Source organism: Oncorhynchus tshawytscha, linkage group LG16, assembly GCF_018296145.1.
Source record: "Oncorhynchus tshawytscha isolate Ot180627B linkage group LG16, Otsh_v2.0, whole genome shotgun sequence".
NCBI lineage: Eukaryota > Metazoa > Chordata > Actinopteri > Salmoniformes > Salmonidae > Oncorhynchus > Oncorhynchus tshawytscha.
This window is the reverse complement of record NC_056444.1, coordinates 56,719,906-56,864,084: the sequence shown is the minus strand read 5'-3', so window position 1 is coordinate 56,864,084 and position 144,179 is coordinate 56,719,906. Positions and strand designations below refer to the sequence as shown.

At 42.5% G+C, this 144,179-nt stretch overlaps 5 protein-coding genes across 12 annotated transcripts in view; 2 read left to right on the top strand and 3 right to left on the bottom strand.

Annotated features, from left to right (window-relative positions):
- Positions 1–10,110: 10,110 nt before the first annotated feature.
- Positions 10,111–22,665, top strand: LOC112215978 (PPARGC1 and ESRR induced regulator, muscle 1). Its single transcript, XM_024375509.1, has 4 exons — positions 10,111–10,211; positions 10,764–14,843; positions 16,174–16,290; positions 21,585–22,665. Exons 2-4 carry the CDS (start codon positions 10,799–10,801, stop codon positions 21,668–21,670), a joined length of 4,248 nt encoding a protein of 1,415 aa, XP_024231277.1. The 5' UTR covers positions 10,111–10,211; positions 10,764–10,798; the 3' UTR covers positions 21,671–22,665.
- Positions 22,666–23,584: 919 nt separating this feature from the next.
- On the bottom strand, positions 23,585–53,141 carry LOC112215979 (pleckstrin homology domain-containing family N member 1). The gene is made up of 16 exons (XM_042299404.1): positions 52,931–53,141; positions 47,192–47,282; positions 46,455–46,616; positions 45,107–45,187; positions 44,140–44,230; positions 38,784–38,920; positions 37,956–38,102; positions 34,313–34,393; positions 33,591–33,666; positions 32,634–32,779; positions 32,161–32,532; positions 27,791–28,027; positions 26,920–27,090; positions 26,110–26,334; positions 25,451–25,511; positions 23,585–24,562 (listed from the first exon to the last, which is right to left on the bottom strand). Exons 1-16 carry the CDS (start codon positions 53,002–53,004, stop codon positions 24,375–24,377), a joined length of 2,340 nt encoding a protein of 779 aa, XP_042155338.1. The 5' UTR covers positions 53,005–53,141; the 3' UTR covers positions 23,585–24,374.
- A 10,411-nt stretch (positions 53,142–63,552) lies between these two features.
- On the bottom strand, positions 63,553–95,804 carry klhl17 (kelch-like family member 17). Of its 3 annotated transcripts, XM_042299402.1 has the most exons (13): positions 95,584–95,804; positions 88,827–88,905; positions 87,907–88,171; positions 86,716–86,837; positions 83,247–83,468; positions 79,252–79,368; positions 78,840–79,083; positions 75,845–75,989; positions 72,732–72,899; positions 72,495–72,583; positions 67,827–67,900; positions 67,283–67,464; positions 63,553–66,408 (listed from the first exon to the last, which is right to left on the bottom strand). In XM_042299402.1, exons 3-13 carry the CDS (start codon positions 88,118–88,120, stop codon positions 66,180–66,182), a joined length of 1,806 nt encoding a protein of 601 aa, XP_042155336.1. In that variant the 5' UTR covers positions 88,121–88,171; positions 88,827–88,905; positions 95,584–95,804; the 3' UTR covers positions 63,553–66,179. The 3 variants fall into 3 exon arrangements, with proteins under 3 accessions (XP_042155336.1, XP_042155335.1, XP_042155337.1); XM_042299401.1 differs by lacking the exon at positions 88,827–88,905 and having other exon boundaries at positions 95,584–95,803; XM_042299403.1 differs by lacking the exon at positions 88,827–88,905 and having other exon boundaries at positions 78,870–79,083; positions 95,584–95,800.
- A 4,288-nt stretch (positions 95,805–100,092) lies between these two features.
- Positions 100,093–131,825, top strand: noc2l (NOC2-like nucleolar associated transcriptional repressor). The gene is given in 20 exon segments (XM_024375506.2): positions 100,093–100,232; positions 100,740–100,880; positions 101,008–101,194; positions 101,480–101,596; positions 101,979–102,093; positions 102,193–102,283; positions 104,266–104,344; positions 104,575–104,685; positions 105,175–105,288; positions 105,634–105,822; positions 110,319–110,458; positions 110,937–111,048; positions 116,374–116,487; positions 120,291–120,392; positions 121,127–121,270; positions 124,912–125,025; positions 125,467–125,599; positions 130,615–130,725; positions 131,435–131,473; positions 131,476–131,825. Coding segments are annotated over 20 exon segments (2,292 nt in total). The 5' UTR covers positions 100,093–100,206; the 3' UTR covers positions 131,589–131,825.
- Positions 131,826–140,754: 8,929 nt separating this feature from the next.
- The window catches only part of LOC112215975 (sterile alpha motif domain-containing protein 11), an 89,316-nt gene continuing 85,891 nt past the window's right edge, over positions 140,755–144,179 (bottom strand). For 3 of the 6 annotated variants that reach the window (XM_042299396.1, XM_042299395.1, XM_042299398.1), the window contains 3 exons: positions 143,432–143,562; positions 142,902–143,012; positions 140,755–142,366 (listed from right to left, as the gene is read on the bottom strand). In XM_042299396.1, the coding sequence (XP_042155330.1) occupies positions 142,109–142,366; positions 142,902–143,012; positions 143,432–143,562 (500 nt within the window). In that variant the 3' untranslated portion in view covers positions 140,755–142,108. The remainder of the gene's footprint in view (positions 142,367–142,901; positions 143,013–143,431; positions 143,563–144,179) is intronic. The other 3 variants (XM_042299399.1, XM_042299400.1, XM_042299397.1) reach the window with 2 other exon arrangements.

The window sequence follows — 144,179 nt, the reverse complement described above, 5'->3', positions numbered from 1 at the left end:
ACAAAATACAAGAAACTAATAGTTAATACCAACTGCTCTAATTTGCTCACAAAACAGTTATTCAAGAATATATAAATGCATATTCCCATGAAACTGATTGGCATGTAGATGCAGTTTGGACATTTCCCTGGTAAAACGTGAATTATCATTCACAATTGACAGTGATGGCCTAACTTGGTTTTTGAGGGTATTAAAAACATTTGTTCTTTAGTCAATTTGTGTGTGGGCATAGGCAGACTTTGCAATCGGATGATTCATTTTATGCATATTCTATAATGATAAGCTATTTAACTGGCGACATCTGTTGGTAGAAATTGATTGAGGTAATGATGACGTCATAAAAAAAAGTGCGCTCAACCTCACCTAAAAAAATAGCACTGCACCACTGGAACCAAATGACCTGGACTGCAGTTGAGATTACATTAAAAGTACATAGTGCTAGTGATCAATGCCATTCAAGATATTGCTTTGATTATTACAGCAATTGTGAAGATCTCCACAGACCTGCAACGACCTATGCATGCTATCTTGAACATGCATGGTTTCTATGATTACAGAAGAAGACATTTATAGTTACAGTAACCTCAATGTGGCCATGGATGTGTTACTCATTTTAAGGTTGAATGGATTGTTACATTAGTTTGTGAGAGAGCCTTATGAAACACATTGCTTTTCTGTGATCCGTGGGGGTGGGGATGCTTCTCTGTGACATCACAGGGTAGGATTTCAAAACGGTGATTTTCAAAACCTGCAATGAGTTTCTAGCCCAAGGGAGGGTATTTTCATCTCATAGTGTTTGAAAATCACTGTATGTCATCGGGTAGAACTTTTGAACTTTAGATTTTCTTTCTACAAAAATGTGCCATTTTCACATGAGTGATAAAGTATGGTCACATTTCAATGTCTCTGTTAAACCCACCCTTTGGAATAACTTCGATAGCAAAAGTGAATCTATATAGTTTTGAAGTGGAGATGTCTCAACAATAATTCTCACAATAGCACATTGCTAATAGTTAGTAACAAACGTAAAAGCTAAGTTCAAATCCTGGATGGGAGACCAAAATAATAGCTGTAGATCAATTATCCTGTAGGAGGTGCTGCCAATCCTATTGTTTTTTGATTTTTGTTAATCCTAAATTGATTGTCACAAATTTACATGCAGAATAATAAGAATTGCCCTGAGACCAAGTTGGTCACCCTGTGTAGGTATGCAGGAAGTGACTGACAGTCCTGCACCCCTTTGCCTGACTGTGCCACTTGCTATTGTTCCCTGTTGCTGATAACCCCGCCGACCCAAGCTCAAGGAAGGAAGGCCATCACTCGACTGGAGGTGGCGGGCTAGTCGACCCTTTGTCATCAGATAACTTATTAACCCAAACAGTCCACCATCGGAGAATGGGTCTTCCCATGGCTCCCAGTATGTTTAACCCAGAGCAAACAGGAGACAGCCCACAAATGATAAGTAGACGAGGTTTGGGAGGATGTTCTTGCTTGCTCTCTGAATCGAATGAATCATTGTCGGCTGTTGCTGCAAACCTCCATAGATCTAAACAAGGACATTGTTTAGTGTTCATCTAATCATTCTCCACACTCAATCTAAATTAATCCGCTGGCAAACACTGTGATCGCCTATTACAGGTGGCCTGAATGATCAACTATACTGAGCAAACATATAAACACAACATGCAACAATTTTAACGATTTTACTTAGTTACAGTTCATATAAGGACATCAGTCCAATGAAATAAATAAATTAGGCCCTAATCTATGGATTTCACATGACTGGGCAGGGGCACAGCCATGGGTGGGCCTGGCAGGGTATAGGCCCACCCACTGGGGAGCCATTTCAGATTTTGTATTTCCCCAAAAAAGGGCTTTATTACAGACAGAAAAACTAATCAGTTTCATCAACTGTTTGAGTGGCTGGTCTCAGACTATCCCACAGGTGAAGAGGCCGGATGTAGTGGTCCTGCGCTGGCGTAGTTACACAATTTCTGAGATATTATATTTCAGCTCATGAAACATGGGACCATCACTTTACATGTTGCATTTACATTTTTGTCCAGTATATATTGTGTAGAAATGGGGTAAGACATCTTAAATCTCTCCTGAAATTAGTTAATTCCTTTGTATAGTGCGTAAAAGGTCTACCCGCTCAGAAATAGCTGTTTTCTCCAGGCCAAGCTTATCAAAAGCAGTACAGATGATATACAATACATTGGTACTGTTATGAATGAGTGTGACATTTGACCTTATTATCTTCATTAACAGAGTAAATCAAATTGATTACCATGTCTTAATCTCCTTCATCTCAACAATGCAAGTCACTGATTTCCATGAATCAAGCTGCTTTTTAAAACATTAATTTATTCATAATTCTATCTCAGAGTAGCCAGATGTGTCAGAACATCCCAGCTGTAAAAGCAGGTATAGAGAGCTGACTTTGCTGTCTTTCTCTAACAATTAGCCCAGGGCCCAGAGGGTAATGCTTGGTCATGAGGGAGATAGTCATGACAGCAGCGTCCCGAGGGGGAAGAGACAGATCCCAGTCAGCCAGTAACAACCAGTGACACCCAGGGTCACCCAACACCTCAGGCATATAGCTGCTGTCTCATCAGGCAACCTGGACTCAGGAGTAGTTGTAACATAGTAAATGTAAGTGTGATATGTTACATTTCGTATGGTACTATATGTATTAATTTGTGGATGTCCATCATCCATTTCAAGTGATAAACAATGGTGACCAGGTGAACAGTTTCACATACGCATGATCATTACACACAGTAAAAGGTCCCAAGTCACTTCCTGCCTGGTTATTTTCGGCTGTGTTGGTCCCTGCCGGCAGTAGCAGCTCTGAAACCTCACCTTGATCTGTAGTAAAGAAACGTGTCCCCTTCACTGGATTAGGGTGAGCTGTTTGAGAGCGTTGCTTTGAAAGTCTGCTGTTCCCAGGCAGCGGAACTCGGCTTCGATATCTCCCCTTTCTGGTCCAACATCCCCTGGGTCCCTATTGGCACCTGACGATGTCCCGCCAGTTTCCTGTTCAGATGATCTGTTCTCGGCGACGGCATCTGCTGGAATTGATGCATGCTCCGGGCTGTAGACTCAAAATTTGTGACAATGTCCAACACTTTAGCCCATGTCAAGTTCTTACCATATGCGACTCTTAGTAGTTTGCCACGCAGCTCCTTGCAGGAAACTCATACACTAGCTGGTCCCTTAGCTGCTCTTCTAGTCCAGCCCCAAACTCACATGTAGCTGCCAATCCCATCAGTGATGCGATATATTCAGCCAATGTCTCTCCTGATAATTGTTTCCTACTATGAAAAATATACCTCTCGCTGAACACGTTCCGTTTTGGTGCATAAAAGTCTCTCAGAGCTTTCATTAGCTTCTCAAATCTTGCCTCAGCAGGCTTCTTTGGCGCTACCAAGTCTTTCAGCAGTGTTAAAGTCTTTGAACCAGCGACCGATAGAAACACCGCTTCTAGTTGGCCTCCAAAAACAGTGAAAACCGTTTCTCACGTGCTGAAACTCTCATTAGCTTTTTTCAAAGCACAAACCGATCTCACTACTGAACAATTCCATGGCTCTCGTTGGCCCGCACGTGCTCACGCAGATTCCAACTAGCTGCGCAGCTAGCTCTCTCGGTTGGTCGTCAGCAAACAGGATTTTACCTCAGAGTTCATCCCATCCTTGTCGCCAGTTGTTGCAACTTAGATGCTGGGTTCTTTACTGATGACTCCGAGACTTTGCTAATTTGTAAAACAATTGAGTAAGTTTATTTCACATTCACACAGGTAACAGAGCTAGCCACCACTTCTTTGCTGCTTCAGACCTACTAACCCTACTGCCTTTCCAGGTGACCACCTTGCCTCTCATTAGCCAATCACACTCTTTGGAGGGCAGTAACCCAATTACTATTTGTTCATTCAAGCCATAACCCTCTGAGGAATTAATATGATTGGTTATTCTGAATAATAAAGTTTCAAATACACCACAGGCTGCTGTGTTGTTCAATGTACATGTAACCACATCATGTACATGTAACCATGTAACCAAAAATCGAACCCCAGGCTGCGGTGCAGTGCTTCACCAGGACCCCTTGTGGAAAACATGTAGGGGGTTTAGAGATGGAAGAACAAAAAACAGAAATGTTGGCTAACGTGTCAGACTTGTCAAACTCTGATACTTATATTATGGCCAGCACTTGCAAGATCCCCTGTTAATGATGGTACAGCATCCACCTTCAGTATTAGCTTCCTAGCAAGACCCATTGAATGTTCTCCCTAATGATATTGATATTGCCTGACTCCTGAATCCAAATCTTTGACACAGAGGGGGGTGGGAACCAGTAACTTTATGTTGAAACTTAATCAATGTACCAGCTAAAGTCAATTGAACTGGTTTCATCCAAATATCATTCAATCTTGTGAAAATGTGATTTAAGCTTTTCGGGACCTTTAAGGTTGGGGTTAGGAGCTAGGTTATAGGGTTAGGGGAAGGGTTAGCTAACATGTGAAGTAGTGGCAAAGTTGTCCGTGGTGAGATTCAAACACACAACCTTTGCGTTGCTTGACATTCGCATTTATTGCCCACACACCCGAACAACCAACCACCCCTTCTGTGTATTTTTTATTGTGCCTTAAGTAACACACAGTTCAGATGCCGAATTTATGGCGAGTCGAACTGAATAGAAACTAAGAGCGGACTGGCACGGTTAAGAACTTTGTTTGATGTACCGATTGGTTTCTTTACAACCGCTCCCAACACAGCAACAGACTTCCTTGTTCGTTTTGGCGACATTCACCGAAGTCCTCCACCTGCGAATCCGAGGCCATGGTTGTGCTTCCGTTGTGGGTATGGTAGAGAAACAACCTTTATTTCCATTTCGCCTGACAATGTAAGAACTGGGGTGTATTCATAACGGAAAGCGTTTGCCGTTTAAGAACCAAACGGAAGCAAACAGAAAAACTAGAGTTTCTATTGGACTAATTCAGGTATGTCCCTCCCTGTTTCATTCCATTTGCTTCCGTTTAAGAAACGTTTTGCAACAGAATCTGCCGAATTAATACACACCAGCTCTGGCGCGCTGCGTGAAACAGGTGTGCTTCACCCGCAACATGCCAAAAGAGCGACAGAGGCTGCGGAACCATAGTCAAAAGTCCGAAGAGGGGCACTATATTGTTTCAGATGGCACTCTATCCCCGCTCTCCAAAAGAGAAGGTGACGGTTTTTTTCCCGATGTGGTGTTTGAGTTAGGACTAACTCTTTGTCTTATGCAACCATGCCAATCGTTACATACAATGTAATACTAATTTGAGTGTCCCGGATTTACGTTCACTATGTTGCGTAAATTGCAAATGAAAAAACACTCAACACCAATTTCCCAAAATTAAATGTCATATTTTCCGAATTCTATTATGATCAATATTGGTTGAAATGTTGAACATGTGAATTCTGACGTTAAATTCACAACCCTGATTTTGTTTTTCAGCCAAACTTGATCACAAATCTTAACAGGACCATTGCAGGTTGTAGCCTACCTCGATTCCAAGCAACTGCGCCCACCCAGGATTGCTCCTCAAACTCTGTATCTCTGTGAATCCATTAAGATTTGAAGGCTCTTCATTGCCATCCTGTGGTCACTTAATGCATTGAAAGGGCTTCCTGTCACTGCCTGTTTTTGGCTGTTTTGTAGTCTACTGTATTGTAGCCTACTTTACTTTAGATGGTAGGCCTATCAAGGCCCATTCCACATAGTAGCCTAAAATGAATAGGTTGAGATTGATGTAGCCTAGCCTGTCGGTTATTCTCTAGGGCAAAATTGGATCCATGTTGTTAATTGAATATCAAATAAGGTTCCAGCTTTTATATGGCCAATTCAGCAAAACCAATTTGTGTAGCCTATTCACAATCGCAGCCCATTTGATATCGAAGATCTGTGAAAAGATAAGTCTATGTGCCAAACTAATTCAACTATTTGTATAGACAATTATTCATTTCAGGGGTCCTTAAACTGTACCTTAAATAAGTGGTATTTTGGCTATCGTAAATCAAACACAGATCTCCTTGAAACTTAAGTTGAGTAACCATTCTTTTTGTCAAAGGGGGTCTGTTATTAGGACATGATCATTCCAAAATGCCGAGTGCACTGATACCTATTACTCTGTTCAGACGTTGCTGACACATGCCAGATCTTACAACGCCTGGATAGGTATTTTACGTATTAGCTAACCACATCATATGTTATAGCAATTTGGTGCCTGGAGGTACAGATGATGGCGTGGCATTCAACCTTCGGTTGATGTATGCAATGTCTGAGCAGGGGAACACGACCATCGTTTGCAGGTTGATCCAACACGCGGGGTCGCACTACTGGCACCTCACCTTCATATCCTATGATCTTCTGCATGCTGTAATCACTGTCCCACAGTCCCAACTGTGCCTTTGGCAAGGCGCTCTCTCGCGCTGAGGTAGGATAAACTGTGGGCTAATCTTAGGCCTACATCAAGCTACAACCAAGATGAGAGGAGAAGATTTGAAAACAGTCGATGGGTTTATGTGTAGACTATTTTTCTTCGGGTGTCAAGAGGATAATATGACAAATCCAAAAAGACTGTATGCTAGGCTAGGCTAGATAGGCTACCTATATATTAAAAAATATAGTGACATGAGTTGAGTTCAAGACAGTAGGAAGAGAAAGGCACTCAACCGTACATCTAATTAAATTATCATGTTAAGGCGCAATCTGTCATTGTAACTGCATGTTAATTGACACTGAGATTGACATGATAGCAAAACATATTTTTTGAAGCCATAGCCTATGCCTACATGTCTTGTTAACAAAGTCTCAAATGACAATGAAAACCAGGAGGAGCTGCACTCAAAAAAGCATTTTTTCCATTATTTTCCTCAAGAATTGAATGGGTATATTCATTGAAATTACCAACCACACATTTTTACATTAACCTTATTACTTGTGCCATGCAGCTAAAACCACTGCTTTAGTGGTCTAAATGGGACTGTGCTGTCTTGCTCACTGTGTTGTCAAGCTCAACTTGAGCAAACTTAATCCCCTAACAACATAGCCCTCAAACACCCTGTGAGGCATTTGTAACATCAAATTGTCAAAACAACCACCAAGCCTCTAAAACAGCCTCTTTTGTCAACTGTTCTGTCATAGTATGCTCCAGACAGAATACAGTGCTCCCCCCTCTTGGTCATAATAGAAAATGTTACTGACTGTGCCACCTGTGAGGTACTTGAGGTGCCACCAACCAAGGCATGCAAGCCAGTGCGGCATATCCATACAAACCCTCTCTGTATAAACAACATCATGTCGCTATGTCTGCCCTCTGAATGGCTCTGTTTACAAGGCTTTGTTTAATCTATGCTGAATTGCCGGAGGTGACACGGTGAAACAATTAGCACAAACCAACCGGGCTTTAGCTACTGTTAAGTAGTCCAAACAGATTCTGATCTTAATCCCCAAAACTGACTTCATGAGGGCCTAATCCTGTCAATGGCAACAGAATCCCACCCACGTCAAAACAGCCCACTGCTCTTGCCCCAGGTGCAGTAGTCACACACAGGCCCTGGTTTGTCTCTTTATGAAACCAGATGCATTGATAGGGCTTTTTTGGGCACACGGCCCAGCCTGCAGTTTGTTAATTAGGTGGGCTGTTTTCCCATAATTAGCCTTAGTGGTGAAAATCAGGGCGCATAATGGCCCGTGGTGGCCGTGGATAGTCATAGAGTTTGTGAATGTGGAGTGTAGATGCAAATCCTGAATGTTTTTAGACGCAAGTTCGGAATGTTTAACAACCGTCTCTCCTCCAAGACTGGAATCCAACTGGTGTTTGTGTGAGCCAACCCTGTGGATGAAAGCGTTTACAAATGTAGGCTACTCTTCTGACAATATGGTGAACAATTTGAAAGTGCCTTGTTTGCTTTCTGTATCTAAACCTTTTCTAAAGTTAATGTCCTGGTCATCCTATTCCATTGCAATCGAGACACATCAGCAGTCTGTTATGCCCAGGTTAAGTGTTGATAATGAGGTTATAAAGTCAACATTTTTAGAGCAGGGATGGCCCCATAATCCCATTGTTCTCATTAAATCCTTCTGATAGCTGTAAACAAATACTTAAACCCACCTCAGTTTAATCCTGGGGCATCTGAATGGCAGTCCTCACAGTTTAAACAATGTATATGCAGAAGTTAAGTCACGTAAAATAACAGAATAAGAACCATAGATTGTTGTGAAGATATGGATGGTCGATATCACCCTCAGGATCACTTCTTTGACTTGTCTGATTTATTGTAGAGTTCAGCTGTTGAACTCACTCAAACCATAAAAAGGAGCCCAAAAAAATCAAATACATCCTAATCTACTGCCATGCTTGAAATAATACAAAAAGTTACATGGCAAAGTTTTTATTTAGCACTTTATTGCACTTTGCACACACTAACTTTTTGTATCCAGATGAAATAATTGTAGAATTATTCTGTCTCCCACATGGAGGCAGAGCCGGCTCCAGGCATAAGCTACATAAGCAGTTGCTTAGGACCCAACTGTCGCCTCCTAATGGCAAAATATATAGAACTGCAGAAAACTTGCAATAAAACTGCAACATTTTCTCTATGCTCCACGGCAAAATGTGTAGAAATGCAGGAAATTTACTTCAAAATATTTTTTCTCTCTCAAATCAAATCAAATCAAATTTTATTTGTCACATACACATGGTTAGCAGATGTTAATGCGAGTGTAGCGAAATGCTTGTGCTTCTAGTTCTGACAATGCAGTAATAACCAACAAGTAATCTAACTAACAATTCCAAAACTACTGTCTTATACACAGTGTAAGGGGATAAAGAATATGTACATAAGGATATATGAATGAGTGATGGTACAGAGCAGCATAGGCAAGATACAGTAGATGGTATCGAGTACAGTATATACATATGAGATGAGTATGTAAACAAAGTGGCATAGTTAACGTGGCTAGTGATACATGTATTACATAAGGATGCAGTCGATGATATAGAGTACAGTATATACGTATGCATATGAGATGAATAATGTAGGGTAAGTAACATTATATAAGGTAGCATTGTTTAAAGTGGCTAGTGATATATTTACATAATTTCCCATCAATTCCCATTATTAAAGTGGCTGGAGTTGAGTCAGTGTGTTGGCAGCAGCCACTCAATGTTAGTGGTGGCTGTTTAACAGTCTGATGGCCTTGAGATAGAAGCTGTTTTTCAGTCTCTCGGTCCCAGCTTTGATGCACCTGTACTGACCTCGCCTTCTGGATGATAGCGGGGTGAACAGGCAGTGGCTCGTCAAGAGGGGACACCATTTTTTTCTCCTCTTGGTGGGGAGGCTCCCTAACCAAATCTCGCTTAGGGCCCCCAAAAGGCTAGAGCTGGCCCTGCATGGAGGGATCAGATAGCTAGATTCTGGCTGCAAGATGGCCTGTGTCAGACGACTCTCACATAAACTGGCATCCATTTTTTTCCATGGCCGCTCCAGCACTCCAACCTTTTCTGGCATTCACTCTGACTGTCCACAGTGTCCAGTGTGTCTAAGGGGAAGATTCAGATCCTCTGTCACCCAGTGACATCATACCAGCGATGTATCAGCTGACTGACTGCCACAAATGACCCTCTTCCGTGGGAGTGTGGCCATTGTCAGGAGCATTAGCTGCCTCGCAAGACTTTACTGCAGAAACACCAGTTACAGTTGTGTTATGCCCTGGCTGTTCCATACAACCAATGTTGGAATGAATCTGTCTAATTCACTACTACAAGGAAGCAAGGAACCCCCAAAAATATAAACTTATACGAAAGACCACTTGCTGTCCAACTGGCATGAAGAAGGTGTGACAAAGGGGGTAAACTACATTAACATCACATGGACATTCAAGATCTTGTGATCACTTTGTGAGTGTGGCGTCTATTTACGGTGCTGAAACGTTATACCTCTGTTGGGAATGATGGCGAGCGCCAGACTGGAGCATTGCGTGTATTACGTGATGAGAGGCACCGAAGCACCTCTCTATTTATAACGGATCATAGGGCCTGACACATTGCACTCTCACAACATATGGACGGCCGACCAGAGGACACGTAGAGAAACAGCATGCCACTGCTGGGACACCGGAGCATAACACTCTATATAGGAGTGGCACAGCAGCAGGAGGCTTAACAGGTAGGACCTTATGGCTGCACACATGGACAATACACTTTCTGATACAGATGTGTGGGGGGAGTCCTTTAATAGTTAGGGTAATTTCAATGTTAAGGTCATTTCAAGTACTGTTGGAGTTAGTGAATCTGTGACATACATGAATTTCATGACAACTATCTTTTTATTTTAGTTAATGATTAAATCTCCCCACCTAGACAGAAGAAATTGCACATGAAGTGGTGGCTCATAGCCCACACAAAGCATATCATCATGCATTAGCAGACATTATCTATGAATGCCTTTTGCAAGGCAAGTCTTAGTTGCTCTCCTCAAACAAGTTTTCGCAATGCACTTGGCAAACATAGCCAATTCTTGGTTGAGACATCATGTAGCCTAAACTGATAGCAAACAAAGATTTTCAAGAGTTGACGTTATGTGTCATTCGTTGCAGTAGAACTGTTAAGAATCCCACTTTTTTGTTGAACTAGTTTGAGACACGAGTATCTTTATCTTCTCAGGTGTCGCACCATGTTTGCAGTGACATTTAAAGCACAGTGTTGATTTATTTCACAGGTAGTGGTGAAACTGTTTTGTAACCCTTCCTCACAATGGATGACTATGAACACAGTGTGCACGTCTCCGAGGGTGACTGGGACTCCTTCTTCCAGGAGTGCGAGGAGTGTGACCTCCACCCCCCCGCGCTGGCTGGATTGGACTCTAGCATTAGTGACTACAGCTTGAGTGACGTTGATGATGCGGGAGGGTCCACTTTCTTAGACAAGGGTCTGCGAGTTGACCTCAAGTCAGATGCTTGGGAGGCTGTCTGCCCCATGGACAGCCCCCGGGATTCCGAGGGTTCTCCCATGGAGCATTACCTCAACAAGTACAGTGTCGGTAGCTTGGAGAATGTCTTGTCGTGCAGCGAGGATGAGGATGTGCACCTGGAGTCTATCAATAGGTTCTTTGAGAGGCTTAAAAGTCTCCCAGAGGCTGAACAGTTTATTGAGCACAGCCAAGCAACAGTGGGGAAAAGCAGCAAGGTGGGGCAGGGGGAGGTGTGTGGTGATGGGCCACGAGCCAATGACGACGCTTTGCCAATAAACAACCCAGAGTTCAACTCCCTGTCTGCCAGCAGTGAGGCAGCAACTGGCATGGAAACCACAGAGCCAGACAATGCCAAAACAACAGATAGGCCTGACTCCAAGGTGGCTCCTGAGCTCCCAGTCAATGATGCCTCTGAGGGCAAGACAGACAAATCCACCAATCCCAATGTAGAGTTGGCCATCAGAGAGAAGGATTGGATGTTGGTGCCAGCAAATGAAGCAGGGAGGCTGAAAAGGGAGGGTCAATCCTGTGACTTACTCAAAGCAATATTGGAAATGACAGCCGACTCATTAAAGACACCTGCCTCTGGGAAAGTGCTGAACTCAGAGTTAGCTGTATGCAAAAGTGTGGGTGATGAGAGTAATGGGGATATCATGTTAGATAAACCACTTCTTAAGAAAACCTCTGATTCGTGCCCTAACCCTGATAGGGATTCATCTAAAAACCTTGAAGTGATGCCACACAATAAATCAACAGAAGGCAAATACCTTGCTGTCACATCAACAAAGAAAGACCCAGAACAGCAGAGCGTAAGGAGCCCAGATCAGTCTCCAACATTCACCATTAAAAAGAAGAGAAGGAGAAAAAAAACGGTCAGTATTGTGGACGCTGGTCAAGGGTACAAGAGGCAGTTCTTTGCCAATCATATTGACTCTGAGGCGAAGAGATGTGCACAGGGAATAGAAATGGATGCTCATGTAAGACTAGCAAGAGATTACACTGCAGTTTGCATGAATGAGGCCGGCTGTGAGCATATCAAATCCTCAGCTCACCAAACTCAGAGTTTTCATTGTCCACCTACACACTCAGAAATACTCCAAGGGAGAGCCAGAAACAATGTGACACCTGGCCCAACTGCAGTGGAGCATGACGAAGTGAGCCTCAATTTACCAACTCCCCTTCTAAGAGACCGTCAAAGTCAAACACTAACTGAGAAGAATGAGTTGAGGCCAGTAAAAGCTGAGCCTCTTGGTATGGAGGCGAACTGCAAACAAGCCAAATCTAGCTTACCTGTAAACAGTGAATGCACTGATAGATCAACATCCCCACCAGGTCGAGCTGTTGACAGCGGTTTGTCAACACCTAATTATGACGGTAATGTGGCAGCAAATTTACAGCCAAGCAGCACATTACAATTACAGCCATCAACAGAATCTAAAGAATGTCCTGGATTGCCAGTCTCAATGTCCACCTGTGCTTCTAGTGAGTCATCTCCGGTCACAGAGGAAGCAAAGTTTGGCCCAGATAACATCACAAAATATCAAAGGGAGTCTGGGCCTCTGCAACTGCACGAAGTGAATGGAAAGACTCAAAACAGGGAGGCCTCATCTGAGATTCTCCATACACCAGAATCAACAGAACATAACACCGCACACAGAAAGAACAATTTACTCATCTCTAAAGGCAGCAGTGGTGTTGTTTCAAACACATTGCAGCTGCCTGCTCATGAAAACATAGTCCTCAAGATGCACCAAGAATTTAAAAATGTACTCATCCCAACTCTTGATAAGAGTATGCCATCAGGAGTGGTCAGCACTAACACAACACTAAAACCCACCAAGACACCATTACTTGGCCAAATCAATAGTTTCAATGAGCCCTGCTGTTCAAAATCAGATGACGTAATCAGTCAAACAACATATGGAAACCAGACAGTTAATCCTGTATTAGCAATACCTCTTTTTACTGTCTCTTGTTACTCTGTTATTCCAAAGAGTGCTATGAACTCTAATCAGTCAGATGAAATAAATAATACTTACATAAGTTATAATGTCACTGAAAAAGACCCTGATTCGTGTACTCCAGAGAATGTCCCATTAACTCAATCAAATATTTCACTTTCTAATTCCCCTGAATTACAAATGGAAAGTAACCAAATTGTTGGGTTTCAGTCTAACAAAACACATATGACAGCACTGCCAGATAAACGTAACACTGACATAGACTTGCCAATGACGTTATTTGAAAGCTCTGATACACCTGATATTCAAACCAGATTCAATGGTCAAGGAGCAGAACTTTCTGTAGGCAAAGCAACAAGGGAAATGTCTGAACATGACAGTCAGGATACGTCTCAAGATACTCCAGAACTCAAAGTTGATATAGAGGTCAACACAGAGGACACTGTTAGCACAGCCAAAACAGCAGAGTGTGAGGGGATTGAAAAAGCACCCGACGAAACACATCCTGTGTATGCCATCTCCAGTTTTTGGAATGAGATGGAGAAGCTGACCATTAATGACATTTTGCGACTACGTACGGTCAGCAATGCCCACCAGGCCAGTGTTCTCCCCCAGCCACCAAAGGCTGAGGCAGCCAACAGCTCTGATGCCGCAGACTCAGGATACTTCACTAACTTGGACGACTCCAAAGCTCACCGCTCCAGTGGCGACATTTCCACCATTTCTGATTTTGACAAAAAATTCTCACAAAATACAAATGCTGATAATCCAAGCACTGATCCAATCATAAGAAATGAATCATCCAACTCTATTGGTATCTTATGGGAAAGCGAGCCAGACTCAGTTAACGTTGGGGCTGGTATATACCCAGAAAATGTTGCAATGCTAAGTTCCGCAAGTTACATCCCCCGACCAATCTTTTCAGGCAGTGCCCCACAGTACGTAAGAAAAATTAGCAAAAACGTCAGTGTGCAGAACCTACTAGCTCTGGAAGTTGAGCCACTTTGCCAGGTGTTGAAAGGTCAGGCCTTACCAACTGTTATATCAGAGGAAAGAGAACCAGAAATGGAGTCCTGCAGTGATGGACATTTAGTGGGGCAGCACAGTAGCATGAATTCTTTACCTTCAGCATCTTTTTCAGAGGATGTGTCAAAAGAAAGCAATCAGATCTCTTTCTCTGAGATCATCCAGTACGTCTTTGGAGGAAATAAATCGGAGGCCAGTCCATCGGAAACAAACAACATGGCCGCCTACTATGTCAACAGTGATTCAGTCCCTGATTATGAGCATTTCTACTCCGAGTTTGATGCAGGAAGCTTCTTCTACCCTGTCAGGGAGGCATCAATCCACAACAAGGATGAGCTGTTGCCCATCTTTTCCTGCGGACATTCGGCCAACAAGAATCTTCAGTTCCCGGAGGCCTACGATCATTTCTTCTCCAGTGACTCGTCTGCAGACTCGGATGAGGAAGATAACCAAGTCAGAAGTCCGATCCGGGTGATCACGCGGTTGAACCATAAGCCAAATGAGACCCAAGGTGTAATAGTGGCTCCGGACATATATGAGGACTTTTTCACAGACGAGGGTCTAAGTGAGAACTTCTTCTGGAAAAACTATTTCTCCCTACGGAAGGTCCGCCTCACTGGCTCCACCAGCCAAAGTCAGAGATCTGACTCCTGGTCGCTGGTTCCTGTGGATGAGATCAAGAGTTCATTCTGCAGAAGCATTAGACCCATCCACACGCTGGGCATCCAAGACCAGCCTTTTCCTGATCAACTGCTGTACAACCTAGAAGGCAGGATCTTCAGACAGCTGGCCGAACAGAAGAGGAGATATCCGGATCTGCAGATGGCTGTTGCTAATCCCAGTAAGGCCATTTTCTCTATTATCACATACACATTACTATGCACATTCAGCACTTGGAGTCTTCAAGTATTTTACTTTTTTTTATGTATCTAACCCAGCTGGGAAAACTGATACATTTCTTGACATCATGGCCAAGTTGTATACTGGTTGTAAAAGGATGTTTTTTTTATCTGGTTGTAATCTGGTTGCCTGATGTCTCATCAACCAGAAAAGTAATTTACCATGCCAAATTTTGCAAGCTGGCAAGAGGTAGTGCAATCTAATAGTTGAAAGACCTTAGTCATAATCGATTACTAACTGTTGTGATCTTAACGTGCTCCCTCAATCCAGCTGTCAAGGAACATTGACTAGACGCACGTAGTAGTGCTAAGCCAAGTGCCAGAGGAATGGTTGCACGTGATAACTCTTCTTCAATCACTGTCCGTGTCATCTCAAGTTGCCTAGTGCCAAGCGTTATTCACATGTTTGCCGTCAAATGGTAAGTATAAATAGGCCCACCATGGTGGCCAAAGGAGCACCATTCCATCCAGTAAGCAGCTCTAAGACGGAACAGTAACCTTGACCGCACATATACACAATAGCACAATATACACACATAGCACAATGTGTTTAACATGGTGATCAACAATGATTCACCCATAGATTTTCCTTAAAGGGAAGTTAGCAAAACACATATCCAAAAACTGTCTTGGAGTCAAAGCCAAAGTGGACATTTTTCTTTAGTAGAACATCCCTTTAACGTGCCCAGAAATACCTGTTTGCCACAGAGCTGTCCCAGTGCCACACTTTAGATTGTTTGGAATTAGTCCAGGTATCGCTATGGCTGGAACCTGATCAGGGCACAGTGTGAAAGAACAGGACATTTCCTGCCTAATGTAATGAGGCCTAGTCTGTCTGCAGCAGGTATGGGATTTGATGATCTCCTCCTGGACATATTCCCTGCGTGAACGTGCATTACCACAGTAAGCCCATTTCCTCTGTGCTCCATGGGGACAATTGTACTCCCAAGACAGCTGAGCAATGCCACGTCCCCACTGATCTTATATTTTAGTTTTGTAGCCAAAGAGCACACAAAGTACTCCAAAGTACTCACACCAACAGTATCTACTGAGCCAAGCCAACTTGTACTACGCTGGCCTCATTACACATCCACAATAGTTGCTGGAAACTTGCTGGAGAGGACGGTGTGAAAAGGAAATATCCAAGCCAGCACGGTACGGTTTGCGTTGGCACAATAATGTGAAAAGAGTAGAACAGTAGAGAATGTTCAATCTTGAATGTGATACATTTTGTTTGACTATTTAAACAGCCACATACTGTGTCCTTTCTAGGATTAGATGCCTCCCTTGTACCTCTCAGACAGTCAGACATGTGTTTAGTCTGCATCGCATTCGCCTCCTGGGTGTTGAAGTCCGCTAACCCACAAGCTGGAGATGCCTGGAAGGCTGGTATGTACATTCAATAGACCTTGGCCTGGTTTCCCAATAGCACCTTAAGGCTAAGTCCATCGTTAGAACCTTTGTCTGAGCATGGTTAAATCTCCGAGATGTTTCCCAAAACCATTGTTACTAAAGTTACACTTGAAAATGCTTGTTATTTAATGATTTGCTCAGACCACTCAAATAGCAGCTATGTGCTTCGTTAGATGATTTATGTATTTTTTCCCCTGCCGTGTCGCTTTATACATAGAAGATCTCAGCTAAACACAAAATCAAGATGTTTAATCGGTCTTTCTGTGACCACAGATGACTTCAGATGTCTTTGCAATTGGTAGAAACTGTTGGAAACAAGCATGGTTTTCAGACCCCTTGACTTTTTTCACATTTTTGTTACGTTACAGCCTTACTCTTAAATTGATTGAATTGTTTTTTTCAATCTACACACAATACCCCATCATGACAAAGCAAAAACTGTTTTTATTTTATTTTGGAAAATGTATTAAAAATAAACTGAAATATCACATTTACATAAGTATTCAGACCCTTTACCCACTACTTTGTTGAAGTCTCCCAGTCCCTGCCGCTGAAAAACATCCCCGCAGTATGATGCTGCCATCAGCATGCTTCACCGTAGGGATGGTGGCAGGTTTCCTCCAGACTTGGCATTCAGGCCAAAGAGTTCAATCTTGGTTTCATCAGACCAGAGAATCTTGTTTCTCATGATCTGAAAGTTTTAGGTGCCTTTTGGCAAACACCAAGTGGGCTGTCAATTGCCTTTTACTAAGGAGTTGCTTCCGTCTGGCCTCTCTACCATAAAGGCCTGATTGGTGGAGTGCTGCAGAGATGGTTGTCCTTCTGGAAGGTTCTCCCATCTCCACAGAGGAACTCTGGAGCTCTTTCATAGTGACCATTTGGTTATTGGCCATCTCGCTGACCAAGGCCCTTCTCCCCTGATTGCTCAGTTTGGCCGGGCGGGAAGCTCTAGGAAGAGTCTTGGTGGTTCCAAACTTCTTCCATTCAAGAATTATAGAGGCCGCTGTGTTCTTGGGGACCTTCAATACTGCAAAAATGTTTTGGTACCCTTCCCCAGATCTGTGTCCCAACACAATCTCATCTCGGAGCTCTACAGACATTTCCTTCGACCTCATGGCTTGATTTTTGCTCTGACATCGCACGGCAAGCGGTACCGGAGCGCCAGGTCTAAGACCAAAAGTCTCCTTAACAGCTTCTACCCCTAATCCATACGATTGCTGACCAATGAATCAAATGGCCAACCAGACAATTTACATTGACCCCCCCCCCCTTCCACCTTTTTTTTTACACTGCTGGTACTCGCTGTTTATTTATCTATGCATCTATGCATAGTCACATAGTCACTACAAATTACCTCAACTAACCTGTACCGCCTCACATTGACAGTACTGGTACCCCCTGTTATATAGCCTCGTTATTGTTATGTAATTTTCATGTTACCTTTTTTTCACTTTAGTTTATTTAGTAAATATTTCTTGAACTGCATTTCATAAAAGACCAAGTCCAAATTATGGCAGGAACAGCTCAAATAAGCAAAGAGAAACAACAATCTATCATTACTTTAAGACATGAAGGTCAGTCAATACAGAACATTTCAAGAACTTTGAAAGTTTCTTCAAGTGCAGTCGCAAAAACCATCAAGCGCTATGATGAAACTGGCTTTCATGAGGACTGCCACAGGAAAGGAAGACCCAGAGTTACCTCTGCTGCAGAGGATAAGTTCATTAGACTTACCATCCTCAGAAATTGCTGCCCAAATAAATGAAAATAAATGCTTCACAGAGTAACAGACACATCTCAACATCAACTGTTCAGAGGAGACTGCGTGAATCAGGCCTTCATGGTCGAATTGCTGCGAAGAAACCACTACTAAAGGACACCAATAAGAAGAAGAGACTTGCTTGGGCCAAGAAAAACAAGCAATGGACATTAGACCCATGGAAATCTGTCCTTTAGTCTGATGAGTCCAAATTTGAGATTTTTGGTTCCAACCGTTGTGCCTTTGTGAGACCGTTGTAGGTGAACGGATGATCTCCGCATGTTTGGTTGCCACCATGAAGCATGGGGGAGAAGATGTGATAGTGTGGGGGTGCTTTGCTGGTGACTGTCTCAAGGAACAGTTCTCTCTCTGTGGGTCTAACCCCAGAAGTTATGAAAAATGGTTAAAGACCTGAAGAATAAACCTTCCTCCTCACAGCTGCCCATGTCCCTTAATGTTGATGATGTGGGTGTTACTGATGAGGAGCACATGGCTGAGCTCTTTAATCACCACTTCATTAAGTCAGGATTCCTCATTTTCCATCCCTTCTAATGCGACTCTCCCCGATGCTCCTTCCTCTGTTTGCCCTGCCCCACGATAAAGTTTCTCACTGCAGGCAGTCACTGAGTCCGTGGCGCAAAAGAAGCTCCTGAAACTTGACCCCCAAAAAACATATGACCAAAAACTTTTTAAAAAGAAAGGATGGTTTAGATCCTTTCTTTTTTAAAAGTTGCTGCCCCTATCATCTCCAAGCCTATCTCCAACCATTTTAACCTGTCTCTCCTCTCTGGGGAGGTTCCCATTGCTTGGAAGGCAGCCACGGTGTGTACTTTATTTAAAGGGGAGATCAAGCTGTTATATCCTAACTGTTATAGACCTATTTCTATTTTTGCCCTGTTTATCAAAAGTTTTGGAAAAACTTGTCAATAATCAACTGACTGGCTATCTTGAGGTCTACAGTATTCTCTCTGGTATGCAATCTGGTTTCCGCTCAGGTTATTGATGTGTCACTGCCACCTTAAAGGTCCTCAATGATGTCACAATTGCCCTTGATTCTAAGCAATGTTGTGCTGCTATTTTTATTGACTTGGCCAAAGCTTTTGATACGGTAGACCATTCCATTCTTGTTGTCCAGCTAAGGAGTATTGGTGTTTCTGAGGGGTCTTTGGCCTGGTTTGCTAACTACCTCTCTTAAAGAGTGCAGTGTATAAAGTCAGAACATCTGCTGTCTCAGCCACTGTCTGTCACCAAGGGAGTACCCCAAGGCTCGATCCTAGGCCCCACGCTCTTCTCAATTTACATCAACAACATAGCTCAAGAATTAGGAAGCTCTCTCAATGTATTTGTATGCAGAAGATTCAGTCTTATACTTAGCTGGCCCCTCCCTGGATTTTGTGTTAAACGCTCTACAACAAAGCTTTCTTAGTGTCCAACAAGCTTTCTCTGCCTTTAACCTTGTTCTGAACACCTCCAAAACAAAGGTCATATGGTTTGGTAAGAAGAATGCCCCTCTCCCCACCTGTGTGATTACTACCTCTGAGGGTTTAGAGCTTGAGGTAGTTACCTTATACAAGTACTTGGGGGGTATGGCTAGACGTTACACTGTCCTTCTCTCAGCACATAGCAAAGCTGCAGGCTAAAGTTAAATGTAGACTTGATTTCCCTCTATCGTAATCACTCCTCTTTCACCACAGCTGCCAAACTGACCATCCTACCCATGCTAGATTACGGATGAATTATAGATCGGCAGATAAGGGTGCTCTCGAGTGGCTAGATGTTTTTTTACCATTCGGCCATCAGATTTGCCACCAATGCTCCTTATAGGACACATCACTGCACTCTGTACTCCTCTGTAAACTCGTCATCTCTGTACCCATCGCAGATCCACTGGTTGATGTTTATTTAATAAACCCACTTAGGTCTCACTCCCCCCTATCTCAAATCAAAATCAAATCAAATGTTATTGGTCACATACACATGGTCAGCAGATGTTAATGCGAGTGTAGCGAAATGCTTGTACTTCTAGTTCCAACCATGCAGTAATATCTAACAAATAATCTAACAAATTCACAACAACTACCTTATGCACACAAATGTAAAGGGAGGAATAAGAATATGTACATATAAATATATGGATGAGCGATGACCGTGCGGCATAGGCAAGATGCAGTAGATGGTATAGAATACGGTATATACATATGAGATATGAGTAATGTAGGATATGTAAACATTATTAAAGTGCCGTTATTTAAAGTGACTATTGATACCTTTATTAAGTCCATTTATTTAAGTGGCCAGAGATTTGAGTCTGTATGTTGGCAGCAGCCTCTCTATGTTAGTGATGGCTGTTTAACAGTCTGATGGCCTTGAGATAGAAGCTGTTTTTCAGTCTCTCGGTTCCAGCTTTGATGCATCTGTACTGACCTCGCCTTCTTAATGGTAGCAGTGTGAACAAGCAGGTGCTCGGGTGGTTGTGGTCTTTTTGGCCTTCCTGTGACATCGGGTGCTGTAGGTGTCCTGTAGGGCAGGTAGTTTGCCCCCGGTGATGCGTTGTGCAGACCGCACTACCCTCTGGAGAGCCTGAGATACCTACTGCAGCCCTCATCCTCCACATACAACACCCGCTCTGACAGTCACATTCTCTTGAAGGTCCCCAAAGCACACACATCCTTGGGTCGCTCCTCTTTTCAGTTCACTGCAGCTAGTGACTGGAACGAGCTGCAAAAAACACTCAAACTGGACATTTTATCTCTATCTCTTTATTCCATAGACTCAACCATGGACACTCTTACTGACAGTTGTGGCTGCTTTGCGTGATATATTGTTGTCCCTACCCTCTTGCCCTTTTTGCTGTTGACTGTGCCCAATAATGTTTGTACCGTGTTTTTTTCTGCTACCATGTTGTGCTACTGCCACCATGTTGTGCTGCTGCCATGTTGTGTTGCTACCATGTTGTTGTCGTGCTGTGTTGCTACCATGCTGTGTTTTCATGTGTTGCTGCCATGCTATGTTGTTGTCTTAGGTTTCTCTTTATGTAGTGTTGTGTTGTCTCTCTTGTCGTGACGTGTGTTTTGTCCTATTTTTTTAATTTTTTTATCCCTGCTCATGTAGGAGGCCTTTTGCCTTCTGGCAGGCCGTCATTGCAAATAAGAATTTATTCGTAACTGACTTGCCTAGTTAAATAAAGGTTTAAATGAACTATTCTTACTCATTTTGATGCCACATGCCGTTTTAAACAAGAAAAGTTGGTTTTAAGGGGCAGTTGACCTTTAAAGCCAATGTTATATTTTGAAGAATATTGTTATATTCTAGTCTAGTATTAGACTAGATCTAATACCTTTTTTTCCCCAATCTATTTGTTCTTATGAGTTATTATATGATTACATTATTATACAACATGTCTCAAACATTCAATTCAATAATAAGAAAATGTCATTAGTTGTTCAGTCAAGAATGATGCAGTCATGCGATTGGCTCATGTGATATTTTTTTCCCACGGAACATTGCACAGTTCTCCTGGCCAACATAAGTGCGCTGTCTGCCATCCGATACCTGCGGAGAAGAGGCAGGGAAGAGGCATCTGGAGAGAAGCCATAACATCAAACACCCTCCATCTGATACAGGGACAGTCACCATGCACAGCTACGTCCTTCCTAAGTTTACCCCTTACTCCCATGGAAACTGAATTCATCTTGGGTGCTTTGACGTTCAGTCCTATCAGGGTTCCTTGGGACGTCGTACCCTAACCCATTAACCATTGGACATTTCTACTTCAATGGGGTAGGGACGACCCAAGGATACCGTATAGCATGGACCATCCTTTGACTGCAAGTGAAATCTGTGGTTTCCTCTTGTAAAAATATAGATATTTAAATAAATAAAAAATAGAGGGCTAAAGCTATGTTTTGCTGTGCCTGAAATGTTTGCACTATAACTTCTGAACATCAAAGTTAGCAATAAAAACCATGTCCAATCCACTGAAATGGTCAAGATAGTGTGTATGATAATATTCCTGTATGCCGTTTTTTAAGAGTGTGTTTGAGGTCCGTTAATGTCATTTGGATAAATATAACCTATAACAAGGGTTTAGATGACAACATCCTTGGGTAAGAGATGTATGATATTTATGAGCGTACAAAAAGAGACAGATATATTGAGATTTTATAATGAAGGTACCAAAATGTAGAGAAGAGACATAAGATGCCAGTGGAAAGTGCTCTAAGAGATATACACTGTCAATGTGTTAGGATGAGGACATGAATATAGTGTGTATGTTTTGGAATTGAATGACAAATATTAGTAAAGTAAAGGTACAGAATGGATACAAAAATATACCTATGTTTGATTATTCAATCAACTTCAAAGTATTTTACTATGTGAAATCATCGCATACCCCAATACAAAACAACGGTGTATTATATGGGGTAACCAGATTTATTTAGGGGACTACAAATACATGTCATTGTTTTTTGTTTATACATAATTACGTCTGTTTTATTTGATGGCCTCTATTAGATGACTTTCTGTCATTGTATGGTTTGTTCTGTGAACTGTGGATGTATTACGTTTCAAATATATGCCATTTCAGAGTTGACAAGCGGTTTCCTGTGTTCTGTCAGATTTTATACACTAGAGGGCGCTATAGTACCGTGTATAAACTACCTCCACAATACTGTCAATACTGCCAGATTATAAACCACTATAAAGTAGTTTTTTGCTCTTAAAATGTGCAATCCCTAACAACACACATAACATCACATTTAACTCCTACTGGGCCATTTGCATCAGACAGGCACTCCATAGACATGGGGTTCCAATATAATTGTAGAGATGACTGTCTTACACCAGCAGAGAGCGAGGTTGTGCCATGAGAGAGAACGAGAGGAGCATCACAGATTCTGATCCGGGGTGAAATAACACCAGTCTACTGGCATGTGCTCATTTGACCAAAGTTCTATATTTTTTTCAAAATGAAAAACAGTTCACTAGTAAAATGTGTTTGTTTTGACTGAATAATACACATTTCTTCAAATGACTGTACTGCATTCATCTCAGTACATTTGATATTCGATTTGAAGTTAATCTTACCTAAACTATCTGATTGATCAACTTCTATTAGTTCAAAGGAGCTTGTCTATTGTACAGTAGGACTCTACTGTCCGGTAATCTCGGTTAACTGAGAGCTACAGTCTTGCGTAATAGTTCAGTACTATTAATGTTTACATGGTTTGTCCAGTAGAGATGAACTGTCAGGTAACACTTCATAATGACCTCCATCCATTATAAATGCATATTCATGTTTAGAAATGTTTTATAAATTATAATAAATGTTAAATGCTAGTTACTTGTAATGCTTACACTCTTTATATTTATATATATGTATATATATTTATAAATGGTTTATTCATGCTTATGCAGGAAATGTGTAAAAGTTTTACCTATTTATATAATGTCTTAGGTCATAATTACTACTAAACATCCCTCAAAATAATCACAGTATAATAATGCAAATAATATCAATACTAGTTTATATTAAAAACTTAAAGAAACACCTAAAAGTATGAGAAACAAGCCACAAAGACAAGCAACATTTTGCAGCAGTAACACAATGGAGAAAGTCCATTCAAGCCATCAATGTTTGCCTTGTTATTTCAGAACATTAAATAAATTATACTGATGTGTTGCTATTATTAAGCTTGCTGGAATGCTTTTTACAGCTTACAACCAAAGACACGTTGTCTATGATGCAAAAAATATAATAATGATATAACATATTAATCAAAACATTTACACAATATAAAACCATTTAAACAGGACGGCGTTAAAGAAAATGCCCATAAATAATACAAAGAAACTCTCAAAATTCAAATGAAGCCAAATGCAGTGTAATGATAGTGGTAAAAAACAAAAACATGTTCAAGCACTCAGGGATAGAAACTATGTACATTTTGCACTTTCATCAATGCTACGTTAACAGAGGTAGGCTCAGTTTCCTACCTTTTTATGCTGTTGTGTGGGAAAGTGTTTTTGCTGAATCATGTTTATCTGCATTTACATACAGTACACAGTAGTGCAGCATTAATACTAAGAAGTTCCTCTTATCTCATGGCCACTTAAAGCATTCTTTTGACTATCTAACAAATACATTTTTCACACCCTATTCCCTAAATAGTGGGCTACCTTGAAACAGAGCACACTATCACACAACCATAATATGCAGTAGTGAGCTTGGGTCACTGAATGGCTCTCTGATAGGGATCTGTTGTTTGCGCACGTCCAGACGAGTGCCGGCCCATTGTTTTTATAACCATCTCAGCTGGTTGTTTGCCATGGCACCAAGGCCTCTGGCCCCAATGTCTAATCCCGTCCGGTGTGGCGAAATTCCAGACATGGGTTGAATTCTCTCGGTATTGCAGTCGTACTCCCAAATGTTGTCATAGTCCATTTCCTGGTCATCTGGCTCGGATGGTTCAAGGTATGAGTTGTGATCTGTGGGGGTGAGAGAGACGCGATTCCCAGGCTTTTAGTTTTCAAAGAGCAGAAGAAGAAGAATACAAGACCTGGCCCAGATTGGGCAACTAGTTTTGGATCAGGTCCAATGTATACTGGCACTCTCTCATGGTGTGTGTGAACAGCTACACACAGTGTTACTGTACTGTAAAACCCATCCTGTTGCATACCTAACAGAACCCACGGTTTGTCCTCGGAATTGTGCAAAGACATACAACTTGAGGTGATCACCTGATAATGCCCTGAGTTATAGCCAATTTTACAGTGGTTTATATTTGGAGATACCGAGATATCCTCTTTAAATCCCATCCTGTTTTTATATGAGATAAAAGGAGACATAGATATGAGCTAGAGCGAGCGGTCCTAGCCTAGTTGTGAGCTGTCAGTCATGGCTAGCAGTAACCCTGTCTGGAACAGTGTTCTGTTACACTGGGCTTTCCCCCCCATGAGACACCTGAACACATGGTATTTAAAGCTGGCCTAAGCTCCATTTCATTGGCACATCTGCGCATTTCCTGCACTTTTTTGTCAAACTGCATGTTGACAGTGACACACCCAGTCCAATATTCCAATGTTTTATATGGTATATTATACAATACTGCATGTGCAAATGTGTCCTTTTTCTCCAGTCCCCCTATGAACAGACCTCTGTGTCGTTGAGGTTTTTGAAGTAGATGACCAACTAAGGCAGGCTTTGCTTTTAGTGGGATTGTAGTGGGTGAATGACGACGTGACAATGTATTAGACGGGTTTGAAATGGTGTGCATGACAGAAATGCTAAGAACGCAGCAGGTTTAAAGGTAACCGATGTTGTTGCATTGTGATGTGCAGCGTGTTAGTTTACAAGAGCATGCTTGACATTCTTACCTGGTGAGTAACCATACGGCATCTGGGGGGTGTTCATAGCAGACATCGATGGGAAGATCCTCTGTCAAAAGATGAGGATAGAAAATGGTTTCACATGTACAAGAACAACAAATAGTACTTTAGAGATGATTATTATCGAGTACAAATGGTGATTATTCAAAAGTATTCGAAAGAAATGTGATTGAGCCATAATGCAGTAACAGTGGCCAGGATTCAAGTCTTACAGCACTGTCAACAATGCGCCTTTTAAAGGCAATGCTCCTGCGTCTGCAGAGACTGCATTCAAGGTAAAGGCTGCAGATGTCGGCTCAAGCGCTTAATTTGAGCCAGTTTGCTACAGCAGGAAAACATGTTAATTATTGTGTTGGTTTAATTACTGGACATTTTTTTTGATATATTGATATATTTTTCGTTAGGGCAAATCATGTCTGACATTTTTAAAGTGGAAATGACAATCTTCCGAAGCATTTTTAAACCTTGAATACACTACAAGTTTGCATTTCCTGCTGTGCAGAAAAATTCTCATCAACAAAAGAGTGATCAAATTAAGATCCTACATCTGTAAGACGTATTGACCCGTAACAATAAAGCATTGAGTTCTGATAAAGGATCACCATTCATGCTTTGTGAATATGAGCCATTGAGTGTCAGTTTCCCACCTCCTCTTGCACTGCTTTGGGTGCAGGCAGCAGCCTTAGTCTGGGGATAGCTTCAGTTCTCTGGTCTGCTGGCCCCTGAGGGCCCTCCATCTCCAGCCCCTGGCCTTGGCAGAGCACCAGGCTCCTCCTGCAACGCTTGCCCAGGGGAGGGGTGCACAGCTGGAAGGAGGAGGGTAGGAGATGAGGGTCCTGCTGCTTCTGTGGTGGTCCTCGCCAACTTTGTTGCTGAGAATCAGAGGGTGCAAGCGTTAAAAAGCCAGAAGGTCAAATTTGTAGTCGTGGTAATTGGAATTGAAATGCCTGTCCAATGACAGTCTTGCACATAAAGCCACTGGCGAGAACCTTAAGCACCCCCATGTTTTCAATATGGTGTCTAAAATCTAGACAAACCTAGACAGAAAACTTAAATTCAATCGATTAAATCATATTTCTCTAAAATACAGGTCATGTATATGGACAGGACGTTGCTAGTGACAAGGAATTGAATCTCTCAGCAGTCCACTTCATTATGCATCAGAAATAATCAATTAGTCATCAGCAACATGCAGCACTTAGCCTCTGTCCATTGCCTGCGTCAGTCACCCCCTGGTCAAACGCTTCCTGTATGCGTGCATGCATGTGCCTGCGTCTATATGCACATGTACACAATCAGGTACACACAACCTGATTGTGTGTATGTGTGTACTTTTGTTGTACAGTTCATGTGTGCATATGTGATATGTGTGTGTACAGTATGTGTGTGAGAGTTGGCGGGGAGTACGGTTGTGGTGTAAACTGAGACACATGGATCCAGTATCGTGGTCGGCTTACCGTTGGCTGCTGCCTGGGCCAGCTCTCCTCCTGGGCGTAGGTGTCAGGGGTGCAGGGCTCATCGTACAGGGGTGACAGGGGCTGCCGGGGGGCACACATGTCTGAGTGGCGCTGGGGGGTGGAGAGCGATGCGTACTTCGGGGACGTCTGAGGGGTGCTCCAGCTGTTGGACTAATCACACAGGGATTTCCAGGGGTTATCATTATTCTTCCGAGCCTCAGTCAGTCATCTGTTCCTTGCGGCACAGTGGGTGAATGGCCATTGACCTTTCTCGCTCTCTCACGCTCCTAGGCTAGCAGAAGCTAATCATTTAAGCCGCACTTAGCGCTGGGATTTGGGGTAGAGTTACCAAGCGGAGAGATGGGTCTAATCTCACACATGCTCTACAGTGGGGCGAAAGGAAAAGGGGTGAGGTAGTGGGGGTGTAGTCTACTAGGATCACATCTGTATGTGTGTGGTGTGGGGAGTGTATGCCACTAGCCTGCTACACTAATCTGTCTTTAGTCTCTTTAATTGGAACCCCCTGATGGCGGAAGGTTACGGTAAGTTGTTTCATGTCCAGCACTTATGATGTAATATCTACATGAAGCCACATTGTCTGAATTAAGCTGAAGAGGTACTACCATTTATTTCTTTAACTCACAGACCTGTTGCTTTGTGGTACTAGTCCATTTTAGTTCTAGTACCCATGATGTACCGACTAGGTGAAAAATCTGTCCATGTGCTCTTAAGCAAAGGCACTTAATCCTAATTGCTTTTGTAAATTGCTCTGGATAAGCGTGTCTGCTAAATGACTAAAATGCCAAATGCAAAGATAAGTTACAGAGGGAATATTCCAAAATCAAGTTAGCCGCCAGGCTGAAGTTAGTACCTTGATGAGGGTGGCTTTCTCCAGGCATTGCGGGGTGCTCGCGCGGTCACGGTGCAGGCCTGAGTAGGGGATGTTGTAAACCGGGGACAGCACCACCGGCCCCTCATGGGGGAGGTAGGAGCAGCGCTGTGACAAAGGTCGGGTGTCACGCTCGGACCTGGCGGCGTGGGACGAAACACTGTTACTGCGGCTGCCCAGCCGAGCTGTCTCAGTAGAGCAGGGCCGACTGGAGATGTACTGTAAGGACACACAGAGACAGGGGGCAAAGGTCAAGTATGCTCGGTGACATTGCAACAAGCTAGGGTGATGCGAATGATCACTGATACTACTACTCAATCCTCAATACTTTTCCATTGAGCAAACTTTTGAGTCAAGGTGTAGGCTTAATAGAGATCCGGGAGACCGGCCCAAAGTGTGCTATTCAAAGAAACTTGGAATCTGGCAAACCTGATGCTTTTGTTCCTACCCGCCCTGAAAACTTAGGTTGGATTCCTGCTTTATTTGACTAAGTTTAGCTTATGTTATCTGTTGCCAAAATCTAAGCAAGGAAAGTTGAAGGTTTCAATCATCTTAATTGGTACTGGGGAGGTGCAGTTCAGTAGCTTGGAGTAGGCCACACACACACACACACAGTCCATCCATATGACTAAGCTCACTGATACAGATAGAGTGTATTCTAGAAATGATCGTAATGCTTTTGAATCAGCACTTTTAGAGAGCAATGAACTAAAGTGGTACCAACTGATAAATAAACCTGAAAGTAACAAACAGCGCAACTACTGCCTTTTTAAACGCACTTTTGGGACTGAACCCTATCTACGGAAAGTTTTAACCAAGCAAAAGTCGAAGCTCTTTTGCAAAATGTAGATGTGGAGTGGCCCCTCATTCTATTGAGACTGGTAGATACAAAAACACTCCCCTAGATAACAGCCTCGTCTAATAGACTTGACGTAACATAGTAAATGTAACTCCTGGAAACCCAAATTGGCATGATATGTTAAGTTGGGCATGGTTACATAGGACAGATGGTTACTTAAGGCAAAACTAAAGTAGGGTCGTTGGTCAGGGTGGATGGGTGGGAGTATAACGTGAATGTCTAGCAACCCAAAGGTTTCGAATCTCATCACGGACAACTTTAGCATTTTAGCTAAATAGCAACTTTTCAAGTAGTTACTACTTTTTAGCTACTTTGCAACTACTTAGCATGTTAGCGAATGTCTAGCAACCTAAAGGTTGCTATTTCGAATTCCATCATGGAAAACGTTAGCATTTTAACTAATTAGCAACATTTCAAGTACTTACTACATTTTAGCTACTTTGCAACTACTTAGCATGTTAGCTAACTCTTCCTCTAACCACAACCATTTTAGCTAACTCTTTCCCTAAACCAAACCCTAATCCCTTGCCTAGCTAATGTTAGCCAGCTAGCTAAAGTTAGCCACCTAGCTATCTAGCTAGAATTCGTAACATATCATACATTTAGCAAATTCATAACATATTGTATGTTTTCTGAAATTCGTAAAATATTATATGTATTCTAATTCGTAACATATCATACGAAATGGGTGATGGACATCCACAAATTAATACATAACATACGAAAGTAACATATCATACTAAATGGAGTGTATCAGATTCACATACAGAATATTAAGACATTCTCTGAGAACAGGTTGTAGATAAACATGTAGTTTTTGTAATGATGGTTACATTGAAACTAAAGCTCATGCCTTGATTTACTGTGTGTTATACAGTGAGGGAAAAAAGTATTTGATCCCCTGCTGATTTTGTATGTTTGCCCGCTGACAAAGAAATGATCAGTCTATAATTTTAATGGTAGGTTTATTTGAACAGTGAGAGACAACAAAAAAATCAGAAAAACCCATGTCATAAATGTTATAAATTGATTTGCATTTTAATGAGGGAAATAAGTATTTGACCCCTCTGTAAAACATGACTTAGTACTTGGTGGCAAAATCTTTGTTTGGCGATCACAGTGGTCAGACGTTTCTTGTAGTTGGCCACCAGGTTTGCACACATCTCAGGAGGGATTCAGCTCCCTCCACTGATTTTCTATGGGATTAAGGTCTGGAGACTGGCTAGGCCACTCCAGGACCTTAATGTGCTTCTTCTTGAGCCACTCCTTTGTTGCCTTGGCCGTTTGTTTTGGGTCATTGTCCTGCTGGAATACCCATTCACAACCCATTTTCAATGCCCTGGCTGAGGGAAGGAGGTTCTCACCCAAGATTTGACGGTACATGGCCCCGTTCATCGTTCCTTTGATGCGGTGAAGTTGTCCTGTCCCCTTAGCAGAAAAACACCCCCAAAGCATAATGTTTCCACCTCCATGTTTGACGGTGGGGATGATGTTCTTGGGGTCATAGGCAGCATTCCTCCTCCTCCAAACACGGCGAGTTGAGTTGATGCCAAAGAGCTCCATTTTGGTCTCATCTGACCACAACACTTTCACCCAGTTGTCCTCTGAATCATTCAGATGTACATTGGCAAACTTCAGACGGGCATGTATATGTGCTTTCTTGAGCAGGGGAACCTTGCGGGTGCTGCAGGATTTCAGTCCTTCATAGCGTAGTGTGTTACCAATTGTTTTCTTGGTGACTATGGTCCCAGCTGCCTTCAGATCATTTACAAGATCCTCCCGTGTAGTTCTGGGCTGATTCCTCACCGTTCTCATGATCATTGCAACTCCACGAGGTGAGATCTTGCATGGAGCCCCAGGCTGAGGGAGACTGACAGTTCTTTTGTGTTTCTTCCATTTTGGAAAAATCGCACCAACTGTTGTCACCTTCTCACCAAGCTGCTTGACGATGGTCTTGTAGCCCATTCCAGCCTTGTGTAGGTCTACAATCTTGTCCCTGACATCCTTGGAGAGCTCTTTGGTCTTGGCCATGGTGGAGAGTTTGGAATCTGATTGATTTATTGCTTCTGTGGACAGGTGTCTTTTATACAGGTAACAAACTGAGATTAGGAGCACTCCCTTTAAGAGTGTGCTCCTAATCTCAGCTCGTTACCTGTATAAAAGACACCTGGGAGCCAGAAATCTTTCTGATTGAGAAGGGGTCAAATACTTATTTCCCTCATTAAAATACAAATCAATTGATAACATTTTTGACATGCGTTTTTCTGGATTTTTGTTGTTGTTATTCTGTCTCTCACTGTTCAAATAATCCTACCATTAAAATTATAGACTGATCATTTCTTTGTCAGTGGGCAAACGTACAAAATCAGCAGGGGATCAAATACTTTTTTCCCTCACTGTACAACAACATTAGGAATGATCTTTTTCTTCAGCTCTCCAGCCAAAATGAAAATGTTAACAGTCTCAATGAAAATAATTAATTATGTGAAATTTTATCAGGTAACAATAATGTAAATGCCTGCGTCAAAGCCTGCCACCTTATCCTCCAATGGAGACGTTTCTTTATAATTACCGAAATGTCCTTTTATCGACTGTACTTTGTTTTTTGCATATACTGTATGTGTACAAATGATGCAATGTATTAATAGATGACTCCTGTACCATGTTTGACTCTATTGTTTTTAGTGTCTCAACTCAATTTGGGGGGTCTGTCCACAATGTGGTAAAAAAAAACGAAGTGATGTATCATTGTGGAGTGACACTCAAATAAATGTTTCTAAACTAAACTCTACACACACACACACCAAGAACAACATGTCTTGTGGGCACAGCACCTTCCTCAGTATAAGCTATGGATGAGTGACCAGTCTATAGGGTCATTCTCTCTTCAGGAAGTCAACTCAAGGTCTTGATAGCGTACGCAACTTCTGCTGAATCTGAAACACTCTCCGTTATCAGTTAACTTATTGATTGCTGAGGCAGCGTGTCAGTGCCCCTCATTTCTCATGGTCAAAGTTATCTTAATGGTGTTATTTCAGAGGAGGAAAACACAATAAATGATCTCGTTTTTGAGAGGTTTAAGAACTTCAGCATTGGCTTGGGTTGTACCAGGAGAGGCACAGTCTAAACCTTTGTTAATAATTCACATTTGAAAAATGCTGAGCTCAACTCCACCAAAACAAACAAGCGCTTTAATGATATGGATATCAGATACTATATATACCGGCTACATAAAAATTACCACCACAAGGCAGAGCCTTACAACGCCCAACATGGTAGTGTAAAGGTAAATAAATTCGCTTTGAGTGGCCTAGTTCACATGGAAGTAGCACACATTCCATTTCACCCTAATTTCTTTGTAGAAAGCAGAACTGGCTCAAAAACATTTAAAATACTTTGACATGTGCTTAATTTAGCTTATTTTGTCATTTGAATGTGTCTGACATATGTATTTGCTCCAGGCCTGGTAGAAAGTATTCAAGTGCAAACTTACACATAGGGGTTCTGTGTAGCCTGGGGACAGAGGGTTGTCCGCGTGTCTAGGGGGGAACTGGAGGTGCTGGGACCCGGAACCAGACCCCTGTCCACTGTGGGACTTCCCCAGCCTCAGAGAATCACTCCCAGCGGACTGCCCCAGCCTCAGAGACTCACTCCCAGCAGACTGCCCCAGCCTCAGAGACTCACTCCCAGCAGACTGCCCCAGCCTCAGAGACTCACTCCCAGCAGACTGCCCCAGCCTCAGAGACTCACTCCCAGCAGACTGCCGCAGCCTCAGAGACTCACTCCCAGCAGACTGCCCCAGCCTCAGAGACTCACTCCGGCTCTGGCTCCGGCTGTTCCAACTCCACCTATCAACCTCTGGAGCCTAGTGTGAAAAATACAACACTACATGTTAAGAACTGACAACAAGGGAATGGACACAGTTAAAACTCAGAAGGGCCTTGTTGTCCTAATCTAATGTCTCACCTCTTTCGCTGTGGGGGTGTAGATGATGTCATAAACGGGGGGTGGGGGGCTGACCACAGGGACATCGAAGGCTTTGAAGTGCTGGATCCAGTCATAGAACTCCCTCTTATCCAAACAGGACACCACAATAGGGTTTATCATCTTGCCTGTGACAGCATTGCAAAACAATGGGTAAGGTCACTCATTGAATGTGCATGAGGCAATGTTCAGTGACATCAGCTAGATTTGCATTCAATTGGGGACAGATTTTCATGCACATTTTCCCACCGGAGATGTTTCCATCAAATTGACTTGTTGCCGACAAAAAGCTGTGCGTGATGACGTAGTGCACATAAAAATACCTTTTGTGGTTAAATTCCCACGTACCGAATAAAAGATACAAATGAATTGGGTTCCCATCGCATTTTCAACTCTACTGATGGTTTTCTCACAAACATTTTTGAGATATAGCAAGTGTACCCACTCTGGTATTGACATGTCACGCTGTTAGCTAGAGCCACATTGGCTAGAGCGCACATATAGCCTACATGATGAGATTATTATGGACCAAAGAGTGAGATTATTTGTATTTGTCAAACAGAAGACGTTGATCATCACGTCACCAGAATAAGACCCTTAATATTTATTGGAAAGGAGCATCAAGCTCATCACCTTGCACTTTCACCACCCTGATAAATTCATCGTAATTTATTTCATTTGTAGCCTAATAAACTGCATGCCTTTCGTAGTAGGAGGACCACACAGCATGTCATCGTGTGACTCCAAGTTTACTTCGATATGATGGTGATTATATCAATATTTGGGCATAAAAACGTTTATTGTTTTCTGACATTTGGAAATGTCGACAAAACACCCACCTTCATTAAAATCTATACGTCACAACAGACCTGTATCATATACATATGTTGTATTTGAGGGGATGCTTGCACAATAAGTGTGACATCGAGGTCAATTTACCTTCAATCATGAAGGTGTTGGGCTTGACATCCTGGCAGGGTGTGGTCACAGTGACCATGTTAAGTGGAAGTTTCCCCTACAATCATACACACACACACACACACACACACACACACACACACACACACACACACACACACCGTTATACATACCATTTCACACACTTCTGATTCAAAGACAGATCAGAGGGAACATGACAAATAAGGCCCTTGAGCATAATCAAGGATATGAGTCACTTACTGTATATGAGCTCTTGGGGTGAGTACATTATGTATAGTACATAATGTACATAAGAGTTAGCCTGAATGCCAGTCTGTTTGTGCTATCATGCCAGTTCCTTGCCACTTTTTGGCATGACAAGGATTTGACTTGATAGCACAAACAGATCTGGGACCAGGCTAGCTAAGAGTCTACATCTACAGATGTACTATCTTAATTGCATCACTCTTTTGTTGCTGAGAATATTTCTGCACAGCAGGAAGTGGAAACTTGTAGTGTATTTGAGGTTTTAAAAGGCTTCTAGTTTGTCATTTCCATTTAAAATGTCAGACTTGATTTGCCCTAACAGAAAATATATCAAACCCTACAAAAAATGGCCATTAATTATAATCCACATAATAATTCACATTTCATGTTGCGGCAGGATTATTTTCCTGCTGTAGAAAAATGGCTCAAATTAAGATCCTACATCTGTATGGTTCAATGGGACGAATGAAAGGTACCTTGTAGAAAAGTCCATGGCTCTCTTCTGATAGGATGATCAGAGTGGCTGGGTACATCACCAGTAGTCTGTCACTCTGCTCCTGTATTGGACACAATAGAAACAATCAACTCTCACTGCATTAGCTAATTAATTCAAATGTCTATATCCTGTCAATGTATCTTGTGCTCAGTGTAAGATTGACTAATTGAAGTGCCATGTGTTTTCACATCAGATGCAATCAGTTACATAGTTCTACTGGGCTTTCTGTGTCAAATATAGAAGGCCCTTACATTGAAATCTACTCAACAAAAAATATAAACGCAACATGTAACAATTTCAAATATTTTACTGACTTACAGTTCATAAGGAAATCAGTCAATTGAAATAAATTCATTCGGCCCTAATCTATGGATTTCATATAAATGGGCAGGGGTGCAGCCATGGGTGGGCCTTGGAGGGCATATGCCCACTCACTTGGAAGCCAGGCCCAGCCACTGGGGAGCCAGGCCCAGCCAATCAGAATGAGTTTTTCCCCACAAAACGGCTTTATTACAGACAGAAATACTCCTCTGTGTAATGTGTAATAATCATGCTGTTTAATCAACTTGATAATCATCAGCTTCTTGATATGCCACACCTGTCAGGTGTTCTACAGCTGCACTATCGAGAGCATCTGGTTGTATCACCGCCTGATAGTGCAACTGCTCGGCCTCCAACCGCAAGGCTCTACGGAGGGTAGTGCATATGACCCAGTACATCACTGGGGCCAAGCTTGATGACATCCAGGACCTCTGTACCAGGCGGCGACAGGTCTTAAAAATTGCCAAAGACTCCAGACATCCTAGTCATAGACTGTTCTCTCTGGTACCGCTTGCCACATGGCAAGCGATACCAGAATGTCAAGTCTAGGTCCAAAAGGCTTCTTAACAGTTTCCCCAAAGCCATAAGACTGCTGAACAGTTAATGGCTACCCAGACTATTTGCATTGACCCCCACACACTTTTTTTTTACGCTGCTGCTACTCACTGTTTATTATCTATTATCTTTGCATAGTCACTTTACCTCTACCTACATGTACATATTACCTCGACTAACCTCTATCCCTGCACATTGACTCGGTACAGGTACCCCCTGTATATAGCGTCGGCATTGTTATCTTATTGTTTCTCTTTAATTTTTTACTTTAGTTTATTGTGTAAATATTTTTCTTAACTCTTATTTTTCTTAAAACTGTGTTCTTGGTTAAGGGCCTGTAAGTAAGCATTTCATAGTAAGGTCTAAACCTGTTGTATTCGAACCATGTGACAAATCAAATTTGATTTGATTTGATCTTGACGAAGGAGAAATGCTCACTAAGAGGGATATAAACAAATGTGTGCAGAACATTTGAGAGAAATAAGCTTTTTGTGCGTACAGTATGGAACATTTCTGGGATATTTTATTTCAGATAATGAAACATGGCACCAACACTTTACATGTTGCGTTTATAGTTTTTATATTTTTCAGTGTAGTAGCTAAGTGCAAGTAGGCTGTTATCTCCTGACCGTGTGTGTGTGTGTGTGTGTGTGTGTGTGTGTGTGTGTGTGTGTGTGTGTGTGTGTGTGTGTGTGTGTGTGTGTGTGTGTGTGTGTGTGTTTCCACATGCAAATAACAGTTTTCGGTAGTTCTCAAAACAAGCCATTCCAAGACAGCAGCATTTATTTTTCAACCATGTTTTGAAGCAATGAGCCCAATCAGTCCTCCATGACAAAAAAAATCATAATGAATAAACAACAGAGTAGACTAATAAATCCTTCATTTTTGGATTATGCGCCGGTAAAACAATTTGGCTAATCTATATTCAAGGGGTATTAAATTAAATGGAATGACTGGAAATCTGACAGACATTGGTTTATAATGTAAAGAAATGGCCTAATTGCATTATTATCTGTAGTAAGCCTACATAACCAACCCACAACGTAATATGCTACATTCTTTTTTCTCTTCTTCTAATGACTCTTAAAGGGAAAGTAATCTAAAAGTAACAGAAAATAATCTGATTAAGTTACTGAGTTTGGGAAATCAAAAAGTTACATTACTGATTATAATTTTGGACAGGTAACTAGTAACTAATGGATTACATATAGAAAGTAACCTACCCAACCCTGTGTGTGTGTGTGTGTGTGTGTGTGTGTGTGTGTGTGTGTGTGTGTGTGTGTGGTGCGCACACACTTGCATGCCCGTGAGCGTGTTTCTCCGCCCTGCTGAGGGCGTGTCTGGCAGACAGCTGACATTCCAGCTGTGAGGTGAGTCAAGTTGCTGCGTGAGCTAAGCAACTGCCTCTCACACACCCAGTTTACAAGCCCTTCAATCTCCCTTCGAAAGAATTCCATCAGGCTACCGCCAGTTCCCATCAAATGTTAATTGGCCGATTCACCCGCCGGCTACATGAGCGTTGCTGTTTTATAGGATTAAGCCTAGTCAGCAACATGTATTTCCTTGGTTACTGTCTCGCTCGGTTAGCAGAGTAACGTCACGTCTTGTAGGAGTGTATGAGACCTAGGGAGTAAGTGTTGTGGTAACTGTAGTATGTTCTGCCCATACACTCCCTCAAGGTTTAGAGTCCCAGCAGACAACAATGCTCACTCCTTACATTGTGGTGAGGCAATGGTGAAGTTGCAATGTAATTGTGTGTGTGTGTATGTGTGTGTGTGAGTAATGTGTGTGTGTGTGTGTGTGTGTGGTGTGTGTGTGTGTGTGTGTGTGTGTGTGTGTGTGTGTGTGTGTGTGTGTGTGTGTGTGTGTGTGTGTGTGTGTGTGTGTGTGTGTGTGTGTGTGTGTGTGTGTGTGTGTGTGTGTGTGTGTGTGTGTGTGTGTGTGTGTGTGTGTGTGTGTGTGTGTGTGTGTGTGTGTGTGTGTGTGTGTGTGTGTGTGTGTGTGTGTGAGAGAGAGAGAGAGTCAGTGGGCTCTAAGGTAGATGTTGTTGATTGATAATGTTACGTTTACTCTCAGATCCCCGCTATCTGCCTGATAACAGGTTGGAGTCATAACTGTCTAATGGACAGTTCCATAAATTGTCTGGTTTCACAAAACAAAATAGCAACAGTCAAGATCATGAATACACTCTCTTATTCATCTTTCTTAAAATGTGTCTAATCTATTTATGCGCAATGCGGACTGTATATACAGGCTTCTTCGTTTGAGTGATATTTGAATATCAAAAAGTATCTCTACAATCAATAATCAGTCATGTTCTAATATCAAAGGTTATAATGATTCAGTGACAGGTTATAATGTTTCACTGTCAGGTTATAATGTTTCACTGTCAGATTATAATGTTTCAGTGTCAGATTATAATGTTGCAATGTCAGATTATAATGTTTCACTGTCAGATTATAATGTTTCACTGTCAAATTATAATGTTTCACTGTCAGATTATAATGTTTCATGTCAGATTATAATGTTTCACTGTCAGGTTATAATGTTTCAATGTCAGATTATAATGTTTCACTGTCAGATTATAATGTTTCACTGTCAAATTATAATGTTTCACTGTCAGATTATAATGTTTCATGTCAGATTATAATGTTTCACTGTCAGGTTATAATGTTTCAGTGTCAGGTTACAATGCACCATAGGCACATCATAAGACACAGAAAGGTGAGCGGAGGTGGGTGTTGTACCTGGCAGGGGAGGTGCTGCAGACTGACTTTGGTCACGAAAGTGATGGGCCCCAGACTCTCACGCTGAGAACCCTCCCACTCATAGATGGGGTCTTTACTGATTGAGTTCCTCAGCTCCTCTCTCCCCTCCATGTTCTCCTTTACATTCTGCAGGAAACAGGTAGACATGTTCACATTAGTGAGGCATGGAAATAATCTACCTCACCCAACCAGTTACAAGAAATAAACATTAAACACATACAGAACTTCTCCACAGTATGAGCTATTAATGCTATAATGATGGGGCTTTTCATTCTCTGATAGTGACGCAATCATTCTTAAATACTATCATACTTCCTGGGCGAGAATACTGTATAACGAAACAACAATTGTTCCTACACTAGCTGTCACTATTGGAAGTGATACAGGAAGAATGTTGCATGAATGCTTTTTTTCTATGCTTTTCAGAACATATGCATTGGGTTATATCGTTGGTCAAACCTGCTTGTGTAGATGCCCTATATTTCATCCACTATTGAAGGTGTATGATCAGCCTTTTCCACACCTGTTGGTGTAACCATACTTTGACCCAGTGCAGATGTGAGTCTAGTGATGTGGTTGTGGTGTGGCCACAGTCATGACCGCTCCCTGGGAATGGATCATGCACTCAGGAAGAGACAGCCGTGACCTACATGACTCAACACATCCTGTTGATTGATTGCTGTTTTACCCTCAGGATCAACCCAGGGTGTAGCTCCTACTTGGGCCTCCTTAACTGGCCTCTTTAACTGGCCTCCATTTCCGTCATCTGCACTGCCATATCAATGAAACATAGTATTATTTCCTTACCTTAACCCTGGTGTAGGTCTCGATAGGTGCGATGGGGGTGCCCCCGTTGATCTCGATGTGTTCTTTGAGCAGGCCGAACCACATGTCCATCTCCTCCTGGTTGGAGCAATAGACAATGATGGGGTTCAGGCTGACACCTGCAGGGGTCAAAGGTCATGAGGTCAGAGAGGAGATGGCCACCAGCGCTTCCTGCTAAAGCCCTACCCTATCCATTTACAAATAGAAGGTTGTACATTATGCAACTGGAAGCTTGTCGTCGCTAGTAAATCAGACTTTTGGTTTTACCACTATTTCACAAAGAAAGTATTGTGAAAATACTGTAGAGGTAGAGCTCTCCGTCATGTTAATTACACGTTCTGTCAAACTTCCCCAAAAGATACCCTGTAGCCTGATATCCCTTTCAAACTAAGACAAAAACACACCAACTTTAGCATGCCGCCAACTTTTTACAGACACAGCTTCACAGAAATTATTTTAATGCATTTATTCTCTCCATTTAAATGTATGTAGTTCTGTCCTTGAGCTATTCTTGTCTATTGTCACAGAAATGCCTTGGCATTTGGCTTGGGGGAACGCACACTGCCATTTCATATTTTTCTTGACTTTGACAGGTAAATATTTAAAGGCCACTGATATTTAGCTAATAAATGATAGGTTAATATGCATACGTATCTAACTACTAGCCATTTGTAGTTTATCTGTCTTCAACCAAAATAACTGGGTAGTTTGAAAGGCTGGTGATTTATTTACTGCAGTATTAGGAATAATATTTAGGCACTGAACGATGGGTTAATATGAATGAGCTTCTTGAGCTACACATAGCCTCTCTTTTCCAGATGAGCCCATGCGCAATTATGTAAGAATGTCTGTTTAATGAACAAAATAATAAACTATTGATTTAATTTTAAACCACAGTGGTGGAAAAAGTACCCAATTGTCAAAGTTGAGTAAAAGTAAAGATATCTTAATAGAAAATACCTCAAGTAAAATGATTTGGTTTTAAATATACTTAAGTATCAAAAGTAAATGTAATTGCTAAAAGATACTTAAGTATCAAAAAATCCTCATATTAAGCAAACCAGACAGCATGATTTTGTATATATTTTTTAACTTACGGATAGCCAGGGGCACACTCCAACACTCAGACATCATTTACAAACAAAGCGTTTGGGTTAAGTGAGTCTGCCAGATCAGTGGCAGTAGTGATGACCAGGGATGTTCTCTTGATAAGTGTGTGAATTGGACCATTTTCCTGTCCTGCTAAGCATTCAAAATGTAACGAGTACTTTTGGGTGTCAGGGAAACTGTATGGAGTAAAACTTACATGTATTTTCTTTAGGAATGTAGTGGAGAAAAAGTAGAAGTTGTCAAAAATATAAATTGTAAAGTAGAGTACACATACCCCAAAAAAACTTTAAAGTATTTTTACTTATTAAGTACTTTACACCACTGCATAGCGATGTAGCCTATAGGCTGCACAGACCAGTAACGTAATTAAAAAGCAAAATATGCTTTTCTTTTGAAAATAAATTGTATTTGTCTTAACGTCTCTTATGGACCTATCTAAACAAATTATTATTGGATCATTTCCAAACTTCGTAATGGTGTATATTTAATCTTGTAACTACCCATCCCCGATCCGGGAGCGTTGTCATCAACTACAGTAATTAGCATAACGCAACGGACAAAAAACGGACAAAAAACATTTTCTAGAAAATATTCATATTCATGAAATATAGTGAAACACAGCATAGCCTTTTGTTAATCACCCTGTCATCTCAGATTTTGAAATGATGCTTTTCAGCCAAAGCAAGACAAGCATTTGTGTAAGTTTATCGATAGCCTAGCATAGCATTATGCCTAGCTAGCAGCAGGCAACCTGGTCACGAAAATCAGAAAAGCAATCAAATTAAATCGTTTACCTTTGATGAGCTTCAGATGTTTTCACTCACGAGACTCCCAGTTAGATAGCAAATGTTCCTTTTTTCCAAAAATATTATTTTTGTAGCCGAAATAACTTAGTTCTTCATGTTTGGCTGAGAATTCGACCGGAAATTGCGGTCACGACAACCCCGAAAAATATTCCAAATTAGCTCCATAATATCGACAGAAACATGGCAAACGTTGTTTATAATCAATCCTCAAGGTCTTTTTCAAATATCTATTCAATAATATATCCACCGGGACAGCTGTATTTTCAGTAAGACTGGGAGGAAAAATAGCTACCTCTGTCTATTACGCAAGAATTACTCTGAGAGCCCTCAGCCAGACACTTACGCAATGTAGTCGCTTACGCTCATTCTTCAACATAAAGGCGGGAAACTACGTCAAAATGCTGTAGACACCTGGGGGAATACGTAGAAAAAGGAATCTGGTTGATAGCCCATTCACTACTCAATAGGGACGCATCGGAACACAGAGCTTTCAAAACATGAGTCACTTCCTGATTGGATTTTTCTCAGGCTTTCGCCTGCAATATCAGTTCTGTTATAGTCACAGACAATAATTTTACAGCTTTGGAAACTTTAGAGTGTTTTCTATCCTAGGCTGTCAATTACATCCATATTCTAGCATTTTGTCCTGACAAAATAGCCGTTTACTTTGGGAACGTTATTTTTCCAAAAATGAAAATACTGCCCCCTAGATTCAACAGGTTTTAATGGATTTATTCAAATAGGCCCATCCACATCGGCACACCCCTACTCCCACTCGTCAACAGTGCCGGCATGCGCACAGGATATATAAAAGGCTTACGCCGGCAAGAATGTGGTAAAAAGAGGACTGTTTGAAAGGAGGTCATACAAGCAATACCCCAAAAATGTTTTTCCAGGAAACATACAGTAAATCATGTGTGAATTAGGTATAACTTACATGTAAACTACTACAGGAGAGAACTTGCAACCTGAGCCGGTATTCATAGTGTCTCAGAGCAGGACTGCTGATCTAGGATCAGGACCCATGTCCATGTCATCTTATCTGTTGTGATCTAAAAGGCCAAACCGATCATAAATCAGCCATTCTACTCTGAAACGCTTGCTACATATGGGCCCTGCTCTGTTTGGCCTCATAACAGCTCACCTAGTGGGGAAGCAAGGCACCTCCCTCTGGACTGCCTTCCTTCCCAACAGGAATGTAGCCTACAGGACCTGCAGTGAATAGAGCAGGAATCTCCCTTTATCAGCCCTACTACACATACTAGAGATAACAGCCTCTCATTCCAGCCCCTTTGTCATTGTCCGGAATGCTTGCCTTGCCAGCTGGCTGCTTCTCTAAACGGCGGCCATGCTGCTCTCGTTAGTTGATTTTCTTTTTCCTTGTTCCAGCCTTCATTTTAGACCTTGATCATCACACTCCCTTGAAAGAGGCGTTTTCACATGGTTCACGTGAGGACAGCCAAAGTTCAAACCCAACCAAGGCTTGTCGGGTTGTGAAATATTTCAGGAGCCGAGGCCTATTGATCTGACCTGTCCACCTTAACTGACGTGTGAGAGTCTGGACTAGCGGTAGCGCTGTCGACTCTGGACTGAGTCCATTCCTCCTAGAGGCGGGAGTGTGCGGGTCCCCCTCCGCTACTCTTTTCCTGGCTGTGATTACCCTCTCATCTGTCTCATCCTCATTTCATATACATCTCTATCAGAATGCAATTACAAAAATGTTGTGAAAAAATGTGGCGCAACATGACACCAACTTATAATTTCAATGAACTTTCCATGATTTTTTAGGTCAGCTTTCGGGACCTTACATGTTCCTAGTATGTCATGCTAAGTCAACTCCTGGTCAGTTTACAGTGAAGCTGATTCAGCAGTGTAGCAATGAGGAAGATTTTTACTCAGGGTTATCGCTGCGCACAACATCTCACTTCACTCAGAGTTTTGTCATGTTATTCTACGTGTGTTTCCAGTGAAGTCTACTACAGCCTCCCTGCAGGTAAATAAAGGCTCTCTCAGAATAGAGAAAACATCTGAAATACATTCGTTTATTAAATCAGTTTTCTCCAGGAAAAATCCATGAATGTGACGTATGTTTTGGCCATGGGTAGCAAAGAAAACGTTTGACAGTGGAGATCTCTTCCATTTCAAAAACAGGATGTGAATGATAAAGAATTCTCTGTGACTTGAGCTGACTTTACGTGTCAATGACTTTTATTCACAATGTGTGTTATCTTGAGTGCAGAGAAATGCCCAAGATCCCCTCATCAAACACATTTAAATCCTAAATTCATTCCAATTCTAGCCCGGTTGCCAGATATGTCTGTGCTTTAACAGACCCCTCTGACAATAATTGCCATGCCATAGAATGGACGACAGAGAAGCTGGCTAAGGCACAAATCCATCAACCATGCTCAAATTCATTTTGCAACTACTTCCTATCACTATCAAAGATGCAGTCAAGTTGATAATGAAGTCCAGGAACATTTAGAGATCAGCGCCCATATCCACAAAGCCTCTCAGAGTAGGAGTGCTGATCTAGGATCTGTCCATATCATCTTATTCATTAATATCTATAAGGTAAAACGGATCATAGTTCAGCACTCCTACTCTGAGACAGTTTGTGGATATGAGCCCAGATTCTAAGGGGCAAAACTAGCAGGCATTAAGTAGGATGCCCCTGGAATGTGCAATAGATTAAATGTCTTGATAGGGCTTAGAGCGGGCGCTGGCCTTTCTGCCTTGACAGCTGAGCGAGTTCAGGAGCACCTGTCGCACAACAAGAGGGGCCTTCAAGAGCGGCTTGGCCCCCTGACTGAGGGCTGAGAGAGGCGACTCTAGTTAGTCTTGGGGTTGTGTGGAGGTGAAATAGGTCACAGCACTTTTGAGTCACCGGAATATAGGAAATGCCACCCTTTGAAAATAGTGGGTGGTTGCAGTTTGGGATTGTGAACGTGAATATGGGTTCTGCCTGTCTTTGCTGAGAAAGAAACGAAACTTGAGAACCGTGCGCTTCGTTTTGAGTTTTTGACAGCAATACAAGATATAAGTGACAGTCAAGTTATTTCGCACACATCTCAAGTAGCTTTGAGATTGGTTGAAAGAAGAGGGGCATTTAGTCACTACTTAATGCAAAGTAGCTTCTACAAATTCCTGAACTAGATTTTCTTTGTTTCAGTCGGTGAGAATAGAACGTCGCCTACCACACAGCTGAGTTACAGAGAGGCTTGAGGTTAGCCTGTGAATCATAAACAACTATAAACACACGGCGGTCCAATGCCAACTCAACACAGATTGGTTATAGTCAATAGAAAACATGAAGCAATTGATTTCAACATCTCAGTGCTCCATGCTCTGCTAATTATGAATGCCACTACTACCACAAGGAGTCATTTTGTTTTTCCCTTTCAAGTAAAAGGCCAACTAACCGTTGATCTGGAAGGCAAATTCCTGGAGTTGGCTGTGGTTACAGTTCTGCTGCAGGTTGCAGATGGTGAGTTCTTTCAGAGGAAGAGTCCCCTGCACAGCACAAAACACAAGTCAAATCTTAGTCATTCAATCATTCCCTTGAACCATACAGTTTCATTGTCATGACCATAGAAATAGACTTTAAAAAAAGGATGGGTTTCACTGTTTTTCAAGCATGCATAATACCTCATAACTAAATTGTTGACAAATGTTATAGTTTTATATTCATTGAAAGCAGTCATTCCCCTTTATGAACATTTCATGACTCTAGGACCAAGAAAATGTATTCAAAATAGCTTCTGATTTTTTTGGGATCTTATAACCATCAATGCTCAAATGTGCTCGTTTTTCAGTTTCAGTTCTGGAATTTCTACTTAGGCAAATATCACTATTAATTGGTGTGAAACTAAAGCCAGACAGGTTGCATGTATGATTGTCTGAGGCCTTACATTTGTTGTCATAATGTCTAAAATCCAGTAATGCTCCAGCAGACTCCGACCCTGTGACTGAGTCTAGTACAAACACGATATAGACAAACACGATATAGACAAACACGATATAGACACTGCTCGATGACTGTTCATACTTTACTAGACAGGTTAAGGAGACAATCATACACACCATGTTTACCAATAAAAAACCGTTCGCAAGGGACACGTAATCAGTGTATCGGTTATATTCACTTAGACAGGGACACGAGATTGAAAACGACATTACATCTGAGTCATTTAGCAGATGCTCTTATAATACCGAGCTATTTTAAAATCAGTGCACTGAGACTACTGTGTCATAGGAAACATTTCCTCTCCATTTGTCATTTGTGATCAATTTGTGAATCATTACTCATTAATTTACAACATGTTGAGTACAATCTATCTCCATAAATAACATAACGGCAGACTTTGAAGAACAGTTGGAAAGCCTCACCTGGTAGGTGAGTCCAGTGGTGTTGTTGGAGACAAAATGAAGGTGTGTCTGGAAGAGGTCCAGGTAGCAGTCATGCACATCCTGAGGAGAGAGTGCAAGAGACTGAGTGTGTCTGCCTGTGTCTGTGTCTGTGTCTGTGTGTGTGTGTGTGTGTGTGTGTGTGTGTGTGTGTGTGTGTGTGTGTGTGTGTGTGTGTGTGTGTGTGTGTGTGTGTGTGTGTGTGTGTGTGTGTGTGTGTGTGTGTGTGTGTGTGTGTGTGTGTGTGCGTGTGTGTGTGTGAGGAAGTGATATGCCTCTATCTGTCTATTATGGTGGTCATTAGGGGAAACATAGAATATCAGAGAAAGACTAAAGGATTGGCAATATGACGCAGTGTTACCAAATAATGATTTGGAGATTGATTCATCATGACATGATGAACGTCCCACAAAGCACCCGATTCCCTGTAAAGTGCACTAATTTTGCTGACTGTGAGTAATTTTACATCTGTAGGAAGTGTTGTGCTAGATTTTGATCATAAGGACTTGTTGTATTAGGAGGACGTGTGGTATTATGAGGACTTGTGGTATTCTGAGGATTTATGGGATTTACAATCACTTCCTGCCATTTGCCAAGACTAGCCCTGTATTCTTTTCAGGTTCAAAAACAGTGAAGCAATACTTCCTCCTCGATTTACTGTCTGCGTTGTATTGAGTTACCAAACAATGTGTTCTTTCCCCTATGACACTCCATTACAGTACTCCATTCTTTCACTCCTTTTTTGTCTCTCTCTCGCTCTCTCACTCTCTTTGACAGTGTGATTGCATCTGTGACAGATAGCGATTCCCACGGTTGGGCGCCGGTATTTTCCTGTATACCTGTTCTTAGATCAGCCCTGAGGTTGTCTCAGGGAGTTGTTTCCCAATTCCTTCAGTGCCCAGCGTGTTGAAACGCGGCCTGCGGCCCCCTATGCTGACACGGTCTGCGGTACCCTACCCTCGTTTTATTCATCCCCCTCGGTCACCACGTCAACGTTAGCTAAGCATTAGCTAACCGTTTCACAAACCCGCAGAGCTAGGACTACATCCTGTCCCCTCCACCTGTTTGTTTGGTTTCCCTCTCGTCGGGGGTGACTAACACACTGTTTCACTGTGGGGTTGAGGCTTGTTTAAAGACCTCATTAACCACAATGACTGTGTGGAGGTATATGTTTATTGTGCTTTATTGTTGTTTCATCATTTAGTTAGTCAGTTATCTGAAGTGACTTGAGGTGTTACAGTTCCGTCAGAGGAAGTGTGCATGTGCTCGCCTCTCTGTGTGTGTGTGCATGTGTGTGTGCTCGCATCTCTGCGTGTGTGTAGTTTCTCACCTGGCAGTGGAGGAAGCGGAAGCGGACTTTAGAGCTGTGGACCATCCTGCCATAATTTTTGACATTGATGCTGCTTTTCTTCCAGCCACTGGCTGGGTCGTAAGGGAACGGAGGTTCCCACTTAATGTTCTCGATCTTCTGCAGATCCTTATGGGTCATCTCCTGCAAGCAACCATTCACATTAGTGAATATTAGCCCATTGTGCACAACAAACCTGGGCCGGCAAGGTAGCCTAGTGGTTAGAGCGTTGGACTAGTTACCGAAAGGTTGCAAGATCGAATCCCCGAGCTGACAAGGTAAAAATCTGTCGTTCTGCCCCTGAACAAGACAGTTAACACAGTGTTCCTAGGCTGTCATTGAAAATAAGAATTTGTTCTTAACTGACTTGCCTAGGTAAAACAAACCTAACTTAAATTGGGAATAAAGATTGTTCATTTTCAGAAAAAAAAGGTTATTCAGTTGTCCCAAGATTATACATAAATGTATCAACATAGTAAGTGTGTTTGGTTGAAATGAGAGAAAAATATTCATCATAAAATATTTGTGTGTGTTCATGAAATATGTCTGTCATTTATCATGGTTTAGAGAGAGAGAATGGAAGATGGAGAGTGAGAGAGACGGACAGAGAAAGGGGGAAGAGGGAGGGAGAGACGGACGGAGAAAGGGGGAAGAGGGGGAGAGAGACGGACGGAGAAAGGGGGGAAGAGGGAGGGAGAGAGTTTTCCAGCGTTCCATACCTTCCTCGGAGTGACAGTGCAGAGAATATTGATGATGCTGTTGGACTTCTCCTGCCCTTCCTGGGGATACCTCTTACGGAACAAGCGGCTGCTGCTCCGGGAGGGAAGGAGGAAAAGAAACTTCTGTTACAACTCACTCTCCCATGTTTCCCACGCAAGGTAGCCTAGCTAGCCTGTTTGTTTGCTGTGCTACCAGCAGGCTTCTCAATGGCGGATGAAAACAATGAGTTCAAGATGAATGTGTTCCTTTCTGAAGAGTTCCCTTTTCAGTTTGAGAGGGTGTGGAGTGTAAAGTGAGTGCCTGGTTTCACGTTGTAAATCTAGACACATTTGACCAGGAAACCCATTTGGTCGTTTCCCTTCAATATCACCCATTTAAATGAGCAAAACATTCAGGGCTTCTGTCTCAGATAGGCAGTGCATGAATAAAGAAATAAAGGCTTCAATATCCTCCTTTGTCAAGCCTGAACCCCGTCTGTTATCTTTAGTGTCATCGCTTCATAAAGAAACATTTCCGGTGCATTGATAACAGAGTGAGTCAACTTTTACAATCTCCCTCGAGTTTCTCTCTCTATCTCCCTGTGGCCCATCTAAATGACATTAGCATGAAACAAAGACTTCATCTGAGCTGGTGGTAAATCAAGTTCGGATCAGAATGTGATGACTGACAAATAAGACTGACAAGCATGAATCAATCATCAATAAAGTGATCACTACATTCCAGGTTCTTGTTCTTTGAATTCTGAGCAGAACAATATAATGTGAACACTGACTGTCTAATGCAATCCAGAAATGTAAACTCTGTAAACTTATTGACTAAGACTGGTGTCTGCGAACCTAGTATTTTCTGTGTCACTAGATTGGCAGTCACATTATCTTGCTCTACAGGGAATAACTGAGCTGAAAGTGGCCCTTTCACTACACCGAGAGAGAATGTGAGACATTGTCATCCTACAAGAAACCTGGTATAGAGGAGACGGATCCACTGGTTGCGCTATAGGTTACAGAGAGCTGGCAGTCCCATCCACCAAACTACCAGGTGTAAAACAGGGAAGGGACTAAGGGGGTATGCTAATTTGGTATAGAGCAGAACTAACTCACTCTATTAAATGAATCAAAACAGGAACATTTTACATTTGGCTAGAAATTCAAAAGGAAATGATCTTAACAGAGAGAAATGTCCTCCTGTGTGCTACCTATATCCCCCCACTAGAGTCACCATACTTTAATGACATGTACTAGTCTGTAGCGACCTAAATGCCAGAACCGGACAAGAACCTGACACCCTCAGCACACAGGGGGACACCTGCCTGGAGGTGACAGCATTCCCTCCCCCATATGCCCGCCTAGGCACAACTATGATAACATAACCAACAAAAACTCCTGCAGCTCTGTCGTATGCTGGGTATGTACATTGTCAATGGTAGGCTTCGAGGGGACTCCTATGGTAGGTACACCTATAGCTCATCTCTTGGCAGTAGTACAGTAGACTACTTTATCACTGACCTCAACCCAGAGTCTCTCAGAGCGTTCACAGTCAGCCCGCTGACACCCCTATTAGACCACAGCAAAATCGCAGTCTACTTGAACAAAGCAATACTCAATCATGAGGCATCAAAGCCAAAGGAACTGAGTAATATTAAGAAATGCTATAGATGGAAGGAATGCAGTTTGGAAAATTACCAAAAAACAATTAGGCAACAACAAATTCCCTTTTAGACAACTTCCTGTACAAAATGTTCCACTGTAATAGTGAAGGTGTAAACTTAGCAGTAGAAAATATTAACAGTATATCTGACCTCTCAGCAATCTCAAATAAGAAACCGAAGAAACTTTAAACCACTTCTCCAAATCTTTTAGGCTCTTTAACAAAGAACAAAGAACAAACAGCAAAAACCTATACATGATCAAATACAAATCTTAGAATAAACAATTAAAGACTACCAGAACCCACCAGATTCTCCAATTACCTTGAATGAACTACAGGACGAAATAAAAACCCTCCAATCAAAAAAGGCCTGTGGTGTTGATGGAATCCTCAATGAAATGATGAAATATACAGACAACAAATTCCAATTGGCGAAACTAAAACTCTTCAAAATCATCCTTAGCTCTGGCATCTTCCCCAATATTTGGAACCAAGGACTGATCACCCCAATCCACAATTCAACCCCAATAACTACCGTGGAATATGCGTCAACAGCAACCTTGGGAAAATCCTCTGCATTATCATTAAAAGCAGACTCATGCATTTCCTCAGTGAAAACAATGTACTGAGCAAATGTCAAATTGGCTTTTTACCAAATTATCATACGACAGACCACGTATTCACCCTGCACACCATAATTGACAAACAAACAAACCAAAACAAAGGAAAAGTCTTCTCATGCTTTGTTAATTTCAAAAAAGCCTTCGACTCAATTTGGCAAGAGGGTCTGCTATACAAATTGATGGAAAGTGGTGTTGGGGGAAAAACATACGACATTATAAAATCCATGTACACAAACAACAAGAGTGCGGTTAAAATAGACAAAAAAACACACATTTTTTCCCACAGGGCCGTGGGGTGAGACAGGGATGCAGCTTAAGCCCCACCCTTTTCAACATATACAGTTGAAGTTGGAAGTTTACACCTTAGCCAAATACATTTAAACTTACTTTTTCACAATTCCTGACATTTAATCCTAGTAAGAATTCTCTGTCTTAAGTCAGTTAGGATAACCATTTATTTTAGCTTTCATTTCTTTCATCACATTCCCAGTGGGTCAGAAGTTTACTTACACTCAATTAGTATTTGGTAGCATGGCCTTTAAATTGTTTAACTTCAGTCAAATGCTTCGGGTAGCCTTCCACAAGCTTTCCACAATATGTTGGGTGAATTTTGGCCCATTCCTCCTGACAGAGCTGGTGCAACTGAGTCAGGTTTGCAGGCCTCCTTGCTCGCACACCCTTTTTCAGTTCTGCCCACAAATTCTCTATAGGATTGAGGTCAGGGCTTTGTGATGGCCACTCAAATGCCTTGACTTTGTTGCCCTTAAGCCATTTTGCCACAACTTTGGAAGTATGCTTGTGGTCATTGTCCATTTGGAAGACCCATTTGAGACCAAGCTTTAACTTCCTGACTGATGTCTTGAGATGTTGCTTCAATATATCCACATAATTTTCCGGTCTCATGATGCCATCTATTTTGTGAAGTGCACCAGTCCCTCCTGCAGCAAAGCACCCCCACAACATGATGCTGCCACCCCTGTGCTTCATGGTTGGGATGGTGTTCTTCGGCTTGCAAGTATCCCCCTTTTTCCTCCAAACATAACAATGGTGATTATGGCCGAATAGTTCAATTTTTGTTTCATCGGACCAGAGGACATTTCTCCAAAAAGTACAATCTTTGTCCCCATGTGCAGTTGCAAACTGTAGGCTGGCTTTTTTATGGCAGTTTTGAAGCAGTGGCTTCTTCCTTGCAGAGTGGCCTTTCAGGTTATGTCGATACAGGACTCATTTTACTGTGGATATAGATACTTTTGTACCTGTTTCCACCAGCATCTTCACAAGGTCCTTTGCTGTTGTTCTGTGATTGATTTGCACTTTTCGCACCAAAGTACGTTCATCTCTAGGAGACAGAATGCGTCTCCTTCCTGAGCGGTATGATGGCTGTGTGGTGTCATGGTGTTTATACTTGTGTACTATTGTTTGTACAGATGAACGTGGTACCTTCAGTCGTTTGGAAATTGTTCCCAAGGATGAACCAAACTTGTGGAGGTCTACAATTTTTTTTGAGGTCTTGCCTGATTTTTTTTCTTTTCCCATGAGGTCAAGCAGTGAGGCACTGAGATTGAAGGTAGGCCTTGAAATACATCCACAGGTACACTGCCAATGGACTCAAATGAAGTAAATTAGCCTATCAGAAGCTTCTAAAACCATGACATCATGTTCTGGAATTTTCCAAGCTGTTTAATTAAAGGCACTTAGTGTTAAACTTCTGACCCACTGGAATTGTGATACAGTGAGTTGGAAAAATGATTTGTGTCATGCACAAAGTAGATGTCCTAACCGACTTGCCAAACCTATAGTTTGTTAACAAGAAATTTGTGGAGTTATTGAAAAACGAGTTTTAATGACTCCAACCTAAGTGTATGTAAACTTCCGACTTCGAGTGTATGTTTCCCATGCCAATAAAGCCCCTTGAATTGAACTGAATTGAGAGAGAGCAGGACACAGAGTATGCGAGAACACGGAATTTATTGTTCCAAGTGAACAATCAATTCACCTGCGTGTGAGTGTGCGCTTTCAAGTGTGTGCATGCTTTTAAAGAGGCAACGGTTAGGTGCACTTTGGACAACACTAAACCTCTGTTTTTATTTGAACATAAATCTACTTGGCAGAACCCTAAGGATACTACAGATAGAGGCTGCCTCCAGAATGGTGAACCATTTGGTAAAGTAGCAATTCATAACAGTTGTACCATCATGGCCCTTGCTTTGCTCAGTGGCTATAAGTAAAAGCATTTCACTGAGGGTCATAAAGTTGATTCATTTCATGACTCTGATAGTACATTAAAGTAGCATAAGCTTACAGCAATACTAATCAACTTCGAAACAATCCAAAATAATCCAAAATAATTATTTCATGACTAGGACATTGTCGGCAGTGATTATATTCTACCCTAACCATTATATTCTATCCTAACCATTCTATTCTATGCTAACCATTCTATTCTATCCTAACCATTCTATTCTATCCTAACCATTATATTATATTCTATCCTAACCAATCTATTCTATCCTAACCATTCTATTATATCCTAATCATTCTATTATATCCTAACCATTCTATTATATCCTAACCATTCTATTATATTATATCCTAACCATTATATTATATCCTAACCATTCTATTATATTATATCCTAACCATTATATCATATCCTATCCGAACCATTCTATTATATTCTGTCCTAACCATTCTATTATATTCTGTCCTAACCATTCTATTCTATCCTATCCTAACCATTATATTATTTTCTATCCTAACCATTATATCATATCCTATCCTAACCATTATATTATATTCTATCCTAACCATTATATTATATTCTATCCTAACCTTTATATTATATTCTATCCTAACCATTATATCATATCCTATCCTAACCATTATATTATATTCTATCCTAACCTTTATATCATATCCTATCCTAACCATTCTATTATATTCTGTCCTAACCATTCTATTCTATCCTATCCTAACCATTATATTATATTCTATCCTAACCATTCTATTATATTCTATCCTAACCATTCTATTATATTCTGTCCTAACCATTCTATTCTATCCTATCCTAACCATTATATTATATTCTATCCTATCCTAACCATTATATTATATTCTATCCTAACCATTGTCTTTTATTCAATTCTAATTTGGGTCAGATACTGATGGGAAGGGAACCAGATTATCTGACAAGAAACAAAACTACAGTCTAACAGGGAGATGCAAATAAGAGGAAAACAGTAACTGTATCACACAGTTGGAAATATACCACTGCTCATGTGCTCTCGTGTACCCCCTATGTGATCCTGTCTCTGATCCCATAAACCTCCCAACCTCCGCTTAAACCGTACACCTCAAACACTGTGAAAAAGACCAGGAATTCCCTCCATCTCCAATACCACAACACACGAGCCAGACATGTATGACATTAAGACTCTGCCTGTGTTGTGAGGATTTGCCCTTCCTTACCTGTTCCTGCGTATGAAACTCTTGCTGGAGAACCTGAAGTTGTGTTGGGGAACACATGACATGCTGCTCCCCATGCTGCTCTACTGTTGTCGGGGCTGTCCGCTCCTCTATAGATGTCCTGTATTATGTTCCTCTGTGATGGTGACTGTGTAACCCAAAGCAGACGGTGTGGAGGCAGTGTGCTTACTGAAGTCAGGCGGATACTGAGGGAGAAGAGGGAAGGGCGAGGGTTGTATAGGCAGACCAGTGTGGGTATGTGTCAGTGAGAGTGTGTGCGCGCAGGGGGCGGGGCTTTGAGTTGTGTCAGGGAGTGTGTGTGTGTCTGTGCGCGCACGTGTGTGTATTTCACACCCCGCGTGGGATCCCTCTGTTAAAGCCATTCCACAACAAAGAAATGGGGGCAGAGCGAAGTGTGTCATTTCTCTCGTTCCACCAGCCAAATGGGCCTAATTTCAATGTTTAAATACTATCATGAAAAGACAGGTCACTCTGAATTGGTGGTGGTTGACGGTGGTGTCCATCAGAGGGGAGAGGAGTGACCTTCCAGACTGGGACATGTCTGAGCCTGTTGCCCAAAGAAGTATTTATTATTTCCCCATATACATTGAGCACAACGTTATTACTTACGTTTCAGAGTGACGACAAAGGATGTGATTAAAACGGAGGTCAGTCTCTTGTAGTTGTTCTACATAAATCAACAGCTTACAAAAAAAGGGAATAAACATTTTTCCCACATCGTGTATAAAACATATTTTTTCAGTAATATCACTTTAAACCCAAAATGAACTGAATTTTTTTATATAACATTACATTTTATGAAAAGAAGATATCGTCCATGTATAGCAGACTAGAATGTTATGTCATTGCTGTATTCTTACCTATGTGTCTCTCTGTTTAACACTAGAAAAGTCCGGCCTTGAGCCATCCCGTTTTCAGTCATCCATCATTTTGACTGCAACATTCTAACAGTCTAATAAGTACATTTAATATGCCGTCGCAAAAATAATCATTTGGTTGTGTTTATGAAGGTCTTGGGTAACATTAGAATAGAAAAGAAGAACAATTAAGAACACAATAGTATATTAATTTATGTTACTGTAGGCTCTCTCTAAAAACAAACAAAAAACACCACAATTCAAGTGTTAAATCCATCACAAGAGAAATACATTTTCGTTATGGCAGGTTTTAAGAAACATTATGGAACTAAGAACATGTATTCGAAATAACAAAATAGCATATTTTTAGTTGTATTATATTAATAGTCTTTGCTTTGTAACCTGGGCTATATGTTACCCATGTGGCACAGAACAGCTGTTATTCTGGTAAGATGCCATATTTGGAAATAGAGCTCATCTCTTAAAATGTAAAAGTTATTTGGCAAAGGTAAGTGTTTTGGAAACCTCAGAATGAGCTTTTTTTCATACTATATAGACAACGTCATACCTGCATGTGACTGTCGGAGGATTTGAAAAAGTCACTTTTTGGCGCTCCATTTCCTTGCCTTTGTGTCAATTCCAAGCTACCCATGCATCTCTTCTTTTAGGCTACAATTTGACAATTGATAATATTGTCACCCATCAGACTATTGTCAATTTAATCTTGTCTTTAGGCTAACTCTGTTTTTATATGTGTGAAATTAGTTTTGATAGAGTTTAGGTGTAGTTGGGCTGCACAGGCTGGTGGTGAATGACTAGTGGTGAATGAGGGGCAGGAATTTTGTGAAATTAAAATTTTAACAACATTAGTGTGTTAAATATACTTATTTCGGAAAGGTCAAGGACGGAGGTGGGGCATGACTTTAATAATGGCAGAGATAGGCCTATTTCAATTTTAAATTAATATGCCATCAAAATGACTACTTCAGTGCTTCTAGTGTTAATCATCGACTGATACTTGTTTGCATATGAAAGAGTTCCATATTTAAATTAAATCTACAGTTTCAGCAGGAAGGCCAGTCAATATACACAAGCTCCTGTTTGATGACGGATATTAAGTGTTATAACCAATAATTATATTGTATAGTGTTATGGTAACACTGCTAATATTTCATTTTAAAAACACTGTCAGATGAATTCCTCTCTTGGTGTTTCATTGTCATCAGGAGCAACAGAGAAAACATTTAACAAAATCAATACACCATGTGGATAGGCCAATATCTCATATTTTAAGACTTATTATAAACTGGATGGTTCGAGCCCTGAATGCTGATTGACTGAAAGCCGTGGCTTATTTAACCGTATACCATGGGTATGACAAAAAACATTTTTTTTACTGATCCAATTATGTTGGTAACCAGTTTATAATAGCTATAAGGCACTCCGCATTGTGTCGTACTTAACAACAGCCCTTAGCCGTGGTGTATTGGCCATATACCACACCTCCTCTTACCTTATTGACTAATTATGACCTAGGCCTAGTTACTTTAGGATTAGGAGCACTGCAAGTTTTTTCACAATTTCTTAAAAGCATCATTAAAGGTTATTATGAGTAGAGAGGGCACACCTAAAAAACTAAAATGTCCATTCAAAATGAAACCAAAACCAGAGATTTGTCTTAATAGACAGTGCTTGTTTCTGGTCAAAGAATGAGTCACAAACTAATGATCGCCTGTGGCACATCCCTCATCCCACAGCTTTAATTCCAGTTTCTGTCTATGACTGGACTTTGAACGTCCTGGCCACATTATATGAAATAGACACATTTCCAATAAACTGACAGTTCATCCCAAGCTGCTGAACCATAATGTGCAAACCAATCCACCCAAGGCACTAAACAGTCATCATACTAGTTCAACTCAATGGGAGAAGCTCCAGTCTTTAAGAGAGCAATCTAAAGCTTGTATGAAAAGCCGCATTTACCATAACAAAGTTGTGTGTTGCTCAAGCGGAGTAATTTAATCAAGAGGGAAGGTGGAGTGTTTAGCTGTTATTTGATAGAGACAAGCTATAACAGGTGTCAACCTCACCATGAAATGCTTACTTACAAGCCCTTAACCAACAATGCAGTTCAAGAAATAAAGTTAAGAAAATATATTCCTAAATAAACAAATGTTTTAAATAAAAAGTAACACAGTAAAATAACATTAACGAGGCATATATACAGGGGGTACCGGTACCGAGTCAATGTGCAGGGGTACAGGTTAGTCGATGTAATTTGTACATGTAGGTAGTGGTAAAGTGACCATGCATAGATACTAAGCAGCGAACAAAAGTTTGCGGACACCTGCTCGTGGAACATCTCCTTCCAAAATCATTGGCATTAATATGGAGTTGGTCCTCCCTTAGCTGTTAGAACAGCCTCCACTCTTCTGGGAAGGCTTTCCACTAGATGTTGGAACATTGTTGCAGGGACTTGCTTCCATTCAGCCACAAGAGCATTAGTGAGGTCGGGCACTAATGTCGGGCGATTAGACCTGGCTCGCAGTCTGTGTTCTAATTCATTCCAAAGGTGTTCGATGGAGTTGACTGCGGCCAGTCTAGTTCTTCCACACAGATCTCGAACAACCATTTCTGGTATGGACCTTACTTTGTGCACGGGGGCATTGTCATGCTGAAATTGTCATGCCCCAAACTGTTGCTACAATGTCGGAAGCACAGAATCGTCTAGAATGTCATTGTATTCTGTAGCATTAAGATTTCCTTTCACTGGATCTAAGGGACCTAGCCCGAAATATGAAAACAGACCCAGACCCTTATTTCTCCTCCACCAAACGTTACAGTTGGCACTATGCATTTGGGCAGGAAGCATTCTTCTGGCATCCGCCAAACCCAGATTCATCTGTTGGACTGCCAGATGGTGAAGCATGATTCTTCACTCCAGAGAACGCGTTTCCACTGCTCCAGAGTCCAATGGCGGTGAGCTTTACACCACTCCAGCCGACGCTTGGTATTGCACATGGTGATCTTAAGCTTGCGGCTGTTTGGCCATGGAAACCCATTTTATGAAGCGCCCAACGAACAGTTATTGTGCTGACGTTGCTTCCAGAGGTAGTTTGGAACTCGGTAGTGAGTGTTGCGATACGCTTCAACACTCAGCGGTCCCGTTCTGTGAGCTTGTGTGGCCTACCACTTCACAATAACAGTTAACTGAGGCAGCTGGGTTCGAAGCAGGGTCGAAATTTGAGGAACTGACCTGTTGGAAAGGTGGCATCTTATGACGGTGCCATTTTGAAAGTCACTGAGCTCTTCAGTAAGGCCATTCCAATCTTTGTCTATGGAGATAACATGGCTGTGTGCTCAATTTTCTACACCTGTCAGCAATGGGTGTGGCTGAAATAGCCAAATCCTCTAAATTGAAGGGGTGTCCACATACTTTTGTATATATAGTGTATGTCACAGAGAAGTTTTAACACTGATAGTGTGGGTTGTAAAAGTGTTGCCAGACATTACAACACCTGGAGCAGACAAGAGAAAGGGGAGTTGGTGTCACAGGAGGCTGCTGAGGGGAGGACGGCTCATAATGATGGCTGGAACAGAGAAAATGGAATGGCATCAAACATATGGAAACCATGTGTCTGATGTATTTGATACTATTCTACTAATTTTGCTCCAGCCATTACCATGGGCCCATCTAGTGGTTAGAGCGTTGGGCAGTAACTGGATCGAATCCCCGAGCTGACAAGGTAAAAATCTGTCGTTCTGCCTGAGCAAGGCAGTTAACCCACTGTTCCCCAGGCGCCAAAGACGCGGATGTCGATTAAGGCAACCCCCCATCACCTCTCTGATTCAGAACACATTGTTGGACAACTGACTAGGTATCCCCTTTTCCCCTTTCCTCTCCAAGTAAGATGCCACCAACCTGGCGGGTATATAGCATAATCAGAAGTGATGTCTTGACTGTGCAGTGTGTATGTGTGAAAGATGAGTCTATCATATGGTGTCATGGAAAAATGTATTTGCATACTTGTCTGCAACTGCACACAAAATGGTGACTTACCTACACTCAAGGCTCCAGTCACACATGCCTATCCTTGAAGAAAGTAGAGGAAGCGGCTACTTGGGAAAATAAACTGTTTGTGGTGATGGATGGGAAGTTTTACTGACTCTTTTTACTGACTCAGATCATTTCGACTCGTTCAGTCAAAAGAAAGAATCATTCGACTCATTTTGTTAATTCGAGTCAGTAATGCCCAGAGTATGCAGGACCCTACACCGGCGAATGATTAACTTAAACTAGAAAGAGTCATGATTCCACAAATCTCTTGTTCACATCTCATTCACAATAGGGGTCTTATTGGACCTGTCATTTGTGACTGAGACATGTAAACGTTTGCTTTAAACAATGTATATTTGTTGATTGCTAGGCATAGAAATACAATTATTTCTTGATACATTTGAAACGAGGTCTAGTTGTAGCCGCAACCGGACTAGATTGTGAATGACTCTTGGCAGAATGCATTGCTTAAATGACTGCCGTGAGGGTGATAGGCACAAATCGCAAACTATTAAGAAAGAACAAATCTTTCACAAACTGCACATTACTAACAGTTTGGGAAAGTTCTCTCAGCCGTCATTTCGGTCTCTGTCAAGTTTCCATGGGATTTGTTAGTTTGTTGGTGATGTGGACACCAAGGAACTTGAAGCTCTCAACCTGCTCCCCGTCGATGAGAATGGGGAGCAGGTAGTCCACAATGATCTCCTTGGTCTTCATCACGTTGAGGGAGAGGTTGTTGTCTTGGCACCACACGGCCAGGTCTCTGACCTCCTCCCTATATGCTGTCTCGTCTTTGTTGGTGATCAGGCCTACCACTGTTGTGTCATCGGCAAACTTAATGATGGTGTTGGAGTTGTGCCTGGTCGTGCAGTCATAAGTGAACAGGGAGTACAGGAGGGGACTGAGCACGCACCCCTGAGGGGCCCCTATGTTAAGAATCAGCGTGGTGGATGTGTTGTTACCTACCCTTACCACCTGGGGGCGGTCCATCAGGAAGTCCAGGATTCAGTTGTAGAGGGAGGTGTTTAGTCCCACGGTCCTTAGCTTAGTGATGAGCTTTGAGGGCACTTTTGTGTTGAACTCTGAGCTATAGTCAATGAACAGCATTCTCATGTAGGTGTTCCTCTTGTCCAGGTGGGAGAGGGCAGTGCAATAGAGATTGTGTCATCTGTGGATCTGTTGGGGCGGTATGTGAATTGGAGAGGGTCCAGGGTATCTGGGATGATTGTGTTTATGTGAGCCATGACCAGCCTTTCAAAGCATTTCATGGCTACAGACGTGAGTGCTAGAAGGCAATATTAATTTAGACAGATTACCTTTTGGGCACAGGAACTGTGGTGGTCTGCTTGAATCATGTATGTATGTATGTATGTATGTATGTATGTATGTATGTATGTATGTATGTATGTATGTATGTATTACAACCTGGGTCAGGGAGAGGTTAAAGACAAAACAATGTCAGTGAAGACAATTGCCAGCTGGTCAGCGCATGCTCTGAGTACGCGTCCTGGTAATCTGTCTGGCTCTGCGGCCTTGTGAATGTTAACCTGTTTAAAGGTCTTACATCGGCTACGGATAGCGAGATCACACAGTCATGTTCCCACATCGGTTTTCGGAAATTGATGACCCTTTACTTATTCAACATACTTTCGTATGAGTGGATTCAGCTATTTCAGCCACATGTTGCTGACAGGTGTATAAAATTGAGCACACAGCCATTTCCATAGACAAACATTGGCAGGAGAATGGCCTTACTGAAGTGCTCAGTGACATTCAACGTGGCACCATCATAGAATGCCACCTTTCCAACAGGTCAGTTCGTCAAATTTCTGTCCTGCTAGAGCTGCCCCGGCCAATTGTAAGTGCTGTTATTGTGAAGTGAAAATGTCTAAGAGCCACAACTGCTCAGCCACGAAGTGGTAGGCCACACAAGCTCACAAAATTGGACTGCCGAGTGCTGAAGTGCGTAGCGTGTAAAAATCATCTGTCCTCGGTTGCAACACTCACTACCAAGTTCCAAACTGCCTCTGGAAGCAACGTCAGCACAAGAACTGTTCGTTAGGAGCTTCATGAAAGGGGTTTCCATGGCCAAACAGCCGGACACAAGCCTAAGATCACCATGCGCAATGCCAAGCTTCAGCTGGAGTGGTATAAAGCTTGTGATGAATTACAACATCCAGCATCCGACGGACGAGTCTGGCACTATTTTTCATGGTTCGGGCTAGGCCCATTAGTTCCAGGGAAGGGAAATCTTAACGCTTATGCATACAATGACATTCTAGATGATTCTGTGCTTCCGACTCTGTGGCAACAGTTTGGGAAGGCCCTTTCTGGTTTCAGCATGACAATGCCCCCATGAACAAAGCAAGGTCCATACAGAAATGGTTTGTCGACCAGTGTGGAAGAACTTGACTGACCTGCACAGAGCCCTGACCTCAACCCCATCAAACACCTTTGAGATGAATTGGAACGCCGACCTTATCGCCCAGCATCAGTGCCCAGTCTCACTAATGCTTGTGGCTGAATGGAAGCAAGTCCCCGCAGCAATGTTCCAACATCTACTGGAAATCCTGAAGCAAAGGGGGGACCAACTCCATATCAATGCCCACGAATTTGGAATGAGATCACATACTTTTGGTTATGTAGTGTAGTGTATCATGTAGTGTATCAAATAACCAACAACCAATTTCACAATGACTTTACATCATTTTGTTTCAAGCGGTTTAATCCACCCAAACCTAGTCATGCTGCCACATCTTTTTCAGAAAACATCAAACAACCAATATTTACTTCAGTCTGGTTTTAGACCCCATCATAGCACTAAGACTGCACTCACAAAGGTGGTAAATGTTGTTTTAATGGCGTCAGACCAAGGCTCTGCATCTGTGCTCGTGCTCCTAGACCTTAGTGCTGCTTTTGACCCAAAGCAATCACCACATTCTTTTGGAGAGATTAGAAACTCTAACTGGTCGACACAGGCAAGTTCTTGCCTGGTTTAGATCTGTTAGAAAGATATAATTTAGTCTCTGTGGATAGTTTGTCCTCTAAATCAATTGTACGTTTCGGTGTTCCTCAAGGTTGTTTTAGGAACACTTTTGTTTTCACTACATATTCTACCTCTTGGCGATGTCATTTGGAAACACAATGTCAACTTTCACTGCTATGTGGATGACACACAGCTCTACATTTCGATGAAACCCCAAAATTGGCTACCCTGTAAGCCTGTGTTTCAGACAAGGAAGTGGATGACGGCAAATGTTTTACTTTTAAAGTCGGCCAAAACAAAGATGCTAGTTATAGGTCCCAAGAAACAAAGAGATCTGCTGTTGGATCTGACAATTAATCTGGATGGTTGACAGTCGTCTCAAATAAAACTGTGAAGGACCTCGGCGTTACTCTGGACCCCGATCTCTCTTTTGACGAACAAGAATATTTCAAGGACAGCTTTTTTCCATCTTCATAACATTGCAAAAAATCATAACCTTTTTATCCAAAAATGATGCAAAAAAATGAATCCATGCCTTTTTTACTTCTAGATTAGGCTGTCATGCTCTACTCTCCGGCTATACGGATAAAGTACTAAATAAACTTCAGTTAGTGCTAAACACTGCTGCTAGAATCCAGACTAGAATCCCAAATTTTATCATATTACTCCAGTGCTAGCCTCTCTACATTGGCTTCATATTAAGGCTAGGGCTGATTTCAAGGTTTTACTGCTAACCTACAAAGCATTATATGGGCTTTCTCCTACCGATCGCTCTGATTTGGTTCTGCCGTACAAACCTACACGTACGCTATGGTGACAAGATGCAGGCCTCCTTACTGTCCCTAGAATTTCTAAGCAAACAGCTGGAGGCAGGGCTTTCTCCTATAGAGCTCAATTTTTATGGAAAGGTCTGCCTATCCATGTGAGAGACGCAGACTCGGTCTTATCCTTTACGTCATTACTGAAGACTCATCTCTTCAGTAGGTCCTATGATTGAGTGTAGGTTGGCCCAGGAGTGCAAAGGTGAATGGCAAGGCACTGCAGCAACGAACCACCCTTGCTGTCTCTGCCTGGCAGGCTCCACTGGGATTCTCTGCCTCTGACCCTATTATGGAGACTGAGTCACTGGCTTACTAGTGCTCTTCCATGTCGTCCCTAGGAGGGGTGCGTCACTTGAGTGGGTTGAGTCACAGACGTGATCTTCCTGTCCGGTTTTGCGCCCCCTCGGGCTTGTTTCTGTGGAGGAGATCTTTGTGGGCTATACTTAGCCTTGTCTCAGGGTAGTAAGTTGGTGGTTTGTTGATATCCCTCTAGTGGTGTGGGGGCTGTGCTTTGGCAAAGTGAGTGGGATTATATCCTGCCTGGTTGGCCCTGTCCTGGCGTATTGTCGGATGGGGCCACAGTGTCCCCTGACCCACCCGTCTCAGTCTCTATGCTGCAATAGTCTATGTGCCGGTTGTGCTGCTGCTCCAGTTTCAACTGTTCTGCCTGTGGCTAGGGAACCCTGACCTGTTCACCAAACGTAATACCTTGTCCCGGAACTGCGGTTTTTCGACTCTCTTTACCACACCGGCTGTCTCAACCCCTAAATGCTCATCAATGAAATACCAACTGACATTTACTCCTGAGGTACTGACCTGTTGCACCCTCTACAACCACTGATTATTATTTGACCCTGCTGGTCATCTATGAACGTTTTAATATCTTGAAGAACAAGCTGGCCTTAAATGGCCATGTACTCTTATCTCCACCCGGCACAGCCAGAAGAGGACTGGCCACCCCTCAGAGCCAGTTTCCTCTAGGTTTCTTTGTAGGTTCCTGCCTTTCTAGGGAGTTTTTCCTAGCCACTGTGCATCTACATCTGTATTGTTTGGGGTTTTAGGCTGGGTTTCTCTATAGCGCTTTGTGACATCTGCTGATGTAAAAAGGGCTTTATAAATACATTTGATTGATTGACATTTGAATGTGGGTGACAGTGACAGGGGGCTGGGTAAAAGGTGGGTAGGGGACGGTCTCGGTCTCTGCTCCACTGTGTGACTGGCTACATAGCGGTGCCTGCGAGTGTGCGCCAGGCTGTAAACTCATTAACACCCACAGGACCACAGGGGACAGAGGGCTACAGGGCAATTGACTTGTACAGACTGCAGACACATCATTTAACCCACCCTTTAAAAACTGTCCACTCTATATGCCCCCAAGAGACATGAATAGGCTTCCATTTGACTCTTTACAGCAGAAACCTCATTAACAACAGCATTCTGACACGTTGCAGTGTACCAGTTTTTCTCATGGCTAACAGTAAGCTTTATCGTTAATATTCACTGCAATGTCTGTGTTAGTGTACTGAGTAGATGTTGAGAGTGTGTGTGTGTAGAGGTTTGTGTGAGTGTACTCTGTGTGCACACGCAAAAGCAGCCACAGGTGTGCATACTATGTGACTGAGGTCATGAGGGGTAAAGTGAGAGTGCTCAGCTGTCCACTCAGATCAGTGTGAAAGGAGAGCATACTGGGACGATACTAAACGATACCGTAGTGGGCATAGCAACACACACAAACACACACACACGCTGTTAGCAACGCGACCTTCAACTGAACTTAACCTATGAACACAAAATGTTGAAAAGACGTTGAAAAGTAGTCTTTTTGGGGGGGAAAGACGTTGAAAATACATATTTCAAACAATTTCTCACTCCAAAAAACAACCTGGGTTCTCACACCTGAAAGCATTTTATTTATTTTCTATACAGTGTATTGCTCCATTTCACAATAGTGCAACATTTCTCCATACATTTTCTCAATAAAGATATAACATATTAATAAACGATGCAGGTCACATTGAACAATAATGTGTCAACTAAAAAAGCTACAGTCACATTGACAATGCATTCAATCTGAGAATTTGGACAATTCCTTCGTTACATTTGATTCAACTAAATGGAGGCCAAGTTCTTGTGTGGAGATTTCACTCATGGTACATTATGAGCTCACACGAACCCACCGTGTAAAATTTGGCATGGAATGTTATAATGACGTCATTTTCTGGTTGTAGAGACGCCTGGTTAGATACCAGATTACAACCAGCTAAATAAGTTTTTTTTCTGGTCGCTAAACAGACCTCTTAAAACAATCTGTATACAACCTGACCATGACGTCACAGAAGACATCACTGCAACCACTTTTGCGATTTGGGGACAAAACACTTCACCATTACTGGGGGGTAAAAACAAAACCAGATCAACAAAATCCTTTGAAAAAAGGAAAATAAATAACTTCTCAGAAGTTTTACATTTGATCACACTGCTCTACATAGCCTATTTATTCAACCTAGTTAACTGTGACGAGTCAAAAACTCAAATTAGGACCTGTTGTGGCTGACACAGCTCTTTAACCTCAGGTAAAGTATCAGTATTGAGTATGTAGAAACAGCTTCATTTCCTTAACCAATCAGCCGTTGCTTTGATGTGTGCCATTTTGTGGAACTTCCAAAGAATGGTATTATCAGATAGACGTGTTCCAGAGTATCGTTAGAGCTTAGAGTTATACTACATGTTGTCACACGTTTACTACGTAAACATCGCTGTGGTAACTTTGGATCCTTTTCAACAATACAGGAAGAGGTATGATGAGGGAAAGTACAAAATGATGAGTAAGTAACACAAAATGAAAGCACCATAAATGTTTCCACATTGACATTGCCGCAGCTAGTCTCAAGTATTAAGATTAGTGTTGTGTTAATTGGCCTACACATTACTTGAACCTTCTGCTCTTTAGCCATTTCAAAGCTGTCATGATCGTGATACCACTATGTGTTTATGAATGATAATGATCTATACAATGGATTGGGGTCTTCTAATTAGCTAGCGGACAAGCAAGCTTGCATACCATAGCCTTCCATACAACCGTATTGGACATCAGTTGCCATAACTACTAATGACATCGGTTGTGAAATACATGTGGCAGTGACAAGGCTACTTTTGAAAAATATTTAACATTTTCAGTCAAGGTACCAACCGACAAAAGAATAAACACTGCATGAACAAAATAAACCTCTTTCTTTTATCTGTTATCCTTTACAAATAATAAAGATATTTTAGTTGACCTCTGCCCGTCTTCAAAAAGTGTCTCAGAGTAGGAATGCTGATCTAGGATCAGTTTATCCTTTTAAATCATTATGAATAAGGGGGAACCTAGATCAGCATTCCTACCCTGAGACACTTTATGAATACGGGCCCTGATATCTTCATCAGTTTAAAAAATCCTTTTCAATCCTTCACTCTGATATACTCAACGCTCAAACCGGACAACTTCCCACTTTTGACATCCTCTCGGACACACTTCCATCAATGATATGCACGACGTTAACACAACAAAATAAAAATAATACGGCACTCGAGTCGTAGCAGTGGTCCATTTGCTTTTCACAAAGCATCTTTGAAATTGTCGGAATATATTAGCTATATATATATATATTTTTTTTACATTTAATAAATAATTCAACATCATATCTGTTCTTATATATTTTTTAAAGAAATTAAACTAATTTACAGTTTAGAGTAACGATAGATCTCGAATCAATAGCTACATTCTTTTTTTTCTTCTTCTCCATTGGTTGGTTGAAGTTTTCCTTAGGTACAGATCTAGGATCAGCTTCCCCTCCTCAATACTAACCTTAACCATTTAAGGGGAAAAGCTGGAAAATGTCTAGGGGCAACACTCTATTACACAAGGCTCGTCCGTAGGGTAGGACGGTAAACAACATTGCCCGTTAATGCCACCTAGTGTGACACATACAGCTGCACTACTCATTTTTATTCCTGCCTGCCAGGACACAATGTCAGTAAACATGCATGGCAGAACCAGTCAATAGCTACATTCCTAAGTTAAAATCGGTTCAGAGACGGTATTGGATTGCAAATGGTGTTTTTTTCCCAACCTCTTTATCTGAGGAAAACTCTCCTGTGTTCTTCAATAGACTAGAAGCTGGTATCTTTACGGTAATACAGTGAGACTTCAGGGAAAGAGACCAGATCCAGCAGTCCCCTCTGTGCATTTCTCTCTCCATCTTTCACTCTTCCCATCACCTCTTCTCCCTCTAACTGTACCCCTCCCAGTCTCTCAAGCCCTTCTCTCCACTCTCCCTCAAACTGTACCCCTCCCACTCTCTCTCAAGCCATTTTCTCCACTCTCCCTCTCGCTACCTGATTCAAGTATATGCATCATCTCACTCCCTCCTCTTCACACAGAGCAGTTGCGTCTCTTGCTGGGGCCTGGCTGTGCGGTGGCAACCAAGGCCGAGGTTGAGGCTGAGGTCAGCCAGAGCTTAGCCCCGTGTCAAAGGCTGGTGGAGGACACAGAGAGTGTGGGCGACGAAGGCGGCGGGAAGTTGAGCAGCTCTAGGACGGCCACCCCCACACTGCTGCGCCGCGTGAACATGCAGGAGGCCGCCACCCACTTGTTGCTGCGCGGGTTGTACTTCTCAATGGAGTTGAGGCTGGAGCTGCCGTCATTGCCGCCCACTGCGTACAGCCAGCCGTCCATAGCCACCAGGTCGTGGGTACTCCTGCGGGAGGACAGGACAACGTGCAGACTCAGTAGTAGCTCAGGCACACCACAAAGACTAACAGCTGAAAGCAGCGGGTGTGTTAGCGATCACCTGCTGGGTGTCGACAAACAGTGATCCAACATGTAGAAGAATTGTTCTGTGGTCAGAGGTGATAGGATGGCAACCCGCTTTTTCCCTATTGGTTCCATTGCAACAGGCAAGCTCAATCAAGCAAAGTGTTTCAAATGAACTCAGATAGTATTTTAACCCAGTTGGTGGCCATTCATTAACATTAACTGATCAATTAACTACTAGGCAGAAAAGAAAACCAAAACGACTTCCCTGACTAGCCTGTTGCTAAAGACTGACCTCACTGCAGTGTAAATGGAGGCCTGTGGCATATTCATTAGTGCACAACGCAACAAAATGTTTTGTAACGGAAAGCGAAAAAAGGTGTTTCTTCTGTACAAACTAAGGTAGGTCCCTCCTTTGCTTCCATTTGGTTCCTATTGAATATGACTCTGCTGAGACCAGATCAGGCTCTAGATAAATATGAGCCATACTACTGATTACAGCAATGGTTTATTTATAGGGCCGGGAGCATCCACTGTTGTCAGGTTCCCTGCTCAAATCTCCCATTGTGTGCATGTTTGTGTGTGAGTGAGAAACTAATTTAATATGAATCTTCAAGTCCTGGTCTCTGAGGCCCATTGTGTATGCCGGTTCCTCCAGAAACTCAGATAATTTGCTGAGCAAGGGCTGGAATGAAGGAATGAAAACCTGAAACCAGCCATTTATGAGGAGCAAGAAGGCTCTATGCATGCATTGACTATGCAGTTAGTTATAGCTACAGGTGATTGGTAGTAATTGTGACGTGTCTGGCGGTGCCCACCTGCGGATGTTCATGGGCGCCACGCCCTCCCAGGCGTTGGTCTTGGGATTGAATCGCTCCACCGAGTTTAGGCAGCTGGTGCCATCGTTGCCCCCGGCGACATAGAGCATGCCCTCCAGCACGGCCACCCCGGCACTGCTGCGTCGACTCAGCATATTGGCGATGGCTGTCCATGCGTTACTCTGTTCCGACCAATCAGAGGGTTGTTGGTCAGTTTTGAGCAATTTATCAGTGCTGGTTGAGGTTGAACTCAAAACTTAGCTTCTCCTTTTTGATCTGGGCAGAAGTTCAGCTTCATGGTCCGGTTTTAACCAGATTAAGCCTACTCACGGACTTTAAATATAGCCTGGTGGAACAAGCCTGATCACTAGGTTCACCATTCTACTTAACTGAATGGTGAACGCAGTGATCAAATTCTTCCACCAGGCTACTGAAAACCATGCCTAGTTGAGATTCTTCTATAGGCTTAAACTGGGTCCAGGAAACTGGCCCAATGTCTTAATGTGCATATTGATAGTGATCTGTCTGTTTGTTTGTTTATTACCTGTGGTTCATATTTTTCCACTGTTGCTAGGTGTGAGGAGCTGTCATATCCTCCTACTGCATACAGACTGCCATCTAGAGAGAGAGGGGGGATGAAAGAGGGGGGAGTGAGGGAGGGAGCGAAAAAGAGCACCATAGAGTGAGAGAGCACTGTGACAATAAGCTCAAAACTCTACATATCAGCTCGCAAATATAAAATATGTTTGATGTGGCGCATATTTACTAGGAAGCGAGTAGTAGGCCAGGGATGGCCATATTTGATGGGGGTGGGGGCCCAAAAAAATTGGAACTCATCATGAGGGGCCGCAGTGGCTCGTGGGTCTGCGTACCCACATCCATACCCACACATGCAGTCAGACCCGGCCCTAGCCTTAAACATTTTAGCGGTCCCCTTTAGACAGCAAAGAGAAGTTTAAGAGATCATTTCCTGCAATTCTATTAATTTTGCCATGGGGCGGAGACAAATGTTTGCAGTTTTTAACATCAAAAAAAAAAAAAAAAAATCAAATTTATTTATATAGCCCTTCGTACATCAGCTGATATCTCAAAGTGCTGTACAGAAACCCAGCCTAAAACCCCAAACAGCAAGCAATGCAGGTGTAGAAGCACGGTGGCTAGGAAAAACTCCCTAGAAAGGCCAAAACCTAGGAAGAAACCTAGAGAGGAACCAGGCTATGTGGGGTGGCCAGTCCTCTTCTGGCTGACATCTTTTGATCAATGGGGGGGGGCCCCCGGTCAGTAATTCGACCATGATTACTACAAGTTAAGCAGAAAGTTTAGGTAGCCAGCTAAAAATGTTCGCCGAAATGGGCTAATTGAATGACTGTCAGTTATTGACATAACACAAGAACTGCTGATGCACAAGCAAATTTTTAAATTGCACCATGTATATTCCATTGATGTCTAATATTAAAGAAGTCTCAAGGTATTGCTCGTCTGAGGTAGAGAACCTTATGATAAGTTGTCGCCCACACTATCTACCAAAAGAGTTCTCATCTGTATTATTCGTAGCCGTCTATTTACCACCAGACCGCTCTCAAACAACTCTATAAGGCTATAAGCAAAAAAGAAAATGCTCACCCAAAAGTGGCGCTCCTAGTGGCCGGGGACTTTAATGCAGGCAAACTTAAATCAGTTTTACCTAATTTTTACCAGCATGTCACATGTGCAACAAGGGGGAAGAAATCCTAGACCACCTTTACTCCACACACAGAGATGCATACAAAGCTCTCCCCCGCCCTCCATTTGGCAAATCTGACCACAATTCTATCCTCCCGATTCCTGCTTACAAACAAAAACTAAAGCAGGAAATACCAGTGACTCGCTCAATACGGAAGTGGTCAGATGATGCGGATGCTACACTACAGGACTGTTTTGCTAGCACAGACTGTAATATGTTCCGTGATTCAGCCAATGGCATTGAGGAATACACCAACTCAGTCATTGGCTTCATCAATAAGTGCATCGATGACATCGTCCCCACAGTGACTGTACGTACATATCCCAACCAGAAGCCATGGATTACAGGCATCATTCGCATCGAGCTAAAGCTGCCACTTTCAAGGAGCGGGAGACTAATCCGAACGCTTATAAGAAATCCCGCTATGCCCTCAGACAAACCATCAAACAAGCAAAGCGTCAATACACAATTAAGATTGAATCCTACTACACCGGCTCTGACACTCGTCGGATGTGACAGGGCTTGAAAACTATTACGGACTACAAAGGGAAACCCAGACGCGAGCTGCCCAGTGAAGCGAGCCTAGCAGAGGAGCTAAATGCCTTTTATGCTCGCGTCGAGGCAAGCAACACCGAAGCATGCATGAGAGCACCAGCTGTTCTGGATGACTGTGTGATATGGCTCTCGGTAGCCGATGTGAACAAAACCTTTAACTTCTTATGGCTTGTGGGCAGTATTTCGATGTCTGGATGAGAAGCGTGCCCAAAGTAAACTGCCTGTTACTCAGGCCCAGAAGCTAGGATATGCATATACTTGGTAGATTTGGATAGAAATCACTCTCAAGTTTCCAAACCTGTTCAAATAATGTATGTGAGTATAACAGAACTGATATGGCAGGTGAAAACCTGAGGAAAATCCATCCAGGAAGTGGGATTCTTTTGATGTGGGTATTTTCAATTGAATGCCTAGAGTATCTAATGGGTTAGGACGCAGATTGCAGTTCCCTTGGCTTCCACTAGATGGCAACAGTCTTAAGACATTGTTTCACACTTGTTTTCTGAAAAATGAAGAAGAATGAGACCTTTCTGTCAGTGGACTGAGGAAGAATGCAGAACTGGTTTGTGCCCGTGACCGGGTACGCGCCATTCGTTGTTTTTCCTTTCTATTGTATACGCTATTGTCCAGTTGAAATATTATCGATTATTTAGACAATTGACAACCTGAGGATTAAATACAAACATCGTTTGACATGTTGACGGACTTTACCGATACTATAAGGATGTATTTGTCTGCATGTTTTGACCGCCTTTGAGCAAGTGGATTACTGAACAAAACGCGCCAACAAAACAGAGTTTTGGGATATAAAGAGGGACTTTATCGAACAAAACAAACATTTATTGTGTAGCTGGGACTCTTGTGACTGCAACCATCTGAAGATCTTCAAAGGTAAGTGATTAATTTTATCGCCATTTCTGAATTTTGTCATTCCTTTACTTGGATGTAAAATGTTTGTATGCTTTTGTAAGCAGGGCGCTGTCCTCAGATAATCGCATGGTATGCTTTCGCCGTCAAGCCTTTTTGAAATAAGCATAACAGTTTAAGCATAACAGTTGTATATTTTATGAATGTTTATTATGACTATTTTTGAATTTGGCGCTCTGCAATTTCACCGGATGTTGTCGAGATGGGTCGCTAGCAGAACGCCTGCGCCAGAAAGGTTAAACAGGTCAACATTCACAAAGCCGCTGGGCCAGACGGATTACCAGGACGTGTACTCAAAGCATGCACGGACCAACTGTCAAGTGTCTTCACTGACAATTTTAACCTCTCTCTGACCGAGTCTGTAATACCTACGTTTCAAGCAGACCACCATAGACCCTGTGCCAAGGTAACCTGCCTAAATGATTACGGCCCCGTGGGACTCACTTCAGTAGCCATGAAGTGCTTTGAAAGGCTGGTCATGGCTCACACCAACAGCATCCTCCCGGACACCCTAGACCAACTCCAATTTGCATACCACCCCATCAAATCCACAGATGATCTTAATCGCACTCCACACTGCCCTCTCCCACCTGGACAAAACACTGATGTGAGAATGCTGTTCATCGCCTACAGCTCAGTGTTCAACACCATAGTGCCCTCAAAGCTCATCACTAAGCTAAGGACCCTTGGACTAAACACCTCCCTCTGCAACTGGATTTCCTGACGGCCACCCCCAGGTGGTAAGAGTAGGCAACAATACGTCTCCCACGCTGATCCTTAACACTGGGGCTCCTCAGGGGTGTGTACTTAGTCCCCTCCTGTATTCCCTGTTCACCCACGACCGCGTGGCCAAACACGACTACAACACCATCATTAAGTTTGCTGACGACACAACAGTGGTAGACCTGATCACCGGCAACGATGAGACGGCTTATAGGGAGGTGGTCAGAGAACTGGCAGTGTAGTGCCAGGACAACAACCTCTCCCTCAATGTGAGCAAGACAAAGGAGCTGATCGTGGACTACAGGAGAAGGTGCGCCGAACAGGCCCCCATTAACATCGACGGGGCTGTAGTGGAGCGGGTCGAGAGGTTCAAGTTCCTTGGTGTCCACATAACCAACGAACTATCATGGTTCAAACATACCAAGACAGTTGTGAAGAGGGCACAACAAAACCTTTTCCCCCCTCAGGAGACTGAAAAGATTTGGCATGGGCCCCCAGATCCTCAAAAGGTTCTACAGCTGCACTAATGAGAGCATCCTGACCGGTTGCATCACCGCCTGGTATGGCAACTGCTCGGCAACTTACCGTAAGGCGCTACAGAGGGTAGTGCGAACGGCCCAGTACATTACTGGGGCCAAGCTTCCTGCCATCCAGGACCTATATAATTGGCTGTGTCAGAGGAAAGCACATAAAATTGTCAGACACTCCAGTCACCCAAGTTATAGACTGTTTTCTCTGCTAGCGCACGGCAAGCAGTAACAGAGTGCCAAGTCTCGCACCAAAATGCTCCTCAACAGCTTCTACCACCAAGCAATTAGACTGCTGAACAATTCATAAAAATCGCCATCCGGACAATTTACTTTGACCCCCCCCTCTTGTACACTGCTGCTACTCGCTGTTTGTTTGTTACCTATGCATAGTCACTTCGCCCGCACCTACATGTACAGATTACCTCAACTAGCCTGTACCCATGCACACTTATTTTAGCCTACTTGGTAAATATTTTCTTCTTCTTGAACTGCACTGTTGGTTAAGGGCTTGCAAGTACGCATATTCGGCACATATGGCAAATAAAGTTTGATTTGATTTTGATTTGATTATTCTAACTGTCAACAGTAAATTGAGACCCCGACTGAGTTCCCCCCCCAAAAAATGATCAGCGGCCCTACAAAAGAGGGACGGCACACCAGTTGCCCATCCCTGTTCTAGGCTAGCATACAGTAAGTATATCCTTTCTCAATAGATTACATAAAATCACACAAGAGGTGGACAACACTTGCTCACCTAGAGTGGCCACACGGACGTATCTCCTTCGGGTGCTCATGGCAGCGATGGAGGTCCAGGTACTGGTGAGAGGGTCGTACCGCTCTGCACTGTTGGGGTGGACGGGGGCATTTATTATATACAAATGTCATCTCAGTATTTGCATCCGTGACGGTCAGAATCTGTTGTGACAAAGCTCAAAAGTAGTCCAGCATTTTGAAAACATGGCTCATAATTATCTATATATTTTTTATGTACCTGTTGAGACAGGAAGCTCCGTCGTAACCACCGGCGGCGTACAGGAGGCCGTGCAACACTGCCACGCCCAAACAGCTCCGTCGCGTCCCCATTGAAACCTCAGGCTGCCAGGAGTTGGTGACAGGGTCGTAGGACTCCACTGTGGCCAAATCTGAGGTGCCGTCATACCTGAGGGAGACCAGAGTATATCAGAAAGAGAAGTGTATCGAAGCCAGGTGTGGGACACTGGTGGCCCGCGAATCAGTCAGACTCTCAACTTAAGAGTCTCAACTGTTGAGAGTTAGAATAATAGAATACACAAGGTGCCCTTTTGAAAATTGGCTGTGCATCAGCAGTCAATCAATTAGCCCATGTCAGCAAAACATGTTTTAGAGTTAGTCTAGCTATCGAAACTTAAACTAGTAAGCATGGTCGAATAACCGACCAGGGTAGGGCCCATTGATTATCAGTCATCATATTAAAAACTGCTAACATTTGCTCCACCCTATGGCAAAATGTGTAGAATTGCAGGAAATTAGCTGTAAAACTGCACATTTCTCTCTCCGGCCCCTGGCAAATTGAGTAGAATTGCATGAAATAAGTTCTGAAATTGCTAAATAGCTTTCTCTTCACTGTCAAGAGTTGGGCCACTAAAATGTTTTGCTCGCAAGGTGGTGGCAGGGTATATGGATGTTATATACAGACCCACGAGCCACTGTGGCCCCTTCATGATGAGTTCTGTTTTTTGGTGGCCCCACCCCCATCAAAGTTGCCCATCCTCTTATGATTGGCCTAACCATAAGAGGATGTGCTCTGTCGCTAGGGTCTGGGCACGTATTCACAAAGGGTATCAGAATAGAAGTGCTGATCGAGGATCAGTTTTGCTTTTTCATCATATAGAATAAGATGGAGGGGGGCTGCTGGTCTGAGACCCTTTGTGAATAAGGGGCCTAGTTCCGCTTTAGGTTTCTTCCTTTAATCTCATCTCAAAAGGAGGGTTTCTTTGTTAAGCAAGTCTTCACAACTGTACTGTGTTGTAACTGTCTTCACTATATGTACTTGGTTATTACTGCATTGTCGGAACTAGAAGCACAAGCATTTCGCTACACTCGCATTAACATCTGCTAACCATGTGTATGTGACAAATAAAATTTGATTTGATTTGTTAACAGTTACATTCAAGAAACTTTCTTTAAATAAAATTCATTTGAATTAATTTATTATCTGTTTATCTATTTGACAGGGTAGATGTGCAGGAGTTTCTCATCTAGCTAATTTCCACCAGTAGCACCTGGATAAAACATTGCCATTGCAGACAATGAGAGTAGTGCATCAGATACTATTTTGTTCCATCTTTCTCTTGATTTACAAAGGCATCTGTTTTGTTTCCCTCCCGGGTAGAGAAGACGTGCCTTGGCATCAAAAGTCGGAATTTGAATAATTACACTTGAGGGGACCGCTAATATTAGTCTTCCAACAGTTTCCTCCTACCACAGTTAACTGTTTATCTTATTATACCCAATGCCAATAATTCAACGTGTTTGCTTGAATGAGAAATTGGATTACAATATACTGTATCTTCCCTAATCCTAGTTTCTCTTTCAGACAGATTGCAAACTTGATAACACTTTACTTAACACCCAACGTCATAAAATGTTACGACACGGTCATAACAGCTGACACATATACTCCAAAACATGCATCCTGTTTGCAATAAGGCACTAAAGTAAAACTGCAAAAAATGTGTCAAAGAAATTAAATTTATGTCCTGAATACAAAGCGTTATGTTATATTTGGGGAAAATCTAACAACACATCACTGAGTACCGCTATCTATACTTTAAGGCATAGTGGTGGCTGCATCATGTTATGGGAATGCTTATCATCAGTAGTGAGATTTTTGGGATAAAAAGAAAAAGAATAAAGCTAAGAAAAGGCAATATCCTTGAGGAAAGCCTCGTTCAATCTGCTTTCCACAAGACACTGGGAGATTAATTCACCTTCCAGACAATAACCTAAAACACATACATATACACTGGAGTTGCTTACCAAGATGACATTGAATGCTCCGGAGTGTCCTAGTTCCAGTTTTGACTTAAAATGGCTGCCACGCAATGTTCAACAACCAACTTGACCTGTTATAACATGGTCACAACACTGTCATGACACATATGTAGACCTGTTGTGACATATATTGCATTATTTTATGGCTGGTTATGACACTTACAGAAATGTCAAAGCCCACAAAACCTAACACACAAGGCAAAACATTCCATTACACCATAAACATACTGTTGACACAACATATGTTATGTTTTTTTTAAAGTAAATTGACCATGTTAAATTATCATTGTGATTGCACAATGATAATTTAAAATGGTCAATTTACTTAAAAAAAAAAATCACCTACCCCAATGCTCTGTTGCAGATAACTGGGATGAATGCATAAGCAGATTTCAGAAGGACAAGACACCTTCTTTTTGACTGATGACTGACATAAGGGCATGTACGTGATTGGCCTATCTGGCTTATATGATTATGATGGTCATAATGCTTCTTGACAGTGTCATAAAGTGTATTCTCTACAAGTTTAAAATTTAAAATACGATGAAAAAAACATGACCGTAAAGTATTCAATACAACAAAAACAAAATATTTAAGAGACAAACTTATAAACGAAAACAAACTTCTTGGCAGGAAAAAATGAATTTGAAAAAAAATGTGGGTTTTGACACTTATGTAGGTGTCATAATCAGCCATAAAATAACACAATATATGTCACAACAGATAGAAATACATGGGTCATGACAGTGTTATGACCATATGACAGGTTATGACAAGTTATGTCAGCTGTTATGACATTATGACATGGTTATGACCATGGCATAACGTGTTAGGACACTGGGAGTCATGTAAAGTGTTAACGTAAACTTAACCGAGCTATCTAGCATAATTAACACGAGTGTACTCTTCCAGTGTTGAGGATGGCTCCATATCGAAGCCATATCGGATGGTTTCATATCGAAGCCATAACTAATGTTGTGCTAGCTAGCACGACATTAGTTATGGCTTCGATGATACCCGAATCCAAACCATATGGAGGTAAAAGAATGGTCTGACGAGGTCATTTATTACCCTCCCACAGCGTACAGCTTGTTGCCAATGGCCGCCACGCCCACACGTGCCCGCCGAGTGGACATGGATGCCACCATGTGCCATCGGTCAGTCCGCGTGTCGTAGGCCTCGCAGTCACCGTGGATAGCAAACAGACTGCCGCCACCTGGGCAAAACACAAGACAAAAACAACGTCATCTAAATATCTGAAGCAGCCATTTAAATACACTATATATTTAAAAAAAGTATATGGACACCCGTTCAAATGAATGGATTCGGCTATTTCAGCCACACCCGTTGCGGACAGGTGTATAAAATCAAGCAAACAGCCATGCAATCTCCATTGGGAGTAGAATGGCCTTACTGAAGAGCTCAGTGACTTTTAATGTGGCACCGTCATAGGATGCTACCTTTCCAGCAAGTCAGTTTGTCAAATTTCTGCCGTGCTAGAGCTGCCCCGGTAAACTGTAATTGATGTTATTGTGAATTGGAAATGTCTAGAAACAACAACGGCTCAGCCGTGAAGTGGTAGGCCACACAAGCTCATAGAACAGGCCCGCCGAGTGCTGAAATTGTCTGTCCTCTGTTGCATGCAATGTTTGACGAGCAGGTGTCCACATACACTACATGACCAAAAGTATCTATAGATATATGGGTATTAGAACACAGTGGCCAACATTTGTCTTTTTACAGGTTCAAAGCCCTAAAAAAATACACTAATATTTCTAGACATGGTAAGCGCCAAACTTCTTTAGAATAATTGCTGCATCCAATCTATTTCAAATGTAATGTTTGAAAATGTAATGTTTTATGTATCTGTGAACAAGTTAGCTTTTAACCAAGGGCCAAATTCAGGATCCCTGTTTCCTAATGGCACTCTACAGATTCAGAAATTAAAGAATGTGTATTTGTTGGGCTTGTATAATATGTATGCATGCATGCATGCATGTATGCATGTATGTATGTATGTATGTATGTATGTATGTATGTATGTATGGATGTATGTATGGTGCCTTCAGAAGGTATTCACACCTCTTGACTTTTTCAACATTTTGTTGTGTTACAGCCTGAATGTATTACATTGAGAATTTGTGTCACTGATCTACACACAATACACCATAATGTTACTGATCTACACACAATACCCAATAATGTTATTGATTTACACACAATACCCCATAATGTCACTGGCCTACACACAATACCCCATAATGTCACTGGCCTACACACACAATACCCCATAATGTCACTGGCCTACACACAATACCCCATAATGTCACTGGTCTACACACAATACCCCATAATGTCACTGGCCTACACACAATACCCCATAATGTCACTGGCCTACACACAATACCCCATTATGTCACTGGCCTACACACAATACCCCATTATGTCACTGGCCTACACACAATACCCCATTATGTCACTGGCCTACACACAATACCCCATAATGTCACTGGCCTACACACAATACCCCATAATGTCACTGGCCTACACACAATACCCCATAATGTCACTGGCCTACACATAATACCACATAATGTCAAGGTGTAATTATGTTTTTACACATGTTTTGAAATGTATAAAAAATGAAAAGCTTAAATGTCTTGAGTCAATAAATATTCAACCCCTTTGTTATGGCAAGCCTAAATAAGTTCAGGAATAAAAATGTGCTTAGCAAGTCATATAATGAGTTGCATGGACTCACTCTGTTTGCAATAATAGTGTTTAACATGAATTTGGAAATGACTACCTCATATCTGTACCCCACACATACAATGGTTCCTCAGTCGAGCAGTGAATTTCAAACAGATTCAAACACAAAGATCAGGGAGGTTTTCCAATGGTTCACAAATAAGGGCACGTATAGGTAGATTTAAAAAAAAGCAGACATTGAATATCCCTTTGAACATGGTGCAGTTATTAATTACACTTTGGATTGTGTATCAATAAACTCAGTCACTACAAAGATACAGGTGCCCTTCCTAACTAAGTTGCCAGAGAGGAAGGAAACTGCTCAGGGATGTCACCATGAGGCAAATGATGACTAGAACAGTTACAGTTTAATGGCTGTGATAGGGAAACATTGTAATTACTCCACAATACATAACAGAGAGAAAAGAAGGAAGCCTGTACAGAATACAAATATTCCAAAACATGCATCCTGTTTGCAATAAAGCACTGAAGTAAAACTTCAAAAAATGTGGCAAAGAAATTAACTTTATGTTCCGAATACAAAACATTATGTTTGGGGCAAATTCAACACAACACATCACTGAGTACCACTATTTATATTTTAAAAAATGGTGGTGGCTGCAACATGTTATGGGAATGCTTATCAACAGTAGTGAGATTTTTGGGATAAAAAGAAAAAGATTAAAGCTAAACAAAGGCAATATCCTTGAGGAAAGCCTGGTTCAATCTACTTTCCACCAGACACTGGGAGATTAATTCACCTTCCAACAGGACAATAACCTAAAACACATAAATATTCACTGGAGTTGCTTACCAAGATGACATTGAATGCTCCGGAGTGGCCTAGTTAGTTTTGACTTAAATGGCTGCCTAGCAATGATCAACAACCAACTTGACAGACATTGAAGAATTAAAAATAATAAATGGGCAAATATTGTACAATCCAGGTGTGCAAAGCTCTAAAAGACTTACCCAGAAAGACTCACAGCTGTCATCGCTGCCAAAGGTGATTCTAACATTCATTGACTCAGGGGTGTGAATACTTATGTAAATTAGATATTTGTCATTCATTTTCAATACATTTGCTAAAATTTCTAAAAACATGTTGTTTTCAATTTGTGAGAAAAAATATATTTCATCTATTATGAATTCCAGCTGTAACAAAATGTGGACTACGTCAACGGGTATGAATACTTTCTGAAGGCACTGTGTGTGTGTGTGTGTGTGTGTGTGTGAGAGAGTGAGTGAGTGAGTGAGTGAGTGAGTGAGTGAGTGAGTGAGTGAGTGAGTGAGTGAGTGAGTGAGTGAGTGTATGTACCCTGGTGGGTAACCTCGGGGGCACACTGACCGACGGCGAAGAGCACGGGGCTGGCGCCCTCGCAGCGGCGCGGCCGGGTACGGCTGTTACTCAGCACACCCCTCTGTTCGGGCATAAGATGGTACTTGAGGGCCTCGATGAGCAGGTCCTTGCACTCAGAGTGGTGGCGCACCAGCAGCTCCGTGTCCACGTTGCTCATGAGGAAATCCCTCCGCAGCAGGGGCAGACGCACGCACTTCATCAGCTAGAGTGGGAAGGGGAAGGGGCAGACGCTTTTATCCAAAGCGACTTGTAGTAGTACGCGTATACATCTTGGTACGGTGGCCTCAGCAGGAATGGACACCCACAATCCTGACGTTGTAAGCGCCAGGGTTCACCAACTTAACCACACAGCTGCACGTCTAAATCTTACCCAGGGTACGTGCTGCCTGCGCCCATCTATGTCGTGTTTGACCCAGCTCAGCACGGCCCGGTATACCTCCTCTTCTGACGGTACGTTCAGGTTGTCACTGGAGATCAGGTCTAATACCTTAACAGAAAGAGGGGGAGAGAGAGAGAGGGACACACTCATCACATGTGGGCCACAACAGTTTGCATGACACAAAAATAAAACAATAATTCATTCACATTTACCTTGGCATGTTCATTTTGGAATTACTTGAAAAAAGGTCAATTTCACTCCGAACTATTTTTAGAATGAGCCGAGGTAAATATGTGCATGTATATGTGCAAATTGTCATGATGAAAATGGCTATGAATCATAATCCCAGCACCACAGCGACAGACAATGTGGTGGTGTATCTAGCCTACAGTAGGAGTTCATAACGTTTCTGTACCCATATAACTGTAGCTATGGGTAAGGGTGTGTCCTGCTATATTAGATCGTGACTATGAAGTGCGCGGGTGTACGCTTCAGTGCGTGTGTATTGCAGAGAGGCTAGCACTGTTCCTAGACTGGGGCTCGGCCGTAGTGGCCAGCTGCTGCTGAGATCAGTCGAATAGCAGCAGCCTCAGAGGAAGAGCATTGGCTAATCCACAGGAACTACAATCCCCACAGCAGTCGAGCACAGTACAGCATAGCACAAAATGAACACCCCCCGTTCCTTTAGTAGTATTATTGCCCTGTATCCCCCTCAACATAACACATAGGCTACTGTGGCATATACTGACACAATGTGTGTGTGTGTGTGTGCCTGTCTGACATGTGAAGTGTACCTGTCACAAGTGTGTGAGAGAAATAGCAAAAGACAGTAGCTACACAACAAATGTCTGTGTACATCAGTCATGATGACAATGTGTAGTAGAATATGACCAGGAGATCCAGTCAGAACAGTTGCCAGTCCCCTCGTCTAAAAGGAGGAAATCACGAGTTTCACAGCTCTGTGAGCTCAAAGATGCTCAGAGCAGTTGGTTAATAAATCCTACCCTGCTTGCAGAGCTCGGTGACGGGCACACGACAGCTGCAGAGAGGAATAAAAAGAGAACGAAAAGAGAGAAAGGCAATGAAACTAAAGAGATCGAGAGCGTGAGAGGGGAACGAGAGAGAAGCACCACAGCTGGCTACCCCGCAGCTCTGTTTCAGACGTCCCCTAGCCATTTTACTCTTGGCTAATGGACTGTGTCCAATAAAATGTCACAATGGCGCGGTTCTGAGACTTGACAATCTGGGAGAGACGTGCTGTGTTCCAACTCATGGAGTGGATCCACCCTATTCATATCGGGATTGGTTTGTTTGAGGTGAGGAGGTAAAAGTGACGTCGTCGCTCTCGTAGTTAGTGGCTACCCTATCAAAACTGTTTGATTTTGTTAAGTTCAGGTCATTCATTTCCCAAGCATAAGCTGTGAGGGGTTGTCGTCTCTTGGTGCACTCCCAATAGAGACAGGTGAGTAACATTAAGATGGTAGGGAATGAAAGAGTGTAGTGTAGAGTTCTGATCAGCTCACTCAAGACAAGTGAATGAAAGAGGATAGTGTGGTGTTCTGGTCAGGGAGAAAAACATTTTATAGCCCCCGCCTAACAGCTAGTGCTGTCACAGCTGTCACATATCCTAACCTGGTGTTTCCCCAACTGGTGGCCCAGGTGACTATTTGTCCCCCCAAGTTTTCTGAGCAAAAAATATTAGAATAATAATTCAAAAGAAAAAACATTGTTGGACATAAAATACTCTAAAAACACCAGCAAATCAACTCCAAGAGATTTTAATTTTGGGAATCTGTTCCAAAGTATAGTTACGCATAATAGAGAGAGATACAGTGAGCTCAGTGAACAGTGAAACGTGTTGTCGTCCTTTTGGCTCTGTACTCCAGGACTTGAAAGGATACAATGACTTTCATCCAAATCAGGTGAACCGAAATGACAGTACTTTTTGTAAATAGTCTCCCTCCCCTATTTTAGGGGACCAAAAGTACTGGGACAAATTCAATTATGTGTATTAAAGTAGTCAAAAGTTTAGTATTGGGTCCCATATTCCTAGCACGCAAGGATTACATCAAGCTTGTGACTCTAAAAACTTGTTGGCTGCATTTGCTGTTCCTTTTTGTTGCATTTCAGATTATTTTGTGCCTTATAGAAATGAATGGTAAATAACATTATTTACCATTCAACAAATAACACATTCATTTTGGAGTCACTTAAAACAAGAACATAATATGTTTCTAAACACTTCTACTAATGAGGATGCTACCATGATTACGGATAGTACTGAATGAATCGCGCATAAATATGAGTGAGGAAGTTAGACACACAAATATCAAACCCCCAAGACATGCTAACCTCTCACCATTACAATAACAGGGGAGGTTAGCATTTCATATCAAACCCCCAAGACATGCTAACCTCTCACCATTACAATAACAGGGGAGGTTAGCATTTCATGTCAAACCCCCAAGACATGCTAACCTCAAACCATTACAATAACAGGGGAGGTTAGCATTTCATGTCAAACCCCCAAGACATGCTAACCTCAAACCATTACAATAATAGGGGCGGTCAGCATTTGTGGGATGAAAATGGATGAAAATGCCCTCAAATTAAAGCTGACAGTCTTTAACCTCATAGTCATTGAATCATTTAAAATCCAAAGGTGCTGGAGTACAGAGCCAAAGCAAACAAAAAAGTGTCACTGCCCCAATACTTTTGGAGCTCACTGTATGTGATTGTATACAAATGTAAACAAGGTTTGAAAAGACAACATTTTAGTTAAATGTTATACAGTATCTGGGCTTCTTGCAATCGATTTGCAGTCTACATATTATTTGTAATTATGTTCCGGGCCTCTGATCATCCACTCAATATATATATATATATATATTTTTAAATTATTATTAATTTAAACGGCCCATGGCTGAATCTTTGTTGATGATCCCTAGCCTAACCTGTCATGTCTGACACCATCTCTCTAAACTTATTTTCACTAATAAACACACCTAGGTATGCCTCTAAGACCAACTCAGACCCTAACACAGACTATTGACTTCAACACCTCAAATCTTCCCAAAGGATCCATGGAGTGTTCTCTTCTTTCCACATGATGCTAGGTTGCTAACTGTCCCATTCACTTCTAATGGTCTCCTGGCATCTTGTAACAACACATACACCATGGCTGTGTTCCAGGCTGACTACATTGCAAACGCATGCCAGATCTCACAATGCCTAACTAGCTAACCACATCGCATGATATAGCAATGAGATGCACGACTGCGCAGTCGATGACATGACAAGCAACCATTGGTAGCGAGCAACGTCTGCAATGTAGTTGGTCTGGAACGCGCCCATCTTTAGAGGTTCTCTGCCTGATTACCATTTTGAGGGTATGACCCCCAACAAGGCTGTCATTGGACAAGTCCAGACACTGAGTTGACGTGACATAAAACTAGTCCGGGTCAGGGAGGTGGAGATCACAATGAGTTAAACTACAAGAGACATTGATTGACAAGGAGCTGAGGATTTCTGTCTAGTGAGTGTTGAAAGGGAACTACGCACTTGTCTTTGCTGCTTGCTCTTTGAAGGCCCTTGAGGGGGTTGAGGAAAGGTTAGAACACGACCAGATGTCCTCCTCTTTTTGCCGGAAAAGGGGTGAGAGAGAGTGTCAGAGAGGGAGAGTCGGAGACTAATGCTAAGCTAACCTATCTCAGTGTGTCTTTCAATTCACCATTTGAAATACTAACTACCAGAGAAGTGGACAGCACTCACCAGAGCTATTTTCCTAGTGTGTCTACTACAGCTTGCAGACTCCCAACATCAGTGCACAAGTCAAAGTGCACCAAAAGTGCCCTGATAGCTTTCAACAATTCCAATGCAACTCATTAGCTAAAGGAGATCCCAACGCTGCCACCAAATGCAACATCAAGTCGTTCTGTGCGGAAAAGCATATAACATGCTATTTCAGGACTCTTTCTGGCCCCTACCTGCTTTAGCGGCAGCAGCATGAACTCCTCAGTCTTGGACACCTCCACAAAGTGCTGCAGGACGTACTTGTGCGCCGACTTGAGCAGGTCGCTGCAGGAGTGCGTGTCGGCAAAGCTGCGGATGCCCAGGCAGTTGGAAGGGTCAAGCTGGCTGAGGAGGAACTTACAGCAGGCGTCCCTCACCCCGTTGAGCTGCAGCAGGCTGGCCGCTGGAAGCAATGTCTGGAAGCAGATGGAGTGATATAAAACAATATGTAGAATGTGGCAGAATTATATGGGATAGGATGTGAGGAATGGTATAGGAATGTACAGTACAGGGTAGGTTTATGGTGAGATGGGAAAGGATGTGACAGATGGGATGGGATTTGACGGTACTACAGTTGAAGTCGGAAGTTTACATAAACGGAGTTTAAATCTATTTGGCTAAGGTGTTTCACAATTCTTGACCTTTAATCCTAGGAAAAAATCCCCAGTTTAGGTCAGTTAAGATCACCACTTTATTTTCAGAATGTGAAATGTCAGAATAATAGTAGAGAGAATTTTTTATTTCAGCTTTTATTTCTTTCACCATATTCCCAGTGGGTCAGAAGTTTACATATACTTAATTAGTATTTGGCAGCATTGCCTTAAAATGGTTTAACTTGGGTCAAACATTTCAGGTAGCCTTCCACAAGTTGAGTGAATATTGGCCCATTCCTCCTGACAGAGCTGGTGTAACTGAGTCAGATTTAGTGGCCTCCTTGCTCGCACACGCTTTTTCATTTCTGCCCACAAATTTTCTATAGGATTGAGGTCAGGGCTTTGTGATGGCCACTTCAATACCTTGACTTTGTTGTCCTTAAGCCTTTTTGCCATAACTTTGGAAGTATGCTTGGGTTCATTATCCATTTTGAAGACCCATTTGTGACCAAAATTTAACTTCCTGACTGATGTCTTTAAATGTTGCTTCAATATATCCACATCATTTTCCGGTCTCATGATGCCATCTATTTTACTGCGTGGTCCCATGGTGTCTATACTTGCGTACTATTGTTTGTACAGATGAACGTGGTACCTTCAGACATTTGGAAATTGCTCCCAAGTATGAATCAGACTTGTGGAGGTCTACAAAGAAAATTGAGGTCTTGGCTGATTTCTTTTGATTTTACCATGATGTCAAGCAAAGAAACACTGAGTTTGAAGGTAGGCCTTGAAATACATCCACAGGTACACCTCCAATTGACACTAAAGCCATGACATCATGTTCTAGAATGTTCCAAGCTGTTTAAAGGCACAGTCAACTTAGTGCATGTAAACTTTTGAACCACTGGAATTGTGATACAGTCAATTATAAGTGAAATGATCTGTCTGTAAACAATTGTTGGAAGAATGACTTGTGTCATGCACCAGGTAGATGTCCGAACCAACTTGCCAAAACTATAGTTTGTTAACAAGAAATTTGTGGAGTGGTTGAAAAACGAGTTTTAATGACTCCAACCTAAGTGTATGTAAACTTCCAACTTCAACTGTATATATAAAAGGGTATAAAAGGGTATAAAAAGGGTATAAAAGGAACATAAATACTTTTACGAAGTCATGTACAGTGCATTCGGGAAGTAGTCAGACACATTGACCTTTTAAACATTTTGTTACGTTACAGTCTTAGTTCTAAAATGGATTGAATAAAAAAATCCTCATCGATGTAAACACAATATCCCAATATGCCAAAGCGAAAACAAGTTTTTAGAAATGTTTGCAAATGTATTGAAAATAGAAAACAAAAGCCTCAGACCCTTTGCTATGAGACTTGAAATTGAGCTCCTTGTGCATCCTGTTTTCATTGATCATCCTTGAGATGTTTCTACAGCTTCATTGGAGTCCACCTGTGGTATATTCAATTGATTGGACATGATTTGGAAAGGCACACACCTATCTATATAAGGTCCCACAGTTGACAGTGCATGTCAGAGCAAAAACCAAGCCATGAGGTTCAAGGAATTGTCCATTAAGCTCTGAGACAGGACTGTGTTGACGCATAGATCTAGGGAATGGTACACATACATTTCTGCAGCTTTGAAGGTCCCCACAGTGGCCTCCATGGAAGAAGTTTGGAATCACCAAGACTCTTCCTAGAGCTGGCCGCCCGGCCAAACGGAGCAATCAGGGGAGAAGGGCTCCAGAGTTCCTCTGTGGAGATGGGAGAACATTCCTGAAGGACAACCATCTCTGCTGCACTCCACCAATCAGGCCTTTATGGTAGAGTGGCCAGACGGAAGCCGCTCCTCAGTAAAAGGCACATGACAGCCCGCTTGGAGTTTGCCAAAAGGCACCTAAAAGGACTCTCAGACCATGAGAAACAAGATTCTCTGGTCTGATGAAACCAGGATTGAACTCTTTGGCCAAAATGCCAAGCATCAGGTCTGGATGAAACCAGGCACCATCCCTATAGTGAAGTATGGTGGTGGCAGCATCATGCTATGGGGAAGTTTTTCAGCGGCAGGGACTGGATCGAGGGAAAGATGAACAGAGCAAAGTACAGAGAGATCCTTGATGAAAACCTGCTCCAGAGTGCTCAGGACCTCAGACTGGGGTGAAGGTTCATCTTCCAACAGGACAACAACCCTAAACACACAGCCAAGACAATGCAGGAGTGGCTTCGGGACAAGTCTCAATGTCCTTGAGTGGCCCAGCCAGAGCCAAGACTTGAACCTAATCGAACATCAGCGGAGAGACATGAAAATAGCTGTGCAGCGAAGCTCCCCATCCAACCTGACAGAGCTTGAGAGGATCTGCAGAGAAGAATAGGAGAAACTCCCCAAATACAGGCGTGCCAAGCTTGTAGCGTCATACCCAAGAAGACTCGAGGCCGCAATCGCTGCCAAAGTTGCTTCAATTAAGTACTGAGCAAAGGGTCTAAATACTTATAGAAATGTGATATTTCAGTTTTTTATTTTAAAATAAATTAGCAAACATTTCTAAAACCCTGTATTTGATTTGCCATCTATTGTGTGTAGATTAATGAGCGGGGAAAAAAACAATTTAATCAATTTTAGAATAATGCTGTCACAAAATGTGGAAAAAGTCAAGGAGTATGCATCTGAATGCACTGTAAGTACCAGTATCTTATTGTGGAATACTTTAAAAGGTTTTGAAGGGCAATTATTTAGCGCAAAATGATTTCAGAGCTAAGAAGACAAAGATATTACAACAAGAGTCAAATACATCTTAAACCCTGACCGATTTTGTGCCTTCCCACAAACTTGAGTAACTCTGACGCTAACCCTTCGCTAGGTACCAGCGGTCAGAGAAAAAGATACGCTTAAAAAAAAAATGTTCAAGACTACCATTTAGAATAATGATGGTACATTAGGGCTACGTCACAAATGGCAGTCTTCCCTACATACTACTTTTCACCAGAGTACTATGCAATGCACATAAGTAGTGCACTCTATAGGGAATAGGGTGTTATTTTAGATACTTTTCTCCCTACCTGCACGTTGCCCTCCCCCACCACGATTTCTGCCGTGTAGGCATACTGAACCAGCTGTTCCAACGCCTGGGGGTCAATGTCATGCAGGGTCACGTGGGTCTGACGACTCTCCGACATCTCATCTGTATGACCAGAGGCAGACAGAGTTTTCCACTTAATAAAGTCTGCAATACATGTGCCTGTGTCTGTGCGGACAATCCAATACAACACTCATCTCTACGTACATTTAACTGAAAAGAAAAGAGAGAGTGTGGTGTGTGTGTTTAACATGGTATACTCTAATTGTCACATACAGTATATCTCACATAGAGCACTTCTATCTCCCATAAGACACATTCTTATAGGGCAGTCACTGCATAGCACTCATTTGTAGCAGTCTGTGTGATCAATTGTTTTGACTGTCAGACAATATTTGTGTAATTCTGATCCCTGGATCTATGCAGCGCTTGCACTAAGCCAAACGCTGGTGAAGAAGCATGATCACAGCAGCATGGAAGGGAGTTCAATTGTGCCAAAAGATCAAAAAGAGCCATCACGCACGCACAGGCACACCAGCGTTTTGTTTATATTGATTAGATTTGTCGGCTATATCAGCAGATTTGTATAGGCCTAGGTTTAAAGCATGGTCAGTTGAAAAGAAGCCTAGTGGGAAGTCTTAACGCCTCTCTCTCCAGGGACATACCCTCACAAAGCTCTAGTCTGAGCTGCAGGATGGAGGAGGAAAACTTGGACACACACCTCACCTGGTGACCTATGACCCCAACAGGAAAGAGAACGCACACAAACAGGGAGGAGGAAGGAAGTGGTCACTGGTGAGGAAGTAAGAGCAAACAAATGAGGTGTTGCTCACAAGGTGAGATGCCACTCACACATTGAGCGAAATGTAGCACAGTTCAAAGCACAATTCATTTAAGCATCAACCAAGAATCGCCAAAAACATGTCACACACCACTTTGTTCATGGTTCTAATAATTTAAACACATCCAATTTGTTTATATTCCGTAGCAATGGAGAATCGTGCAAGCTTCAATAGTGTAATGAGGCGTGGAAGAGAGACAGCTAGGGTAAAGAGAGTAAGACGGTGGCTAAAAGGGGGTGACTAACACGAGGGGTGAACACTTGTGAAGGTGTGGAGGAACGGAAGAGCAGTCTCAGTAGCAGGGAGAGCGAACTCCGCGGAGGGATACTTACTTGTAAACATGGCATGGAAGTAGGGACTGCAGGAGGCCAGCACCACCTTGTGCGCCTTGATCTCCTTGTTGGAGACGTGCAGCACGATGTCGCAGAGCAGGCCACGCTGGCGCATCCTGTTCATGGACACAAACGAGTCGTGGTAGTGGCGCTTGGAGTTGTGCGAGATGCTGTGGCCGTCACGGTTCAGCAGCTGCATGCCCCCCTCCATCATGGTGCCGTGGTCAGCAGCAGTCGGCTCCTGCCTGGGCCTCACTCTGGGCGACTGTGACACACAAGAAGAGCCATTTTGGTTTATTCCATACAAATACAACGCAATTCAATTGACTCCGATTTGATAAAATAATAATAATTCAGCCAGGGGGTAATTGTATCTAATAGGCTACTGATTGTGTCATAGATCAGCAGATTGTGTTAGTGTTGTCACGATACCAGAATTTTGACTTCGATGCCGGTACCAGGTTTAGTGTCACAATACTCTATACCAAAACAACACCACGGCGGCATAAACAAAAAAGGCATATTAGCCAAAGTCACAGAATGGCACTTGATGCAGACAGATAAACTCAGCTACTGCTCTGTTCAATTGTTTGGCATCTCCTGTATCATTATATTACATTTTCTTCGAGTCAAAATTCTTCAGAGACAGCATTGTATGCATTAATGAATCAATTATACAATAAATTTGACTTTGTTTTTACCGATCTAACAACATAATGGTAATCATTTATTTGTATGGTAAATCTCTATAGATGATAATGGCGCTGCAATGGATAGCTGCCATTTTACAGGCTCCTGATCAATTCTGCTATTTTGTGAGTATTTTTGCACTGATCTGAACTTTTTTTGTACCTGAGGTTTCCGCCATCTTTTCTTCTGACCGAAAAGAGCTTCTGGACATCAGAACAGCGATCACTAACCTCGATTTGTATGATGATTTCTACTTCAACAAGTTGGCAGTGCAGGATAATCTGCTCACCCCGGACAAGGCCCTAATCCCTGAGACTCAGGAAAGGAAGGTACTGTGTTAGAGAGGCCGACTTGCAGGCACCCTGACAAAACTACGTTGGCGAGTAAATAAACCACCTTTTCCCTCCATTCTATTGGCAAAATAACTCATCACTGGAGAACTGTATTATCCTATATTTCTCAGAGTCGTGGCTGAACAAGGACATGGATAATATACATCTAGTTGGTTTTCTATGCACCAGCAGGACAGAAAGGCTCCCTGGGGGAGGTGTGTCTCTTTGTTAACAACAGCTGGTGCGCAATCTCTAAAATTAAGTCAATCTCGAGGTAATGCTCACCCAAGTTAGAATACCTCATGCTAAGCCGTAGAACAGGGATCATCAACTAGACTAAGATTTTTTTATTGAGTGGATGATCGGAACATAATTACAAATCATTTGTAGACTGCAAGTTGACTACAAGAAGCCCAAACAGAGATATTTGACTAAAACATAATCATTTCAAACCTTGCTTATATTGGGGTATGATCACGTGTCTCTCTATTATGCATGGAAATAATTGGGAACAGATGTCCCAAATTAAAATCACTTGGAGCTGATTTCCTGGTGTTAAAAAAGCATGTAGAGGTCTGTAATTTTTATCATAGGTACACCTCAACTGTGAGAGACGGAATCTAAAACAAACATTTTTAAAAAATCACATTGTATTATTTTTAAGTAATTAATTTGCATTTTATTGCATGACATAAGTATTTGATCACCTACCAACCAGAAACGGGGGTCCACATACTTTTGACCAAGTAGTGTATTTACTACAGGATAAACATAACAGGATAAAAACAAAAGAATAACAATAAAAAATGTAAGACTCAAAAAAGCACCCTAATGAAAAGCCAAGCTAAAAAGGTGTGTTTTAAGATCTCTTTGAAATATGTCCACAGTTTCGGCCCCCATCAGGTGCTCTGGCAAGCTATTCCAGACGTGGAGGGCATAGTAACTAAAGGTAACTAAAAGGCCAGTGCCTGGGAACCTGAGAACCTGAGGGACTTACTGGGTACACAACTCAACAGCACGTCTGATATGTATTGGGGTGCACAATAGGAGATTGATTTCAAAACCAACTGGATAACAGTAACACTATCTTGCTTTTGTCGGGTCTTTGGCTATGCTGGATTAAGTGATATGACATGCTATTCTATAAAATCCTTTCTCAGTAATTAATATTACCTGATTGAGCTAATCATGTAAATGTAATTAACTAGAGAGTCGGGGCACCACGAAATAATGTATTTATTTATTATTTATAGAGCTGTTATCTTCTCTTAAAGACCTAGTAATATTTTACATCAATAGCAGTCAATAGTAATCGTCACCTTAAGTTGTGAATTCTTGGTTATCTTCACGAACCCTGGCTAACAAGTTGAATCAGTAATACAAAATTGGGTTTAATTATTTATTTACTAAATACCTAACTAAATCACACAGAATTACATATACACAGAATGAATTATACCTTGATTACAAATTATGTCATAAAGGAAAACGTCCCTGGTGGATGGAACAGATATGACAGCTGGTTACACAAAAGAAAAGGGTCTGGGTTTGAGTGAAAGAGCGGGAAAACTGAGGAACAAAGGGCGAAGCTGTGCTATCGTAAATACAGTAAGTATCTTATGCATTCTATCTTATGCATACCACCCATTTGGAAAAGGAAAATGCAATAAATATTTTCTCTGAGCTGCGCCTCGGTAGGTTGGTGGTAAATGGAAGGCCGTGTTGCCCAACCGAGTCCTTTGAAGAATGTCTCTGGTGGTAAATTGGATATGTTGTAGTAACTAACATTGTTGTGTGGTAGACGGGTTACTCTGTCTGTTCTTTCCTAGCCTACGTTTGCAGCTGCTGTTGCTAACTCAACGGCTAGGATGTATCACTTCTGTAGTGAATAAGAGTTCAAAGTTCACACCATTCGCAACCAAAGCTCGCGCCGAGGTTGGCTTCGTTCTGAAGTTATTATCTGAACCATTCTGACATCGGACCGTCATCCTCACATCCTTGGAACAGGAGGTTACATTTTCGTCAAGGCTTTATATAGTGGAGCGAGAAGGGTGTGTTTGAAAAGTTTTATAACCCATGTCTCTTCACAGGGGCGGGCCACTGACTGAGCAGAGCCCTAACCTTATAAAAACCCAAATCTCTCATTTGGAAGCTAAAATTACATTTCATCTCTTCACCAATAATTTTATATTCAAACATTTAAATTGAACAACAATTCCATGTGACTCCGATAACTACAATGTGCAGACTTTCCACTGTAGAGTTTATGTCATCCTGTCATTAATAAGAATGTCTCAGATGACAACCGAACTGACATCATATTCATTAAGTACCACTGCATATGTTCAATTGGTCGGATTACCAGAATATAGTTCAATTCCCCCCACCTTCTGATGTTCCCAGAATCTCTATGTTAACCAAGGGGTTTTCAAATGTCACATCAGTAGGGTAGAGAGAGGAAAAAGGGGGAAGAGGTATTTATGACTGTCATAAACCTACCCCCAGGCCAACGTCATGACACTTTGGATCTTCATGCCTGATAACCTAGGGCCTTTAAGAATCCACTGTCTATGTGTGCTATAGATTCCATACTCTATGGAGACGTTGTACTAAATATATCAGTGTAGGATGCATTAGTTTTAACTGTGCAGTGCACAAAAATATCCTTTAACAAATTCATTGTTTAACCATAGACGGAGAAGCATGTCAAATGTCACCACTGCTGCATAGGGCTTCTGTCTCACACACACACACACACACACACACACACACACATCATGTTCTAATGCCCAGGTCAAATAGCTGGCATCAGGCTATTTTGCACATTGGTACTTTGCAAACGTTAAAATGACATTTAAGCAGCAGAGGCTCCTTGGGGGAGGACTGTCCCGCTCTGAAGAATTTAAGATTTTTTTTTTAATGTTCCTTTTTTAGATAACACTATACTAAATATATTAATGTCACCAAATAAGTGATTAAAACATATTGTTTTGCAATGAAAGTCCACAGTAGCCCTAACATCAGTCTGTAGGGTAGCACCATGTTGTAGCCGAAGGACAGCTAGCTTCCATCCTCCTCTGGGTGCATTGACTTCAGCACAAAACCTAGAAGGCTTGTAGTTCTCACCCCCTTCCATAGACTTACACAGTAATTATGACAACATCCACCAACCCATCTTGAGCTCTTGCAGCATGAACTGACATGTCTCCACCCAATCAAAGGATTCTAAAATTAATCTAGTACTGAAAGCATAAGCTATAGCTAGCTAGCACTGCAGTGCATAAAATGTGGTAGCAAGAAAGAGAGAACTAGTTATATTTCATATTTCCACTTTCACTTACTTAGCTAGTGAATGCAGCTAGCTAGTTTAGCCTACTCAAACACCTGGCTCAAACAGAGAGGGATGCAATGTTAGCTAGCTGCCTATAGCTATCCAACACTTGAAGTCTTCCAAGTCAAGGTAAGATTTTGTTTTTTTACATTTATTGCCACCGAAGCCTGCCAGTGCAACTGCTAAACTATTTGCTGACTGTATACAGTACTGCATGATTGTAGCAGGTTTACTAACACTTTAGATCTAGTAGCTATGTTGACTATGGCGTTATAATATGGTGACAACGATGTAGGCTGTGTGTAGAGGTTAGCAGTTATGATATGAAGGTTTGGCTTGGAAAGGTTTTTTCGCATGGTCACAGATGGCTGATGTGTTGTGCACTGAATTCCACAAGAAAAGGGAGAAGGTGAGGGAGAAGAGCACGTAGACACAAGAAGAAATTATACAACAATCAAAGAGATAGTCCTGTAACGCATTTGGAGTCTATTGTAGTGGTTTCAGGGGTTGTGTTGTGGATGGACAGTATGTGCCTGCGAGGTTTCCGTGTTTTCTGGCTACCAGGACCATAGACAGCAATGGGAAGTATTCCCCAGAGGCAGGACCATGGACAGCTCAGGCGAAACTTCCGGACTGCAGCAGAACAGACACACCTGTCTCCAGTTGTATTTAGAGACTAAACTGCAGACAGGTGAAACCAATCAGGGCCTCTACTTAAACACGTCCTGGGTTTGCTTTCTTGCCCTTTTTTTATTTGACCCCAGCTGGTGAAGGAACAGAAGGCTATTGGAGAGACTGAGCATACAGTGGAGAAGGTGGTTTAGCGGAATAAAGGAACTGATGATTTCAACACGGAGTGAACCCCCAAAGACCAAGATTGGAGGACCTTCCACTGGTGACGATGTATTTACTTTGCTTGTTTGAGTTTTGTATATCACAAACTCTGCCGGTACCTGATAAAATAAACCGTGTTAACCCTTCACGTGGACTGGTGGTATGTGTTTATGTGTAAACCCTGCCTTGCAAAGATCATGCCGCTGAAACCGCCACAGTATTCAGACCCCCTCCCAATTTCCACATTTTGTTACTTTACAGCCTTATTCTAAAATGTATTAGATAAATGTCCTCAATCTACACACAATACCCCATAATGACACCCTGAAAACAGGTTGAGATTATTGCTAATGTATATAAGAAAAATGATACCTTATTTACATAAGTATTCAAACCCTTTGCTATGAGAGTCAAAATTGAGCTCAGGTGTATCCTGTTTCCATTGATTATCCTTGATGTTTCTACAAATTGGAGTCCACCTGTGGTAAATTCTATTGATTGGACATGATTTGGAATGGCACACCTGTCTATATAAAGGTCTCACAGTTGATAATGCATCTCAGAACAAAAACCAAGCCATGAAGTCAAAGGAATTGTCCGTAGAGCTCAGAGACAGGATCGTGTTGACACACAGGTCTGGGGAAGTGTACCAAAATATTTCTGCAGCACTGAAGGTCCAAGAATATAGTGTCCTCCATCATACTTAAATGGCGGTTCCAAACTAATTCCAAGACTCACCCTAGAGCTGGCCGCCCAGCCAAACAGAGCAATCAGGGAAGGACCTTGGTCAGGGAGGTGACCAAGAACCCGATGGTCACTCTGACATAGCTCCTCTGTGGAGATGGAAGAAACGTCCATAAGGACAACCATCTCTGCAGCACTCCACTAATCAGGCCTTTGTGGTAGAGTGGCCAGACGGAAGCCACTCCTCAGTAAAAAGGCACATGACAGCCTGCTTGGAGTTTGCCAAAAGTCACCTCTGGTCTGATCGAACCAAGATTGAAGTCTTTGGCCTGAATGCCAAGCGTCACATATGGAGGAAGCCTGGCACCATCCCTATGGTGAAGCATGGTGGTGGCAGCATCATGCAGTGGGGTTATTTTTCAGCTGCAAGGACTGCGAGACTAGTCAGGATCGAGGGAAAGATGAAAGGAGCGGCGAGATCAAGTACAGCGAGATCATTGATGAAATCCTGCTCCAGAATGCTCAGGACCACAGTCTGGGGTGAAGGTTCACCTTCCAAAAGGACAATGGTCCTAAACACACAGCCAAGACAATGCAGGAGTGGCTTCGTGGACAAGTCAATGTCCTTGAGTGGCCCAGCCAAAGCCCGGACTTGAACCCGATTGAACAGCTCTGGAGAGACCGGAATATAGCTGTGCAGCGAAGCTACCCATCCAACCTGACAGCACTTGAGAGGGTCTGCAGAGAAGACTGGGAGAAACTCCCCAAATACAGGTGTGCCAAGCTTGCAGCGTAGCACCCAATCTGACACGAGACTGTAATCATTGCCAAAAGTGCTTCAACAAAGTACTGAGTAAAGTGTCTGAATACTTATGTAAATGTAATATTTCCGTTTTTTAAAATACGTTTTTAAAATTCTAAAAACCTGTTTTTGCTTTGGGGTATTGTGTGTAGATTGAGTTTAAAAAACGATTCAATCCATTTTAAAAGTCAAGGGGTCTGAATACTTTCCGAAAGCACTGTTTGTAGCCGCTATGAAGTGAACTGTTTGCGTGTGATCAGGGATGTATTCATTCCGCCGATTCTGTTAAACGTTTGTTAAACGGAACGAAACGGGCTGAACATTCCTGACTGTTGAACTAATGATTACACCCTATATCAGTTAGATGCAGTCAATAGCGTGCAAGGCGTTAACGAATGTGTCAATGTCTGCCACCTTGATTACTCAAATTTCTCTCGACCTATGAACCTTGCGTACGTTGTAAACTTTCATTCATAGGCTAGGTTGTAGCAACTTCATGATGGGCATAGGGAAAATCCACCTAGACCTATCGATGTTTCATTGAGCTGGGTGAATATTGTGTAATATAAATAAGGCTGTTTATAAATAAATAAAAAAATCTCGTCCGCCACGGCATTCAATACCATTGTATTTTTAACGCATACAAGATTGCCACCACACATGAGAATGCATTTGGTCACTGCAGTAAAAGACACACCGACTGCATTATCCGCGGCCATGCCACACAAAGCTATTCCACATACACATTTCCTTTTTCGGACTCATTCAGCATTCTGGATGGCTGCTAGACATACGGCTTCAATTTATGCAGGCCATTTCCCCGTTGTGACCGTCACCATCTTTGTTCGTTTAACAACATGCATGCTGTCATCACGCCTTCATACTTGAGCTTGTTTCTATTCATTTATATTCCTAAAGATGTGGTACTGCACCCCAACTCCCACACCATCTACTTCGAATGACAGTATCATCAGCAAGAAAATGGAGAGAAAAAAGCCAATTACCGGTGATAAACGTTGGCGGTTTCGTCGCCCCTCTTCACTGAAATGATGGGGAACGTGAAAACAACACGAGATGCATCCAAATTGATAAACTCTACTGCCTGTCTCGGTCCATATGAGTAAAGCATACGACAGGAAGAAAGCCTCTATTCAATCATGTTGTTGACGTACGTAAATGCAAACTGCATGAGCAATGAGTGACATCAAATGTTAAGGTGGACCTGCAGCGGTGATGCTTAGATACTATTTTGCCGCGTGGATAAAACGAAATTTAGGCAGGACATGTTTGTTGGCTGTGTAATTGTAAAACGCGTTTGTGACGTTCATAAATGATAACTACCGGTATGTCCAAGTTGCTATCTGGACCACCTTAAATCGACAGTGCGGCTGCAGTCCAGTGAGCACCGTCCGACGCCAACGTCCATGGACCTTGCGATTTGGTCCGTCCACCCTTGCCTTGATTTCAACGTCTACAGACGTTTTCCGGCCTCGATTTGGCCCAAACGTAGACGTCTATGATTGGTTCCGATTTGGTCCGGTCTGAACTCGGATTTGTCCCAAATATAAACGTCTATGTTTGGGAAGTTTGGACAGAAAAGTACAGTGGAGCAGTTTTTGCCCTAGCATTACACAGCTTTTTCAAATAATCAAAGCTTGATGAGTAATTGGTTAATTGAATCAGCTGTGTAGTGCTAGGGCAAAAAACAAAATGTGCACCCAGAGTGGGCCCCAGGACCAAGTTTAGGAAACCTTGCAGTAGAGCACAGCAGAGTACAGTACAGTAGAGCAAAGTATAGTACAATACAGAAGAGTACAGTATAGCTCAGTACAATACAGATGAGTACAGTATGAGTAAAGTACAATATAATATACTATATTGTACAATACCCTACTGTACTGTTCTGTACTCTACCAAAATAAACTGTTATGTACTGAACTAAACTCTACTGTGCAGTTCAAACTTGTGAAATAGACTTCTATGATTGGTTCAGATTTGGTCCGGTCCAACCAAATGTGGTCTTGTTTGGGTGATGGAGCTCATTGGAATAATATCCAGCTGGCTTTGCAAGAGTTAATTTACATTTACAGCAGATGCTCTTATCCAGAGTGAATTACAGTCAGTGTATTCAACTAAGGTAGATAAACAACCACAGATCACAGTCATAGCAAGAAAAACGTTTCTGTAGCAGTTACTGAGAATGTTATAAAAGTATTTTTTCCCCCTGTTGGTCTGAAAACTTTGAACATGGTCACTGCCAGTTCTAAAACAAGCAATAATAAATAGTCCATACTGCAATCTTCAGTTTGCTGCATTTTCCTATTTTATTGGAATTGTTTTAATGTGATATAATGCTTTCTTCATTGACATGTAGAGATAAGTGAATGTATGTACAGTTGAAATTTGGCCATAGAAACAATAACCAACAAAATATGAAATTTCAAAGTCTGTAAAATACACATTTTCAACATCTGGAAAATACATATCCCCAAAACACATGTAAATATTGGACTATAAATTGTGCCTTCCTGTATTATACTAAAATGTTTATTCTACTGAGCCATTTTATGTCCGTATTCTTATCTTTTATTATTTATAATTGTTGTTGGATTGTTGAGAAGGAACCTGCAAGTAAGCAATTTGTTGGTTGGTGTATACCATGTGTATGACTAATACAACTTGAAACTTCTATAAAAGACGACTTTTAGAAGTCTTTTTAACATCATTTTGCTCACTGGGAGGCTACTGTGGACCTTCTGGCCACTCAAGAAGGCACATAACATTATCACAAAACATAACCTCCAGCAAATGATCTTCCTCTATCAAGTCCAGTGGTATTGAAACTTTTTCAGTGGGGACCCAATCTTTTCCGGAAGAATTTCTGTATACACCATTTTTTCAGCAAGAATTTCTTGCAACCCCACCCTACCCCAAATCTAATAACCATAAAATTGGTACATAAACATATATTTTACCTGCGTGCTCAGTCCCCTCCTGTAGTCCCTGTTCACCTACGACTGCATGGCCAGGCACAACTCCAACACCATTATTAAGTTTGTGGTGGTAGGCCTCATCACCGACAAGGACAAGACAGCCTATAGGGAGGAGGTCAGAGACCTGGCCGGGTGGTGCCAGAATAACAACCTATCCCTCAACATAACTAAGACTAAGGAGATGATTGTGGACTACAGGAAAAGGAGGACTGGGCACGCCCCCATTCTCAATGACAGGGCTGTAGTGGAGCAGGTTGAGAACTTCAAGTTACTTGGTGGCAGGGTAGCCTAGTGGTTAGAGCGTTGGACTAGTAACTAAAAGGTTGCAAGTTCAAATCCCTGAGCTGACAAGGTACAAATCTGTCGTTCTGCCCCTCAACAGGCAGTTAACCCACTGTTCCTAGGCCATCATTGAAAATAAGAATTTGGTCTTAACTGACTTGCCTAGTTAAATAAAGGTTAAAAAAAATGTACATACTACTTCAAGTGGCCAGACCAACCAGTGCTGACCAATATGTACTACCGGGCTATCTGCAGTGTCTCACCAACCCCTCTATTATGCTACTGCAACTATCTGTTCATCATATATGCATATTCACTTTAATCATTTCTACATGCACATACTACCTCAATCAGCCTGACTAACCGGTGTCGGAATATAGCCTCGCTACTGTTATTTTCCACTGTTGTTTTATTTCTTTACTTACCTATTGTTCACCTAATACCTTTTTTGCACTATTGGTTGGAGCCTGTAAGTAAACATTTCACTGTAAGGTCTACACACACATGTTGTATTCGAAGCACGTGACAAATACAATTTGATATGACATGATTCAATTCATTACACTTTTAACAAAATTAAAACAATAAAACAAATGACTCAATAAAATTGTATTTTTCGAATTCATCTTTCTCAAAAACGTGTGTATATTGTCCCATAAAATAAGATGTACTATTTTTTGTTTCGCTGACCCCACTGCACTTCCCCCGCGACCCCAACTTTGAACACCACCGGTCTAGACAGACAAGAACTTCGATAGACCAGTGACGCAATCAGGACGTCCGATTCGATATATCCGATTTGTCAAGATCACGTTCCAACAGAAACGAGTCTGGTTTCCCACGAGATTAACATTAAAGAAACTAGACTACAGTCTTCCAGATGGCTAGCTAAAGGTTTCTCCTTTCATCTGTGGCTAAAGCATAACTAGCATCGATATTGCTGCAATAGCTATCTTCTTACCTAGCTAGGGAGACACCGGTCGCCTTGACAAATTACATGGTGATGTTGGGATTCAGCTAGTTAGCTTGCAATCAAGACTCACCAGCTGTCGTCTTGTGTCGCAAGGACAGCAAAAATGTATTTCTATTCGTAACCTTTTGCAGTTACTCGCTAACCCAACAATATGGTGTAGTCCAAAAAGTGCAGCATGTAAGAGATTCAATTTATCAGTCTTGAATTGTTAATTATCACTTCAACATCCCATGTCGCATCAAAGCAATGCGTTTTATCTATAAGGTTACGGTATACCGCTACACACACAATTGACACCGAAAAGTAACGTTACTTAGCCTGAAAGGGGAAACTAGTTAACGTTAGCTATGTGCATTTTAAACCCGTATTTATATTTTGCACAAAAAAAACACAGAAAGTAAACTGATACATGTTGTGCTATTGCTCATGATAACGATTGTGAAACTGAATACAAAATATATTTTGATTAACAACCTCTGCAAAATCTACTGGATTTGCTAACACATTTTAGTTGTAACGTCACATAACATGCGTCAGAATGGTGACGTTCGAGGTCGTTTTGTTGTCACCCTACACAGATTATCAATCTCACAATGACTGGGGAATCATTTAATGCCTCAAAAACCACATTCATACGATACAAACAATGTGAACGACCAGTGGGTTGCAAACCCGGATCTCATGCCAGAGGAGCGCATAAACCTGCTAAACTATACCTGAATATTAATACATCCGAGCCTCCTGACATCACGACAGTTTCCCCCACACAAGACGACTAACAATTTACATCGGCCCAATTAAATGGTCACCGAGGCATGCCTACATTTCACCTACGGGACTCCAAACTGAAATTCACATACAAGGGACAGTACTTAAATAGGCCCACCTTGAAGAAATATAAATGTATCGACTGGGAGAGCAGTCAATACAACTCTCCAGGTCAAAGCAGGCAACTGATGCAAGGTATAATAATAACCCAAGTGTGGTCACCAAACCACCTGTTACCATTTGATCTTGTACTCAGGGTAGACCACACATATGTTGTATCCCAAAATTACATATCGCGCCATTGTCTTTTCAACAGGAGTGTGGCCACCTGTACATGTGTGCGATAGACTCATCGGAGTCACACAGAGCTCCGCTGTGACGATCAGTGTTTGCACCAGCATCTCCTGCCCACCAGAACTGTCTTTCTTTTCACAAACTCTTCAGGTCACAGGTAAATTAATCTTGCGTGTATGGTCATCAAACCATCTGTCTCGAGCAATTTTGACGCTGGTGTGCAGCGCGACATAAAAAAAAGACGAGCTGGAACGCCCCTACAGACTAACACCATTGCATTGTGGGAACAGAATTGGTAGTCACGTTTTTGATCCAGCATGGCAGGAAAACAGAAAAGCAAAAGGTAAGTTGCTCACAGTGAAATATGGGTACTGAACACATTTGTTCTATGAAATAACAATGTAGCGAGTTTCTTTGTATATTGTACATGTCTAGTGTTTTAGTGTCATTCTTTATTTGCCTTGGAATGTTAAAAGTGGAGTTGATCGCGCACTTTAAATAATCGTTAGCCTTTGCTAATAGTTAGCTTGGTTAGAAATGGTTGGCATGCTCGCTAACCAAGTTAGTTGAGTGAGTGAGTGATCGATCAACATGTTACTTCCCCTGTTCAGTTTTCAAGTTTGTTTTGGCATGGTTTATTGAAATTTACTGTTAAACGGATCGAACTAACTAGCTAATTTAGCCAACTAAACTAACTTTACTCGCCATCATTGACACTGCAGAGAGACTTGTAACGTATCTGATAAAACTCGCTAGCTTGTTTAAATATAGCTAAGTAACTGATATTTGACTTTGTAATTAAATATCTTAATGTTTGCTAAATTGTCTGTTTATTGTTTCTATGTTGCAGGAAGTTGGAGGACCTCAGTGTGGACGAGTTCCTGCTATCTGGCTTTGACTCGGCAGGTGAGGCTGATTCTGAGGATGACACTCCTACCCGGAATGGACAGAAATCAAGGAAGAAGGCAGGGCAATCCGCAGCGCAAGACAAGTAAGTGTTTCTCACTTCTTCAGTCAGTGTCTGCCCCAGATACGTTAGTATACCCTAAAAATACAAATGTCCTCCCAGGTCACCAGGTCGAATGTTATTTAATAAATGAGTATGTCCTGTCTTGCAGGGGTGATGACAAAAAGAAAGGCAAGGCTTCTCAGCACAAAGACTCGCTGTCAAGGCTAAAAAGTAAAGATCCAGAGTTCTATAAGTTTTTGCAGAAGAACGACCAGACCCTGCTCAACTTTGACGACACCGACAGCTCCGAGGATGAGGAAGAGCGGAAGTACCACACGCTGCCCAAACAACTGGAGGTACCAGGGCTTTGATTTTGACAAATGTTTAATGATCTGAAACCGTAAATCAAATAATGTATAGAGTGAGATTCCTGATCTAAAAGGGTAGCCTATGCTTGACTAAACCAGCATCATTAGAGAGGAACATCTCATTTTACACTTGTAAATGTCCAATTTGAAGGGATGCGGATTTTACACTCAACATGTATTCGTTAATTTATATTCCTTAGCATGTTTTCTATGTCTCTATAATGCCATTTACATTTTTCAGAATGTTAACTTTAAGGTTATGTGTGACTGTAGGAGGCCAGTTCTGATGATGATGAGGAACAAGGAGAGTCCACCAAGAAATCCAAGAAGACAGCAGAGGCCATCAAAGTCACAGAGAAAATGGTTGACGAGTGGCAAGCCGCAATCAAGGTAAGACTTACCTACAGACTATCCACCGAGCATAGACCTCAACCTTTTTCCTCTACCAGACTTTGGGTGTAGTCATTGTAAACAGACTACGCCGGGATGCCGGTTGCATAATGGCCCTTTTCAATAACCAACATTTGATGCATATTTTGTCTCTGCAAATAGAATAGGGCTTTGTCCCATCTTTCACCTCTCAAACCTCTGGGTTAACTACCGTCCCATGAGTGTCATGATTAAAAAACTATGCCTACCAGGCAGCATTAATTAGGAAGGAAAAACATATTATTATATGAGGTCAAGAGGCTTTTGTTTCTACTGTACCACAATACCAGTGCTTTTGCCCTTCACTCTTGTCTTTTCTTGCCTCCCATCTCTTTGTCTTCAGGATGAGCCTACACCTCGCCTCTTCAGAGAGATCACACAGGCCTTCAAGGCTGCCGTGGCGACCACCAAAGGAGAAGGGGGAGATCCGTGTCGATACAAAGTGGCCGACAGTTCAGGTAGGGATCATACCCTCCATGAGTGTGTATTTAGTAGTGTCAACATACTTTAGCCCCAAGGACGATGATATAATTTGTGGTGTGTGTGTTTTCCAATAGTGTTCAACGCCTTGGTCCTGTTCTGTATCCGAGACGTGTACGTGGCTCTGCAGAGGATGCTCAACCTAAAGCCAGATAAAGACCAGAAGAAGTAATAAATGGAGACCTTTCTTCTTTACATAAGCTTTAACCATTTCCCTGATGCTTAGTTTTGAGTAGAAAAATTGCTAACCCGATTAACCAACGAGCCAATGTATTTTATTATTTGTGCCAAAGTGATTTAATTTGTTTTAGGTGTATCCATTTTAGAGGTAGACCGATTATGATTTTTCAACGCTGATACCGATTATTGGAGGACCCAAAAAAGCAGATACCGATTAAACGTCCGATTTATATTAAAAAAAAAAAATTTATATATTTTTTTTAACAATTATTTGTAATAATGACAATTACAACAATACTGAATGAACACTTATTTTAACTTAATGTAATACATCAATAAAAATCCATTTAGCCTCAAATAAATAAAGAAACATGTTCAATTTGGTTTAAATAATGCAAAAACAAAGTGTTGGAGAAGTAAAGGTACAATATGTGTCATGTAAAAAAGCTAGTGTTTGAGTTCCAAGCTGAGAACATATGAAACATATGAATGTTGGGGGTTCCTTTTAACATGAGACTTCAATATTCCAAGGTAAGAGGCTTTAGGTTGTAGTTATTATAGGAATTATAGGACTATTTCTCTCTACCATTTGTATTTCATATACCTTTGACTGTTGGATGTTCTTGTAGGCACTATAGTATTGCCAGTGTAACAGTATAACTTCCGTCCCTCTCCTCGCCCCTACCTGGGCTCGAACCAGGCACACATCGTCAACAGCCACACTTGAAGCAGCGTTACCCATCGCTCCACAAAAGCCGCGGGGAATAACTACTCCAAGTCTCAGCGCGAGTGACGGTTGAACCCCGCTAACTAGCTAGCCATTTCACATCGGTTACACCAGCCATTTGGCTGATAGGCTTGAAGTCAAACGGCGCTGTGCTTGCGAAGAGCTGCTGGCAAAACGCACAAAAGTGCTGTTTGAATGAATGCTTGCGAGCCTGCTGCTGCCTACCATCGCTCAGTCAGACTGCTCTAACAAATCATAGACTTAATTATAACATACTAACACACAGAAATACGAGCCTTTGGTCATTAATATGGTTAAATCCGGAAACAATCATTTCGAAAACAAAACATGTATTATTTCAGTTAAATACAGAACCGTTCGGTATTTTGTCAAACTGGTGGCATCCCTAAGTCTAAATATTCTTGTTACATTGCACAACCTTCAATGTTACGTCATAATTACGTAAAATTCTGGCAAAGTAGTTTGCAATGAGCCTGGCTGCCCAAACTGTTGCATAAACCCTGACTCTGTTTGCAATGAATTCAAGAAAAGTGACCCAATTTCACCTGGTTAATATTGCCTGCTAACCTGGATTTCTTTTAGCTAAATATGCAGGTTTAAAAATATATACTTCTGAGTATTGATTTTAAGAAAGGCATTGGTATTTATGGTTAAGTACAGTCGTCCAACGATTGTTATTTTTTCGCAAATGCGCTTTTGTTAAATCATCCCCCAGCGTTGCATCGATTATATGCAACGCTAGATAAACTAGTAATATCATCAACCATGTGTAGTTTACTAGTGATTATGATTGATAGTTTTTTATAAGATAAGTTTAATGCTAGCTAGCAACTTACCTTGGCTTCTACTGCATTCGCGTAACAGGCAGTCTCCTTGTGGAGTGCAACGAGAGGCAGGTGGTTATAGCGTTGGACTAGTTAACTGTAAGTTTGCAAGATTGGATCCCCCGAGCTGACAAGGTGAAAATCTGTCGTTCTGCCCCTGAACAAGGCAGTTAACCCACCGTTCTTAGGCCGTCATTGAAAGTAAGAATGTGTTCTTAATTGACTTGCCTAGTTAAATAAAGGTATATATAAAAAAAAAGCGCAAAATCGGCGCCCAAAAATACCCATTTCTGATTGTTATGAAAACTTGAAATCAGCCCTAATTAATCGTCCATTCCGATTAATCGGTCAACCTCTAATCCATTTCGGGCTTTCCTCTCTCATTTTCTCATCTTCAGGCCAGTGCTTCCATCTTCCAGTCCTAAGTGGCAGAAGTACCAGGTGGACATCAGGATGTATCTCAGTGGGATCGTTCAGGTTTGTCCCGCTATTTATTTCATCCTCCCTCTTCTCCCCCCTCCCCCTCTTGTCTGAATTGTCACTGTTACCTTTCCCTTTTCTTGCATACAGTATTTGTGTTGGATGTACCCTAGTGTTTTTAAAATGTTTCTATCATTTTTACTCTTATCGAAGATAAATTTCATTTGATGTACCTCTACTTACAACAGCAAATAAATGGAACTTTAACTCTCCTCCTCTGTTCACAGCTCTTGTCATGTCTCACAGAGGCCACCGTCATCAGTGCAGTTCTGAGGCACGCCAACCAGCTGGTTCCCTACTACCTTTGTAACCCCAAACAGTGTCGCCACCTGCTCAAGGTGACTTCCAGTTACCACAGCAACACCTATATGTAGGCTGACCAAACTGCATTGATGATCATCGGGGGAATTAGGCAAATTATGTTTTTGTAATGTCAAGCCGTTATGATTTAGTTCAAAGGATGATAACCCTGCAGAGATAAACCACATTAATATCGGTTGAGTATATAAACAGTGTTGTGCGGCACTGAAGGATCCCTACCTAGGAAATGGCCTATTACCACTGTCAGAACCGTGTAACTCCATTTTGTCCCCGTATTGTTTTTTTTTTATTACGTTCATTGAAAGTAGTAGCACTGACGTTTCATAATTGTATTTTCATAAATGGTCAAATATGACTTTCTTTGTCATTTCCTGAAAAGCTTTTAACGATGCAAGACTTCCGACAGCGACACTATGCTCTGGACTGGTAGCCTTGCTATTGGGACCTGGGTCCTCCATTCCCAACGCTAGCTCTCACAGTCCACCTCTCACCTTTTTTCCCCCTAGCAACTGATCAAGCAGTGGAGCACCGGGGAGGAGACGAGCCGCGTGCTGGCTTTCCTGGCCCTCAACAAGATCTGCAGACAGAAGCAAGACACCAACCTCAACCCCATCCTCAAGGTATGTTCTCTATGTCTCTCTCTGTTCCATCCTCTGGGGAGGTGAGATCATCGTGGGTGAAAAATGCTTCATTCATTTGACCCACGGTAGTTAATACCCGTCAGGAGTGAGTGAGTAAGTAAGGTGTATGTCTCCACATCTGCATTAAAAGTGCTAAACAAATATCGCTTCCCAGTTAGTGGCAAGTGGCTGCACATAAAAATTCCTGAAAGGTGGCACATAGCAGTACAAAGTGAAAGGTGTAAAGTTGCCTGCACAACTGTTGGAACTCCCCAAAATGAACATTTAAAAAAATATATTTTTAACTGAACTCGGACACCCTTTAACCTCGTTTTCTTTCCTCAGCAAATGTACATCTCGTACGTGCAGAATTGCAAGTTCACGTCGCCCACCGTTCTGCCTATGATCAACTTCATGCAGCGGACACTGACGGAGATGTACTCGCTGGACACACAGGCCTCCTACCAGCACGGCTTCATCTACATCCGCCAGCTGGCCATCCACCTGAGGAATGCCATGACCATGAAGAAGAAGGTTAGCAGTTAGTCGCACATCCATTCATACACTAGGACCTGAAATCACTAAGTGTCTCCAAGTAGAAGGGCTGATCTAGCATCACGTGCCCCCTTTATAATGTTTTAAAAGGCGAATCTGACCCTAGATTAGCACTCTGAGATGCCTGGGGAATTTCGGGCCCTGGATGTTGGAAATGAGTATAAGGCAATTATGTTGTAGGACACCAGGAAGTACAGCTAATGATGATGATGATGATAATAGAAGGAATAATGTTACCTATAAAGGTTTTTATACTGGCCTGTGATATTCTAACATCGGAGCTAAGCGTTTCAATATTGGTCTATCTCAGTGGTTCCCAAACTTTTTTTCTAGTCCCGTACCCCTTCAAACATTCAACCTCCAACTGCGTACCAGCGCACTCTCAAATGTTTTTTGCCATCACTGTAAGCCTATCACACACACACACACTATGATACTTAAACAATTAAACAATAGAATGAGTGTGAGTTTGTCACAACCCGGCTCGGGAGAAGTGACAAAGAGTTCTTATAGGACCAGGGCACAAATAATAATAATAATAATCAATAATTTTGCTCTTTATTAAACCATTTTACATATAAAACCTTATTTGTTCATCAAAAATTGTGAATAACTCACCACTGGTTAATGAGAAGGTTGTGCTTGAAAGGATGCGCATAACTGCAATGTTGGGTTGTATTGGAGAGAGTCTGGCTTTTAAAAGAAATCACACCGTCTGTGCCTGTATTTAGTTTTCATGCTAGTGAGGGCTGAGAATCCACATAGGTACGTGGTTGCAAAGGGCATCAGTGTGTTAATAGCACGATTTGCCAAGGCAGGATACTCTGTGCGCAGCCCTATCCAGAAATCTAGCAGTGGCTTCTGGTTAAATTACATTTTCACAGAACCGCTTGTTGCAATTTCAGTGAGGCTCTCTTGCTCAGATATCGGTATGTGAACTGAAGGCAGTGCATGAAAGGGATAATGAATCCAGTTGTTTGTATCGTCCGTTTCGGGGAAAGTACCTGCGTAATTGCACACCCAGCTCACTCGGGTGCTTCGCTATATCACATTTGACATTGTCCGTAAGCTTGAGTTCATTTCCACACAAAAAAAAACAATTTAATGATTGGTAGACCTGTGTGTTGTTCTTGTTTAGATACTACCCATCCCGGGCCCGGGAGCGTAATCATCAACTGACACTAATTAGCATAACGCAACGGACATAAGTATTACTCGAAAATATTCATATTCATGGAATCACAAGTGAAATATATTGAAACACAGCTTAGCCTTTTGTTAATCACCCTGTCATCTCAGATTTTCAAAATATGCTTTACAGCCAAAGCAAGACAAGCATTTGCTTAAGTTTATCGATAGCCTAGCATAGCATTATGACTAGCTAGCAGCAGGCAACCTGGTCACAAATCAGAAATCAAATAAATTGTTTACCTTTGATGAGCTTCAGATGTTTTCCCTCACGAGACTCCCAGTTAGATAGCAAATGTTCCTTTTTTCCAAAAATATTATTTTTGTAGGCGAAATAGCTCCGTTTGTTCTTCACGTTTGGCTGAGAAATCGACCGGAAATTGCGGTCACTACAACGGCAAAAAAATATTCAAAATTAGCTCCATAATATCGACAGAAACATGGCAATCGTTGTTTATAATCAATCCTCAAGGTGTTTTTCAAATATCTATTAGATAATATATCAACCGGGACTGGTGGCTTCTTAGTAGGATAGAGAGAAACAATGGCCGCATTTGTCCTTTACGCACAAAACACTCTGAGAGACTTCAGCTGACCACTGACGCAATGTTGACGTTCAGGCTCATTTTTCAAAATAAAAGCCTGAAACTATGTATTGTGACACTAGTCACATTAGGGAAGCCATAGAAAAAGGAATCTGGTTGATATCTCATTCACTGCTCAATAGGAACGCAGAGCTTTCTAAATAAGAGTCCCTTCCTGTTTGGATTTTTCTCAGGCTTTCGCCTGCAATATCATTTCTGTTATACTCACAGAAAATATTTTTACAGTTTTAGAAAAGACTCTAAAGTTTCCATCCTAAGCTGTCAATTATATGCATATTCTAGCATCTTGTCCTGACAAAATAGCCGTTTACTTTGGGGACGTTATTTTTCCAAAAATAAAAATACTGCCCCCTAGAGTCGAGGTTAATTCAGACTGAAAAGAGCTCCAACTTCTTATTAATCATACCCTCAAATTTGTCCCACCCCACACGTTGAATATAGTTGCGGAGAGTCCCTGTAATCCTAGATTCAGATCATTAAGGTGAGATAAAACATCACCCAGATAGGCCAGTCGTGTGAGAAACTCGTCATCGTGCAAGGGGTCAGACTTAGACAAGTGAAAATTAAAGAACTTTAAGCTCGTCTCTCAATTCCAAAAAAAAACGTGTCTATACTTTGCCCTTATGTTGTAAAAGTCTTACATGGTCGCTTGTATAGTGCAGAAAATACACGAGAGTTCAGGGGCCTTGCTTTAACAAAGTTAACCATTTTCACTGTAGTGTCCAAAACGTCTTTCAAGCTGTCATGCATTCCCTTGGCAGCAAGAGCCTCTCGGTGGATGTTGCAGTGTACTGGGAGCAACTGATTGCACGCGCGTTACCACTCCACTATGTCTCCCTATCATGGCTTTTGCTCCATCAGTACAGATACCAACACATCTTGACCACCAACGTCCATTTGATGTCACAAAGCTATCCAGTACTTTAAAAAATATCCTCTCATGTTGTCCTGGTTTTCAGAATAGGATGTCTTCCTTAACTTCTTATGGGCAGGCACTGGATGGCCAACATCTGGTGAAATTGCAGAGCACCAAATTGACAATACAGAAATACTCATATTAAACATTCATAAAATATACAAGTGTTATGCATCGGTTTAAAGATGAACTTCTTGTTAATCCAGCCGCTGTGTCAGATTTCAAAAAGGCTTTACGGCTAGAGCATACCATGCAATTATCCGAGGACAGCGCCCCGCTTACAAAAGCATACAAATATTTTCCAGCCAAGTAGAGGAGTTACAAAAGTCAGAAATAGCGATAAAATTATTATCTTACCTTTGATCTTCATATGGTTGAACTAACAAGACTCCCTGTTATACAATAAATGTTCAATAAAGTCCCTCTTTATGTCCCAAAACCTCAGTTTTGTTCAGTAATCCACTGGGATGGTCAAAACATGCAGACGAATACATCCCAATAGTACCAGTAAAGTTTGTTGAAACATGTCAAACAATGTTTATAATTAATCCTCAGGTTGTCTGCAAAGCAGCTCTGCATTCATCCTTTGTCCTCTGACCAAAAGGTGTTTTTACTCCTCGTTTTTCAAAATACAAGCCTGAAAGCATGTCTAAGACTGTTGACATCTAGTGGAAGCCATAGGAACTGCAATCTGGGCCCTAACCCATAACAGACATTCAATCGCAAAAAAATTCCACTTCCTGGATGGATTGTCACCTGGTTTTCGCCTGCCATATCAGTTCTGTTATACTCACGGACACTATTTTAACAGTTTTAGAAACTTCTGGGCCTGAGTAACAGGCAGTTTACTTTGGGCATGTTTGTCATCCAAACTTCAAAATACTGCCCTCTACCCAAGAGGTTAATTGACCCCCATAAATATAACGGCCATATACCCGGAGCTGTGCCAGGCCTGCCACATCTGTTGACTCATCCAGCTGTAACGCACTGGCTTGTATGCGAAGCAGTAATTGTTTCAAAACATCTCCTGCCATGTCAGTGATGCATCGTGAAACAGTGTTGTTTGATGAAGTTATTGTCTGTATAGTTTTTTGGGGGGGCCTTTTTCCCCCAGCATTTTCCCAGCCGTATCTGCGGCAGCAGGAAGAATTAAGTCCTCTACAGTAGTATGGGGCTTGCCTGTCCTAGCCACTCAGTAGCTCACCATATAAAACACTTCTAGCCCCTTCTTATTAATCTGTTGTATCTGTTGCTTTAATACATGTCTTACTACTCGAAAGTCGTCTTTATTCTCGCTCAAAAAACTCCTGTGGCTTATTTTTCATATTGTCATGTTTCTAAATGTCTGCGCAAGAGGGAAGGTTTACTGCGAGAGCGTGACGGTTAATGTGATTGAATGTTAATTATTTAACTAGGCTACCTGTATTTGACATTGTTGTTATTTCGCTGAACACTAGATGGTTTCATTTTATTTTTGGCAGTGAAACGAGGCTACTCAGGCGAGGGGGGGGGGGGGAACTCACCTAAATGTATAGCCCAGTTTGAAAATGTGAATAAAAAAATGCATTTAAAAAATAATTTGAATCACATTTTTATTTGGTGTAGCCCTGGGGAACCCCAGTTTGGGAATACCCGGTCAAGACCATTGCTCATCTAACTGTATCCCAGTAATATTTAGAAACAACCAGCAATTGCATGTAGATCAGTGCTGATGTTAAATGTGATGTACTTTAAGGTGTGTGTGTGTGCGTTTTTGATCCCTGCAGGAGACGTACCAGTCGGTGTATAACTGGCAGTTTGTCCACTGCCTGTACCTGTGGTGTCGTGTGCTCAGCACCCTGCACCCCAGCGACGTCCTGCAGCCCCTCATCTACCCACTGTGCCAGGTCATAGTGGGCACCATCAAGTGGGTACACGCACACAGACCTATGGGCTTAACTTGGGATCATACTGTTTCATGGGCTCTGCTACTGTAGAACACACAACCAGGATATCACACAGATCTATGGGGAAGGAGAATACTGCATCTCTTTTCTGAAAGTTTAACATAAACCATCTGTTTTTCACCTAGTTGTATAGATCAACAATGACACGTGCTTTAGTATGTATACCCTCTGTTAGGGTAGAATGCCTAGTTAGCATGATATGACCAGCCTATGGTCTGTAGATTTTCTATTGGTTATCCGTCTTTGAATTGAAATACAATAACATAACACCGGACACAGACTAAGCCTAGACTAAAAAGCATGCTCAATGGAGAATATCTAGGCTTAACTAGGCTTAATCTCTCTGTGAAACTGCACCAAAAAGTTTAACTTCACACTTTCACCAGCAGGTGGTAGTGTTGACCGCTGTTGTGACTCTCTATCTGTCTTACTGTGCAGGTTGGTACCCACTTCCCGCTACTACCCTTTGAGGATCCACTGTGTGCGAGCCCTCACCCTCCTCTCTGGCAGCACCCACACCTTTGTGCCCGTTCTGCCCTTCCTACTGGAGGTAAGACCCCTTACCCCCTGCCAGAGGTGCTCATCTCCTCCCATGGGCCAATATTTACAAAGTGTTCTGATCTGGGATTAGATTAGGTCTTCTTTTTTTACTTGATAATGAATAAGACAGCAGGACCTGATCATAGATCAGCACTCCTGCTATTTGACTCCATACCCTACTGTAGCTCAACTAGTTCAGGGCTCTCCAACCCTGTTCCTGGAGAGCTACTGTCCTGTAGGTTTTCACTCCAACCCTAATAATCAGCTGGTTGATAAGCTGAACAGGGGTTGGAGTGAAAACCTACATTTTTTAAATTTATTTATTTAACTAGGCAAGTCAGTTAAGAACAAATTCTTATTTTCAATGACTGCCTAGGAACAGTGGGTTAACTGCCTGTTCAGGGAGCTCGGGGGTTTGAACTTGCAACCTTCCGGTTACTAGTCCAACGCTCTAACCACTAGGCTACCCTGCCACCCCTCTACATGAGGGTAGCTCTGTAGGAACAAGGTTGGAGAGGCCTGAACTAGTTCATCGCTAACCAGGACCTTGATCAGCTGAGTCCGGTATGTTAACTTACAACAGGGTCGGCATGCATTCTCAGTAGCTCACTAGGATGAGGGTTGGCCACCCCTGCCGTAAGCACTTGTGTGGCCTAGATCAGAAAAGGTTGAATAGATGTGAGCAATACGGTGAGAGGACAGCATTGGGCGACAGACCCAATGGAAACACAATGTGGTTTCCATTGTAATATTTTGTAAGGTGTCAGTGGAAAACAGTCTGTAGGTCTCAACAGCTAAACACGAAGTAGGTTCTGAAAGATGAGGGGGTGGAAGTAAATGTGAGTTGGTTTGTGACATCAACCTTAACCCCTGCACTAGTCTCTTCCTACTAGCAGACTTTGCTGATAGCTTCTTTATTGAGAGAAAGTGGATTTACTATGTGATACGTGGTTGTCTCACGCTAGCTATCTTTAGATGAATGTAGTAGCTGTAACTCGCTCTGGAGAAGAGCATCTGCTAAATGACTACAATGTAAATGTCAAATGTTAGACACCTTTGTTATTAGGGCAGGTCCCAAACTGTCAACGTTTTCAGTTTGGCGCGTGTAGTGTGCGTGTTTGTCAGAGTTTCCATTAGCCGGCAATTGAACAGTACGTTTGCGCTGCCAACATCCCATTCATCTCATCCCGAAGATGCTCTATTGGGTTGAGGTCTGGGGACTGACCAGGCCTCTCAAGTAAACTGAACTCACTGTCATGTTTCAGGCAATGTTTTTCCACTCCTCAGTTGTCCAGTGTTGATGACTGCGTGCCCACTGGAGCCGTTTCCTCTTGTTTTTAGCTGATGGGAGTGGAACCCGGTGTGGTCGTCTGCTGCAATAGCCCATCCGTGACAAGGATCGACGCTCAGAGATCGACATGGACTGGGCTCTTATTTGCCTGTTTGTGGGCCCGCCTGTTAGCTTGCGCGATTCTTGCCATTCTCTTTTGACCTCTCATCAACAAGCTGTTTTCTGCCGCTGACTGGATGTTTTTCTTTGTCGCGTCCTTCTCGGTAAACCCTAGACACTGTCATTTCTGGAGACCGTCCGTTTCTAAGATGCTGGAACCGGTGCACCTGGCACTGACTATCATACCACGCTTCGGTCACTCGTTTTGCCCATTTTAACGTTCAATCAAACTGTAACTGAATGCCCCTGACTGATTGTATATGGTGAGCCACGGCCACTTGACTCACTGTCTATATGAGTGAACCATTTTTTGTGAATGGGGTGAATGGTGCACCTAATTAACTGGCCACTGAGTGTACTGTTAAGTGAAGTGTCATAGTTGGATGTTGTGACAAACAATGGATGCTATTAGGGATGGGAATTGCCAGGGGCCTCGCGATACGATATTAACACTACTTAGGTGCCGATATGTATTGCGATTCGATACTGTGATTTTCTTGCAATTCGAAGTCCAAAACATGTTGCTCACAAGATGTCCCTCTGCAGCAGACAAGGGAGAGCATAAGAAAACAAGCTTTCATCAGTCATGGAAATTAAGGTGCTGAAAACAAATTGGCTCCCTACTTTAAAATAAGCTGGAGAACAAGCTATGAAGGAGAAATACTGGGGTTTTGTTGCAGGTACAACCAAGTAGTGCAAAATAATGTGATATCTCAAAATGATACCTCGTTAAAAATAATATCCCGATATGTAACGATCGATAAAACATTATTTTTCCCCCCCCATCATTAGATGCTACGGCCAAATGTAAAGCAAGTGCCGTGCTATAAAGGTTCAACTCTGGTAAAGTTACAGCCCTTTAGTGAAGCCTGTGAAAACTGGTGCGTTATATTTGCTCTTTGCAAAAGGTGTTCCTCAAACTCTGGGACAAAACAAACCTGGCTGTTTACAAAGTAGTGATACGCTATGTGATGTTCGGGTTGTCCGTTTGTCAGGGAAATTCCCTTTGCGCCACCCCCATCTAGCCAGCTAAGTAGCCCCGTGAGATTACTTGTTATAGCTCAGTGAGTTGTTTGCATGCGTGATGGCAAGACAAGTGTCTGGCACGAGAGCGGGTGGAGGAGGCTTGGCTTGACGTGTTGGGCATCTTGTGATGACATGCATTATCTGAATTAGGCCCACAGAATTATACCTAGTAGAGGAGCTGCTTCTATGGAGGAACTTTGAATGTTTTTGAACTTCATAGTTGACTTAACATTGGACCAAAGAAGCTAGCTAGCTAACAAGCTTGTGTGTGTGCAGAGTGACACCAGAATTAAAAACACGTCTTATCTTTTTTTGTAGTTAATAAATCCAATGTGAAATGTGGTAACTATAGTATTCCTAACTAGCTTTGAAAAAGGTTTTGGTTCTGTTCTCTGAACAGGTTCCAACCCCTGATCTCTAGAATCGAATCCAAAAATCCGCTGTCAGTCAGTGGGTGTTATCCTCCTGTGGTGGGGAGTCAACTCCAAAATAATAGATTCCTTGCCCGTTGACTCTCATTTCTGTGTCAAGCTTCGATCCCACTAGGAATCGACTCCTAAGATTCAGTATTTTTGCAACGGAGTAAACGGATGTCCGTAGTCTACTTCGAGGACACACTCTTGCATCTTTCTCAACAAAGAAAGAGCCAGCTAGCAAGAGCTGGAGGGGCACAGCAAGGCATGTCGGACATCCGGCAGACCGTCAGACCTGTGCATCGGTAATCGAAAGACCTAGGCTATTGCAATGCTGTATTTCGCAATGTCTCGCACAAGTTCACTAAAGCAGAGGTAGTCAATGTGTAGGCTGAGCAGTTCTACAAGCAATAGACCGAAGACCAAACGCACACTAGTGTTTTTATAGAGAAGAGAGAGAGCAGAGAGGGAGGCAGAGAGATGGTCAAAACGGCACACAGATTATATCTTGGTAATCTGTATCTAGCAATGCCTCTTAAATTCACCTAACGTGGATATTAGGCCATCACTCCGGTTCAGCAGCTCAAATCGGCAGGATGTGGGGCATTGTTATTAGGAAGGACGTCTTCCATGGATGGATCGCTAAAATAATGATTGTGATCGCACTTCATCAATTTAAATATTATGGGGAGCCCTATAACATTTGGCAGGCAAGCACAAGTTATCAGTGTGTGGCCTATTATGGTCTAGACACGACGTTGAAATATCTTCACGCCTACATAAGAGGCGCTTCAATTTGGAAAAAATGTGGAATTACAGGAGACCGTTTTAGAAAAACGAATCCTATGTGACTCGTCCTCTGGAATAACACATGCCTGGATAATAATAACAACCAACGTCTCTAGTAATACCCGTCCGAATAGGGCTATAACATGGCAAGGAAAGGGCTTATCAGCATGGAGTGTGCCGCATCATCCCATGGGATCCGTCAAGGCTGCACACAGCGGAAATATTCTAGTTCCTAAACACTCTACATTCAAACAAAGTAGGCTTTTTATAGGCAAATGGGCAGCGTCAAGCTCCTGTCAATCCTCTAGAATGCAAATGTAGTCTTTTTTATAATGAGGTGGTGTGTTTGTGTGTGCGCGCATCCGTTTCAGCTTGTTTTGGGAGTCGAGCAAGAGTCAAAATATCCGGGACTCGTGCACCACTAGTGGTAAGCTAGCATGAGAACGGCAGTATGGAAGCGACCGCTTGGCCTTGTGGGAGTGGTCACCGTGTTGTGTGGACGGTTTGACCAGAGCGATGAAGACAAGGCTGTGGTTTACGCTCTGCTCCTAAAGCGCTCTGCAGACCACATCCTTTCTGCCTATAGCGCAGCCGTCCACCCCAGCACACTCACACACACTCCAAGACCCCCTAGCAGCACACAGTGTTTATTTGTGACACACTCCATTTCCTGTCTTCTCTTTTACTGTTCCCCTCGTTAGAGAAAAGCGAGGCTGAGGTGCTCGCTGCTACGGTTTTAATTGGAGCAGCAGACCCAACCACGTTATGCTCCTCTGTTTGTGTGTGCTGTGGGTGGACGGCTGCGCCATAGGCAGAAAGGATGTGGTCTGCAGAGCGTAAACCACAGCCATGTCTTTATCGCTCTGGTCAGACTGCACACACGTGTACGCACTCCAGACCATCACGGTGACCCCCCCCCACACACAAGAACAGACAAGCTGTTGCCTCCTTACTGCCGTGCTCATGCTAGCTTACTGCAGGAGGTCAACACTCACTAAGATGCGCGCACACACCATATACAATAACACAGACTACACACACACACACACACACACGTCCATGCACACCACACATACTCGTGCGTGTGTGCGTGCGTCTCTCCAAGGGGGGTGGTATATATGATTTGGTGCTTCCTGCTCCAGTGGCTCCCTCTGTATCAGGGCTGACCCATGCCTTCCCACTTCCCCCCTGGCTCCCCCGCAGACCGCCACCACATCCGATGTTTGTACAGACAGACTGGGCCAAGAGCGCTCCACTCGCCTGGTACCAACGACCTCACACACACGCACACACACAGCAATATGTAAAAACACAAGATGATATACAGGGCTAGGCCTATCTATCTCACCTAAACACACAGTGAGATGTACAAAATATAGGTAAAAACACAAATGTACACTTACATACTATGCCTTTTTAAGCTTTACTTTGGCTGTATCTTTACGTTGAACATTTACGAGTGTCTATTGTCAGGAGTCTGAGTGATTTTCCATGAGACAAGCCATGGAATGATAACCAAATGATGTGGAGGTCTGGCTTGTGTGTTTGAGGGCACTGTCGCTGTTCTGTTTTCACGTTGTGTAATCTGTGTCATGTCTTTGCAAATGTTGCATGATTTCTGAGCGCACTAATTTTGTGTTCATTGCTTGTTGTTTAGATCATTCATCAGGTGGACTTCAACAAGAAGCCTGGCCGGATGAGTGTGAAGCCCATCAAATTTGATGTTATCCTGAAGCTCAGCAACACCAACATGCAGGAGAAGGCCTACAGGGTGAGTACTGCTAGCTTAGCATGCCAGCTAACTAGGCTTGTCTGACACAGGAGAAGACTTAGACTGGGGGGAGTACTGCTAGCTTAGCATGCCAGCTAACTATGCTTGTCTGCCACAGGAGAAGACTTAGACTGGGGGGAGTACTGCTAGCTTAGCATGCCAGCTAACTAGGCTTGTCTGCCACAGGAGAAGACTTAGACTGGGGGGGTACTGCTAGCTTAGTTAGCATGTATTATTTGTGGCAGGAGTAGCCTTAGAACTGTGTAAATCCATTTGAATTCAATCACTTTTTGACAGCACCTCTTTTGATTTGAACAAAACATTACATACAGTGCCTTGCGAAAGTATTCGGCCCCCTTGAACTTTGCGACCTTTCACGCTTCAAACATAAATATATAAAACTGTATTTTTTTGTGAAGAATGAACAACAAGTGGGACACAATCATGAAGTGGTACGACATTTATTGGATATTTCAAACTTTTTTAACAAATCAAAAACTGAAAAATTGGGCGTGCAAAATTATTCAGCCCCTTTACTTTCAGTGCAGCAAACTCTCTCTAGAAGTTCAGTGAGGATCTCTGAATGATCCAATGTTGACTTAAATGACTAATGATGATAAATACAATCCGCCTGTGTGTAATCAAGTCTCCGTATAAATGCACCTGCACTGTGATAGTCTCAGAGGTCCGTTAAAAGCGCAGAGAGCATCATGAAGAACAAGGAACACACCAGGCAGGTCCGAGATACTGTTGTAAAGCCGGATTTGGATACAAAAAGATTTCCCAAGCTTTAAACATCCCAAGGAGCACTGTGCAAGCGATAATATTGAAATGGAAGGAGTATCAGACCACTGCAAATCTACCAAGACCTGGCCTTCCCTCTAAACTTTCAGCTCATACAAGGAGAAGACTGATCAGAGATGCAGCCAAGAGGCCCATGATCACTCTGGATGAACTGCAGAGATCTACAGGTGAGGTGGGAGACTCTGTCCATAGGACAACAATCAGTCGTATATTGCACAAATCTGGCCTTTATGGAAGAGTGGCAAGAAGAAAGCCATTTCTTAAAGATATCCATAAAAAGTGTTGTTTCAAGTTTGCCACAAGCCACCTGGGAGACACACCAAACATGTGGAAGAAGGTGCTCTGGTCAGATGAAACCAAAATTGAACTTTTTGGCAACAATGCAAAACGTTACGTTTGGCGTAAAAGCAACACAACTCATCACCCTGAACACACCATCCCCACTGTCAAACATGGTGGTGGCAGCATCATGGTTTGGGCCTGCTTTTCTTCAGCAGGGACAGGGAAGATGGTTAAAATTGATGGGAAGATGGATGGAGCCAAATACAGGACCATTCTGGAAGAAAACCTGATGGAGTCTGCAAAAGACCTGAGACTGGGACGGAGATTTGTCTTCCAACAAGACAATGATCCAAAACATAAAGCAAAATCTACAATGGAATGGTTCAAAAATAAACATCTCCAGCTGTTAGAATGGCCAAGTCAAAGTCCAGACCTGAATCCAATCGAGAATCTGTGGAAAGAACTGAAAACTGCTGTTCACAAATGCTCTCCATCCAACCTCGCTGAGCTCGAGCTGTTTTGCAAGGAGGAATGGGAAAAAATTTCAGTCTCTCGATGTGCAAAACTGATAGAGACATACCCCAAGCGACTTACAGCTGTAATCGCAGCAAAAGGTGGCGCTACAAAGTATTAACTTAAGGGGGCTGAATAATTTTGCACGCCCAATTTTTCAGTTTTTGATTTGTTAAAAAAGTTTGAAATATCCAATAAATGTCGTACCACTTCATGATTGTGTCCCACTTGTTGTTGATTCTTCACAAAAAAATACAGTTTTATATCTTTATGTTTGAAGCCTGAAATGTGGCAAAAGGTTGCAAAGTTCAAGGGGGCCGAATACTTTCGCAAGGCACTGTATTTACTCATTTCTACAACTGCTCAGAAAGTGACTTTTTGGACCTGAATGCCCAAACATTCATGTTTTACGCTTATAGATTATGTCAAATTCAACATATTTTCCAGTGAGGAAGACATGGATGCTTTATGGTAGGGTGGGGTGTACAAAATAGGTAAATGTAGAGCACCTCTATCTCCTAAATGTTTTGTCATTCCGGTCCAGAAATTAACGTTCTGACCACTTCCATGGGCAAACATGTATGGAAAGTGATCGGGTCAATACCTTTTGAATTCTATTACGAGATTCATATGGTATTGTTAGTTTTTAACGGGTAAGTCTAGTTCTGTCCTCAAGCACCTAGTGGTCAATTTCGTATCTTCTCATGCCACTTTACGTCTTGATACTTTAATCATCTCAATGAAGACTTCGGTTAGGCTACCACTAATTAGACATGTGTATTGTTTGTGCACCTCTCCTTTAACTGGGTTATTTCTGTGACTTGTTTTGGAAAGCTTAATGGTGATGCACCTGTTTTCCAATGGTTGCCGAGATTGTGGAAGCGCCTACAATAGTGTGGCTTGGCACCTTTAGTATAAGGATTGCTGGAGGTCAGAGAGGTCATGAATATCTCTTAGCCCTAGCTATCGGGTGTTTAGAGAACATGTGTGACTAGCTTAGGATGTCTATTGTAGGAGGGGCCTAAGTCTACAGGTTGAAAGTAGCATGTCCTCCAAAGATCAATCTGCAGGAGAAGTGTGAAAGTGTGTCTTGTTGTCCTGCATCAGCACATTTAGTTTCACATCTTTGCTGTCTTGGTTGTAAGTCCTAGGCCTAATCAGTAAGAATGTATTTAGTATTACGGCCATTATGCAATTCCCCTTAATTCCACCCTCCCTCAAATAAAACAAATGTATTTGGAAACATGCCAGATTAGATTACGGCGCACTACTCAACCTGTTGTCTGTGTCACTGTAATAGAATAACGATGGCATTATAACGTGTGGCAACAAGAGCAGCCGATCAACTCCATGTCTAGTCCCTACTAGTTAATGTGTTTTCACACTCCTCCCTGACAGTGTTACCCACCGTGTGTGCATAAGGGGATTGAGGGCAGCGGCGAAATCCGACGTAAGGGGCTCTGACCAAGCCAAGAGGATTGCCACACGGCCCTCTGGGATTATCCCTTGCACTCCGCTGGTCAGGACTGGCTTTCGGTGCTGTTGCCGGGGGCAACCGACGTCACCAGCTCCATCAATTGCTTCTACCGTGCAGTCGGTGCCTGGTGACTCACCCTTGCTACTGCCAGACATGGCTAAATTAACACCTGTCTGAACATTAGACCAAGTAGAGTGTCTGACTACAGTAGGCTGTATGTGACCTACAGTACAGAAATTAATACTATAATAGAACTGAAATGGGTCTCATATCCTTTTTTGCTTTGCTTCTGTAGCATTCCATGTTATGGCTGCCGTGTTGGCGGACCCATGCCAAATCGTTTAGGGGGTTAAGTGTGGGTGTGTGGCCAGTGGAGTGTCCACTGGGGTTACACAGAGCCATGGGGAATGCAGCATCAGGTGGCAGACAGCAGGTGACCACTTAGAGATAATCGGATCCGTCAGGTAAATCCAGTCAGTACTGACGGCTGTACTCACATAAATAGCTGCGATCTGTAAAGTGTGTGTTTGAGACTTAACCTGAGGAGTGGCGTTAGTGCGCTGAGGTTTCCCTGTAATCTAGCTCGATGTTTGCACATGTCTTCTCACAGATCAACTCCCCTCCTTTCTCCCAACAAGCCTCTTGAATGTTAATATGAGTATCACATTTGTGTGTGTGGTCCCTTCGGTTTTTCTTTTCTGATTTGTATATTTTTGTGTTGTTTCAGGATGGGCTGATAGAGCAGGTGTATGACCTGATCCTGGAGTACTTCCACTCTCAGGCCTGCTCCATTGGCTTCCCAGAGCTGGCCCTGCCCACCATCATCCAGGTAATACCAGCTCCTTCTCCTCTTCTCTCCACCCCATGTCAGCTAATAGAACCACTTCACCAGTTGATGCAATGGCATAATGTCCATACCCTAAGCCAGCCTGGAAGCAAAAACAAGTTTTGATTTTCTTCTCCTGATCAGCGACTGATTCAGATTTTCGGACATCAATATGTGGACATTTTATTCTACACATTTGGTAAATGGTCAGCTATTCAACATACTAACTCAAACATTTTTAGGTGTTGTTGACTATCAAGTAAAAAAGTATTTTAAAAATCTTAGCTGCTAGCCTTTCTCTACAGCAAACACAAGGCGGCAAGAAACTTGACTTGGTCTTCTAGTGAGTAGGCCAGATGGAAAAAGAAGGCGAGACAGAGGGGGTTGAAGAGTAAAGTGTGTCTGTGCTGACCTTTAATGGTTCCACCGGCTTGCCGTTGTTTTTACGGCCCAGTGACCAACCACTGAGCCCACTTCCTGTCAGAGACAGCCAGCAGTGGGTGGGTGGGAGGCGAGCTCCTCTACAAGCTATGCCGAAAGACCAAGGAAGCAATAGTCTGCCCTCAACAAAGCAAACAACGCATGACTTTTCCTCTTCTACTCCAGTTTTTACTGTTGCCACACACACAAACACACGCGCTGGGCATAAAGTAGTGACGGTCCAGAGGGGAAAGACAAGCACCAGACTAGGTGATTATATACCGCTCCCCCTTTCTACCTCCTCTGCTGCTCCACAGCTGAAAGCGTTCCTGAAGGAATGCAAAGTGGCCAATTACTGCAAGCAGATCCGCCAGCTGCTGGAGAAGGTACAGGAGAACAGCGGCCACATCACAGCCCGGAGACAGAGGGCTGCCTTTGGAGTGGCCGACGCGGCCGCCGTGGTAAGTTTGGCTGTGTGTGTGTGTGTGTGTGTGTGTGTGTGTGTGTGTGCCTGCCCGTGAGCAACTGAGCCTGTCTGTGCCCGGCCTTCTGGGCTGCTGTTCCAGAGCCCTCATTTCACCTCTTCAATGTGCTCACGGGCGCGCACACACACACACACCTCTTTCCCATCAGTGCCTCTGCTTCCTGAAATATATAGACATTCACCCAGTACGTACATAAGGTTTCATGATTAAATTGAGATTTTCAAGCAGCCAGCAAGCTGAACTTCTTCAATTATGTGATGGTTCATCAACAGTTGATTATTGAGTTGCGTTGGATTCCAACATATTGTTTTTTACACACACACACACACACCGGTCTGCTGGGGAGCTGCCTGGAGCAGTCCCACCTCCTCTTAACCCCCTGTACACCCCCTTCCAAAAAAACACATGCATACACCAATCCTGGGCGAGCTCCCGTAGGAAGTGCCTGTGAAGGTCTCCACCAGCCTAGAGCGTTTAACCATCATGTGCCCCCTGACCCTTAACCCCCTGACCTCTCCTCTGGCTGTGTCTTTTACACACACACACACAGACAGTGGGGAGATAAGAGCCTAGGCTACACACACTTAGCGGCTGCTGCAGTGAAACCTGAGTAGGAAGCCGAGGTAGAGGGAGGGATGCGGGAGGAGACATCCCTAGGTGAACACTGTGACGCTAGTTAAAGGACAGCGCTGTGGTCATTAGACCCTCCTTTATAGGTTTGAACCAGCCTCACAGCCTTAATGAGGAGACATTATTGGAGGTGTGTGTGGGGTGGAAACCCTATTCCTGTGTGAGTTTTCCTCTCACCGTATGCACTCCACCTTGCCCCACCAAGCACATACCCTTCCTAGGCTGGATTGCGCCTCCGATCCTGGCTGAGTGCCTTGCACACGTGCTAAAGATTTAAGAGTGAAATGAAAGGGGGGATGTCGCTGTGTGTAATTTAGCCTGGGAGAAGTGTGTGTATGTGTACGCACGCTGCCAGAGACTGAGAGACGGACAGCGTGGCACCGGAGGCAGCGCCTGTCGCCACGGCTCCCAGCCCAGAGGAGCCTTTCGCCATGGCATCCGTCCCCATGCTGCACGGCAACAATGCCAGAATAGAGGCCAGCCCCTGTTCCGGCTGCAGTGGGCCCCAGACACCCAAACACAGATCACATTTCAATGGTCCTCAACTGAAGCTTGAAGATCTTTTTTTCTTGGTAGGCCTATGCTTTTTTTTGGTGCTTTTTACAGTTTTGAGCGAACGGTTTTTGCCATCATCTAGAGTAGGTAGGTTAGGTGTGAGGAAGCAGCTGTGCCAAATACTCAACCCTAATCCCATAGCATTGTTTTGTCTGGGTTTGAAGTGTTTACAAAAGCACTGGGTCTTTCTGTTCACGTCCTGTCCTCTCCTCTTGGTGCTGGGGCCCAGCCTAATAACCGCCACTGCAAATTGTCGTAAATAGGTTTAGCTAACCGACGAAGGAAGCTGCGGTCTATACGCTCTATTGGATTTGGAGATCAGATAATCCTATTTGGCCTGATCAATACCATCCGCAAAGACCTTTAGGGGAAGGGCTGGCGTAGATTCTCCAGTCTCCTCTTTCAGCTTCTCTTCTCGCTCTCTCTCACTCTGTCGCTCTGACCACCATTTGCCTCATGCAGCACGACACATCCTTCACATAGAGTTGATCAGGCTGTTGGGCCGTACATTATCATGCTGAAAGATGAGGTGATGGCGGCGGATGAATGGCACGACTATGAGCCTCGAGATCTCATCCCGGTATCTCTATGCATTCAAATTTCCATACATAAAATGCAATTGTGTTCGTTGTCCGTAGCTTATGCCTGCCCATACCATAACCCCACCGCCACCATGGGGCACTCTGTTCACAACATTGACATCAGCAAACCGCTCGCCCACACGACACCATACACGCTGTCTGACATCTGCCCGGTACAGTTAAAACTGGGATTCATCCGTGAAGAGCACACTTCTCCAGCATGCCATTCGGCATTTGCCGAACTGCAATTCGGTCAAGACCCTGGTGAGGATGACGAGCACGCAGGCGAGCTTCCCTGAGGCAATTTCTGACAGTTTGTGCAGGAATTCTTTGATTGTGCAAACCCACAGTTTCATCAGCTGGTCTCAGACGATCTTGCAGGTGAAGAAGCCGGATGTGGAAGTCCTGGGCGGGCGTGGTTACATGTGGTTGTCAGGCCGGTTGAACGTACCGTCAAATTCTCTAAAACGACGTTGGAGGCGGCTTATGGGAAATTAACATTAAATTATCTGGAATCAGTTCTGATGGACATTCCTGTAGCCGGCTTGCCAATAGCACAATCCTTAAACTTGAGACATCTGTGGCATTGTGTTGTGACACAACTGTGTTTTAGTGGCCTTTTATTGTCGCCAGCACAAGCTGCACCTGTGTAATGATCATGCTGTTTAATCAGCTTGTTGATATGCCAAACCTGTCAGGTGGATGGATTATCTTGGCAAAGGAGAAATGCTCACTAATAGGGAAGTAAACAAATTTGTGCACAACAATTTCCACCTATAATTTAGCCCAAACAACTAACTCTTTCCCTACTGTATTTATTTATTTTGCTCCTTTGCACACCATTATTTTTATTTCTATTTTGGACATTCTTCCACTACAAATCTACCATTCCAGTGTTTTACTTGCTATATTGGATTTACTTTGCCACCATGGCCTTTTTTTGCCTTTACCTCCCTTCTCACCTCATTTGCTCACATTGTATATAGACTTGTTTCTACTCTATTATTGACTGTGTGTTTGTTTTACTCCATGTGTAACTCTGTCGTTGTATGTGTCGAACTGCTTTGCTTTATCATGGCCAGGTCGCAATTGTAAATGAGAACTTGTTCTCAACTAGCCTACCTGGTTAAATAAAGGTGAAATAAAAATATTTAGAACATTGTGGAGAAATAAGCTTCCTGTGCATATAGAACATTTCTGGGATCTTGTATTTCACTTCATGAAACATGGGATCAACACTTTACATGTTGCGTTTTTATATTTTTGTTCAGTATAAATTGAAGTGAAAGTACACCACAATACCCAGACATTTAGATTAAATCAATGTCGATACGCCTCGGAAAGGAATAAACTGAGATCCGTCTCGTCAGTAGTAGCTCAAAACCCGTCTTCCCTTATTATATTGATACTTGAACTCCAAGTATCGATTAAAAAAGGGTGGGGAGTGAGGTTTCTTCTAGGTAGTGTTAGCTAGCGCTAGTCTGCTGTGCCTGCACCAAAAAGCCTGTATTTTTCATCCTATAGCTTGTTTGCCATCTTTTTAAATAGTGAGTCAACATGTTTTAAGCACTAATGTCCTTGACTGATCAAACCGTGTTTTCTCATGCTCTCTCTGCAGCAGACCTATAGTGATCAATATGCATGGAATATCAAATTGCAATAAAATCGCAGTATCGAATCGCAATACATATAGAATTGTGCGAATCACAATACATCATAGCGGCATCTAAGTATCGTGAGGTCCCTGGCAATTCCCAGCCCCAACACATACACAAATACAGAGTGGCTATGTAACGTGTGTGTGTGTGTGTGTGTGTGTGTGTGTGTGTGTGTGTGTGTGTGTGTGTGCAGGCGAAGTGGGAGAAGCAGACTGAGGAGGAGGGGACGCCCCTCACCAGGTATTTCAGCCAGTGGAAGAAGCTAAGGGAGAAGGAGATCCAGCTGGAGATCTCTGGGAAGGAGAGGGTAACTATCAGACACACACACACACACACATACCAACTGTTTTAAGATAAAAGTATTTTTAGGACATTCATCCAAATTCAACAAACGTCCCCATCCTATTTTTACAAACGATACGTGTAACTTGAAGGTTTGAGTAAGATAATGCATTGATGTCAGTGGGAAATTGGTGGAAATGTTCAAGGTTGTATACAAACATTTTTGAAGAATTTTACCCTTTTATTTGTTTTCAATGGGGGCGGTTCCCAGTTTCCAGTGGTTTTTAGGAAGTAAATATGGCCTAAATGTTTAAAGTGTTTTGTAAGTGACTTTGCTGCATCATCTGGATCTTGAGCAATGGTCTCATTGTCATGTGGTTCCAAATCACCTCTTTTGACAAGAAGTTTTCCATGTCACTACATTTTGAAGTGGAGCTGCATATTGACATTTCCTCTCTCATTTAAGATGGAAGACTTGGACCTCCCTGAGATCAAACGCAGGAAAATTCAGGAGAAGAAGGCTGTGGACAAGAAGGAGTTCAAGGATCTCTTTGAGTCCGACAGCGACTCCGATGACGATGGAGGACTCAAAGTCAAAGGTAACCCCATTTACATACACAGCTGGGTCCTGTTCATTACACACCAATTGGAAGGATAACATTTCAAAACCAAGAGGGATGACTTGGACTTGTCCAGTAAGAAACACTCATTTTGGTTTGCTGTTGCCACATTGTCTCACTACATTTCCTGTTAGAGCTGGCCAGTAAAGACTCCCAGTAGTGTGTCTCACCTGATGATGCGCATGCTTGAGGGTCCTATGCATGTCTTGGCCATTAGGAGGCTGCATTGAGTTGTACAGAGTCCATCTACAGGAGGCATCGTCAACTAGATTCAGCCATGGGATTTTTATTGAGCGGATGGTCCATGTGCCGGAACATAATTACAAATAATGTTTATTCTGCAAATTAACCGCAATAAGCCCTAACATATATACATTTTGACTTAAAACCAAATCATTTCAAACCTTCCTTATATTTGTATACAATCATATGTGGGAATACTTAGGAACAGATTTTTTTTATATTCAAGTAACTTGGAGCTGATTTCCTGGTGGTTTTTTACAGTCTTATGTCCAACAATAAATAATATAAATTAAAGTTTACATTTTTTTTTGATTGCTCAGAAAACTTGGGTACCACATAAAACCACCAGTTAGGGAACCCTGATCTACAGACTGTTGGCCAACAGCACAGAAGCACACTCTCTAACACACACTCACACACTGTAGTACACAATTAAGCGCCTATATGGCAAGGATACAGCTCCTCATCCCTTCCGGCATGAGTTTTTGGGCTCGCTCTTTTTGAGATAGTACGTTACTTCTCTACTCTGAGTGTAAGCAGTATTGAAGTCGATGTTCGTGAATCCTGATCCAATCAATGGCTCATTCTGAGGGAATGTACAACTGACCTCAATGTAGCCATGCTGCCCTCCCAGCAAGACATGCTCTATCCAATTAGTTGCAGTTTACTTCTCTCTCTCTCCTATATTTCTTTCTCCTATATTTCTCTCTCTCCTCTATCCTTCTATATTTCTCTCTCCCTTTCTCACTCTCAGCTGAGTGCAGCTGTCAATCCTGTCTTCCTTTAAGTCCTGTGTGTCTGGCCCTCTGCTCTGGGTCATCCACAGGACACGGGCAGGGCAGGAGTCCTCTTTTACAGCTTTACAGTTGGACAACCTTAGAGGTCGGAAGGAGAGAGTGAGGGGGCGGTAGGGGATTTTCTTTTCATCTGGTCCTCATTGTAGGGAGAGTTTCCGCAAATGGGCGGGCAGCTGCCGGCAAGCCGCGGGCCCACCTCACCCCGGCGGCACGTCCCCTTGCGCTCTCTCTCTCAGGAAGCACAGGCTTGGATCCCGGTGGGGGTTCCTAATTCAAACCAGCCCACCGGAACAGCCAGAGGTGGCCGCTCCCCAGTACTTCCCCTACTCCCCCCTCCGCTTCCCTCCAGCTCCCAGGGCTTAACTGGCTGCCCCCGCATGTCCTCCGCACACACAAACCAACCAACCCACCCTCCAGCCCTTGACAACCTTCCAACCTTTGGGCAGCTTACCAAACTGTGGTTGGTTGGAGTCAGCTGAGATTCCCCAGTGGTGGAGATGAAGAGGAGGAAAGTGTGAGGGGAGGAGAAGACTGGTTTCTATGAATGTGTCTAGTTGTTATTGTGGGGTGTCAAGTCCTTCAAGTCGTTTGGGGGCAGACAGGCATGTAGATCCTGCTGTCCCTCACAACCCCAGTCTAGGTTGAAAATATACAGGTTAAGATTAGGATTCTAATATCCCAAGAATTCTAAACCATTGTACCAGCAATGCAAGCGAAAATGACTGGAAGTGAATGTTAGTAGTACAGAACGTTTGCCATCAAAGTGGAAAAATAACTGCAATCGTAGTGAAGTTCAGCTAACTACTCGACAAACACATAGCGTAACTATTTTCCTGTCATTCTATTCATTTAAACATTTTTCAAATGATCTACATCCGCTTAATTTCTTGATTTCCCAACTGCTGGTCACATTTTCAACCCTTATCCTGTAGAATCAGCAATGGCGCAGGTCCCATGAATTTAGTTTTGTTTATTTTCAAATGCTTTCGCGTGGAATTATTACTTTTTCCTAACCTGTATATTTTCGACCTCAACCCCAGTCCGGTGGTGGGTGGGTCAGCCGGCTGGCTGGCTTATGGACAATAAAAAAATACAGAAAAGCCGATATACTATTTCCGCCGCCCAATTGTCCAGGAGGAGAAGAAAGTTTTTTTTTTTTGCCTATTCATTGATGGAAAATCCAATAAATACATTTTGACTGGTCATTCGGATTGGTCATTCTAGGTAGCTCACTGTGTATCGGTGTGTGTGTGTGTGTGTGTGTGTGTGGTCAATATGCTCTTAGTAGTAAGTGTTGGGAGTGTGGCAATTGAAGTGTCTGCCTCTCTCCTCCTGGCTACCAACATCTTATCAAACCCTACTTTAAAGCTCAGGGACCACTCTGCAGTGGCCTCTGCCACACACACACACACACACACACACACACACACACACACACACACACACACACACACACGACAGACTCGCCTATTTTACAGAAGGAATTTGTAGCTGTCTGAAGTGAAGCCTGCCTGCTATCTCCATTTGATATATTTAGGCAGCAACTGAGTGTAAGATGTGTGAAATTGGCTGTGGTAAACTGTCATGAGTAATGCATTCTCAGCTCCATCACCATGCAGGTAATAGGCAATTCCAAGGTGGTTAGATGCTACCTACCTGCCTGCATGTGTACACTTCTGGGCCCATATTCATAAAGCATCTCATAGTACGCGAGCCTGATCTAGGATCAGGTCTCCTATGTTCATGTAAACGTATTAATTATGATCCAAAATGAAAACTGATCATGTATCAGGACTCATATTCTGAGATTCTTAATTAAAAAGATACTTCAGGATTTTGGCATTGAAGCCCTTTATCTACTTTCACAGACAAAGTTGAACTCGTGGATACAATTGTTTATGTAGTTTGAAGGAAGTTGCTAACTAGCGTTATTATGCTTTTTTGCCTATTCATTGATGGAAATGCATTTGACTGGTCATACTTATTGGTTTATTTACATAATTTAGTTTCATTATATTGGCGCATGTGTACAGTATATTCATGATGTATCTTATTTATCACACCCGTAGAGCAGGGTTCCCCAACTGGCGGGTTGTTTTGCCCCCAAGGTGCACATTTAAAAAAAAAAATTTTTTTTAAATATTTTTTATTTATTTTATTTTTTATTGTTTGACATAATAGACTTAGAACACTGGGAAATCAGCTCCAAGTGATTTTAAGAAATATGTTCCCAATTATTCCCACACGTAATAGAGAGAAACAAGATCGTCTACAAATGCAAGCAGCGTTTGAAATGATTGTTTTAGTTAAACATTATACTCTTATCTGTGGGCATCTTGAGGTCAATTTTCCATCTACAAATGATTTGTAATTATGTTCTGGCCCCCAAACCATCTGCTCAAGAAAAAATTGGCCTGCGGCTGAATCTAGTTGATGATCTCTGGCGTACAGCATACAGATATTGATCCTTTGAGTCGAACAGACAGCACAAGAGCTGCTGCAGCATCTTGTGGTGCTTTCAAGACAACTGGGAAAGAAGACAGTTCCCGAATTGGATGACCGTTCAAAACTTTTTTCTCCAGTCTCAGCTATTTCTTTATTTTTCAGTTGAATGCACTGAAGTCGTAAGTGCCCCTTTTTCTCCCCAATTTCTTGATATCCAATTTGTAGTTAGTCTTGTCCCATCGTTGCAACTCCTGTAGGGACTTGGGAAAGGCTAAGGTCGAGAGCCATACGTCCTCCGAAACACAACCCTGCCAAGCCGCACCTATCGCTTAACCCAGAAGCCAGACGCACCAATGTGTCGGCGGAAACACCGTCCAACTGGCGACTGTGTCTGCGTGCATGCGCCCGGTCCGCCATAGGCGTCGCTAGAGCGCGATGGGACAAGGACATCCCAACCTGCCAAACCCTCCCCTAACCCGGACGCCGCCTCATGGGTCTCCCGGTCACGGCCGGCTGCGACACAGCCCGGGATCGAACCTGGATCAGCTGAGCCACCCGGAAGGCCCTCGAGTTCCCAGGTGTTTTGAACGCGGCATCAAATGGCAGGGGAAGGCAGGCTTCATCAGCGCGTCACACCACATTGCAAAGAGCTGGAGGCAGTATGCATTTTGAAAACCTACTTAATTGTTTGAAACCTGAATGTTTTAATGCATATTATGAGGCATGTCTTACCTTGCTTCAAAATAGCCTATTAGATCTTCGGTCTTTCTAAACTGATATTTTCATCTGTCACATGAAGCCGCTCGCTTGTGCATTGCCCGTTTGGCAATGGTGGTTTCCCGCTAATTGCGTTATGGAACAAACATTTGTGTGTAGTCTACTACCTTATGTTCATTTCTGCTCTTATAATGTGAATAAATAATAGTTTATTTAAAAAAATAATTGCTAAACATTCTGATCTGTTGCATTAGATGCATTGCATTTTTTGTTTTTATTTTATATGTACTGGTTGTATGAATTTTCATCTTATCGTCCCACAGCTGTCTGGAATAGGCTATTTCTTTCTTGACACACTGACCAATAGAATAGGTAGCCTAAACTTTTCTAGTAGATTGACAAAGACTAGTGATTTTGCTGTTTGTTACTCGTCTTGTTGGCTGAGGAAAAGTAAATGTGGACAATTATTCTAACATGTTCAAAGTGCACATCCGAATTCGTTAAGGACCGCACATCATTGAATCCTCAACTTTCATGTTCTGTTAATATGAATAACCATATTCTAAATGTGATTTCTGTCATTCTGATCACCGTGGATGGAACCCCTAATCAGGTTATGCACCCAGTGCATATCCGGTAAATTTCTATACTGTCCGGTAAATAAAATGTTGTCGGTCAAATATCCGGCAGCACATTTTCCATATGGAAACCCCGATCTGAATAAAACCAAGTCAAAGCTAATGAGGAGTAGTAACTGTTACTTGATATTGGATTTCTCGTTCTTCTTGCCAGACAAAAAGGGAGGCTCTGACGAGGAGGATGACGATGATGCTGATCTTCTTCAAGAGCTGTCTGACCTGAGCGACGATGAGGGGGTGGGGGAAGACCATGATGGTGCTTCAGGTTTGTGGACTGGCTTCTCTCTCACAGAGCAGGACAAAGATGTGCTTTCCACACTACTGAGCTGAACCAAGCTGGACTGGACTGGCCTGGTTACGCATCCACTGTAGTTTCTGGAACTGTGACGGAAAGGCTAATGTGAAAATGGCACATGCACAACAGCGGAGTTTGGTTTGGGTCTGCACACTAGTGTGAGTATTAGAGGACACGTACAGGCCTGGTCCAGAATTGATCTCCAGCCTCCTAACACTTTTGTGTTGACAGATCTGTAAGGAATTTGATGGGGTGTAATCAAAATGGTGACGGCGCCACCTAGCCTTCCAATTGAACTGAGGGGAGCTTCCAACATAACATATTGTTCACTCCATCTAAAGGGAACCTGCCATATTCTCCACTCAACCCCATTTTGGGCAGAACTAATCCCAATCACATTTCAGAACAAGCTATTTACATACATTGCTGACTGATATTGTCTTGTGGTGTGATTTTGTTTTCTACATGTTTCAAGTTATCGTATAACATCAGTATGAAAAACAAAAATAATTCTAACTTTGTGTTCCAGACAGTGATCACTCCTACTTAAGGGGCAATCAGGGATTGGTACATAGGCCCAGATTTTTAGACTTGTTTGTTTTCTTGGCATTGTTTGAATCCCAGATTGCCCCTTTAAATGAATCCCTCTTTCATGCTCTTCTTTCTCCTGTCTCTATAGATGATGATGGTGGTGGTGGTGATGATGATGATGATGAAGAAGAGGGGCTAAAGCCTCGAAGTCGCCCAAACAGCTGTCTAGCATGGCTCTGAAAGAGTTGGCAGAGGGAGATGAGGACTTGGTGGAAGACCTGGAGCTCTCCGACCAGGACTGACACACAGTGACTCATATATACACACACACACACAACGATTGGGGGTGGAGAGAAGAGTGTTGGCTCGGAGTCCATCTTTCCGTACATTCAATCATTACTACTTTCCCTGTGGACTCCTTTCTACTATAATTTGTTTTGGTTTGCTCCATCAATGTGTACAGTACAAACATGTTCTTAATGCAATTGCACATTACAAACTGACCATGCAATTGTATAAAATAAAAAATAATTCCTAGACCTATTTGTTTGTTTCTTTGTGAGATACCCTGCATTGTTCATTTCAGTGTACAGGATTGTGAATGAACAAGTGTGGTGGGTTGTAGCCAATAAGTGTGTGCGTGTGCAAGTACATGAGCACCTGTGTTACCCTGTTTTGAACTAGGGTTTCCTGTGCATTTACTAGGGTTGCCTTTAGTAAAGGTAATTTGTTAGAAGAAAGGGCTTGACTATACTGTAGCTGGGCTGTGCTATCCTATGGTGGGCTGTGCTGGGTATGGGGGAGGGGTTCCAGCCCCAGGGCAGCAGTGTGCCAGGCAGGCACGGCCATGTCTGATGTCTTGCCAGTCTTCTCTGCCCAGGTGGTGAAGCAGGAACACAGACTGTCTGTTTCCTTGCCAACTAACACACACTTAATCCTCATTTTCTGCACCATCACTACATTTCCTTCCCTCATCCTTCCACTGCTTCTTCAGACTGCCTCTATATCATTACTCCTCCTCCTTCCTCTGCTTCTTCAGACTGCCTCTATATCATTACTCCTCTCCTCCTTCCTCTGCTTCTTCAGACTGCCTCTATATTACTCCTCTCCTCCTTCCTCTGCTTCTTCACTGCCTCTCTATCATTACTCCTCTCCTCCTTCCTCTGCTTCTTCAGACTGCCTCTATATTATTTCTACTCTCCTCCTTCCTCTGCTTCTTCACTGCCTCTATATCATTACTCCTCCTCCTTCCTCTGCTTCTTCAGACTGCCTCTATATTATTTCTACTCTCCTTCCTCTGCTTCTTCACTGCCTCTATCATTACTCCTCTCCTTCCACTGCTTCTTCACTGCCTCTATATCATTACTCCTCTCCTCCTTCCTCTGCTTCTTCAGACTGCCTCTATCATTACTCCTCTGCTTCTTCAGACTGCCTCTCATTACTCCTCTCCTTCCACTGCTTCTTCAGACTGCCTTCCACTGCTTCTGGTAGTGAGTGTATCAAGGTAACATTGGAACATTCATTAACAACCCCTAGGCACTTGTGTAGATCTGAAAGGACTGGATAGGTATGAGCAATATGGCTAAAATTCCACCTAAAGCAGCAAGACATTTGTCTCGTGGTTTTCTAACCAGACAAAAGAGACCGTTCCTTGATAAATATCTCATATGTCTGCAGTGTATCTATAAGACCGTTTTAAAGGGTGCGTGCATGAAAGGGTTTCCATTAGGAAAATGTGGCGCCCGACATTTGATCAGCATTTTAATTTACTGGACATTTTGAAACATTTACCGGACCCATGTGCATTAGATGCATAACCTGATTAGGACGTCCACCCACGGTGCTCAGAATGACAAATCACATTTAGATTATGGTAATTCATATTAACAGAACATGCAAGTGGAGGTTGGAACGATTTGAAAAATATATTTCATTCAACCTTTATTTAATCGGTCCTTAGCAAATTATCATGAGCACTTTGATGATGTTAGAATTGTTGACATTTTACTTTTCCTCAGCCAACTAGATGAGTAACGAACAGCAAAATCAGTAGCCTATTACAGTCTAACGTTACTATCTCCCATAGTAGAAAAGTTGATATATTCAATTAGTCCGCTTGTCGTGAAAGAAATAGCCTATTCCAAACAGATCAGACTTTAGTTTAAAATGTTAAACTATTTATTCACCTAAGCGCAGCAATGTGCACAAGACAGTAGGATACGCGCCAATGTAAATGCCATAATGCAATTAATGGGAAAACAACATTAGCCTATCACAACGCACCGCACATGATAGCAGTTTCATGTGATAGAGAATAAAATATTTGTTAAAAAGTTAGCAAGATGGGAGATCTAACAACAACTAGCATGGGTTGCTAATATTATGTTGATTGTTCCTTTGGTTAGGCCTAGTGGACAATGAAAGTTTATATTTACTGAACAAAAATATAAATACCACATGTAAAGTGCTGGTCCCATGTTTCATGAGCTGAAATAAAAGGTCCCAGAAATTCTCCATAAGCAAAAAAAAGCGTATTTCTCTCAAATGTTGTGCACAAATGTGTTTATATCAGTGTTAGTGAGCATTTCTTCTTTGCCAAGATAATCCATCCACCTGACAGGTGTGGCATGTCAAGGAGCTGATTAAACAGCTTGATCATTACACAGGTGCACCTTGTGCTGGGGACAGTAAAATACCACTCTAAAATATGCAGTTTTGTCCCACAATGCCACAGATGTTTCAAGGAAGTGTGCAATTGGCATGCTGACTGCAGGAATGTCCACCAGAGCTGTTACAAGAGAATGAAATGTTTATTTCTCTACCATAAGCTGCCTCCAACGTCGTTTTAGAGAATTTGTCATTAAGTCCAACAGGCCTCACAACCACAGACCACGTACGTGTATTGCGCCGTGGGACCGAGCGATTTGGCAGTGTAATTATGGCATTGGCAGGCGTAAGCTACGGACAACGAATGCAATTGCATTTTATCGATGACACTTTGAATGGACAGAGCTACCATGACGAGGTCCTAAGTACCATTGTCGTACCGTTCCTCCATCACCTCATGTTTCAGCATGATAATGCACAGCATCATGTCGCAAGGATCTGTACACAATTACTGGATGCTGAAAATGTCCCAGTTCTTCCATGGCCTGCATACTCATCAAACATATCACCCATTGAGCATGTTTGAGATGCTCTGGATTGACTTGTGCGACAGCATTTTCCAGTTCCCGCCAATATCCAGTAACTTCAAACACAGCCATTGAAGAGAAGTGGGACAACATTCCACAGGCCAGAATCAACTGCCTGATCAACTCAATGCAAAGGAGAGGTGAATGGTGGTCACACCAGATACTGACTGGTTTTCTGATCCTAGCCCCTACTTTTTTTTAAGGTATCTGTGATCAGTCATATGAAATCCATAGAATAGGGCCTAATGGATTTATTTCAATTGGCTGATTTCCTAATATGAACTGTAACTCAGTCAAATCTTTTGAAATTATATTTTTGTTCAGTATAAAATAATTGCCTCCACGGATATGGTCTGATTTTGGCTAGGCTATTTTGAAGCAAGGTAAGAGATGCCTCAAAATGTAGTAAAACGTTCCAGTTTCAAACAATTAAGTACATGTTTTCAAAATGCAAACTGCCTACAGCTCATTGCAAAGTGGTGTGTGACACGCTGATGAAAACTGCCATTCGTTGCTTATGCATTTGCTGTTTGAGATGCTGTAGCAGCAGCTCTGGTACTGTCTGACAGATTTTCCGCTCAAAGGCTCTGTATCTGTGTGCTGTACACGTGTGATAAGATGCATAACGAATCTCGACTACTGTACATGTGCCAATTTAATTCCTCAAAATGATGCAAATTAACCTATAGACCAATAAGCATGAAAAGTCAAATATATTTACATCGACTGGTATTTCCATCAAAGAATAGGCTAAAAAGCATTATTTCGCAATCGATTTTTTTCTTCTCCTCCGGAACAATTGGTCAGTGAAATCAGCTTTTCGGACGTCTGAGTGATTAACCGAAATGATGGTTATTTTTCGGGTTTGAAAAAAAACCGAATTGACCAGTTTGTTCGGTTTTTACTGGGAGCTCAATGCACACACTGCACAGTTTCTCTAGAGATAAATCAGATCCAGCTGAACTGTGCAATGTAGTAGGGTGTTGTAATTTCCAACAGGCCAATATTCTACATGTGGCAATTAACCACAGTAACCAGGTTTCCATACAACCTTTTTATGCGAGTAAAGTACATGTCAGATAAATAAAATGTAATGACAGGCCTGATGGAAAAAGAAGATTTGTTGGTCAACTTTCCAAATGTCTACAACAACAAAAAAATGCTATAAGGTGGGATATTTTTGTGTTTGTAAAATTAATTATGCGAGAAATGTAGGTGGAAAACTTGGGAGTCACGCAATGACATGTTGTGGTCATTGCAGGCTAAAGATTAAATAAATTATGATGCTTCACCTGGAATGCTTTTCCAAAAGTCTTGAAGGAGTTCCCACATATGCTGAGCGCTTGTTGGCTGCTTTTACTTCACTCTGCGGACCAACTCATCCCAAACCACCTCAATTGGTTTGAGGTCAGGTGACTGTGGAGGCCAGGTCATCTGGTGCAGCACTCCATCACTCTCCTTGGTCAAATACCCCTTGCACAGCCTGGAGGTGTGTTGGATCATTGTTCTGTTAAAAACATCAGATGGAATGGCGTATCGCTGCAAAATGCTGTGGTAGCCATGCTGGTTAAGTGTGCCTTAAATAAATAAATTACTAACAGTGTCACCCAGCAAAGCACCCACACACCATCCCACCACCTCCTCCATGCTTCACGATGGGAACCACACATGCGGAGATCATCTGTTCACCTACTCTGTCTCACAAAGACACGGAGGTTGGAACCAAAAATCTAAAATTTGGACTCATCAGACCAAAGGACAGATTTCCACCGGTCTAATGTCCATCGCTTGTGTTTCTAAGCAAGTCTCTTCTTCTTGTTGGTGTCCTTCAGTAGTGGTTTCTTTGCAGTAATTTGACCATGAAGGCCTGATTCACACAGTCTCCTCTGAACAGTTGATGTTGAGATGTGTCTGTTACTTGAACTCCGTGAACCATTTATTTGGGCTGCAATCGGAGGTGCAGTTAATTGGCCATTTCTGAGGCTGGTAACTCTAATGCACTTGTCCTCTGCAGCAGAGGGAACTCGGGGTATTCCATTCCTGTGGCGGTCCTCATGAGAGCCAGTTTCATAGCGCTCAATGGTTTTTGCAACTGCACAAAGTTCTTGAAATTTTCCGCATTGACTGACCCTCATGTCTTAAGGTAATGATGGACTGTCGTTTCTCTTTGCTTATTTGAACTGTTCTTGCCATAATATGGACTTGGTCTTTTACCAAATAGGGCTATCTTCTGTATACCACCCCTACCTTGTCACAACACAACTGATTGGCTCAGATGCATTAAGAAGGAAAGAAATTGCACAAATTAACTTTTAACAAGGCACACCTGTTAATTGAAATGCATTCCAGGTGACTACATCATGAAGCTGGTTGAGGAAATGCCAAGAGCATGCAAAGCTGTCATCAAGACAAAGGTTGGCTACTTTGAAGAATCTCAAATATATAATATATTTAGATTTTTTTAACCCTTTTTTGGTTACTACATGATTCTATATGTGTTATTTCATAGTTTTGATGTCTACAATGTAGAAAATAGTAAAAATAAAGAAAAACCCTTTGAGTTGGTGTGTCTAAACTTTTGACTGGTACTGTATATATATAATTCTTTTGTCTTTGGAAATTGTTCCGAGGGTCTATAAAATGGAGGCGACCCGCGGGCCACCAGTTGCCCATCCCTGATGTAGGCTGTATCTTCAAGCTGTTGGCTAGAGCACACATGCCACTACCAGAGAGGGCACACTCGCTATATAATGCAAATTTTTTTGGGGGGGGGGGAAACCTGCAGTTGACTTGAAAATGCAATGGAAACACATTTAACTTTTATTCAGTAATTGGGAATTTAACTGGAAAAGGTATTTTATGTGCGCTACGTCATCACACACAGCTTTTTATCCTCAACAAGTCAATTTGATGGAAACACATCTCTGATGGAAAAATGTGCAAATAGTTTTTATGGTGATTTAAGCATATTCACATGAAAATCTGTCACCAATTGGATGGAAACCTAGTTTGTGACCATAATCCACTGCACATCTACTTGTCTGGTCTGTTTTTTTTTACGCCTTCTACAGAAGAGACCGAAGAATGGCTGATATTGAGGGGATATCGAGAGCAGCTGTTGCTTCGCGAGTTATCACTTCCTGAAAATACGTGATCTAAGGGATTCATAGTTGGTATTCAGCAGTCATAAAAGTATGCCTTATTTACTTTGAAGAACTACAAAATAGTTATTTTTGTCAGACCGCCTGTGTCGTAGCTCTATAGAGATGAGTTGATGACTTGGAATGAAATAATAAAGATATCAAATAAAACAAATGTAATATACACAACAACTGAAATATTTTATTAAAGTAATGTGAATATATGATGGTTAATAAGGGATAAGCAGTAATGGGCAGTCACTACCAATCATGAGACTTTTATTTATTATTTTATTCTGTGTTACAGTATTCAACCCAAATAATTAAAACCGAAATATAAAACCGTGATTATTTTTTCAATAATCTAAATTGAAACCGAAAGACTTAAAAAAGCACGAGGTCACTCAGCACTATAAATGATCGTACAAAAGCCAGCTATTAAGCCTACCGGCTAATGGAAACCCTGTTGCATGCAGCACTTGCACACAATAGCAACCAGTTGAGTAAGAGCTGAAGACCAAGCCAATGAAATCCCAGCAGAAATCCCAGCAGTGACCAATACATGTCAGTTTGACAGCTTCAGTGGAAACTGTTTTCTTTGAAGGATAAAGGTGGGTGTGAGTGTGTGTGTGTGTGTGTGTGTGTGTGTGGAAGGGTCAGGTTTATCCCCACAGGCAGGGAGGCCTTGGCCTGCGGCACAACCTCACACTTTGACAGCTGGTGTTGACCTGAACCATGCCCCCAGGAGTCCACTCTCCTACAAACACACACCATCCAACAGTCAGAGAAAACACTCCAAAGAGTATTCTCTGACTACTCGTATCACTGACTGCTAGTATTCAAGTGAGGAGAGAAAAAAGTAGTTGAGCGTTTCTGACAGTTGGATGCCTTATCTTGGCAAAGGTGAAATGCTCACTGGCAGGGATGTAAACCAATTTGAGCACAACATTTGAGAGAAATAAGCTTTTTGTGCGTATGGAAAATTTCCATGATTTTTATTTCAGCTCATGAAACATGGGACCAAAACTTTACATGTTGCGTTTATATTTTTGTTCAATATATATTTCCCGAGCTTTCTTATATCTCCTGTATATAGGACAGACACTTCAAACCTTATTCCTTGTTATAAAATGTTTTGCTGTCTTTTTTGCCATTTATGAATGTGTTATTCAACGCGTTTCTATGGGCTATAGTGGTCAAGGCTAAATTCAATATTTGATCAAATAATGAAGAAAGAAAAAGTAGACCTAAATTGTAGGTCCTAAAATTAAAAACCAAATAGCTAAATGATCCATGGAATGACCATCTTAAAACAATAGCAGTTCCAATTCTAGTTTAGTATCCCCCTCCCCAATGGCTTAGACTTTGTCTGTTTTTTTTTACCCATCTACCAATCGGTGTCCTTCTTTGCAAACCATTGGAAAACCTCCATGGTTTTTGTGGTTTAATATGTGCTTGAAATTCACTGCTCGACTGAGGGACCTTACAAGTAATTGTATGTGTAAGGTACAGAGATCACAGGAGGCTGGTGAGGGGAGAACAGCTCATAATAATGGCCGTAACGGCACAAATGGAATGTGTTTGACGTATGTGTTACCATTCCACTAATTTTGCTCCAGTCATTACCATGAGCCCGTTCTCTCCAATTAAGGTGCCACCAACCTCCTGTGACAGAGATGGGGTAGTCATGGCCGTAACTACATATGAGGACACAGAGGTCCAGACCTCTGTCATTTTTTTCTAATTTGAAAAAACAAATATATATATTTTGTGCACAATAAAGAAAATCAGTTACGGGTCAAAATCTAATTATTGCATTGATCAAAGCTTGGAGTGCTTATATTATTGATCTGACAATTCTAATCACACTGCCTCTTTGGAAATTAGCAGAATCATGAACAGTGGTATGTTCGTTATGTTCTCTTGTGTCCCCCTGATTTACCTCCCTGATTTGCCTTTTTAGGGGGCCTGAGACCTGAAACGAACTACCCCAGCTCGCAGCCGGCTCAAGTAGCCAGCTAGAGAGTGTCAGAGATGCTGCTGACAGTGTATTTGCGAGATGCTGGACAAAAGGCCATTTTAAAACCGTCCCGCGACTCCTGCTATGTCTACAGACATCCCCCAAACAAACAAAAACGGACTCTTGGAGAATGAGTGCACATCTGGTAAATACTTGATTATAGATTATGTCAGTCAGGCAGGTAGTTGTCTGCCGGCAGAGACTTTTATTCAAGTAATGTTCAAGGGCTCTGGCTACTACTGCTAAGCCAGCTAGAAGGATGAAATAAGAAGCCAATGTTAAACGGAGCCTACCTCAGCAGGAGTAAAAAATACACTACTAAGTTCTCGTAATAACTTTGCTTTACAGAGAGCAGGCTACTGAGACAGGTAGTGATGTAGCGCTCAGTGGTGAGGCTAAGGCAGGCTGCAATGCATGCAGGAGGAAGCAGAGGAGGCCGAGAGGGAAAGAAAGCAAGCAGAGGTTAGTACAGTGGTTTTCAAACTTGGGGCCGGGGCCCCATGTGGGGTACCCTGAGAACACCTGTACTAATCTTATCAAACATGTTAGGAATGAACTAAAACAAACAAAATATATATATATATGTTTCAATGAACATCTCCACATGGCCTATATTCCCTATAGGCCTACATTAAAATACACCCCCAAAAAAATGCAAACTCTACAGTTTTAAAAATGTAAAATGTTTTTGTTTCGTCACTGCTGCTATGTGTCAGTGTAAATCATTTCTCATATTTCTCCCCATTCAGGGGTATGACGTTACTGTTGTATAGATAATAGGCTATGTGTTGAACTTATAGCCACCAAGGTGACAATGGCTGGGGTCATTTTTGTTTGTAATTACTGTTCTCCAAATATAATTTCAATTGAAAAAAAAGAAACTGGTTATGGCCATGGGAGTAGTCATTTAAAAATCATGTTAAACACTATTATTGCACGGTCCATGCAACTTATTATGTGACTTGTTCAGCACATTTTTACTCCTGAACTTATTTAGGCCATAACAAAAGGGTTGAAAACTTATTGACTTGACATTTCAGCTTTTCATTTTTAATTCATTTGTAAACATAGTTCCACTTTGACATTATGGGGTATTGTGTGTAGATCAGTGACACAAAATCTAAATTGAATCCCTTTTAAATTCAGGCTGTAACACAACAAAATATGTAAAAAGTCAAGGGGTGTGAATACTTTCGGAAGGCACTGTACATCAAAAGTCCTAATAAATATTATTCCCTCATATTAATCTGCTGAAGTAGCATTCAAGATTGGGGCTTTCTTTTAATAATATACAATTTGGAGAAAATAAAACGGCTAACAAAAACGTCCGTAAGAAAAGTACCACCGAAAGTTAAGCGAGTCACATTTTGCTCAGTCACAAAGAAAACGTTATTCGTGCAACTACATTTAATGAACCCCAGAAACACATCTGTAACCTTATTTCCATCCTAAGCATCATTCTGTACAATTCAGCGTGTTTGGATCTCCCACAGTAGTTAACAGGATTTTCCAATGACATTGGCTCTATGAGCCGAAGCCACCGTTTCGTCACCATCCCATATCAGTAACATTTGGCCCTTTTTTATCAGGGCGTGTCAGAGAAACAACTCAGCGTAGACTGTTGGCTTTATGGGCACAACACTGTGTTGTGTGCCTTTGTCACCTTTCAAAGAGTCCCCCTTTGTCTCTTAAAGACAGTTATATGGTACCTGGCCCACTGTTCTCCTTAATATACCACACCTCCCTAAGACTACACATTTATTCCCACAAAGCAAAAACAAAACAAAAATAAAACACCAGAAACAAACATGAAATATCGTCCTGATTCCACACATCCGGTAATCTTTGGTTTTGGACTGTGGAATGCATAGTTGCAATAATGAGGGGGGTTTTGAGTCCTTTCGCTCCAGCCTCCGGAATTCTCAGTTCCTCTGAGCTGTTTGGGCTCCTGAGACTGGGAGTGGGGAGAAAAGTGAGTGAGAGAAAAGAGGGAAGAGGCGTCTTCCTTTTAAGTGCTGGGCGCCGCCGGGTGTGTTGTGGAGCAGAGAGAGCAGAGGGGGGGCTTCCTTCAGCCCAGGAAGGAATAGTTTCCGTTAGCGTCTGTCTGTCTCACTCAGAAGAATGTCGTAGTTGTGGCGCTTCGCTCTTTTTTTTGGCAATCTGACTGAGACCAGCTGTCTGCTCCCTCCCTCTCTTTCTCGTTCTCTCTTTCTCTCTCTCCCTCTGTCGCTTCATGCCGTCTCTCCCTCCAGTCCACTGTCAGTCACGTCTTTGGATTCTGCTTGGCTACAGCCACAGTGGAACTTGAAGTTGAAGTCTGTTCAGTTCATTTTCTTTAGTTATAGTTTTTTAAATATTTTACATGAAATGGGGACAATTCTATGTCTGTTACAGGGGGTTTCTCTGAACCCTCTCTACACCCCTCCTCCTCCTCTACAGTTCATGTTCCCTGTGCAGCCAGTTGAGTCCTAGGAGGGCGTCTTGGCCCCCTCGTAGACCCCTGATGCGGAGCCATTCTCCTGCTTGGGGGAGGAGTGACACGGGGGTGGAGGGCCGCTGTAGGGAGAGGAGCTGCTGCTGGCGACGGAGGGGGGTCGCAGTGGGACCGCCAGAAGGGTGTCGGACAGAAGGGGGTCCCTGTCCGGGGGACGCAGGGCAGATGGCGGCACCGGGAGCGCCAGCGGGAAGCTGGTCATGTAGAAGAGTCTGCCAACGCGCCGCGCCACCTGAGAGGGAGAGAGCGAATGCCACATGCCGAAGTTAGAGCCGCTCAGCTCACCATGTCACAAGCCGCGTCGCAAATGGCACCCTATTCCTTATATTGTGGCCTACTTATAACCAGAGCCCATAGGACGTAGAAGCCCAAAAGTAGTGCACTATGTAGGGAAGACGGTACCGTTTGGGAAGCAGCCTAATGTTCTACTGTACCACCAGCCTGAGAGAGAGGAGAGGGGTAAGGGCTATGGTACGGTGTGCCTGACAATCTGTGTTCTGACAAATGGACTCACTTTTAGGGGCTACACTATCTATCTGCTTTGGTTAACTCTATGACACACTACTAGCTTCCAGCACTCACTAACACACACACACACACACACAAACAAACACGCGCGCACACACGCACACACGCACGCCCACACGCACACACACACACACACTTGAGGTTTACTCACACAAGAACAGTCTACACATACATTTGGACTTTGAGGCTGCACACACACCACACACTTCTGCAGTGTGTTGCCATTCAGTGGTGTGTACCTGAGAGCGTATCTTGAGCGCAGGGCCCAGCTTCAGTCCCATGGTGTTGAGCAGGTGCTCCTCTGTGAGCAGCGGGAGTGTCTCTCCATCGATGGCCTGCTCCCGAAACACCTTCAGGAGAGACACAGCCACTTCAGCCAGGGCCCAGACAGACACACACACATGCAATCACCCGCTCACTCATACACTCACCAGCACTCATATACACACACACACACACACACACACAAACCCACACTCATACACACACGCTCACAGAGCTTGAACCAACACTCACACCACTCTCATTTCCAACAGTGACGTGTGTGTGTGTGTATGAGTGTGTATAACATTGAGCGGGCCGTGGTGCTTTGAGAGATAACAGTGGTGTTATAGCTATATCATTAAATAGTAGTAAAACTCCTGATTGAGGTGACAAAATATACTCTACCCTACTCTTCCACCAGCCCGCCCTGACCGCTCTCTCCCCCTGTCTCTCTCTTTCTCTGGTTGAAAGTGTGGATAAACCAGAATCCTGATCTGGTTCTTACCTGTGTGTACTCCGCACAGCCGGCCAGGCCTCCCACAAAACCACACACCTCCTCCACACTCCACTTGCTAATGTCCTCCACCGGGGGCGCCGCAGAGTCCTCACTGTCCATTAACAGACCTCCCATACCGCCTGGGTGAGGAAGAGGGGGAAAGGGGTTGTAAATCACCAAGTCTTATTCTAAGGGCACACCGTAGTAAAACTTGCAATGGACAATGAAAATGAGCGTTCCCTATTGAACAAGTTCCGGTAGTTCTCTCCTTGTTTCTATCAGGTTTCTTCCGTTAGGTGCCTATTGAACACTACCCAGAACAGACCTTGACAAACAGCTAACATATACCCAACAGCGCTTCTCCCTTTCTTTCTCAATATCTAATTCTCTTTCACGCACAAACTTTTTCTCTCTCCCGCTGACTCTCTCTTTGTCCTGGTGGCTGTTTGGCAATTGTGTGAATAGACGTAATATTTAATTGCATTTAAGAATGTGATTCTTTATCTCATGTTTAAAAGTGTACTTCATCCATGTTTTCTGTTTCTCACTATTGTTGTGCCCCTCCCCCTCTCCCTCCATATGGTTGTGGTGATAACCCCGTGTGTATAAGGGTCAGTGGCAGGGCCCCTTCCAGAGGGAGGTCTCCACGCTCATTACTTTCATGTGCCTGCCCAGGGCCGTGAGAGTGTGTGCTAGTGTGTGCTAGTGTGTGCTAGTGTGTGTGTGTGTGCGTGCGTGCGTGCGTGCGTGCGTGCGT

Bases quoted from the DNA above. Each gene is read 5' to 3' on its own strand.
- klhl17 (XM_042299402.1), bottom strand. From the start codon at position 88,120: ATGATGGAGGGGGGCATGCAGCTGCTGAACCGTGACGGCCACAGCATC. The intron at 79,084-79,251 runs GTAAGATTTAGA...TTCCCACTCTAG, and splicing joins GCAGGCAGCACGTACCCTGG to CTGATGAAGTGCGTGCGTCT. The intron at 67,465-67,826 runs GTAATAAACAAA...TGGTCGGAACAG, and splicing joins TGGAAAAATATGAACCACAG to AGTAACGCATGGACAGCCAT.
- LOC112215979 (XM_042299404.1), bottom strand. From the start codon at position 53,004: ATGGGGAGCAGCATGTCATGTGTTCCCCAACACAACTTCAGGTTCTCC. The intron at 46,617-47,191 runs GTATGGAACGCT...GGTTGCTTGCAG, and splicing joins GCACTGTCACTCCGAGGAAG to GAGATGACCCATAAGGATCT. The intron at 26,335-26,919 runs GTAAGCCGACCA...TCTGATTCTCAG, and splicing joins GGCCCAGGCAGCAGCCAACG to CAACAAAGTTGGCGAGGACC.
- LOC112215978 (XM_024375509.1), top strand. From the start codon at position 10,799: ATGGATGACTATGAACACAGTGTGCACGTCTCCGAGGGTGACTGGGAC. The intron at 14,844-16,173 runs GTAAGGCCATTT...TGTCCTTTCTAG, and splicing joins GATGGCTGTTGCTAATCCCA to GATTAGATGCCTCCCTTGTA. The intron at 16,291-21,584 runs GTATGTACATTC...AACATTGCACAG, and splicing joins TGGAGATGCCTGGAAGGCTG to TTCTCCTGGCCAACATAAGT.